Here is a 134,209-nt window from a genome sequence, read left to right on the forward strand (position 1 = left end):
TGACAATGATATGGACCAGACACGCCCATCAATGCACTATCATGAAAATTGACCTTTAACGTCTAAGTGTGACCTTGACCTTTGAGCTACGGACCTAGGTCTTGCGCGCGACACGTCGTCTTACTGTGGTACACATTCATGCCAAGTTATTTGAAAATCCATCCATGGATGACAAAGATATGGACCGGACACGAAAATTGCGGACAGACCGACAGACGGTTCAAAAACTATATGCCTCCCTTCGGGGGCATAAAAACACGAGTGAGTGAATTTGATTTTATGGCAAATCAACACAAAACTGTAATGTACCACTAGGAAGAAGTTAAACTGGAAATGTAAAACGAAAATAAAAGACATGTCACTCTTTCAGAAATATGTTTCTTATTTATGATAAAGCCATTTAAAAAAAAAAAAAGTATTCCAATTTGCAACGGTGGTCAGTTAAACCAACTAAGTTCCGGATTCTACATCAGTACTGACTAGTTCTCCACCGAGTAGCTTACAACTTCTCCACATGACTCTACTGTGGAGGGCAAATGATTTCAGCCACAATGTCTTCTGTCAACTGGTCAGAGAGAACATTTTTTGTGCCTTGGGATCTGCTTTCTGGATAACATGCACATATCAAGGATAGTAGTCTTCTGACTCAGATTTCCAAATTACAAATGGTCAGACAATGAAATTTTAGGGACATAATGAAAGTTTTACAAAAAACAAGGACACATCTATTACAGCTCCTCCAATATTGAGGCAAAAAACAAAACTGCTATAAGAAACAGAGATCCTTTAAACCTATTAACAAGCAAAATAAAAAAGCATAAAAATCGTTGCTAAATACAGTACCGGTAAATAATTCTCTAAATATAAATAATATGTAAACAAAACAAAGCTGTGTTAGTAGAATTCTGAGTCGGAACTTTGAAGACTTTGGTCTTTTGAGCTGCTCTCAGTCGGAGTTTCAAGTGTCCTCGTCCCCCCTGAAATGAATGAAAAACATTATAAATGCAAATGAAACATTCACTGTTTTTCTTTGAGATATCCATTTACTAAGTATGTTTCTGTTGCTATTGCTCCTCTTACTGAGGTACAAAATATAATATCCCTCTACATGATACTGAAACGACCAACACCACTGAGGATATTTGTTTGTTTCAGTGTAATATCGAAGTATATTTCACTGAGTGAACACTTCAGCGCAATATTTTCACTAGTGGCGCACCCGTAAGTGGTTATAACGATGGAATGTATATCTTTATGATCATGTAAATATTTATCTTCACTGACATATATCAAATGCAAGGAATTTACGATGATTTATATCTCACATTCTTTCGCTTCTAAGTGTAGTTCCGTACCAGTGATAAATTAAAATGATATTTTCACTGTTTCAAATAGTGAAAATATCAATTTAATTTCACTGATAATTTTCAGTATTTCACTGAGAAGCATAAAATAAAAAAGAGAATATTAACACTAATATTATAGTTAATTGATGTTTCAGTACCCTATGCCTTTTTTAATCCCTATACTTGACATCTGAACATAATACAAACATTTTACACAGATATTTATCTTCACAGCTGAACCTGCCTTATCGGCCACCTGTATTAAGCAGCCACTTGCCTGAATCAGTCACTGAGCTAATTTGCCATATTGACCTCGTTTAAATTTTAACTTGCCTTAAACAACCACCTGCTTTAAGCAGTCTGTGTCACACCAATGACTGGCTGCCTAATATAGGTTTAATACTTAACAATCTTTTTTTTTTCAAATTTAAGATTTTATGCACAGCCCTTTTTTTTTAGGAGTATGTTTTAATCACCACAAGAAAACATATGGCATTGCAATGAAACAACAGTTGACAACATTACTATTATCTAAGCATATGTAAAATCAAAAGATGCAACAATTTCATACGTCCACTATACACACGATCAGAGAAAAACCTGTAGAAACAATACATTCAAAGAAAAAGCAATATAACTATAACTGGGGTTTGGGGTGATAATTTCACTTACTCACCAAATCCTGAAGTATTCTCGTTTCTAGATCGAATGAAGGTACTTGACATGGATGGTGCAAAAGACATATGAGCTAATATAATGGCTAGACAGTCGGCTACACGATCATTCGGAGCACAACAGAGAGCCGGAGAGTAGCCTAGAGAAGAAAATAAACAAGAGATGATGAAATATATAAATATATACAGAAATAACAAGACGTACAGCAAATACTGTGAAATCAGTTAATTTCGTGGTTTGGCTGGATTTTTTAAACTTTACCCTGCTAAATTTCTAATATGGACTGGTCTATCACTCAATTTTGGCAGTACCATTTATCATTTGAAGGGGGGTTCACTGAAAATTTACTGACTGAAGGGTGTACAGTGAATGACCATGATCAGGATGGATCCTGTTTGCTCTGGCCATGAAGGAGAAATTACTACACTGCTACCAGGCTATAGATTAAATATAAAATAAGTGAAACTTTTCTACCAGTTTGCAGGGATTTAATTTTGTAACAATGAAATCCCTGGATATTAGTTTCCCACAAATATTCATCATTTCACAGAATGCACAACAGCACTAAAACACAGCAAGTTGAATAGCAAAGTGAATGAAATTTCATACAGGCATGCTGCATGGAAAAAGAAATTTATAAATTTACAGAATATAAAACATGCAAAGATCAGTAAGATAAGAGCTGCCTGTAAGACAACCAGTGCTTGCCTATTCGAATTATTGTCTCAGAAGCAGATGTTAAAAAAAATATCTATAGAATTTCAATTTTGGAGGTAGTAACTTGCATGCAAAACTTCAACCAGAAGTTTTAAGTTCATAATTATAATAAAATTATCACCTATGCAGAATACCTAATACCAACTTACCTATCTGCAGTACAGAGAGTTGGAGAGTGGCTCCTACCATGAGCCACTGGTGTTAAACCTACAATATATATTTCTAAAAAACTTACATTTGATATCTACAGTATCATGAACTTACCTTTATTATCAAGAGCTGACAGATTTGCCCCTTTAGCAATAAAGTCTTGAACTACTAGGGTTATACCTACAATAAATATCAATATTGAACTTACCTTTATTATCTACAGTAGTAAGACTGGCTCCTTTAGCAATTAAATCTTGAACTACTGGTGTTAAACCTTGTTTAGCTGCTATATGAAGGGCACTGAAATAATATATATGATTCTTACAATGTATTATCACAAATTGATAACAACCTGAAAAGATTAGAAAAATATGTAGTATAGGCTAATGTAAAATGAATTTTAAAAACAGATGTGTAACCATTTAAACTAACTTCAGAGAGGCAAAACCAAGGGGTCTACAGATAAAAGTTTTGTGCAAATCCATCAAGTCACAGTTAATCGATATCAACAATGATACAAGAGGGCCATGATGGCCCTATATCGCTCACCTGAGTAGAGTTGCTTGCTTGAACAAATTTCTTAGCTAAAGCTTTAAGATCTAGGCCTTCTGGTTTATTTTTAGCAAATTTATGAAGATTTCCCTATGCACAATCAAGTAACCCTAAGGCTAGGTCAATTTGACCCTGGGGGGGGGGGGGTCAAGATTTGAACAAATTTTGTAGAGGTCCACTAGGCAATGCAACATGTCAAATATCTAAGCTCTAGGCCTTCTGGTTTGTTTTTTTTTTAGAAAATTTTGAAGATTTTTCTATGTACAATCAAGTAACCCCATGGGGCGGAGCCAATCTGACCCTGGGGGTCATGATTTGAACAAATTTTGTAGAAGTCTACTAGGCAATGCTACATGTCAAATATCTAAGATCTAGGCCTTCTGGTTTATTTTTAGAAATTTTTTGAAGATTTTCATATGTAAAATCAAGTGACTCCTGGGGCAGGGTCAATATTGACCCCGGGGGTCATGATTTGAACAAATATTGTAGAGGTCCACTAGGCAATGCTACATGTCAAATATCTAAGCTCTAGGCCTTCTGGTTTATTTTTAGAAATTTTTTGAAGATTTTCATACATAAAATCAAGTGACCCCTGGGGCGGGGTCAATTTTGACCCGGAGGTCATGATTTGAATAACTTTAGTAGAGGTCCACTAGGCAAAGCTACAAGTCAAATATCTAAGCTCTAGGGCTTCTGCTTTTTGAGGAGAAGATTTTTTAAGATTTTCCTATGTAAAATCAAGTGACTCCTGGGGTGGGGTCAATTTTGACCCCGGGGTCATAATTTGAACAAATCTGGTAGAGGTCCACTAGGCAATGCTTCAAACCAAATATCTAAGCTCTAGGGCTTCTGGTTTTTGAGAAGAAGATTTTTAAAGTTTTTCCTTTCGGTTGCCATGGCAACCAGAGTTCTCCATGGAATTCAATTATTTGAACAATTTTGAAAGGGGGCCACCCAAGGATCATTCCTGTGAAGTTTGGTGTAATTCTGCCCAGTGGTTTTCAAGAAGACGATTTTTTTTACAAATTGTTGACGCACGACGGACGACGCACATCAAGCGGTCACAATAACATCTAAAAACATCTCAAAGGCCTTACTGAAAAATTAATATCCAATTCTACTTGAACTTAAAAAAAAAACATAAACAAACCCAGACTAAATATATAAGTAATCACTTACTGGTGATATCTATACAGAAATTGTTTACTTACGATTTCATATCCTGATTAGCTTTATTAATTACATTGGAGTCATCTATTTTATCAAGTATCAACAACGCCAGATCCTCATGATCCTGCAATACAATAAAAGAATAAGTAAGATATCATTTTTTGGTCCTGCTTGATTTTCAGTAGCACATCTACATGGTGCAGTTCATAGTGCAAATTTTCAAGTTTTTCAGGGTGGACGAGGAAGCACCATCCTTCCGCATGCCAACTGGATGGCCTCCTCACATGATGGTCAAAGTAGGGCTTGAACCCATCAAGATAAGGGATAAGTGATTGAAATCAGCAACACGTTGCACTCAGCCACAGGTTCCCTTTTTTTCTTTTGTTTCAACATCTGATCAAGAAGACTGGTAAAGCTTGAACTACTCATATCCAGCAGTGTTTTGGTCTGTTGTTCTTACAACCAGATCCCTCCCATGAAGAGGCCTTCTGAGGGGCAATCTCAATTTTTCTATATTATTCTGTATTTCCATTAAAACTGGGGCTGGGGTGATTTGGAGGGGGGTGGAGGAGGTGGATATATTCAAAGACAGTAGGAATGGGCACCAAAACAGCTTCAGCTGCACAAAAATAACTGTGAAATTTGTTATTTCATGGCCATAAAATTTTGTGTTTTCTGGTCAATAAGGCTATTTCAAGCGTATGTAAGCTCATGCACTTCAACTTTTGAAAATGACAGAGAACTTTATTTGTTTGTTGGAATTTCAATTTGTTTACTTACCTAACAGTGAAATCCACTGAAATTCATCTCTTGCAAATGTTCATGATTTCAAAGAATGTAAAAATAATTGAATAAAGCAGGACTGTGTCAGTTAACACTTGATTTACAATTTTATTCTAACAGGAAACAGAACTGTATAAAGTTCTGATGAACAATGCAACCTTTTTCACTGAAGGAAATCTGACTCACTGCGCAACACTTCAAGCTAGCACTCAAGTCTAAGATTAAAGAATTCATTTCGAAATTCACTGGCTACACTTTTATTGCGTGGGTACATAGTAAAAGCAATGTACATTTGAGCCGTGCCATGGGAAAACCAACATAGTGGGTTTGCGACCAGTATGGATCCAGACCAGCCTGCGCATCCGCGCAGTCTGGTCAGGATCCATGCTGTTCGCTTTTAAAGCCTATTGGAATTGGAGAAACTGTTAGCGAACAGCATGGATCCTGACCAGACTGCGCGGATGCGCAGGCTGGTCTGGATCCATGCTGGTCGCAAACCCACTATGTTGGTTTTCCCATGGCACGGCTCATTTAGTACTACCATTAACATTGTATAATTAGTACTTACATTCATACATGCATAGTGCAAAGCTGTATTCTGTGACTCATCAGCAATACTCAAATCTGCTTTATTCTGTACCAATAATTCTGTAATGTTAACAAATGCATGGGTAATATTCCCAACTTCTGATAGAAAATACATTAAAAATTTTCTTAAATAAGCACACAATAGAAATTTAACTTTCCTAAATATAATTTGAGTGTTAGCAAAAGTTTACAACAATTTTATATTTAAGCAGTAGGCATTCCCCCCTTTTTAGTTGCATTTTGATTAACACCAACACAATTAAAGTCATATGGCAACTTTTCCAGATTCCCATGGTCATTTGTTTTGTTTTACTTGCTTTTGGGTTTGATGCGGTCTTTAAACAGTACATTTTCTTTTTTTAATTTAATGTCGCACCGACACATGATAGGTCATATGGCGACTTTCCAGCTTTAATGGTGGAGGAAGACCCCAGGTGCCCCTCCGTGCATTATTTCATCACGAGCGGGCACCTGGGTAGAACCACCGACCTTCCGTAAGCCAGCTGGATGGCTTCCTCACATGAAGAATTCAACGCCCCGAGTGAGGCTCAAACCCACATCGATGAGGGGCAAGTGATTTGAAGTCAGTTTCAGTTATGTAAAGTCAGGCAGTTAACTGAACTGGTATTCCCGGATTCTGTACATGTACAAACCTTTTCTCCGCAAGTAACTGCCAACTTCCCCATATGAATCAGAGGTGGAGGATGAATGATTTTAGGCACACTGTCTTCTATCAACTCGTCACAAAAAACATTCGTCCCACCTGTGGATCAAACTCGCAACCCCGTGATCTGTAGACCTACGCTCTCCCTATTGTGCTAAGCAGGCGGGCTTCCGAAAGACCCGTTTCCCCTTCCGGCACTGTTTCAGGCATAGGTGGACATCTGGTTAAAACCACCAACCTAACATAAGCCAACTAGATGGCTTCTTCATATGAATAATTTTATGCCTCATGCCAGGTTCCAACTCACATTGCTGAGCGGCAAGTGATTCCAAATCAGCCACCTTAACAACTCCGGCACTCTTCTTTCTCTACCTCTTTGAGGAAAAACACTTGATTCAGTAATCTTGATTCACTTACCAACAGATGCTAAATGACCTTGAGAAGCTGCTAACATCACTGGGGTTCTACCAAAGTTATCAATTGTATTTACAAGGGCATTATGACTCAATAATAATTGTAAAGATTCTACTTGGTCCCTGTAAGCTGCAGCATGGACTGGGGTCCTGAAAGTATATAAATGCACAAGAGTGCCAGACTGTCACAATATATACATGTCACTGCAAATTACTTTTCATGTTTAAAATACTCTTCTTATTTAACAGACTAGTTGTCATCTTTTCAATTTTGACTAATTCAAGGCTGTATCTCAAGAGTGACAAAGAATAGCTGGTTATCAAACCTGGCCAAGATAATATGCTCATAAACAGTTTGGTGAACACTGGATAAGAACAGCTAAATTATTAACTCTGTCAGTTTTTTGCAACATTTAAGACTTTTTTGGACAATAACTCAAGACTGACAAGCAATCTGGCTTAATTAAACATGTTGTTATCACTTATTAAGAATGTTGATAATATTGATAACCAATATATAGAACTGAATTCAGATTTAAAATTTTTATAATAAAAAAAGAATACCGTGAAATCATTAATATTCATAGGGGACTAATTTTCATGGATTTTGTGGTTGAGTCAATCCATGAAATTTAATCCCAATAAACAAGTTTAATTCCCATTCATTTTATGTTCAAAAGTTGAAATCCATAAAATCATATCCCCAAGAAATTGATGTTTTGACCAAAATCACAAAATCTTATGACCACGAAATTAAATGATTTTACAGTAGCTGTCTCCAAACAATTTCACTGAGGAAGTCCAATTCATCTTTATTTAACTGTACTATTAATGATATATCCATACTAACAGAATTGTAATGAATTCTCAACTGTCTCACAAACAGAAAATTACTGTGAAATCATAAATATTTGCAGTGGATTAATTTTTGTCGAATTCGTGGTTGCATCAATCCATGAAATTTAGGGAAAATACCTCATTTTATCTTAAAAAATTTCCCATTCACGAATTCAAATCCCAACAAAATAACAAATTTTGGCATAAACCAGTAAATTACATCCACATTACATTAAAATATTTCACAGTGACCATCATAAATAGTTTTTGATTTTTACCAAGGAAAAGCTTTTAAGTCACATTATAAACTGTACACATAGGTACTCTGTAGAAACAAAAATTAAAATATGATGCATGAAATATAAATTCTAAATCACCCAACAATTTCATTCAAAAATGTCTATTTTCATACCTGCCCTTAGCGTCCTGCAGATTAACTATAGTATCTCCTAATATATCCAGCAATAACTCTGTACAACTATCATTACCATTGGACCTGCAAAACACATCACATTCAATAACAACTCATTATGTACAATAAGCTAGATGTCGCATTCCAAACTAAATGCAGGACACCTTACTTTTTTGCCATTTGTGGAGGGGAGTGGGGAGGGGGAAGGATATGTTTCTCATCATTTTGACACAATTTCAGTCATGTTGGCAAATTTCCAGCTTAACCAATAGAGGAAAACTCAATGTGCTCCTCTAGGCATTTTTTCAGGCATGGGCTGGTTCCTGGACAGCACCACTGACTGTCCATAAGCCAGCTTGGTAACTTCCTTACATTACAGAAGTATACATTCAAAACACAGCACTTGAAGTCAGTGACCTTAATCAATGGCTATGGAGACAAATAAATTAAAAAAGAGCTGTCACTAATGGTGACAAATGCCCCCGCAGCACCTTGACCTTTGACCTGGTGACCTCAAAGTCAGTAGGGGTGGTGTACTCAATAAGTACTATCAGCATGTAAAGTTTGAAGGTCCTGGGTGCAGTGGTTTGCTTGTAAAGTGCCTTCATGCAAAAAGTTAATGTTGGCCCCTGTGACCTTGACCTTTGACCTGGTGACCCCATAGTCAGTAGGGTTGGTGTACTCAGAAAGTACTATCAGCATGTAAAGTTTGAAGGTCCTGGGTGAAGTGGTTCGCATGAAAAGTGCCTTCATGCAAAAAGTTAACGTTGGCCCCTGTGACCTTGACCTTTGACCTGGAGACCCCAAAGTCAGAAGGGTTGGTGTACTCGTAAAGTACTATCAGCATGTAAAGTTTGAAGGTCCTGAGTGAAGTGGATCGCGAGTAAAGTGCAAAAGATGCAAAAAGTTAATGTTGGCCCCTGTGACCTTGACCTTTGACCTGGTGACCCCAAAGTCAGTAGGAGTGGTGTACTCAATAAGAACTATCAGCATGTGAAGTTTGAAGGTCCTGGGTGCAGTGGTTCGCGAGTAAAATGCCTTCATGCAAAAAGTTAATGTTGGCCCCTGTGACCTTGACCTTTGATCTGGTGACCCCAAAGTCAGTAGGGGTGGTGTACTCAATAAGTACTATCACCAGGTGAAGTTTGAAGGTCCTGGGTGCAGTGGTTCGCGAGTAAAGTGCCTTCATGCAAAAAACTAACGTTGGCCCCTGTGACCTTGACCTTTGACCTGGTGACCCCAAAGTCAGTAGGGGTGGTGTACTCAATAAGTACTATCACCAGGTCAAGTTTGAAGGTCCTTGGTGTAGTGGTTCGCGAGTAAAGTGCCTTCATGCAAAAAGTTAACGTTGGCCCTTGTGACCTTGACCTTTGATCTGGTGACCCCCAAAGTCAGTAGGGGTGGTGTACTCAATAAGTACTATCAGCATGTGAAATCTGAAGGTCCTGGGTGCAGTGGTTCGCGAGTAAAGTGCCTTCATGCAAAAAGTTAACGTTGGCCCCTGTGACCTTGACCTTTGACCCCAAAGTCATTAGGGGTGGTATACTCAATAAGTACTATCAGCATGTAAAGTTTGAAGGTCCTGGGTGCAGTGGTTCGCGAGTAAAGTGCCTTCATGCAAAAAGTTAACATTGTGATTAACGAACGAACGAACTAACGAACGGACGGACAGTTGAAAACTAATATGCCTCCCTTCGGGGGCATAACAAAACAGAGTATTTTAGGACAGATTTGCAATATTATTTTCCATTATCATATAATTATATTTATACTAATAATGTGTATACCAGTATTTGAAGCACTCTACTTGCTAGGTCATTCTACTACAGTTTCTATTTGTGATAGGCCTGCTTTGTGGTGTTTCGCCCTGGCTGCATCTGCTGTGCTCAATGCTTCCAGGGGACACTACTCTTACCTTCTCATTTTTGATAGTGTCATACAGATTATCATGGGAGAAAATTAACATACAAAGAACAACGTAGGGGCAAGAAAGAATTTCCTAAACAATACCTACACAGCACAATGTAGAGGTGAAAAAGAGTTTCCTGAGAATTGTCTATGCTCTTCATTCTCCAGCAACAGGTCCACACAGGCTTCATGACCTAAAATAGAAAAACACATTGCTCACATATAATCATATATAATCTAATAACTCTCTTCAAAGATATTGTACAATCTGTGCACTCTTCATGAATAAGCATTGGAAAAAAACTGAATATGTTTTGCATGTGATCAGTTAAAAATGCTGGGTTAACACTCTTTTTTTTGTACAGTCATGTAATTCTTTTTTTTTGTTTGTACTGGATTTAGCACTGTTTTTTTCAACGTATTTCAGTTATGTAATGGTAGGCAGTTGACCTTACCAGTGTTCATGGATTCTGTATCAGTACTCTGCAAATAACTGCCAGTGTCCCCACATGATTCAAAGGTGGGGAAGAAAAGACTCCCACCACAATGTCTATCATCAAATCATCACTGAAAACACTTCACCCGAGGATCAAACTCACTAAGCTGATGGGCTTTATGTAATTCTAGTAACCTTAAGATCTCAGAATGGTATAAATGCCAACAAGAATTACCACTATGCATTTATTCTGGTTTTATGTACATCATTACGATAATTACATCAATAATACTCAAATAAGAACCGTTACCTCATTTTCTTTTCACTATTAAAATAATGCATAGAATTAGAATAACAATGGTCTAATACAAGAAAAAAATTAAGAATTACATTACCATTATAACAAGCAAAATGGAGGGGTGTATAGCCTTGTCTGTCATGAAGTTTTTCTAATGGTCCCATCTGAAGAAAACAATTGTAGTATATCATCAGCTGTCTACTATAAGATCTCAAAATGAAATAGAAAATTTCACCAAATGATGATTAAATCCAGAATGTATAATGTCAGTACATTTTTTTCTTCCAAAATTCTTAAGATGTTCTAGCAAGAGACAAGCTCTCAAATCAGAAATTGTAAAGTCCACCAATTTTTGTATCAGGCTTTTGCTCTGCTGAAGTATTTAAAAATTACCATTTAAGTACATTTAACTAAGCAAGTGGTGCATGAAAGTTTTAATACTGTTTAAGTGATTAAATTTCTGATGTTGAAATGATGGCAATTTTTGCGACTTTAAAATATTTGCAAAATTAAAACAACACATAAATTAACACCAAATAAACATTCAAATAGGATAACTGATATTAAAATACATTTGTAGAACGTTTGCAATTTCCACACATTTCCAATTAAATATGTAAACATGGTCTTTATGGTAAAAGATGTAATCAATAGACTTTTTTCTAGACATACTCCACTGCAACAGCACTAATATAGCATATAGTGAAAAAAAAAATTACAAGAGCACCACAGTGCGGAGTAATATACACCCGAAGGTAAGACCTTTGACCCCTAAGTGTGTCCTTGACCTTGAAGCAAGCCATCCGAAACATGCGCTCTGCACATCATCTCGATGTGGTGAACATTTGTGCCAAGTTACTTTAAAATCCTTCAAGCAGTTCAAGAGTTACAGAGCGGACACAAAACAAAGTCATATGACCTTTGACCCCTAAGTGTGATCTTGACCTTGAAGCGAGCCATACAGAACATGCGCTTTACATGTCTTCTCGACATAGTGAACATTTGTGTCAAGTTTCTTCGAAATACTTCAAGGGGTTCAGGAGTTACAGAGCGGACACGAAATTGCTAATGGATGAACGGACAAACACACGGTGTATAATAATGTTGTGTAAACTAAATAACATATACCAGCAACATGGACCCTAGGAGTCCTACATGTCCACACATGGCAGAGAGGTGTAAGGCCGTACGTCCCTTATGGTCCTGTACAGATATATCAGCACCATTATGTAACAAGGCATCTACACATTCCTCATGTCCATTTGCAGCCTGAAAAGTGAACAAATTTAGAACTATTTTTCAAGCCTTGTATTTAAGAAATAAGCACAATTATGTATTCAGCATAATTTAATTTATTTTTGCTGCAAAACATGGGGTCAAAAATATTTGGGTATGAAAACAGTTGAGTACGAAAGTACGTTAAGTGGCCATTTTGTTTCGGATCACGTGACCAATATTATCACGTGACACAACAAAAGGCCTTTCCGTTTCTGGTTGAAATAAAACACAGACATTGCTGCTCCACAAAAAATTATATATCCGGGAATCGTGAACTCAAATAAGATGCCAGGACGTGGAAAAGGTGTTAAAAGAAAGAGAGTGGTGGAATGATCAGTCAGAAATGAGGGACCCCACAAACCAGCCGAGGCAGCTAACGATATTGAGGAAATCGTGCAAATCGGCCACGATGTTGAAGAGGACAAAGACAGCACGAAAGGTGACCAGGCGCCGAAAGATTCGGCACCTTTTATTGTTTTTGAGCGTACACTGAATATTTACAAATCACTGTTTAAAACGGCCTTTCCGTTGGGTGCGAACCAAAACTATGAAAGCATGCCGTCAAATTTGAAAAACCCAGTTGTCATTCCAGGTATTATTTAAGGCATGGGTGGGCAATGACCTGCTGCTAGCCACCTGGATCACTTCCCCCACAATACAACCCATACCTCAAGACTTGAAACCACAGAATTTAGGAAAAAGTAATTTGAAGTCTGTGGCCTTAAAAACTCATATGAGGCACCCCAAAAGATTAGTGTTACAGTTTCTCGTAAAGTCAACTGTAGTTTGATTAAGAAATAATATATCCAAAAATCACTGTGAACAAAATCAGTTTCGAAGTTCAGATGTGAAGGAATTATATCACAGCTAAGCGATCAATAAAACAGATGTTCAATAAAACAAGAAAATCACTGTTCGGGATACATAATTTCAATACTAACATGATATCAAGGGTATCTGTATCCCCAATGACATTCACCAAATACTTGCCTGTCTTGTGGTGTATTCATTTTCAAAAGTGACATAAAACAGTGACAATGTTGCATATTGTTTAACAGGAGAATAAAAACCTGGCTGTGTAAGATTTTTTATCTAATGTCCAATCAACAACAACCAAGCATAATAGAATTTTGTTTGTTTGCTTTGGGTTTAACACTTTTTTTTCAACAGTATTTCAGTTATGTAATGTTAGGCAGTTAACCTAACCAGTGTTCCTGAATTCTGTACCAGTACAAACCTGTTCTCTGCAAGTAACTGCCAACTTCCCCACATAAATCAGAGAGGTGGAGGACTAATGATTTCAGACACAATGATTTTATCAAATCATTATAGAGAACATACACCTCACCTGGGGATAGAATTCATGACCCAACAATCCGTAGATCTGCACTTTCCCTAAGCTAGGTGGGTGGGCAAGAATTTTATTAGTTCATTGGAATTTAGTTCTGTCTATCATCTCTGTCAAGAAAACTAGTTTCAAATGAATATTACCGATTTTACAGAATCTAAAACTATGTTATGTATCTACAGTTAAACCTGCCTTAGTGGCCAAATGTAATAAGCAGAAACTTGCCTTAACCTTCAAAATGCTAAATTTCTAAAATGGACTGGTACATCATTCAGTTTGGACAGAACCAATTATCATTCAAAGGGGTGTTCACTGAAAATTTACAGACTGAAACAGCGAACAGTGCAGACCATGATCAGCCTGCATGGATGTGCAGACTGATATTGGTCTGCACTGGTTACAGAGGCAAAATCCCTTGCCGCCAGCAGGCTCAAGGCTAAACAGCCAGTCAGTCCAGGTCAACATATATACTTACCCCTCTATGAAGAGCTGTGCGACCCTGAATATCACAGGCATTTACTATGGCACCATTTGCTATCAGATATAAAACTGTGTCCACATGACCATTCTCAATGGCTAACATTAGTGGAGTTCTGTCAAAATGAAAGTATACATGAAATCACTGAAATTTACACAAACACTATCTATAACATGGAGTGGAGATGATTCTTTTTTCCATAAACTACATATAACACATACATTAGATAGCCTGAATGCTGACTAAGGCAAGATCATATTTTCTTTAAAAAAAAAAATACAAAAAAAAAAACAACCCAAATTCGATGAATTGGTATCCCCCGCTGAAATGGTTTGTGGTGAGGGATGGCAAAAAAATATATTTGCCAAAAAGTTAAGGATGTTATTAAGAAGCAAATAATTTCACTAGTCAAAATCATTCTAACAGAAAATGAATGTTTACAAAACTTCACATGATGATTATAAATATTGATGGAAAATTAACAAGAGGGCCATAATGGTCCTATATGGCTCACCTGAGTACCACTGCTCTAATGATAAGATTAAGTTTTGACACAGATCACATAGGCTTTATAGGTGGAGTCTTCACTATTAAACAAATTACTATTAATAAGAGGATATGAAAGTATGTGAGATGATGATATTTTAAACAAATGATAACAACAAACATTTACCTATCTCTAGCATCATTGACATCTACAATATTATTATCATCTGCCGTCTCCATCAGTAATCGTAAACATTCTGTATGACCATTTATAGCTGGAATAGGAAATACACATAACGTTATTACAGATATATCTTCAAAATTGACAAATTGTGTTTTAAATTAGTATTTTAGGGTACACTGATATTGGTTATATTTAAATAAATCTTCTTACCTATGCTTTGAACAACTTCAGTAATTGCTGTCAAATTTAAGTAATCAAAATTTTGCCTAGTGCATTAATGACAACAATTTCCTGGCCCAATATAAACCAGTATGTTCTGGATACTTTCTGTTGGGTTTTTATGTCACAACAACACAATGTAGGTCATATGGTGCCATGGCAGGTTTTATGATAAGAGAAAGACTCTACGTAATCCTCCGTGCATTATTTAAGGCACGAGAGGGCACCTGGGAACAACCACCAACTTTCTGCTAGCCAGCTGAATTCTACACCCCAAGCCAAGTTGCAAACCCGCAGCAGTGACAGCAAGAGATTCAAAGTCAGCCACTTTAACCATTTTGTCACAGAGCCCACTTATTCTTCTAGTTTTAATGGGCAAATAAATTACAAGCACTGGTAATACAGTGCCAACAGCGTAACAGAACAAGGAAGTTTACCTGCAGCATGAAGTGGAGTTCTGCGTGAAATGTTATCATGTACAATGATTGTGGCACCTTGGAGTAATAAAGTCTCTACACATTCTGTGTGACCATTAAAACATGCAAGATCTAACATGGTTCTCCCTGTAACACAATAACAAATATCTTTTCATATATTTCTAAATTTCATTAGAATCTAGGATGTTTCATTCATTATTTTTTTTTTTGCTATGAGACACAGAACTATAAAGGATAAAGTATCTTTAAAGAAGTCAATTGACAATAATCCTAAATGATATAATCCTAAATAATAACATAAAGTTAAAGAAACCTTAAAGGCCACCTGTATTAGTCAGCCACTTGCCATAAGCATCCAGTTAAGTTACTTCAAGAATTCATATTTTGTTCTTATATCTACCTACATTAAGCAAGCTATCCGCCTTAAACAGTTAAATTCTATCTCTCCCTTGACTGGCTGCTTAATACAGGCTGTATTGTGTGTAATATATTATTGGATGATACTACCAACACAGTGAAAGGCAAATTTATCCAATTAGTTTTCTAGTATTAAACACCATTTACATATTTTTATGGTAAATTAAACATATTAACCAATAGTATTGAATTCTGAGGCATATTTACAAGCTCACAAACACACACAAACCAAGTCTGATATTATTTTGCTTGGCTGTATTCTATGCTTTCAAAGGATCTTATAGATTTTATCATTTAGACTATTGCAACAGTACTGAAATGGCAACATGTACTATTGATAAACTTGAAGTAGTGTAAACTCAGTTTTATGTAAGAAAAATATGCCTTTGAGTAGACTGTGATCAGAAATACCGCTAGTTGTGGGAACTACCTGCTATAGTGCTTTAATTCTAACTTTCAACACAGATGCATACTATCAGGTCTCTTACAATCAAAATCTACCAATAGTCAATTACTGTTACACATGATAAGCAATGAGGGACCTCACCCAAACAGCATCAATTTTGAAGCCTTGGCCCTGTGATAGCCTTAATTTTCACACACTCAGCTAAAATCTTAGAAAAGGTGGTTAAAGCATTTGCCAGGTGTATGAATATCAGCTCCTAAAAACAAGGTTAACCTCATGTTGCTATCAGTACATACCATTGACATCTCTGATATCTAGGTTCATGATACATGCTAGTAATACATGGAGTGCTTCATTATGTCCCCTTGATGCCTGAAAACAAACAAGGTGCAACAATCATAACAATAGTAAGTTGGTAACACCTACAAAAATCTGGGTTTGAGGTTAAAAATCTAAGTTTGGAGTAAAGTCTCAAAATGCAACCTTGCCATTGGTCAAAATGACCACTATATACAGAAACAACCAATCAGATAGTAGAGTATTGAGACTGGTCTCCAACCTAGAATTTATATCCTTGGATCCTGGTAATATGGTGCCTTGCCAGCTTTTAATGATAGAAGACCTGAGGAGTCCCTCTGGGTATTAATTAAGGTACAGGTGAGCACTTCGGTTGAATATCCTAAATTCCATCAGACGACAGGATGACTCTTTCCTCATATGATGACTGGAACAAGGATCAAATCTGCCACAGGTAGGTGGCAAATAATTCATGGTCAGTGACAACCACTCGACCAAAAGGTCCCTCAGCAGCAAGGAATATATATATTTGCAATGATGAGTAAGGCAAAGGCGCAACTGATAGTATCTACAGATTTACCAGGTAATTTTATAGCAAGAACAGCAGAAAATATACTTACACTAAGATGGGCAGGTGAGTATGGTGCTTCCCCCTTAACCAGATTTATTGCCGAGACATCAAGCAACTGAAAATGACAAAGTGTATAGATCATTTCATGCGTACATTTTAAGGTAGTGCACCCATAATGATCTTCAGCAATTTCTGTTTGATAATGTATAATACATTTCTAGATTATGTTTCCGAAAAATTATTCTAAGTAATCTGGATAAATGATGTAATGCCATAACTTTGTTTTTATTAAACGTGCAGGGCTACCTCAGGTAAATTTTTTTAAGGTGTTCATACATGAAACACTATGTTAATCTTAATTTCTGAAACATAATAACAGTAGATTATGTAATTTCTTTTCACTTTTTTTTTTTAATTGATACGAAAACATATATGAGCCGTGCCATGAGAAAACCAACATAGTGGGTTTGCGTACAGCATGGATCCAGACCAGCCTGCGCATCCGCGCAGTCTGGTCAGGATCCATGCTGTTCGCTTTTAACGCCTATTGGAATCGGAGAATCTGTTAGCGAACAGCATGGATCCTGACCAGACTGCGCAGACTGGTCTGTATCCATGCTGGTCGCAAAGCCACTATGTTGGTTTTCTCATGGCACAGCTCATATATTTGCTTTGTTAAAAATTATGTTTCCTACTTATGTGCCACTCTCTTTGTGAATGTTACCAAATACAGAACCATTGCAGTTATTTCCCATTATCTACAATATACAGTTGACACTCTATGAAATTACATCATACAGTTTCTGACATATGACATAACAACCATCCGTTCTTTAATTTTAACATAATTTCATGGTTTTTTAACTTCAAATCTGGATATTTTACCATTTCAAGTGCTAATCTGTGTCCCTTTAAAGCTGCATAATGGATTGCATTGTAGCCCTGATTGTCTGATATACCTGGCCTTGCTTCATGTTTCAACAACAATTCTAATACCCTGAAATATAAACACAGCATTGTAGCCCCGATGGTCAGATATACGACTTACATGTAAAATTCTAAGACAAGTAATCAAGCTGCTTTGGCAATTGTTTGCTTGTCTTACTAGTCACTCCACCAAAATTTTTATGTCATACGGCAATTTTTCAGCTTCTAATCATTGAGGAAGACTCAAGATATCACTTCAATTAAAGGCAGGCAACTGGGTAAAGCCAGACCTTCTGCAAGCCAACTGGATGGCCTCCTCACATTACTAGATGAGCAGGACTCAAACCCACAGTGGTAAAGTTCAAGACAATCTGAGAGACTGCAAACACTTGTCTGATCAGAAAACTACCATGACTGAGATTGTAAGCTTGAAATTTCTTCTACCTTGTTTGTATTAACTTGAGCATTTGAAGTTTACATAGAATCTTACTTTGCATCATCATCAGCAGCAGCTGCAGCAGCAAAATGTAACGGTGTGCAGCCAGCATGGTCCTGTACATCAACAGCACTGCCAGCATTGAGTAGAGAAAATACACAGCCATGGTGCACATTGGCTGCTGCATAGTGTATCGGGAATCTGAAATATTAGTTTTAATGCACTCCTCATTGTATATCAGCTATGTGAAATATCAACATTATATAGTACTACTGACAAAACTAAAGCTAAGCCGAGGAGTCTTACATTTGCTGAAATTTCAACAGAACTGACCATTTGCACCAAGCCCTCAATATACTATATCTGGAAGTACGTGGATGTCTAAAACTAGCAATTTACATCACCACATTTATCTAGTATCAATCACATCTTCATATAATGTACCTTTTATGCCTCATTTTTTGTTCAAACTGGTCAAGTTATAGCTTAGACGTTGAGCATTCTACATCAGGGAATGGGTTTGAAACCCTATGGGGTAACAACTGCAATCCACTGATTTTTCGTGGAAGACAACTCGAGAGTGATTCTAATACCATTCAAGCCTTACGCCTTTTTCACATATACAGTGCAACCTCTCCAGAGCAGCCCTTTCTATAACAAAATCCTCTCCACAACAGCATCATCAAAATTTCCCATAGCTGAAATTTACTATCAATTTAACCTCTATAGAGCAACAACCTCTCAACAGATGTCAATATCTGCATCTCCAAAAGAGTGTTACTCTGCAGGGGTTGCACTGTATACCAAACCAAAACAGAATCTTAACTGTTGCCATTATTTACTCCTTTCAGAATCAACTAAGGCTTCCAGATATGCTCCAATTTTGATTTGAATTTCTGGGAATAAATTTGTAAATTGACCAGCTTGTGAAAAAAACATGACTTTTTCAAACTGTTTCAATTTGGTTTCATATTGCTTTTTGATTTCGTTTTGGTCTATATGTGAAATGGCCAACTGATCATAATGCATTCTAATTTTGCAAGGTTCAGTTTTAGTTTAGTGTATATGTGAACTGGCCTTGATAAATGAATGGCACAACCAAACAAGAGGACCATGATGGTCACATGACCCAGTTTCGAACTTGACTTAGATATCATCAAGGTGAACATTCTGACCAATATTCATGAAGATCTCATGAAAAATATGGCCTCTAGAGAGGTCACAAGGTTTTTCTATTTTTAGATCTACTGACCTAGTTTTTAACCCCACGTGACCCAGTTTCGAACTTGACCTAGATATCATCAAGGTGAACATTCTGACCAATTTTCATGAAGATCCATTGAGAAATATGGCCTCTAGAGAGGTCACAAGGTTTTTCTATTTTTAGACCTAATGACCTAGTTTTTGACCCTACGTGACCCAGTTTCGAACTTGACCTAGATATCATCAAGGTAAACATTCTGACCAATATTCATGAAGATCTCATGAAAAATATGGCCTCTAGAGAGGTCACAAGGTTTTTCTATTTTTAGACCTACTGACCTAGTTTTTGAACCCACGTGACCCAGTTTCGAACTTGATCTAGATATCATCAAGGTGAACATTCTGACCAATTTTCATGAAGATCCATTGAGAAATATGGCCTCAAGAGAGGTCACAAGGTTTTTCTATTTTTAGACCTACTGACCTAGTTTTTTAGGGCACATGACCCAGTTTCGAACTTGACCTAGATATCATCAAGATGAACATTCTGACCAACTTTTATAAAGATCCCATGAAAAATGTGACCTCTAGAGTGGTCACAAGCAAAAGTTTACGGACGCACGGACGGACGACAGACACCGCGCGATCACAAAAGCTCACCTTGTCACTTTGTGACAGGTGAGCTAAAAAAAATACTGAATCATCTTATCATAATAAGGTGCATTATTTTACCTCCCTCCTGTATCTTCCTGGTTCACATTGGCCCCACCTTTAATCAGCATCTCTACATTGTCTACCTTCCTGTAAAACACAAGTTAAATATCAGCATCTATAAAATACAGCACTATATGCAAATGCAACAATCATTCAGACACTTAAGCATGTAGTAACACAAATAACCGTAACTTGCTTTGTTGTATCAACACATTTTTCAGCAGTTTTGTTATATAACAAAGTTAAGTTAATCCTAATGCATTCAAAAATGTCTAGGAAGTATGAACAGTTCTCCAAATGCAACTGAGCACATGCGAGTCTAAAACAATGGTTGAATAACAGTTCCCTTTCATAAGATGTGTTTGGCAAATTTAAGACTAACCTATTAAAGTCTATTCAAGAAAAGTTTGCAAAGGGCAAGAGCCCTTCAAAACCTAGACAAACAGCCACTGCATCAAACTGCTCTCAAATCCAATCCTTTTCTATGAATTCTAAATACTGAATGTACAAAACTGTTCTACACCTACCCGCTACAGGCAGCAGCATGTAGACAAGTCCTCCCACAGTCATCAGGGACATTGAGATCTAATTCTGGCATCACAGACAGTAATTTTCTAACACAGTCCATGTGACCATACAGGGCTGCCACATGTATTGCCATCATTCCATGTACACCACGCCTGCAAAATATATTTGTTCACTTTTGTTAGATTTTAAACTGGATATTCTGGTGATGTCTCTTTGTTTTAACCCTTAGCCTGCTGCAGGCGAATTTAACAGCCTTTGCAAACAGCTTGGAACCAGATCAGACGCCGATTAAATCAGCGTCTGATCAGGTTCCAAGCTGTTTGCTACTCTGACAATATTTCTTCCAATTTTGGAGCAAATTGAATGAACTTTACAATTTTAGCAGACGACATTTCCAGCAGACGACAATTTATCTAGCATGCTAAAGGTTAAAGAATGACAAACTACATTTTCTATCTAATAAGTCTTAATACATGTTAACAGTCTAGTCTAAGACTAAAGACTGTAATACAGCATTTAAAGCAGATGCCTCCAGATTTGGCTAAAAAAATAATCTTTCTTTCAAATTGAAGTTTGGTCATATTATCAACATTAGAATATGATTTTTGTTTCTAACATACTTTAAATATAAGTTTCGATCAACAATATAAAATGTCGTGCAATCAAGCTCAAAAAGAAGATTACCAGTGTGGTCCTGAAGTAGTGTTAAACTTCAATAAGTTAATAGAATTTTTCCCAGTAATCGAACCAATTACGTGTCGTGAAGTAGGTGATAAGACTTCAAAATAAATTTATATCACGTTCTGAGAAAGCGTGTCAACGTTTGTTCAATATTTCATATAAGTTAACAATCCAAGTTAAAATAGAAACATTTTCAAAAATTAAAATTTATATTAAATTTATAACTTATGTTTTAGACTGATATTTCATTAACTGTTGAACTTATTTCAAATGGTCCATCATTCAATTTGGGCAATACCATTTATTATTCAAATAGGTGTTCACTTAAAATTTACTGACTGAATAGCAAACAGTGCAGACCTTGATCAGCATGCATGGGTGTACAGGCTGATCTTGTTCTGCACTGGTCGAAAAACCCAGTAGGCTAAAAGCTAACCAACTCAGGTGATGGGCAATAACTGAAGTCGGCCAGCAAAACTACTCACCAATGGAGGCTACACCTTTTAGCTAATAGGGTCATGAATGATGGGAGAGATAAAGAAGCAGCACATGAATGATGCCATTTAAAGTTTTTGAAGGAGGTAAGAGCTGAGGAATAGAACCACCATAACAAACTCAAGGAAGATCCACTTGATATTTTTTGTTTTTGGTATTACTGAGTTTAATGTCACACCGAAACAATTATTATCCTCACATGAAAGAAATCTACACCACAAGAAAGGTTTTGGACAGCAGTGAGGGGCAAGTGATCTGAAGCCAGCTACCTTAACAATTTGATCGCAGAGATCCCAAATTTTGAGGAAGGTGAAAATGTTACACACAAAGTCTAGAAATGAGGCATCAAGTGATAAGTATTCATTTTTTAAGAATTCATAATTTCAGCTTTTGGTCTCTAGTGTAGTGAATCAGACCCACTGTAAATGAGAAAGGTCCAGGTTACTTACTATCCAAAGACTGAAACATGAGAACAAGATGTCTCTAGACATTTCATTAAAAAGTGCTGGTGGAAAAGTGAACAAACTTGAGAAGCAATGCCACTACTTTCAAATACTTGCTATGATTTTGTAACCATTATTTTCTTCATCTAATCTGCATTACAGAAATCAACACTCACCTAGTAGGATCAGATCCATTCTCCAGCAGTGTATTGATGAGCAACTCATGGCCGTATCTAGCCGCTATATGGAGTGGTGTGTTCCCAACTTTATCACAGCAGTCAACCTGAGCTCCTGCCAAATTCAATAACTTTCAACATTAATACCATTGAATCACAGAAAACTCAAGTATTACAGAAATCTGGGTAAAATTATATTATTCATGACAAGTATTATGCACAGGTCTGTCATACTTTACCTAAATTAGTTAAAGAAGTATAAAATTTGAAAAATTACAAAAAAAAAACAACGTTTTTCCATTCATTTCGAAAGTCTCAATAGTGACAGACACCCTATGTCCTTAACATTGTTTGCAAGGCATGGTAATAAATTAATTTCAATTTCCTAACCTTTTGTTTATTTTTTTTGTTCTTTTTTTAATTTAGATTAATATGTTTCTTGTAAGTTCTCATAGGTTCTATATTTTCCTGCAAGTCTGATACAGATTCAGACTTGAATATAATTTTGTTTAAATTGGTAAATCTGTCACAGAGAATATTTGCCCCCACCACAACAATGATTGGCACTGTGTTAATGGTTTAATGCCCCTTTTCAACAGCATTTCAGTTACAGGACAGCAGTCAGTTCACCTAACAAGTGTTAAGAAGGTTCTGTATCAGTACTGACTTGTATTGTATTCCAAAAGCAACTGACAACGTCTCCACATGATTATGAGGTGAAGAACTCCACATGACTATGAGGTGGAGAACTCCACATGATTATGAAGCGGAGAACTCCACATGACTATGAAGTGGAGAACTCCACATGAGTATGAGGTGGGGAATGAATGACTTCAGACACAATGTCAAATTGTCAAGAAGAAAATACGCTGTACCAGGGATCGATACAGCATGTTATTTTCAGAAATAGAATACAGTCAAAACTGTTTTACTGTTTAAAGCAGTCACCTGCCTTAAGCAACTAGCCAAGGGAACATCACAATCTGGCTGCTTCAGACAAGTTGAAATAAGAACAAAAGTCAGTGTCAAGAAAGTCCACAATAAGGTACAGCAAACTGTTCACTGTTACACAAAGCACTCTGGTATTTAAATGATATTTATTAAAATTCTATGTTTGATTTAGAAAATAATTTATGTTTTTTTTGTTTTTTCTAACCACAAAAAAACAGCACACAGGATGGTCTTTGGTTTTTACACTAACGGTAAGAAAGCTCAAAAAAGTTATAAAAAATAATAAGGTATTAAAACAACAAACTTAATCTTAAACAAAGATCAAACACTGAAATAAAAAATCATTGAATAAAACCATCATTTAAGTAAAAAAGTACTTCAAATTCTAAAATGTGTTAATGAATAAGTTATTTACCAGTAAAATGAGCGTGCCATGAAAAAACCCAAATTGGTGTACAGCATGCCAGACGTGGCACACGCAAGTGGTCTCATGTTTCGCTAGACAGTATATCAAATTCCAATAGCTTTTAAAACGAACAGGGAGTACAGATGCCGAATGGAGGGCTGCGCTGGTCAACCACTTTGTTCTCATGCACGGCTCATATAGATTTTGAATACAGCTCAAATTCAAGATAAAAAAAAAATTCTTCGAAAAATTTGTATTGAATTGCCATAAGTGACCTGACTAGACAGGACTGGTATATAGGCAAGAAACAAATGCACATTTTGTTTCATCGAAACATTTTCACAATATAATAATCAAAAATCATCTATTGCAGATGAAAGAAGAATATGCTACCGGACAGTTTTCAAATTTTCTTGTATCCTATGACCTCTAAGTGTGACCTGACCTTAGACCTAGGGACCTGGTTCTTGCGCATGACACTCCGCCTCATGGTGGTGAACATTTGTGCCAAGTTATATCAAAATCCCTCTATGCATGAAGAAGAAATGCTCCGGACAAAGTTTTCATTCTTGTATCCTTTGACCTCTAAGTGTGACCTTGACCTTAGACCTAGGGACCTGGTTCTTGCGCATGACACTCCGTCTCATGATGATGAACAATTGTGCCAACTTTCATCAAAATCCCTCTATGCATGAAGAAGATATGGTCCGGACAAAGTCATTCTTGAATTTGACCTTTGACCTCTAAGTGTGACCTTGACCTTAGACCTAGGGACCTGGTTCTTGCGCATGACACTCCGTCTCATGATGGTGAACAACTGTGCCAAGTTTCATCAAAATCCCTTCATGCATGTAGAAGATATGCTCCGGACAAGGTCTGTGGACGCCGCCCGCCCGCCCGCCCGCCCGCCCGCCAACCCGCCCGCCCGCCCGCCCGCCAGGGGCGTTCCCATAATACGTCCCGTTTTTCAAACGGGCGTATAAAAAGTCAGTCTGACTGGCTGTTTAAGCCAAGTGGCTGCTTAATACAGGTGACTGCTAAAGCTGGTTTAACTGTATATACCACAAAGACTTCTGCAAGGATGATTTAAATTTTATCATTTATTTAAAAATTACTCCAAAAATTTTGATATAGAAACTGAATTTATGATTTTTTTTTTTTTTGTCAAATATTTCTTCAACACATTAAACAACAGCAACAAATGGAAGGAGATGTTAATATATAGACCCACAGGGGTGAAATATTTTACACTGAATAGGAAAGGGAAAGGCACTCAAAAGTCAAGTTGATAACTTAAATAAATTAGGTAAATTCAAACATAACAAATTTTATCTCTTAATCACTTAAACTTTCTGTGATCAAATAGCTTTGGCAAATATAATTAAATGCATTGAATTCAATTTTAATACCCTTATCATTTGATATTTTGTATAAAAAGTTACTTTCAGAATATACTAAAATGTTGTTAATGGAATATAGTTATTTACTGAGTAAAATGAGCCGTGCCATGAGAAAACCAACATAGTGGGTGTGCGACCAGCATGGATCCAGACCAGCCTGCGCATCCGCGCAGTCTGGTCAGGATCCATGCTGTTCGCTAACAGTTTCTTCAATTCCAATAGGCTTTAAAAGCGAACAGCATGGAGCCTGACCAGACTGCGCGGATGCGCAGGCTGGTCTGGATCCATGCTGGTCGCAAACCCACTATGTTGATTTTCTCATGGCACGGCTCAAATATAGATTTTTGAAACAGCTGCTAAATTTTAAGATAAAAAAAAATAATTTTAAAACAGAATGAAATTGGTATATTGAATAGCAATAAATACAGATGAAACGGAAGTGTCAAAGTAAAATATAGAAGATAAGCAAAATGCACATTTTATGAATTCAAATCATAAACATTTATCACTAACTATACAATAATCATATATATATATATTATGTGTGTTGCATGCCATATGATTTAAAGAAAGAAGAAATTATGTAACTATCCATGCTTCTAAATTCAAATTTATCTTCTGAATGTATCATAGGCGTCATGCCAAGTCGATACCTAAGTTGTGAACATATTTCCTAACATCTGCCAGCAGACCTGTGTCAATAAATGTTGCAATTTTACTTTTGAAACTTCAAAAAAGCTTGTTTTCAGAGACCATTTCATATCAATAACGTTTAATCTAGAAACCAAATTGAATTAAGTACCTGTAATCTCACCACCAAAGTGAATTAAGTACCTTAATCAATTTTAAGAAAATCTTTCCAAAACAATTTTTTTTTTTACCAGGATTTGCATGTAACCCCCTTTTTTATCATAAGTAATATGACTTTTGCCTTGTGTACCCATGTTTTTGAATTTCTGACTGGTAAAATCAGTATTTTTTCCTTACAAAGGAAATTGAACATTTCTGCACAAAACCCATGTGTAGGGAATACATACACTTTGGTCAAATTATCACAATTTTTTTTTTCAGGGAATCAACCATACAATATTCAAACTGGCTATCTTAATCCATCATGCTGGGTAACTAGGACTCGCTTCAATTTGCCCCCAGCCCCCGTCCACACACATGCACACCTCATGCATCTCCAGTAAACCAATCTTTCTTTTCATTCCATTCTAATCTGCCTTCAGTGCAGCAAATACCTCTTCATCTTAACCATTACTGTTTCCCTTTATGTTATGATGGGTTTTAAGTCAAACTTTCACAATACATGTCATATAGCCACTTTCTAGATTTTAATGTTGGAAGAAGGGTTCAGCGGCGAAATAATTCAGCAACCTTAACCATTTTACCCAAGAGGCCCCATTCCCCACTTTATAGCATCTGCCCAATTCTCCTTACATTTGTTATTATTACTTTTCACCTTGACCTGTCATTAAAGTTGTCACCTAGTGATTTTTTTAAAGTCTACCTGTAACTTACTAATTTTTTCAAAATTAATGGTGTTATAAATTTTTTCAGGGTTCAAATTTAGACAAGCATACAAGCTAAATGCTAGTGGAATTTTAAAATAGCTAGTGGGTTTGAAATGTACTAGCTAATTTCAGCTAGTCAATAATATAACAAGCAAATGTCTTCAGAGCTTTAATAAACTTTAATTGTTTAAAAGGTACACATTTTTCTTCATGAAAGGAATATTATCACTTATGTTTATGATATTTTATTGTTCAACAAAAATGGCACGAGTTATTTTAAGCTATAGAAAACATCATTTTTGTTTGTGACTGGCTACTGACAGAGATCAATCAGAAAGTTTGGCCAGTAAAATATTAATAGAGTAATTAATATTATTAACTTTAGCTGGTAGCTTTTCATTTTAGCTAGTGATCAAAAAGGGCACTAGCTAATTTCAGCTAGTACAAATTATTGTTAAATTTGACTCCTGTTTTTTTTTAAACTGTTAAAAAGTGACAACAAAAGAAACAATTCAATAAGCAGAAGCAAGGATTTAGTGTAGACACATTGCCATGGAAACAACTTAACGTTGATTGAATATCTGTAAAGTGATATATTGTTTTAAAGTGTCTGATTCAATAGACTGATTTCTTTTGTCAAGAACTGCCTCCTGTCTTTAAATTCTGCTTTGTAGAAATTAATTCCTACATTAATTCTCTATATAAATTAATCTAAAAGCTTAAGTCAATATAATTTGAAATGCAGCACCAAAATTTTACAACCTTGGATAACTCATTCCTCGTATTTCTTGCAACAACTGGTTAAACCGGCTTAGGATAGAAAATATTTAATCTTATTTCACTCTATTATGAAACTTCTTTGTACAGACTTTTAAAAGACTTTATAAGAAATTCTATTTATGTGATGAAAAAAAATTTGCTTTTTCCCGAAGTTTGTACAGATGTCTCCATGGTAATGTTGTATTATGAGGACTGAACAGAAATTTGTCGTAACTCATATTCCATAAAGAAGGAGTTACGACAGTTTTCCAGTCAGCCCTCGAAATTTATTTGGTGGATTAATATTGTTAGTAGTCTCACCATGCTCAATAAGGGTTTGGGCTCGAGTAAACCGTCCATGCAAGGCAGTCATGTGTAACGGCGTTCTCCCGTCATCACACTAAAAACAGAAACATTGCAACATCAGGCAAGAACTTTTTCCTGTAAACTGCTTATTCTCTAAGAATGTGTGCTGAGAATCCTTTCTGCTACACAACCATTAAAGCCTTTTGTCTCCTCATACCTGGATCTGCACTATCTAAAATGTTGTTTTCTTCCCTTTGTTCAGTAATTTTACCCAAGCAGGAACCAGTCAGGAACCAGGAATCTCAAAACCAGACATTTACCTACCCTTTTAAACATCTGCAGAACCTGTATTGATCGTTATAATCCTAATACTGGTTGACCGATGATGATGATGGTTAAAACAATGATGGCGAAGATGATGATACTACCGATAATGATAAAAGACAAGAATGTGATGATGATATTGAAACTATTGGTGAGAAATGTTGAGTAACACTAAAGTGCTGGAGACATAGACAGACATACTATCTCTTCCCCTGTCCCTGCCCAACCCTGAACACTTTTGAACAAGGTGTCTATCTTACGTTCCTATCACTGTACATTATACACCAAGACATTCAAGGACGGTGACCAGCGAAAACTAGAGCTACAGAGAAACCGTATGATACAAACTAAGGACATTACACTGAGAACAGCTCAAACATTTGATGGACGAATAACAGAACAAAAAGTATTGGGACTTGAGAGGTTAGTTTATGCAGTGCCAAGAACAGTTTTTACACTAACATTTATATGCAGAACATGACACCTTTGTGTAGTTGTGAGAAGCTAATGTGTAATTTGACAATTACATAAAACGCATACGCATAGAGAAGATGCAACATAACACAACCTAACTGAGAAATCTTTCCAAAGTGTTACGCAGAACATGACACCTTCGTGTAGTTGCGAGAAACAAATTTGTAAGTTTATACTAACATGAAAGGCATAATTGTAGATAGAGAGAAAATAAGACAAGACACAACCTAACTGAGATATCCTTTCAAACTATTTTATTTACTTGGTGTTAACCACGTTTCAAAGGCTGAACAGAAAATGCTGTAACTCAATGAATTTAGAGAATAATTTACAAAGGTTTTCTGTTCTACCATTGATTTATTAATTAACAGCCCTACTTTAATGGTATCATATTTCTATATGACCACAGAAATTATTATCAAACAATGGTTCCCACATCCCAATTTTTACACTGAATTAAAAAACTATCTAAAAGTGCACACAAAAAAAAAAAAAAACGGTTGAAAACTATTTAATCGCAATAATGACCAATGCTGGATCCGGACCTGGCAATCAAATACTTTCTCAAAGCGATTAAATGGTAAATTTCTACTGCTGAAGTTATGCTAAAGCGAAACAATAAAAAGTTTATCAAACTGTACGAAGCCAGCTAAACAACTATGAAGGAACATGAAAAATGGCACAAAAAAACATAAAAATGATGAAAAACGTCTACCTTACTGACTACAAATGCAATTTTAGTTGTTAATGTTTTATCTAGAAATCATGTATGAAACTGAAATAAAATTCATGCTAAGTTATTTTGGTGACAAAAGTTAATGGCATGCCAAAATATTTGAAATGATAGAGAGTTAAAATGCACTGATGAGAAGAAACAAGAATACTGGTTGTACACGCGTGAATGAAACAGGCTGTAATTCTCGTTTTTAGAATCTTCCTTTTTTTTTGGATTTAACGTCGCACCAACACATGATAGGTCATATGGTGACTTTCCAGCTTTAATGGTGGAGGAAGACCCCAGGTGCCCCTCCGTGCATTATTTCATCACGAGCGGGCACCTGGATAGAACCACCGACCTTCCTTAAGTCGGCTGGATGGCTTCCTCACATGAAGAATTCAATGCCCCGAGTGAGGCTCCAACCCACATCGATGAGGGGCAATCTTCTTTTTTGTGTTTATTTCATCATCATCAGTACAAAAATAGAACAGCCAACACAGAGGACTGTGTGTCTGAGAGCTTAACGGGAAATTTGAACACTATAAATAATAATAATAGCAATAATGACTTTATTTCCTGACAGTGATATATTTAGCGTACATAATATTTCAGTTTATTTCCGATATGGCCTGTTCGAATCAGTTCTACTAAAACAATTTATAATTTATCTGATTCAAGAACAAAGTATATGTTCAGGATTTTGGAATGGACAAACCTGGTGCTAAAAATCCAATTTCTTGTTCTTTCTCATGATAAAATAAAACAAATAAAATAACATTAACTGTTATTATTTAGTTTAAAGCTGTTACTAGAAATAGCTGTTACTATAGATAGAACAAATATTTCGTATTGCTCAAGGGGCTCGTACCACCGTCCTGTATGAGAGTTTGAGATCTGGTTGCCCAACCGTGTCGTGCTGCCATATGGACCGGGGTCAAACCTTCTCTAGTCTAAAATTCACATAATTTTATATAACAATCAACATTCATAGCATCCTAATCAACCTTGCTTTTCAAAAATAGACTCTTCCATCTGATTGTAAACAGCCATGCTGAATTTTAGGGATGTCAATTTTATGTAATCCTATTTAACCTGAAACGTATCACAATTGAATGGTCGAAAAGTACACCAAACTTCAACAGAACAAGCTCATCTTGTCATTGTGAGGAAATAAAAGCTTTCAAATTGGCAGAAAGCCTTAAAATTTTTTGGACAGATTCTAAATCCCAAAGATCTAGCTAAAATGTTAATAAACCAAGGTACAAGCTTTTTGATTGGTTGACTCATAATCAATTCTAACCAATCCTAGAGTTTAATAATAAACATAATATTCTGAAAGATGCCATGACTAAGATACATGTAGTAAGTTCACTGAAAATACAGAAAGTCTATTTAAAGCAGTTGTATCATTATATAACAGAAGAGGCAGTCAGTTTAAACAGAATCTTGTTTGTAAAAGATTTACAGCAAACCTTTCCTAAATTTATAGCAATAAAGTCTATATTTCTAACTTTAGAAATGGGTTGTTCAATACATTTTCTTGTCCTATTTAAAAACAGTCAAACCTGTATTAAATAGCCAGCCAAGGGACTGGCTTAATCTGGCTATATAAGGCAGGTGGCTGCTTACAGCAAGACAAAATTTGAACAAGAGCTCGTCGAACCGAAATGCCCCCCTTGATGCATTCAGTATAAAACACTGTGTTCCAAATTTGACAGCTGTGGCTTGAGAAATGTGAAAGAAGGTCACTAGGTCAATCTTGAGATCAAAGTTCATTTTGGTACACAAAACTATGCACGTGGTTCAAATTTGAAGGCTGTAGCTTGAGAAATGTGGAAGTAGGTCACTAGGTCGAAATCAAGGTCAAATTGTATTTCGGAACACAAAACTATGTATGTGGTCCAAATTTGAAGCCTGTACCTTCAAAAATGTGAAACTAGGTCACTAGGTCAATCTCAAGATCAAAGTTCATTTCAGTACACAAAAATATGCAAGTGGTTCAAATTTGAAGGCTGTAGCTTCAAAAATGTGAAAGTAGGTCACTAGGTCAATAACAAGGTCAAAGTTTGTTTCGGGTCACAAACCTATGCAAATGGTCCAAATTTAAAGTCTGTAGCTACAGAAATGTGAAAGTAGGTCACTAGGTCAAGATCAAGGTCAACTCATGTCAAGGTTCTTCTTGTCACTGAAAATTGACAATGTAGGTCCACTATTGATGCATTAGGTTATGGACAGAAGTTTTAAAGTTTTTCCTATAAGTCTATATAACCATGTGACCCCCAGGTGGGTCCATATTTGACCCTAGAGGATAATATTGAAAAACTTGTAGAGATCACTAGATGTGCTACTACAATTATCAAAGCCAGTTTGTGTTGGCAAGAAGATTCAATTTTCCCTATATAAGTCATGTTACCATGTGACTCCCTGGGCGGGCCATATTTGACCCTAGGGGAATAATTTGAACAATCTTTGTAGAGGACCACTAGATGATGTCATATACAAAACACCAAAGCCCTAGGCCCTGTGGTTTTGGACAAGAGGTTTTTCAAAGTTTTTTTCCTAATTAAGTCTATATAAACCATGTGACCCCCAGGGTGAGGTCATATTTGACCCCAGGGAAATAATCTGAAAAATCTTGGTGGAGGATCACTAGATTTTGCTACATACCAAATATCAAAGCCCTAGGCCCTGTGGTTTTGGACAAGAAGATCAGAAACCATTTAACTGTTCCTAGCCAATGTGACCTTGACCTTTGACCTAATGACCTCAAAATCAATAGGGGTCATCTGCTGGTCATGACAAACCTCACTATCAATTTTCCTGACACTATGCCCAAGCGTTCTTGAGTTATTGCCCGGAAACCATTTTACTGTTCTGGTCACTGTGACCTTGACCTTTGATATACTGACTTCAAAATCAATAGGGATCATCTGCTGGTCATGACCAACCTCCCTATGAACTTTCATGACCCTAGACCCAAGCGTTCTTGAGTTATCATCCGGAAACCGTTTAACTGTTCAGGGTCACTGTGACCTTGACCTTTGATATACTGACCTCAAAATCAATAGGAGTCATCTGCTGGTCATGACCAACCTCCCTATCAATTTTCATGATCCTAAGCCCAAGTGGTGTTGAATTATCATCTGGAAACTGTTTTACTATTCAGGGTCACTGTGACCTTGACCTTTGACATACAGATCTCAAAATTAATAGGGGTATCTGCTGAAGATGACCAACCTTCCTATCAACTTTCATGATCCTAGGCCCAAGTGTTCTTGAGTCATCATCTGGAAACGGATTGGTCTACATTCCGACCAACCGACCAACCTACCGCAGACCGACCGACACCTGCAAAACAATATACCCCTCCCTTCTTCGAAGGAGGGCATAATAAAAAGACAACTAGGGTAGTTAGCCGACAGTATGCTTAAGGCAAGAGGCTGTTTAATACAGGTGACTGCTAAGACAGGTTCAATCGTAAATTCAAGCTCTTCCATAACACTGATTTTTTCCATTACAATTCATTTTAAATGTTGCTGCATAAATCTTTTACAATCAGAAGATATTGAAACTATTTGAGTACAAAGAACTGATTGTATAATATGAATGGCATGCAAAATTTCTATTTTTGGTCACTGGAATAATGCAAGATTCTGCAAAATGTAAGAGAGGTAACTCTTGGCTGGAATAACATACTTCCTGGATTGCAGCCCTTTGCATCTGCAACTTTAGGCATATTTTCCTGCTAATAAAAAATATGATATTCTGGGACAAATATAGCTTGTAACTTATACTAATAATTAAAGAAAACAGAGATGAACCTGGAATGAAAGGTAATTAATACCCTAAGATGCGTCTTTGATACAGGGATATTAAAATGTTGTAATTATGACTACTGACTCCGGCCTTAAAACTAGTGACCTGGGTTGTATTCTCTGCATGTCATCTCGATGTGGTTAGTAACTGATGCAAGTTTTATGAAAATCCTTCCAGCAGTTAAGAAGATATGAATTGGACACAAATTATGAAAAGACAGACATGTGAGACTCCAATATAGCCCCAATCTACTTTGCACATATAGCAATTCATCAGAATGTCAAATATAAGACTATCATGTGTATACAGGATAATCCCCCTTTGCTACTAGTTCAGAAGAATGCCAATTTGATATTTTAAGAGTAGGATATAAATAAGGGCTAAATTCTTTCTATTCTACATAAATTTTCTGTTCCAGTCCTACTTGTAAGTACTTTTTACGTCTATTTTTCAGACCAAACAAAAGCTTTTACAAGTAAATACTCTGAGGTCCACATCAATCAGCAACAATGAAATCATTTAATTTTGTGGACATTTACTTTTGTCGTTTTGGCAAAAAAAACAACAATTTCATGGGGATATACATTTGTGGATTTTGACATCTGAACATAAAATGAATGGGAATTTTACTGCTTCCTTGGGGTTAAATTTCACAGATTGTTTCAACTACGGTAAGAAAGCCACAAAAAATTAGCCCCCACCCCTCCCCACCCCAACTGTATCCTTTCAAACATAACAACAAGTGTTTTATTGCTAATTAACAAAGGTAAGAATTTTGCCAGTACACAGTAAAATAACATGTGACAATATGTACTTAAATATTGAATGACCAATGATGAATGATACATTTAAAGGTTGTTTATGTTTCCTTTCCTTTGGTTAAGAGTCATACAGACTCAACTCAGGTCACATGACAACTTTTACATCTTCCGCTGGTTGAAGTGCCTCTAACAGCATTGTTTCATGTAGGCAGCATTTGGGCAGAACAAATGACTTTCCGTAAGCAGGTAGATGGCTACTTCATATACAGTGTATAAAATTTTACATATTAAATGACATTTCAAACATGTAGCCTATGAAATGAAATGATATGAACAAAACTGAATTCTTATCAATGACAAGTATAAATACTAACCTGTAGTTTGGTAGAGGCACCTTCTGACACTAGTATCTCTAGACATATACCACCATGGGTAGAAGCTGCGGCATAATGTAACGGAGTCTGAAATCATAATGTAACTGTGTCAATCATAGTGTATTAGATTGTCTGAAATTATTATTAAATGGGGTGTCTGAAAACATAATGTAACTGTGTCTGAAATCATAACGTAAACATTTCATGATGTCACACTGTCACAAAATCTGAAGGCAAGTAACAGTGTCTGAAATCATATTGTTACAGTGTCTGAAATCTAAATATTTCAGTGTCTGAAATGAAAATGTGACAGTGTCTGAAATCCTAATGTATTGGGAGTTTCTGAAATTCTAAAGTATTGTAGTGTCACAATGTAACGGTGTTTAAAAACATACACTTTAACAACCTAATAAATAAACCTCACCACAGACACTCTTCTACTTAAAAATAAATGAATTCCAGCATTTTGCTCATTCAAATTCTTTGTATCTCTGTAATGAAAATCAACTTACCAGACCCATATTATTTACAGCGTCAATCTGGGCTCCATAACCCAATAACTCCTGTACCACAACATCTTGGCCATTATGACACGCTACATGTAGGGCTGTATTACCATAGCAGTTAACAGCGTCTACCTCGACCCCTAACTCTAACAGGAGCTTGGCTACGCTTACTTGACCACTCGACGCAGATGCATGAAGTGGGGTATACATCTATAGTAGAACAGAGGTTTATTTTAGAGTAATTTATCTAAACATTGCATAAACATTATATTCAATATAAATGAACTTTTGTATATGAGTCATGACTATCAGCTAAAAGTATACTTAAATCTAAATGCATAGTTGACCTACATATCTATGCAAAATGAAATGATCAAATGCCTAGAAGTATTTTCAAGTGGAAAATTAATCTAATGAACACATTAATTAGATTGGTGTCTACAGAAGACTGGTGCATTGTTTACTTATAGAATTCATTTCAACAGTAACTTGCTGAATACTAATTTAGAAAATCTTCCGGTGTCCTAACTTCAGAAACATTTCCTTGTATTAAGAACAGTACTTAAATGTTTTAAAATTTTGTTATTTAGCCAAATCAAAATCATTAAATGCTGGTTCTTTTGACTGATGGGTAAAAAAATAAATTCTGAAATGTTTTTGAGCACTGACTAAGAACATTAGCTTACTATGAAACAGTAGTTCTATCAGAGACATAATAAGGACAACAAAATGTCATTTTTTTCATGTGCAATGTTTTCCGATATCTAAATGTCATCTTAAAGCCGAATATTCGTAGCTTAATTGTCTTAATTACTAAGGGCTGAATTGAAAACTGTCATAACTCACCTAATTTAAAGAACAAGTTACGCTATTTTTCCATTCAACCCTTGTTTATATGTGCAATGTGCAAAGGTGACTTTGCAACTTATTTTTTCAAACAAAACTGTTTATCAAATACTCCACTTCTTCACGCATACCTGTTTATCTTGGCAGTTCAATTCTGCGCCATGGTCAACAAGCGTTCGTACAATCTCTACATGTCCCATGTAGGCTGCCCAGTGAATGGCTCGTCGATCCTTCTTATCAAAAGCATTTATGGTAGCTCCTTGGTCCAATAATAATTTTATCATCTAAACGAGGAATTAGAATTACATTTATTTAATTCACCCTTTTCAATCAAAACCAAAGAAGTTTTAATTTAAATCTTGTATATATTATATATTATATAAAGAAGTTGAAACAATGATATGAAATCAGCATGTCTAAAATCAATGAGTTTACAGTCAGACCTGTGCATAAAGACCAACCCCTGAATAAAGGGCACTGATATAAAACTTGCATATACAAGCCAGCGCTTTCTCTTCCAATTTTACATTCACAGTAAATTCACCTGTGTGGTTTGTGAAATTATATATTACCTCCCTTTGATTGGAGGCTTGCAGCTTTAAGCTCACATAGTGACCAGAAAGTTTTGCTACTGTCACAGGATGAGAAAAATTTGCAGCCAGACTGGGACTTGGACCCAGGGCCTAAGAATTACGTTCTGATGCTCTACCGACTGAGCTACCCGGCCGCCTACACATTTTCTCCCGATTTTAATATTCAAGTTCTATACCATGACATATTTCCCCATCATTATAAAATTTGTCCTCGAAGTTCATCGGGTACTTTATAAATTAGCAATTACAGGGGATGGAGACTAAGCAGTGTAAATGCTGTCACAGTCCCATGCTGGGTGCCAAATGCCACAGGATGAGAAAAATGTGCAGCAGACCGGGACTCGAACGCAGGGCCTCAAAATTCTGTTCCGATGCTCTACCAACTGTGCTACCCGGCCACCTACATTTTTTCTCCCCCGTTTTAATATTCAAGTTCTATACTGTGACATTATATTGCTTTTTAAGTTTAAAATCAAATTTACCTCTTTATGACCATTGAAAGCAGCATGGTGAAGACTTGTACGTCCACCCCTATCCGATACATTTACATTGGTCAGGTGTGGAATCAATGCCTCAGCACATCGCACTGCATTATTAGCTGCAGCCACGTGCAGTGGTGTCTGCCAATTCTTGTCACGTGCATTCACATCAGCCTGGTGTTTCAGAAGGGTTTTCACAGTCTCCTGAAAGAGTGAGCAAGATTTCAAATATCTTTTGCACACAATATTATAATTATGTAAACAGAAATATATCATGGAATATTGGTGCTCAAAACATGAGAGTATTCATAATAGTGACATGGAAATATGGACATAAGAATATTCTTGATAGGAACATTGGAATAGTGCAATTAAAACATTGACAAATATTCCTGCAATAAACATGGGACCCCCGGGGCATGGCCTCTTTTCACCCCAGGGGCATTCCTGCCAGGAACACCAAATATTTCACCCAGAAATAATGGAATATCCCTGCTTGGAACACCAGATATTTCACCCAGAAAACACCAGATATTTCACACAGAAATAATGGAATATTCCTGCCAGGAACACCAGAAATTTCACCCAGAAATAATGGAATATTCCTGTTAGGAACACCAGATATTTCTGCCAGAAACATCAAAATATTCCCAACTATTCAGCCTAGAAACAATAGAATACTACTGCTAAGAACACCAGAAGACTCCTGTTAGGAACACAGGCTGCCAGGAACACTAAAGATTCATCCAAGGAACACCAAATATTACTATGGACACTTGAACATTCCAGCTCATGAACACCAGACATTCCTACTAGGAACATCAAAATATTTCTGCTAGGAACACTTGAATATGTGACTATGTCTTCAAGGAAATTCATGCTAGGAACACTGAAATATTCACGTCTGGAACATGATAATACTACTACTAACTCAGTACATACTCCTTATTGGGATGTTACATGTATATATGCAGCTTTGTTGTAACAATCAACAAAAACATTTTCGAACCTACAATCTTTTTTCACTGAAAACGTTTCATCAAAGACATTGCACATATTTTAGCCTCTCAGTCTACTTCAGTTCAAGTAGGAAAATACTTAACAATATAATGAAAGCATATATAATATGGATATAAATCAAACAACATTTTTTTTATGTTTTCTATACACCATAACATGAGCAACTGAAAACTGCTTCATTTATCTGGCTGGGAAAATGGACAAGCAATGTATGGGCATAGCACAAAGTCATGTGTCGGTAGAAGACAAACAGACATTTTATGCAGTAAAACATTTGTCATAATTATAAATCAAAGTTTCTGATGTAAGCAGACAGTAGCTTATCTATTATGCAATAGTAATTAACCAACAAAAGTTTTTTTCCCCCCATAAATCAAGGGCAAATAACTCTAGATAACCTATTCTGATGATCTTGCCCAAAACTCAACTTGATGGAGATCTAAAAGAAATATGGCACTTTCTGATAAAACAACGACATACATGTATAACTCTGGACTCTTTTCCTCTTATGTTACTTAATGACATAACAGATTACATCAAAAATATTGACATCTTGAAAAAGGGGATAACTTTGTGAAAAAGAAAACAGAGTAATTGGACCTGTTCATTTCATGATAAGATAATCACTGTAAAGAAGTGTGTAAAGTTTCAATCCGCTCCCATTTGTGGATACTGAGATACCAGCTTAACTGAAGACGAAAAAGGGGCAAAATATAGGCATGAAACTTTTTCAATGCATGTCAGATCATTATGGTGTACAAGTGTTTGATTTTTAAATTTAATTCACAGACAGCTTACATACAAAACTAAACCAATTCAGGACATGGACACAGATGCTGGCAAATGGCCAAGTTCTATAACTCTACCTATTCTTCGAATAGTCGAGCTAAACATGGCATAAATCTGGAACAGTACCCTTTGAACACCAGTACCTTCTAGTGACAGGTGGTACAATTTCTAACAAATGTACTCTGAAATTGTTAATACTTATGAGGGAAATTTTTTTCTGGGATTTCATGGCCGAGTCCTTTCCATTCATTTTAGAATGTTCAAATGTCAAAATGTACAAAATATATATTCCAACAAAACCAAAAAATTTCCTGCCCGCAAAATTATATCATTTCACAATATCTCAATTTTAAATGTCATGCTAACTGGCTGGCAGCTTTACAGAAGAACTACTGTTTAATCAGCAACTGTCATTTAAGTGGATATTGTACTAATGAAAGTGTTAAAAACTTTATTAAGTTAAAAAACATCCAGAGGGGGCAATCCTCTTACACACTATTCTAAGTAACTGAACTGATTATTTAATCCACATCGAGGCAGACAGATATGTCTTAGTTGTCTTAAATGTCTCATTTTACTAAATAAGTGGGAAAATATTTTCTTGATGTATTAGGTATGTCCTAATTTACTTACCCACATTATAGATTGATAATACATTGAGAGTTTTATCAAATCAACTGTTCTAAAAGAGTAAATTGCTTCTGTTCTTATCTCAGGGCTCATACTGGCTTCCAAAAAAATAAATACCATCCTTTGAACTGAGAACAAAAGATACTGTAAAATTGTAAGTATCTGTGAGTGACTAATTTTTGTGGATTTTGCAACAATCCATGAAATTAAATACTAACAAACAAGTAAAATTGCCTTTCATTATACGAACATTTAAAGGTCAAAATCAATGTTTATCCCCGCAAAATAGTTGTTTGGGCCAAAACCCACAGTAGCCATAAAAGAAGTGGTCCCTTCTGTGTGATTTTTATTACAATAAAAAAATACAACTTTTAATTCATATATTTTCTTGATGTAACAGTCTACCTATGAATTGCAATACAAGAAAGCATCATTATTCAACATACAGAGGTTTCAAGGGTTTTGAGTGATTCAAACTTAGTATGCAGAGAAAAGCTGAAATATGAAGTGAAATATAGTCTCTTTCAAATGTTATATACCTTCTAAACAAGGGTGCAGATGGTAATACATCATTCGAAAGAGGCTCCTGTTTCACTACATATTTTTCATTTTGGATTGATAGAGGTTGAAAACAGGTTTTTTTTCTCTCTGGTCAAATTTTTCTCATCCCAGGTCAGATACTCGAGCCTGTGGTTTTGCACACATGAAATGTTCAAGTAAGACTGGGAATGCTCAAGTAAGACTGGGAATGCTCGAGCAAGTTATGTTCCACTGTAAACAGCACCAATTATGAAGTTAAGTGATTCTAGGTCTGCTAAAACCCATCCATATTTGGTAAATATAAAAGATCAACACCCATACCTCACTTTTTGAACAGCAAGCTCTGTGTAATGGAGTTAACCATTTGTTGTCCTTTGTATTCACACGTGCTCCATTCAGAATAAGGAGGTCTGCGATTTCAGCTTCTCCGCAGTATGCAGCAGAATGCAATGGGCTTCTCTTCTCACAATCCTAAAACAGATTGCAAATGCTGATAGTAGGTTTAAGGTAATATTTCCCAACTATGGTTTGTTTGTTTTGGGTTTAAAGCTGTTTTTCAACAGTGTATCAGATATGTAACAGCAGGCAGTAAACCTAACCAGTGTTCCTGGATTCTGTACCAGTACAAAACTGTTCTCTGCAAGTAACCGTCAACTTCCCCCACATGACTCTGAGGTGGAGGATACATCTATGAGTATTTCATCCATCAATTGAGCCTTGAATTCATTACAGGTAAAGCCAAACCTGTGCCGAAGACCACAGGTAAACAGAGATTAAATGTTAATTCTATTTTTAGCTGTAACAACCTCTGAAAGTGATCAAGCACTACCACCTGAATAAATCTGATAGTGGGCCATGCCAGGATGCTACAGACCAAGTTTTGTAATTGAACTAATTCTGAGAGATGTATTAATGCTGATGAATAATGTACATTTTGGGTTAAGTGCTGTTTTTCAACAGTATTTCAGTTATGTAATGGCGGGCAGTTAGCTTATTAAAACTAGCATTTCTAGATTTTCTACCAGTACCTACATTGTATCTATTTTCCGCAACTGATAATTTCCCCACATGAATCAATAAAGGCGGACTAAATGACTTAGATCTGTACTCTCCTTACTGAGCTAAGTCTGTGGGCATCCTGTGAGTCAAATTCAGAACATTATGATTTGTTGTTGATCTGCAATCTCCCTATCCTATTTAGCAGATGGGCAAATTGCCAAGATTTATTTCTAATGAATACCTGATAGTTAACATCTTCTTTCTTGTACAACAAAGCCCTCACTTCATCAGGGTCACCGTGGAAACAAGCCTGAACCAGAGGAGGCTGCAATATAAGAAACAATATAAATTATGTTTATGTGGCAAAACAGTGAAAATACTAGTACAGGCCCCTGTGACACAGCCATTCAGACAAGTGTGCTTGCCTATCACATTTTTTTTCTAAGTTGAACAAGGGCCATTACTCTCATTATAGACCAGCATGATTTACGCAACTAAATTATCATATTGCAATGGTAACTTGCATGAAATACTTCAGTCAAATTTTCTAAGTCAAAGAAGTGTCACAACTTGAATTACATGTACTTTCAATCTGTTCAATCTGATATGAGCCACACCATGAGAAAACCAACATAGTGTGTTTGCGACCAGCATGGATCCAGACCAGCCTGCGCATCCGTGCAGTCTGGTCAGGATTCATGCTGTTCGCTTTCAAAGCCTAATGCAACTAGAGAAACCATTAATGAACAGCATAGATCCCGACCAGATTGCGCGGATGCGCAGGCTAATGTTTTGATTCATGTTGGTCGCAAACGCACTATGTTGGTTTTCTCATGGTGCAGCTCATATATACAGCTGTTACTGAGATACAGCTTGAAAGCTGCATGAAAAATTTCAACTAAATTTTCTAAGTAAGCAAGAGGGCCATGATGGCCCAAGATATATCGCTCATTAGAGTTTCTTGGATTGCTTGAATAATTTTGGCAGAGGGTCATGCAGGGAAAATGCATGCAAAATTATTTTTAAACTGAGTCAGCACTTTCTGTCAAGAAGATTTTTACACTTTTCACCATATGCATTTAAAAAATGATATACATATATATGAAAAAGTCACTACCCACTCTGCTGGCCATGATTTTGATAAACTGGAATAAATTGAACAAACTTGGTAAAAGGTAACAAAGGTCTTAGTAACAGTTCTGTGATACATGTATACTTCATAGAGAAAAACATACTGACCATGTTTTATAAAGATCAGGTACATCATTAACCAATGCTTTGACCTAGTTTTTTACCTATGTTACCAAGAACAAAAAAATCGTAGATTTTAAAGAGACAAACATTTCACTCAAGACTCATGAAGATTGGTAGAAAATGAGGTATTCTGAATGTTACTGAGATCTTTCTGTGATCTGACCTAGTGACATTGTTATTTGACTTACATAATCCAGGTTCAAACTTGACCAAGATTTCAAAGACAAGGACACTCTAATTTTTATGAGTCAAGTTGAAAATATGGCCTCTAGAGTGTTTCCAAGCTTTTTCTTTTTTGTTTGTTTGTTTTGGGTTTAACGCCGTTTTTCAACAGTATTTCAGTCAGGTAACGGCGGGCAGTTAACCTAACCAGTGTTCCTGGATTCTGTACCAGTACAAACCTGTTCTCCGCAAGTAACTGCCAACTTCCCCACATGAATCAGAGGTGGGGGACTAATGATTTCAGACACAATGTCGTTTATCAAATAGTCACGGAGAACATATGCCCCGTCCGAGGATCGAACTCACGACCCCGCGATCCGTAGATCAACGCTCTACCTACTGAGCTAAGCGGGCGGGCTCCAAGCTTTTTCTATTGTTTGGCCTAGTGTCTTAGTGTAAGACCTCTGGTAATGTATTTTTGAATCCCACATATGTTGCACCAAGTCAAACATTCTAAGAAAGACATAATGACGATTTAGTAGAAAATGTGGCTTCTAGTGTGTTAACAAGGACTTTTTTCTATGGCATACTCAATTTTGAACTTGACCTAAATTGCATACAGACATTTATTCTGACAAACTTTTATGGAGATTAAATAGAAAATGTGGCCTTTCCTATTATTAAAACTATTAAGTAACCTAGGTTCTGACCACAGATGACCCAGTACCAAAATCACTTGATTCTGAAACTCTGTTGAAAGTAACATACTGACAAATTCTTATTAAGGCTATGCCAAAAATGTGATTTTGACCTTGTTAACAGTTAAATTGTCAATGATGCAAGACAAACAGGATGCATGACACATAATACAGGATGACAGATACAGGGTGACCACAAAAGCTCACCTGCACTTTGTGCTCAGGTGAGCTAAAAATGGGCCGTAATGGGCATGGTTTTTCCAAAACGGCAGCAACTGAGAGGCCCTTGACAGGTAAAACATTGATTTCGTGCCTTAAATTATTTGATCAACTCCATAAACTTGAAACATCAGGGTTAAATTATTCTTCCTTATTCTAAATTTATACTTGAAAATATAGACTTGTCCACTAACAATTGAAATAAAAAATTCACTAGCAAAGAGTGTTGAGTCTGACAAGTCAGACATGGGAATTCCCATACCCCTGGAAGGGGCATTTAGCAGTATATGAAGGCAAATCCTGAGAAATTCCTGGCTATTGCCCTTGGCAAGAAAACCCATATTAAATTTTTCTTTTGATCTTGAGGGAGTTAATATAAAGTGTGAAGACGAGGTTAAACTTCTAGGTGTTACTTTTCAAAAGTAACTTTTGATTTCATGTTGAACTTTAATTCAAATATAGCCAATATATGTAAACAAGAGGGTCATGATGACCGTGGATCGCTCACCTGAGTAATATGAGCTACATGTTTCAAAGATCAAACTGATGATAAAATATTAAGAAAGTCAGTAGGTCACATTCATGGTCAATGAAATTCAGTTTTACGATTGGTGTGCAAAACTGTGTATGTCATCAAAATTTCAAGGCTGTATCTTAAAAAACAAGAAAGTAGGTCCGTATGTCAAGGTCACAGTCAAGTGACACCATATTACTTGGGGTCATCAGGTAATTATAATTAAACAGTCTTGGAAATAGGATCATATGATATTTTAAGTATTTTTTCCTATATAACTCATATAGTAACTAAGTGACCCCAGGGCTGGGCCTCTTTTAACCCCAGGAGCATAATTTGAATAATTCTGGTAGAGGACTACTCAGCCCTTTTTTTGTAAATTTGGAGAAGGGTACCAGGTCCCTTTTGGAGGGGAAATTTACGTCGCGAAATCATTGTTTGGAGGAATATATTTGCTGAAAAGTTGTTAAAATCAGGACTGAAAATCAAAACTATTAATTTCATTTTTTTGCATGGGGAATTTTTGGCCAAGGTGGGGAAAAAAGTATACTTTTTAGATTGGGGAATGGGGCCGAATTTCGGCCCTAAAATCAGCATAAAAAAAGGCCTGCTACTAGACAACGCATCATGCCAAATATCAAAAGCATAGGTTGTATGGTTTCAGATAAGAAGATTTTTGAAGTTTTTTCCTACACAAGTCTATATAAAACTTAGGACCCCCATGACAGGGCCTCTTTTCACCCCAGGGGTACAATTTGAACAATTTTGGTTGAGGACCATAAGACAATGCTACAAACCAAATATCAAAGGTCTAAGTGTTGTGGTTTCAGCCACTGCCATTATTAAATAGCATTTTAAGTCTTTCAAAATTGGCAGTGGCTAGAGAACCGGAATCGGTTCCCTAGACTGCGAACTTATTCGTCCGGAACCGGTTCTCTAGCCAAAGTACCGTGCATAGGCTAGGGAACCGGAATTTTATTTCTATGCATAAAACTGTCAAAATTCACTTTGTTTCTTTTGGTAAGCATCATGTGCATGTTCTTATCTTAATAAGTTAATTAATTTTACTATTTCAGCAAGCTATGCCCTTTTATTTATTTGTGTTTACTGTGTCTCCATAAGTGTACTCGCCGCATACTGTCCGCCATATTGGAATGATAAAATAAACTAGTACGAATGAATGCGAAATCGTCGGCACTGGAGCCAAAAGAAACTTGAAAGGTATAAGACAATAAAAGAAACGATTAAAACAAATTAAGTTATTTCTGTTAATTAGTATTGATTACATATCTCTGAACGTAAAATGCTGAGGTGTTACAAACCAATATCATGTTTAAAGTGATCAAAGAATCTGTATGACGTTTTAAGGGCAATTAAATTAATTTGTTCATCAATAAACATGTAATGACGCAAAGACAAACCAATATTGTTTCATATTTAAATAATTTAAACATAATACAAGTTTAACGCAAAATTTAATAACATTTAAAAACTGCAAAGTAGTTTTCACGCATTCATTCGTACTAGTTTATATCATTCCAATACGGCAGACACGGTATATATGCGGCGAGTACACTTTTGGAGACAGTAAACGAAGAAATGCAAGGGCATGGTGAAATTGATTAATATAATAATATGCATGACACTTAACAAGAAAGAAAGTGGATTTCGGCAGCATTATGCATAGAAATAAAATTCCGGTTCCCTAGCCTATGCACAGTATTTTGCTTAGAGAACCGGTTCCGGACGAACAAGTTTGCAGTCTAGGGAACCGATTCCGGTTCTCTAGCCACTGCCTTCAAAATTAGTTGGAGCTGCTGAATTACGTTTAATCAGAATTTGTATTGGCTACCGAGACCAAATAACTGGCACACACTGAGAAATAAAAAACTATATCCGTGTGATTGAACAATAATTTTACTTTTCAATTCATTGATTTAAGCCCAGCCGAGATATTTTCAGCCAAAGCAGGAAGCTGAAGTCAGAAGGCTTGGAGTTTGAACAGTTTTCACAATCTTGGGCAAACATCTGATTTCCAAGGAAGGACTTAAAATTTTCTTTGCATGATCAGGGGGCGTGATCATGCTAGGAAGACCTCATGTCATCTATGCATGCTGGCTAACTGCATGCAAGGTGTGAGTAACAAGTGGTTACGGGAGTAGAAATAAAGTTCTAGGGCAGTTTTGTCGTTACCTCGTCCTCTAGTTGCTGTAAAACTAACGTTCCAAGTCTCATTTTAAATTGCATTAAATATATCAATGGTAAATGGTTTGCTTTTTAATGTAAATTCAACGAACACAAGCAGATTTAACTGCAACCCTGAAATCTTGACTTTGTCGACTCCATTTTGCTTTTTCGGAATAGCTCCGTCTTCATCAGACGAAGTAAAGTAAATTCTGATTGGTTAATAATTCAGACGGGCACACACCTGTTTTTCACGGCGGGCAACTTGTAATTTTAATCGGCATGCAGGTGCAGCGGGGACTACGGCATTATCGATTTACACATCGCTCTGAGCTTCTGGGTCATCCTATAGATATTTTGAAATTCTGCATGATAAAATATCTGGAGAAATCGGGTACATACACAATTAGTATAGGCAAAGAGCTATAAAAATAAATGTATTTTATACTTCTTTGGTATAGGAGGGGAAGGTTAACAAGGAGCTGTCGGTGAAAAACGTCGTCAGACTTATCTACAAGATGGAAGGCAAATCTTCAAAATTCAACCTAGGAAATATTACCGTCAAGAAATACATGGATGCCAATGCCTTTTTAAGATTATACAACGTTGACAGATTGGACTAGTTTCCAAGAATCTCGAGAAGGAATCAAGAGACCGACAGAAGCAAAGGAAGGCGACATAGCTTCTCTTGTCTGTCCCAATAAATTATTCTTCTTTTTTTACAAATTTACCATTGTATGAAACTTTAACACCAAAATATGAGAAATGATCAACAACCTCTAGTATACTAACCTCAAAGCTAAATGTTGGAAGATTACGTAAACCAGTTTTACTTTTCAAAACACCGTGAGCAATTTTTGTCTTAGAAGGATTAACTTGTAGATGCCATAAATTACAGTAATTTGGCATTGCATTTAATATTTTTTGTATTTCTTCGTCCGACTCAGCAAAATTTACTGTATCATCAGCATATATGAGAATGTATAATTTGAAGTACATTTAAACATCAGAGTCACTCAAAGTATCATTCACAATGTTAGACAGCATATTCAAACCACTAAAATGTTGTGAAAGAAAATTATTTAAATCATTCAAATTAAGAGAACAATACGGGCGACCTGACGATCACCTGCATGACTAGTAAAAAATTCAAACATCTTTCTAAAAGAGTTTACTTTGACACCAGATTTAGCTTGTAAATACATGTTTTATATAATTTTAATACATTTATCATCAACATTATTACTAAGTAGTTTCTGCCAAAGTGCATTGTATTGATGCTATCAAACGCCTTTCTATAATCGATAAATGAATAATATAACTTTTTACCTTTTTGATAAATATAAATCAATTAACATTTTCAGAGAAAATATATGATCGGTGATACTATATATTTTTCTAAAACCAGCTTGTTTTTCATAAAGGATATCATTGCTTGTGAAAAGTTTGCCAAAACAACTAAGTATAGTGATTCCACGATAATTGTCTGGGTCATCAATACTACCCTTATTCTTATTTATAGACAAGATAATCCCGTTACTCCAAACTTAAGGAAAAATTCCAGAATCTAAGATGATATTGAACAAATAACAAAATACATCCAACATTACATCAGGTACATTTTTCAAACATTCGTTCAACACGTGATCAAAAAAATGAGGATGCTATAGGCATCGATTTAAAGTCATATTCGAAAGAAAATATGTAATTTTGTGTAAAGAGTGGCTCTGTTTAAACTCATGACCTTTCACATACGAAGTAAATGAACGCACTACTAAGTTATAGATGACTTCTGGTCGCTCAGTGCGGTGCGGTCACAGTCTTACATGGCATTAATCGTTGCCAGTTCAGCAAAGAATAATTACAAAACTATGATAGTGTAGTTTAATAATAAATTCCCCAAATGCATTTAAATGTAATCAAACAACTAACGATGTACATGGCGGACGTATTAGATATAAAGTCACCTATAGATAAAAATCGGGGTTATCTATGAATATCTTAACATCGATTGTGTGTAAACTGAAAGTTGAGTGATATGGATATAAAGGGATTTGTCATTTTTGAGAATTTCAAGTAAAATAATAATAATAATGATGATAGTTTTAAAAACAATGGATATTGGTGCATTCAGTTGGCTGTTCGTCTCTATATTTCTATCATGTTTATCGGTCAGTAATGGTCAAGGTGTGTGTACGGGTATAACTCCGTGTAACTGTAAGTTTGAGAACGGACAATTTCTTCATCTAGATGGTATTGCGAGAACAGATGGAGCACCGAGGTAACTTTCAAATATTTAAATAAATATAAAACTATTTTACAGGTAAAAGGCAATATTTAAAACAGGTTTTCCATATCCATGTCCTAGCGTGCCAGGGTCTTATTTCTTTGACTCCTAAAATTCTATAGTGGTCTTAGAACCGTTGTCAAAGGAATGAAACAGAGCACACTGTTCTGCAGTTGTGCTCAGTCCTACTGGAATATCCACTGCGGATGCATTCCATTGTCCTAAATATTCATCACGTGGCTGTTCTAATTTAAACATTCCAGAAACCTAATCCTTTTTTTTCACTCGCTGACAACTGGGTATGCTTTCGAGCAGTGAAAAAAAATAAGGGTCAGGTATGTGAGGGTAGGGTGGAAGTTGGGGCGTGGGGGCATAGCACATATGCGACCGAGGAAAACTCGACCGACGTGTCCACTGATAAAAATTGATCATTATATCGCTACCAATTGTGATATATCTAAACTTGTGTATGTAAACCTTATTGATAATCACATATCTGGTGTAATGATAAAACATTTTTATTAAAATATTTACATTCGCCCTATTTTTTTCTATAGAAAATTATGTCGTTCATTTCGTATGAACAGCAAAAGGAAAGGCGCGAAAGTTCCGTCATGACTGCTTAGTGATAACCGACGGCCGTTTTTTGATGACGTCCTCGTATAGTCAGGGAGAACGTTCCTTATGACGTCGCAGTTGTTCCGTCTGGTGAACAGAACTGCTTGGAAGCTTACTTTTATGTTAAATGCCACAAAATATGTGCAATTTATAATATTATCTTTGTAATGTAATGCCTAAGTTTATAATTTTCTATTTTTGTATTTCTTTCGGATAATTAAGATAAAAATTGTACATTTCATAGTCAGACAAAACTTTTCAGATCTCCAGTAGCTCAAGGGTATGAACATGTACACATAAGTGAATTCTTTTCTACGTATCCTTATTAGTGGTCAGGAAGTTAGATAATGTGTCTGCTGTGTTTTTCCTGTATAAGCCTATATAAACTCGATATTCTCTGTGATCGGGGGAGCAGTCCAGGTGACGGGATAGAGCCGACATGGTCCCGCTCTCAATAAGCATTGTTAAAAGCTATTTTGAAATACATTTATAATCAAGAAATGTTGTCAATAGATTTGTAAATAGAACTGTTTTAAAAGGCTAACTGAAATTGATTATATCTTTGAAATTCTACCGAACGTTATAAGTAACTGTGCATTGCTCTTCGTAGGAAATAAAAATGTTAGAACTGTCATAATGGTGTTGTGTTTTCAAAACAAACTTCAGGTACATTACACTACCTCTTGTTTACAAATGGAAATAAAATATAATCTAAATATAAGAAATGAAACCCCTTTTTTCAGTGTTAATGCGAAATGAACGTCAGAATAAGATCGGCAAATTAAACATATCGCGCTTCGGCAAAATTATGGATTTGCCTATCCTATTCTGTCGTTCATTTCGCATGAACACCGAAAAAAAAAATCATTTCATTTCTTAATATGCCGACTGTTGCAATTTCCGTCATGAACATAAAATATGAGCCGTGCCATGGGAAAACCAACATAGTGGCTTTGCGACCAGCATGGATCCAGACCAGCCTGCGCATCCGCGCAGTCTGGTTCGCTAACGGTTTCTCTGATTGCAATAGGCTTTAAAAGCGAACAGCATGGATGCACAGGCTGGTCTGGATCAATGCTGGTCGCAAAGCCACTATGTTGGTTTTCCCATGGCACGGCTCATATATTAATTAAGAAATAATTTATAGCGAAACTGTGCTTAATCAATATTTATACACGATGGGCGGTTATACGTCGGGCGTAATAATTTCACGAGAGCGTGCCCTCAGTTTGAGAAACCGTTAGCGAACAGCATGGATCCAGATGCGCAGGCTGGTCTGGATCCATGCTGGTCGCAATTGCACTATGTTGGTTTTCTCATGGCTCATTTGGTGGATATCTTCAAAGGTGCACATAATAATCTTTGTAAAAATTGAAGTAATATAACTCAAACAGTGATTTGTTCTTGAATGAAGCATTGTTTGTCGTTCCGGACGCTAATTATTTAATTACGGGGGCTGCTATACCTCCTTCGCATCTGAAATTACATTTTGGGATATATCATTTCTTAAATAAAAGAGAAACGTTTCATAGATGTCTATTATACTAATGGTTGTAAGGCTTTTCAATAAATTTGTTTATGGTTGAAAGGTTCTTCCAGATGTTCAGTGTAATAAGAGATGATATCATGATATATTGTAATGCTGTTGATGTATATAATTTTGTTTCCATTAGAACTACATTGTATAAGAAGTCTGTCTTTTTCAGATTTGTGAACGTGTCAGACAAGCACGAGATGTCATACTCGTGGAACCCGTGCTTCAATTTTACAGAAGGTGCTTGTAAGGAGGTGGCGGTATGTATTAACAGAGCCAAGCATGACCCCGTCCTTTTAGTGACATTTTAATTAATTAATATCTTTTTTCTTGCTGTTGATGTTGTTTTGTTTTGTTTTGTTTTCTGGCTTGACAACAATATCAACGAATATATAAAAAGGGTGTTACGTAATACTGCCATGTAGGTCAAATAATAATCATATCCGGACTGTAGTATTTACTTAAAATGGCATGCGCGTCGAAGTGAGTTTTAACACACGAAAGTGTAGTCTACATACATTCTAAACACGAGGCCTCGTTTGTTTGAATCAATATTTGACGTTAATGAATTTTTAACTCGAAAGCACAGGGTATCCGTGGCGGTCAGTAACCGGATATTATGCACGCTTGGGTTACAGGATTCTGTCCTGAGCAATTTTGTTACTATATATAGTAACGTCAATATCTTACAGCTTTGCCTCTGTTATTTTACACAGAATTCTGTTTTTTATTACTTATTATATAGAACATCTACACAAATACACAAAATTATAGACATTGCGAATGCTATATGCTGTGAGACAGAAGAACCGCTTGACATATACTAGATATCTGTCTGGGGTTTTGCAGCGTAGATATAGACTTGGTTTGGCATTCGTGCGATTGATGGACTTCTTTGTTTTGACTTTGTTCTAGTGGTTTAACGTCACACCGACATAGTTATAGGTCATATGGCTACTTTCCCGCTTTTTATGGTGTAGAAAAACCCAGGTGCCCTCATCAAGGGCGAACACTTTCCGTAAGCCAGCTTGATGGCTTTCTCATAAAAAATTCTACACCCCTAAACAGAGTTTGGAACCCACAGAGGTGAAGGACAAGTGATTTGAAGCCAGTGACCTAAACCACTTGGCCACGAAAGACTACAGTACTTAAAATAAAATAGTTAAGTTACACTTCTGCGCTGAAAATGACACGAAAACATCCTTAATTTCATTTAGCGATTTCTACATGTAGACAGAAATTTTATTTCTTTTAACGAATTGATAAGTTAAGACGTCCGTCAGATATTTAAGTGCTCCTACAACATTTGCTGACCCCCAGTTGGCAAAATTGATATAATACAAAGTAACCCGTAGTATGTCCACACTTTTGTTTCAGATGTGTGGAATACAGCCATCCATACCACACGTCCTATAGTTAAACTTGATGTAAAGTTATCCACACTTTTGTGTCAGATGTGTGGAATACAGCCATCCATACCACACGTCCTATAGTTAAACTTGATGTAAAGTTATCCACACTTTTGTTTCAGATGTGTGGAATACAGCCATCCATACCACACATCCTATAGTTAAACTTGATGTAAAGTTATCCACACTTTTGTTTCAGATGTGTGGAATACAGCCATCAATACCACACGACCTATATTTATCCCTCGGCTATCAGAGCACGGCAAACTTCATCACTAATCAGTCTGACAACTCTGTGACCCTGGTATACAAAACCCAAGGAAACCCTCTCAGGTAAGGTATACATGTATTTCATTCATTTGTCAGAAGCAACCGACTTAGGGATGTGTCATAAAATGTTTTTTATTGAACTTCTGCGTTTAAACATTCTCATAATTTAGATTTTTAGACTTACATAACTCATATAAAATGTTCCAGACGTCTGTTAATTCTCAAAACATATCAGGGGTTTCTTCCTCTTTACTACGGATTTGCAGTCAATGTTCTGAAACGAGGACAATGTTGCATTATTGCGTGACGGATTAAGGGAAGTTGAATTAAAGCCAAGTGTGTCTGGCTTTTTAGCTCACCTGAGCAACAAATATTGGATCGTTGGATGTCCGTCTTCAGTCCTTCGCCGAAAATGTTTTTAAAGAAGATTTAAACCACAAAGCCACTTTCAACCAAACTCCACACGGACTTTCCTTGGGTCGTCTTCTTCCCAACTCCTTCAGATCTAGGTCATCCATGCAGAATTCTGGTTGCCAAGACAACCATAAAGAAAAGGTTAAAATATCTTCTCTTCAGAAACCCTTGGTCAAATTTCAAGATTATTTCATTGTAATGTTCTTTGAGTGTTCCTCTACCCTAGTCGTCAAGCCATGTTGATTGGTTTATACATATGGCCAACATGGGATGGCGCTAGTTTCCTCTATATGGTTATTCTTTGAAAATAATCTCTTCTGAAACTGCTGGCCCGATTTTAAAATAATTAACAACACACATGTTGTTTAGGTATCCTTCAAGCCATATCAAATTGTTCAAAAACTTGGCCGCTAGGTGGCGGGATTTAATTTCTTATCATGACTATATAGAACAATTTTCTCCAAAGAAACAGCTAGTGCAGCCTCAGCAGTTTTATTTACAAAAACAGATGTGGATAACAGTCTGTAATTACTGTTAACTCTTTTAATTTCCTGATTACGAAATTTCTTGATTTTTGCACAAAAAAAGAGACAATTTTTGTGGGGTTATAAATTAGTGGATTTCGAGTTTTTAAGAGAAATTGAATGGGAATTTTACATGCTCTATAGGGTTTAATTTCTAGGAGTGATGCAACCACAAAGTTCGTGAAAATAAGTTTTCTACGAGTATCAATGATGCTACAGTATATGGAAAAATATTCACTAATTAGTGTGCTTTTTGCAGAACGTCTTACGTGTCCTTAATTTGTGTGAAAGGAGATGTTAAAGACAATTATTTCAAAGCTATTGGGCAAAAACAACAGTTATCTACAGATTTTGTATGTATATCAAATCCCATGCTAACACTTCTCCCTCATATGTCCAGCAACTATAATGTACATGTATTCACAGAAAGCAATTGTACCATATTCCCTAAATTTCACAAATCTTTTCCAACCAACCTGATATTGACTGATTGGATAATTCAAATTCATAGCGAATTTGACTGGTCGGATTATTCAAATACATGTATATCGCGATTTTGACCAGTTGATTAGTCAAATTTAATAAATCGCAATGTTAACTGGTTGGTAGGCGTTAGTCCAACTCGGAACATAATGAACGGACCGTCAGGGGAGGTAACTGGAGTCACTGATTTGGACTATGTAGGCGTTTAGTAGATCTGCAGCTTGCAAATTTAAACCACACGCTGTTTTGGAATTTTGCTATTCGAATTGCAAACAAAACAAGTTCGAATTGCAAATGCAGAATACAGTTTGCCGTGTGCAATTCGAATTGTGAACTGCATACTGGAAGTGCCCGCCCGCTTAGCTCAGTAGGGAGAGTGCAGATCTACGGATCGCGGGGTCGTGAGTTCGAGCCCTGGGCGAGGCGTTTGTTCTCCATGACGATTTCATTCGTCCTTCACTTCTGATTCACGTGGGAAAGTCGGCAGTTACCTGCGAAGAACAGGTTTGTACTGGTACAGAATTCAGGAACACTGGTTAGGTTAGTTGCCCACCGTTACATAACTGAAATACTGTTAAAACGGCGTTAAATCCAAAACAGAAAAAAAAAAACATACTGAAAAATGCAGACCAGTTTAGCGCCAGTGACTGACAGTACCTTTCTAATACGCTGCAATTTTTACGCTTATATTCGTTTATTTCTTATATTTAGTTATTTTATTAGTTATAGGTTAATTTTTCTTAAATATGTTAAATTTCTAGGACAATTTAGTGTTAGTTTATCTTGCCAAATATTTGAATACATCCCTCAACACGACATTTCTCTTGAAGGTAGCCAAACACCTAACATGAACGTCTGCACACTAGCATCAGGACCATATTCTATTTTCTACATATTGATACAAATACATGTGTTATTATATCTATTTATGCCATATTATTTATGAAAGACTGCCGTTTGGTCATTATGATATTATCCTTAGACATGTGTTTAATCCTATTATATTATTATGTACCCTCAAGCAAAAAATATGCATACAAAAAGGCAGACTATTGCAACAAATACACCTTGTGGATTTTAAAACGTTTTCTACATGAAACTATAAAAAGTGCTCAAAAGTAGTTTTAAAAGAATCAAATAATCAGTCAAGGTTATATTTGCGGAAAATTTATATAAAAAGATTCCATTTCTGATATTAAAACTGAAAACAGGTTGATGCTATATCCTTGTTGAAAGTAAGAAAGGTAACTGTATATAAACTATTCCTAAATCCTTTGTCGAAAATACTGCTGACTAATAACCTATTACCCCTTAAGGGATATGGTAGGTCGGCAAAAAGTATCGACCCTTTTCGTTAGAGAAGGGGACTTCCCAGTGATGCGTGTATGTGGTCGCATGGTCACATTTTTTTTCCGAGCCCCTTTTTTTATCTGCGGTGAGATATGTTCCGTTGGCAGGTCTCTAGTGTGGTGGGTAGACAATTTTCACTGACCATTCATTTAATGTTCAGTGTGAACTCTTCACAGCTCTGAGGACTACTGACGGAACGTTAATCACTGAATAGTGTTCACGGCTGTCTGTATGCTGCCAACTGAACATTTCTCAGAGGCTAGTGTTCACAGTATGCTGAACGTTGCCTAATGAACATTGCTCAGTTGCTAGCGTTCACAGCACTCTGAACGCTGCCAACATAGTTGGCAGTGCTCACGCACACTAAATTCTACTTAATGAGCATTGCTCAGTAGCCACTCTGGACATTGCACAAGTTGTCATTCTTTGCGAACACAAAGATAAAATAGGTATCAGAAATTAATTGAGCTCTCATAAATTAGTAAGTGTAGAATAATGTGGTTTTGTCTTTTTTGAAAATTCTACAGTAATATTCTAGAACGAATGATTTTGGCTTTACGACGAATCGACGCAAAAAATTGGGATCGTATATATGTCGCCAAACTAGTGTTCTAGAATTGTTCTCAGCTTAACATACTATAAAAGAGGCTTAAGTAATTGTACTTGTTATTATAATCACCTATAACACTTTTAAAAAAGAGAGTGTGCACTTTTTTGCATTTTTCCATTGTGCGATTCCAGCTGCAAACCAAGTTACTGCCTTGCAAATTCAAGATATATTTTGAACCGCGACCCGCTTTCGAATATAAGAGTAGTTTATTAAATACCGCAGCGGAGCCCTATTTCACCTAATTTAACATTTAGTCTTTGGTTCGGACTGACCAATGCCGGACAATTTAAAACATAGATTTTAACTTTACTTTCGTTTTCTCATATTTTCGGAAAACCTGGTTATAAATAACTGACATATTTACTTTACTTTCGTTTTCGTATTTTCGGAAAACCTGGTAATAAATAACTGACGTATTTTCTGAAATGTTATATGGGATTTACGTGACATTTTCTGAAAATGGTTATGAACGGTTGTTAAGTTACGTGTAAACAAATATAGCGTATTTCACAACACAAACGTAATTGATTAGCACCAGAACCTTCTTTGCTAGCATAAAAAAAGCCGCATAGAAGCAAATAACTTTATAGTGCTGACTTATACTTACAACAACAGAACAGAAAGGAGTTTTAAAGGACTATAATGTAATTTTATATTTTGTTATATTCTTTTTACTAATTTTAGACTATTACCCCGCTGCTTAATATTTTAATATGAATTAAACAATGTATTTATACGTTGTAGAATACGTAAGTGGTACAAAATTTTAAGAACTTTTCTTTATTTCATTTCAGGAGTATTCAAGAGTTTTACCGAGTTTATCGATGGTCTGACTGTATATTTAAGAGAAAAATACCCCAATGACCACAAAATACAGAAATGGATTAATTAAATATTGCAAACAATATTACAAACTTCTTAAACATACGTCTGGAACCGAACGAATTACAAAAATTTCAGGAAGACAACGAACATTTAAAACAAGATATAATAAAAATTACAACATCAATTGGCATCGAAAAAAACAACAACACGCACTACAAGAAAAACCAGATACAATGAAGTAAAAAGAAATTGGAAGAATCCTTCTCGACGAACGAAAAAAAAACCGATGAATTTACCCGCGCCCCATCAACTTCTAATGAATGTGCCGAATGTTAGAAATGCTGGATAAATTGATACGCTCAGATACAAGAAATGTAGTTTTAAATTCATGTAAAAAAGGAAAAAGTTTTAAAAAAAGTTAAAATGTTAACAAAAAAGGAAAAAAAAAAGGATTTATAGTAACACTTAAAAATTATAATTTTAATTATTCATTATCACATTGCAACTTTTTAATACGTTTGTATGATTTTGCAATGAAATATAATAACATTTTAAAATGTGCTGTATCTATTGAATATATTACAAAAATTTTACAACTATTAAACAAGGTATTACAAGTTTAAGTACAAACAACTAAAATCACTCAACCGTTTGAGTATGCCATAGGCATATGCTGATTGAATATCATAATACTTTTATGTTATGAAATCACTCAACCGTTTGAGTATACCATAGGCATATGCATGATTAAAATTATTTATTAGTTTACATTGTTTACTCTCAGTGTTTTATACAATAAATCATAAATGTTATACATTTTGTAACATTTTATGAAAAATAAACAATAATATTTAAAAAGTGTACTTGTTTTGTTTTGATATTGTATGTTGTTATACTTTAACCCCAGGTATGTAATATCTAAATACTTCTTTCGGTGGGGAAAGTCCAAATGGGTCAAACAACTGAAATCACTCAACCGTTTGAGTATGCCATAGGCAATATGCATGATTGAACATACATTTTTGGGGAGTATTTTGGAATATTCCCATTATATTAATTATTCTATTAAATAAAAACACAGAAATTTAAATTTTAAAGTTTTTAACTCAAAAGTTTTTTTTAAATTAGGCAATATGGATTTATATTTATCCAATACAGGTTCATCCGATATGTAGAATCTAATGTAACTATCCGCCAAAAGCGAAAATGTTACTTCTGTAGATGTTGAATCGTCATAAGGAGAATGTCAAACATTGTCCCTTGTTTTAGATTAAATTTTAATTTTTTCTTATACATGATATTAACTGATCAGTGTCAAAGTCCTCAGTGCCTCAGCTGCTAATTTACATTATCAAATTATCAAAAATAAAGCATCATCCTAAAACCTATTATTCCGCCACCTAAATTAAAATGTGATATTGGGCTTTTAGTCGGTTTATACGATTCACCTATGGGTTTGATCCCGTTAATAAAATCTTAATATCTATTATATAAATTCCAGGTTTTTAACTATAAACACCACTCAAAAGCACATCTAGTACTTTATTTTATATTTTTGGTTATGAGTATAAAAACTCTATAATCTACGATAATTCCATATCCAATTTCAAATATTTTTAAAATTTAGTTAAAACCCCGGCCATATTTTTATATGTTGAATATATCCAGGCACCAGACGGTCAAAATACTTTTTCATTTGTATGTAATCAAAGTATGTTTATAATAGTTTTCCCGAAGGAAAACCATTCATGTCCCACTTCCTCTAGCCTTTCTTCTATTTTCCTGTCTTTCTTTTTAAGTTTAAGAATCATTTCAGCTAAATCATCAAGTCTTTTTGTTGTAGAAAACATCAGAAGCAGATAAACTATCAACAGTATTCTTTGTCTAGCTAATTGTGTTTCTTGTTTTAAGAAAACATTTTTTACTTTGTAATTTCTTGAGTATTAGTGGTAAATTTCTTCGACATTAGCGGTTATTGCTTTAGTATTAGCAGTAATTACTTGGGTATTAGCAGTGATTGATTCTCCTTGTTTTAGCTGATATTTCAACTACAGAGTCCAAATCATTTATTATTATTTTAATTTTATCATTAAATTATCATTAAATTCATTAATATTTTTTTGTAATAAACCTTTAAGTTTACTTAACTCTTCGAAACTTTATTGTGGACGTGCATCAAATTATTAATCAGGTCTATAAGTTGTTTCTTCAAATTTTCTAGCTGATTATTAATTATGTTAATTGCTTCAGTATTAGCATTTAATTAACTCCCTTGTTTAACTGATTTTTCAACTACAAAGTCCAGTTCATTTTTTATGTTCTTCAACTTTAGAAATTAACTGCGTCTATCTTCTTGTATTTTTTTTGTAATATTACTTAAGTCTGCATACTTTTAAAATTGTGACGGTTGTCAACAACTAATCCAATTTCAAATTTTGGGTTTTTAAAGTCATCTATTTTAAAATTTGAGCTCTTTTTAAAGTCCTCTAATGCTGTGTCATGATCATCACCTCTTTGTAAAGCTGCCTTTTCCAGTTCAGATTTATATTCTGCAATTTTATTTGAAATTAATTCTAATAAATTTTTAGCTTATTTTCAGTTTCAGTATTTAGTTTATTTATTTCTGTTCTGATTTCTAACTGATACATTATTTTGTAACTTTTTCTCAGCTTCGTAATCTTGTTTTTTAGTTCTTCATGTTTAATCTACTATCTTTTAATTCGTGAATTTGGAGGGAATAAAATGTTTAAATTAACTCGAAATACTTCTTTTAGTTATCATCTGTCAAATCAGATTTCTCTTCAAGTTTTTTAGCTTTCATTTCTTTTTAAATTTTACCTTGTAATTAAAACTATTAATAATGAATTTTTTTAAAAATTTTTTGTTAATTCTTCAATATTCTTACTTCTGTTTCTAGTGTTTGTTTTATACTTTTGACATCTTCAAGATTATAGTCATCTATTACACTTTGAATTTTTTTATACAAAACCGTCTTGGAACTACATCGGGGATTTATCTGGATTTCCTAGGTTGATTATTTTATTACTCCCATATCTAATGCTCGGGTTCATTGTGTATCAAGTTCCTTATTCTGTGAAGATATGATTCCATGTCCTTTCTAAGCTTTTGTATTGTTTTTAGAAAGCATAATCACTTAAATCAATATCAAATTTAACTTTATTATATTTCAGGTTCACTTATTTGTTCTATATTATTAAAAACCCCCATTATATATTACAGTAAAGTTTTCTCTTAAAAACTTCCTTGGTTTGTCAATATATAAGAAATCATATTTTTGATTTGTTGCATTAGAAAAAAGAGTTAGGGTTAATATTTTGTTCATTACAAATCATATCATTTTTTCGTTTACCTGGACTTTCAAATAAATATAATGTGAACAGTTAATTAAATTTTTTTTGGTGTTTTATAGTAGACTGATTTAAATAAATAACACAACAGTTTTTTTTGTCGTCCTTGAATAAAGTATTTTTTATTTCATTTTGAACTTTTTTATCTTCACATAAAAAAATCATCAAATTTTTACTACTTTTTGTTTTTCTGATTCAAGATTCTCACAAGGTTCAATTTGGTTGGGGATCAGCTGAATATTCAAGTATTTCATTTGGATCTACTTTAATTTGTTTTGCAATTTGGCTTTATTTTAAATTTAAATCTTGATATTAGATGTCTAGGTTTTTAGCTTTAAAAGTATAATTTATCATAATATATAAGAGGGTTTTTGAAGTATGCATTAATGATTTTTTTTTTCCAGATCCAGAAGATCCACATATTAACATTCTAAAACATGAATTGGCATAAAAGGATAATATTGTTTAAAGTTATTGGATTTATCACTTTTTGTATCATAATTTGAATTTGCATTTATATAATATTACATTATTTTACATTATTTTACAATATCTTACATTATCTTACATATTATATAATGCAATCAAAACTTAATGAAATAACAATAAGAAAAAAAAACTTTAGTCGGGGCAAAGATGAGCTCTTAGAGAAGAAATAATGAGAGAAAAAATTAAGAAAGCTACAAATCGGGATAGGGACACTGAAATTTATAAACCAATTACTGAAGGAATAGAAAGTCAAAAAAAACAATTACAAGTCATTAAAAGCATTACCTGGAATAAAACAACAATTAGCGTTATTAGGTGATGAAATGAAAAACATACAAACATACCAGGGTTTACCAGATATTCCAAGAAACCAAATCACCATTATTACCTTTCAAAACCGGCCCCTTATACATCAATAGATTGGGGGGATGAACCTGATGGGTTCCTCAAGATAAACTTAAAAAGATTAAAAGATTACGGAAGAGAAAAGATGGAATAACTGAAAAAACTGATTGAAACAACTGAAGAATTTCCTGAAATTGTTGAGACAAGACCGAAAGCAAAGGAAATACCTACAGTAGATTTGATGCTTTTCTGGTAGTAATGTTTTAAAAAATATAAATATTACAAACCGTCTAAAATGTTTGTCTTTTTTACTGCAGATGAATCTAATCCAGATAAAATAGATAAAGACGATCTTGAAGTTACAATAGATGATGTTACTGAAAATATTAAAAAATTAAATGGTCCAATAGCTAGCAAATCAAGATCGAAAGATCCAAATAAGCAAAAAGAAGCAAAGGAATTAAAACATAACCAAGACGAATTATTAAAGTACAAAAACCGGTTAAATAATATTCTTGGTATGGCTTCTACATTGGAAAAGGGAAATTTAAAACATCATAATCCATATAAAGTTTCGCCAAATGGACAATATGGTAATTTAATTATTAACTTAAATAAACTTTATGGTCAAAACAAATTAATTGCTAAGGTAAGAATAACGGGAAAAGAAGTCATTAACACAAAAGTAGATGATGATTTAATTGATTTGATTAATAAAAGATATAACAATAATAAAAAGCTTCAATTCATTCAAGAAAAATATTCAAAGAATTAACAGAAAAGTCAGGATTACCTATCAATAAAAGATCTATAAAATTTAAAAAAGTAATTAGGGGACAAGGTTATGACATTTGTCCATGTAATCCAGAAGAATTGGTTAATGATTTGGAGTTAATTTGTGGTTCGATTGATGCAGGAAATAATAATGAAGAACTAAAAAATGAAGGGTTTATTAGAATAATTTGATAAAACTATTAAAAAATGAAAAAATTGTTACCAGAACAACATGAAAAGTTATATAAAAATTATTTTTCTTGAATTTAGATTTTAATTATATATAAATGGAACAAAAAATAGTATTAAGTTCTGAAAACTTTAAAGTAATAAAAATAAACCGAGTGATTTTACAATCAGATTTAGTCGTTCTTTAATTTTAGATAAAAATAAAACTTATGTTATGTTGTTGGTTTGGATAGTATTAACACTATGACCTATTTTTGGCATAATATTAGTGATGAATATGACAATAAAAGAATTCGTATCATAATGGTAAGGTTTGGGAAAGATATTATATTTACAAATGGTTCTTACAGTTACACAGATTTTAAATAATTATTTTTAGGGAAACATTAATAAGTAATGGTGATTATAAATTTGATAAATCAGAAATTGCTCCAATAATTTTGGGGAATTTGATTTAAGTAGTTTTAAGATTTTGATTTAAATTACAGATAATTTTAAGTTGGATTTGGGGATATCAAATTTTCATACATTGCTTGGTTTTGAGAAAAAAATTGGAAAATAGAATGGGGAACTACAAACACCAAATATAACTAACTCTGTGGATACAATTTACATTCATTGTGATCTTATTGATAATTCACTTGTTGAGGGTAATTTCAGTGATATTATCTATGCTTAAGTATGCAGATTAACAAGAGCTTATCCGTTTAAAAAAGAACCAAAAGATTTGGATATTCTGAAATTAAAAAAATATATTATAAATTCTTTTGAATATAATATTACAGATGTATTCGGTAGAATAATTAATTTTAATGGGGTTTTAAAACAAGTTTTACACAAATTTTTAAAAGAAATAATTAAACTTTTATTAAATTTTAGTTTTATTAATGTACAAAAAAGTTTATGACAAAAATAAAGGAATATTTATTTATGTTGATGCTCACCAGGAAAAAAAAATCATACAGGGAATACCTGTGGTCCCCGAGGACGCGGTCCTTGGAACAGGTATCTTTGACACTTTAACGAAATTGTTTTCAAGCGGAGTTGCATCTCAATTAGCACAGCTTGAAAAAAAGTTTTGGGAAACAGCAGGAAAAGCAGCACTTGAAAGTGGAACAAAAAAAGGTTGGAACAGAAGTTGGAAATTTAGCTGCAGCTAAAATTGTTGAAAAATTTAAAAAGAAACCCGCTCCAGCAGTTGGTAATTTAATTGCTAAGGAATTACAAGAAAAGAATAATAGTAAAAATAGTAAGGAGGGGATATTCATATGAGAATAAATAGAATTTTGTCAGGATCTGGAACTTCAGCCCAACAAAAAGTATTAACAGATTAATTTATAAAAAAAAAAGTTTTAACTTTAAATAAAAAAAAAAATAATATATAATATTTTACATGTTTAGAAAAAAACCCATATTGCGAAAGATACGAATTAACTCCTATTCAATTAGATACAGCTTTAATATCTGTCCTGGGAAATAATGTTAAGCAACAAAAAAAACGGATATCACTTTACAATTAATGATAGAAGCTCATATTTGATTGTTTAATGGTTATTTTAAAGTAAGTTTTAAAGTAAAAAGCTTGCTAATGGTGGTGATTATGATGGAGCCCAAATTGCTCTAATTAAAAATTTGCAGCTTCATTTTTGGGATCAGTTAGTGGTTAAACAAAAGGGAAAAAATTGTTATGATTGAAATAATTTATACAAAGTAATAAATGTAAAAAATTTAGTTGAACTATCTGAAGATTATGCAAAAATCAACTGGAACAAATGAAATTGTTTATTAGATCATTTCAAACTGTGCTGATGATAATAATTCGGGGGTTTGCTATTAGAAGGATTTAATAAAGGGAAAAATAATGAGGTAAATGCTAAAATTCCATTAAATAATTATTCATTTTTTCAGGGTTTAGAAACTAATATTATACCTCCATGTCAAATACAAATAACGCTGCAGCTGACAGATGATGATGAATTAATTTTTAGAGCTGGCGGAGACCCAGGTAGAGTAATTGTAACAAAATTAATTCTATGGGTTCCACGTTTGGTTTTTAATGAATTTGGACTTAATCTAACAGTTGAAATAAATACTATTGGAAATGAACTTGTTATTGTTTAAATAAAATAAATATAAATTAAATAAATGACATCAAATTATATTGAAATAAAATTAACCCCTTTCAGATGGACAAAGAAAAATTTAGCAAAAGCTTATAAAAATAAATTCCACATACTTTTAGATTAAAACATGAACAATTACGTGGAAACTTCCCTTTCGTTTAACAAAAACACAATTGATCAAATTAAAAAAGCTGTTGCAATAATAAGGGATTAGAAATTACAATTTCAAAAAAAAAAATGTCCAGTCAAGGTCAAAATGGTGGATTTTTAGGAGCTTTAGCTGGTTTGTTAGGAAAAACAATTCTTCCAATGGCAGCAAAAATAGCTCCAAAAATATTAGCCCCCCTAGGCATTGGCGCTTTGTCTGGGGTGGCCAGTAATGGTGTTAGTAAAATACTTGGAAATGGGAGATTTCAGTAGTAAAGATAAGAGAAATATGATATCACCCAAACTTACACCTAATCAAAGAAAGCAACTAGTAGGATCTGGAGTGATAAATTAACACAAAAACAAAAACAAAACGGTGGGTTTTTTAGGTATGTGGCTGTAGTCTAGGAATACCTTTGATTACATCTTTGTTAAGTGGAAAAGGGACTACAGATTGATTCTCAGAGAAGACCTTCAGACGAATTCCTATAGTAAAAGAAAATAAAATTTATAAACAAACCAATATCTAACTTTGAAAATTGGGAAAAATGGGTAAAACAATTAAAAATTAAAAACTTTAGGGGTGGTTTAGTAGAAATAATTTATTAATTTTTAAAAAAAAAGGTTGAAGTGGAATTATAAATTTGGGGGCGACTCTGTTGGTCCAGGAAAAACATTGGGGGTTTTTTACTTAAATAATATGTATTTCGATCCCTTTGGACTTCCTCCGCCGAAAGAAGTAATTAAGTATATACCAAATGTAAAATACAAAAAATGTTCAATATCAAGACAAAACAAGTACACTTTGTGGATATTTTTTGTTTATTTTCATTAAAATGTTACAAGAAAAGTACCGTTGTATGATTTATTTTATAAAATACTAAAAATTAATAATCAAAGAGTAAATGAACAAACTATAATTTAAAATTTCTTTAACCAATAAGGACATGTAATAAACTTATTAAAACTGTGTTTTTATTAACTGGAATAATTAAAATAATGGGGAAAATTCAATAATATAAATGAAAAAGTAAATAAAATAGAAAAACAAATAGAAAGGCAATTAATTTAAAAAAACCTCCATTGTTTTTAAAAGTTATACCCAGATACCGATGGTGGATTATTTCAATGGAAAAAATGTATTGCTAGTCCTGGTTTAGTTCAAAATGGAATAATTAACAATTAAACAAAATTGCATCCCTTAATTATTCCCTTTTTGATGCAATTAAATTAGATAAAAAGGGGAAGCTAAATTACAAATAAAAAAAAAGAAAAAGTAATTCTTCAAAGTTACAATGCAAAAATAATAGAAAAAATGAATCTATTTCTATTATAATGCAAATGAATTTAAAATGATGATGTTATTTTTATAATTCTTTTAAACGTTATGAATATTCAGTTAACCCAAATTTTTTTGGTTCTATAATTTAAGAGTTAATTTAAGAGTTAATTTAAGAATAAGCTAATGTATCAATACCATTATCAAGAATATATCTTTTATCGTCATAACATGATAAAGATGTTTTATTTATAACATAACTGGAAAGATTGTGTTTTTCAGAACGAATAACTTTAAAGGTGTGATTACTTTGGGTGGAATTAAACAAAATATCTTTGTAATTTTTTATGAACTATTGTTTTCTTAACAACAAGTTTTTTAATTCCTTTACATTTTTTAAACATTAACCTCATTTTCTAATAAAATATGAATACATTTTACTTCTTAATCCGACAAATTTAACAATGGGAATGCCAGCAGCTTTATCTTTAAATTTTCCAATTACTTTTTTATTTTTGTCGAATAAATTTTGAATTAAATCGTAATCACTATTATCAAATAAATCTTTGTCCTTATAAAAATCCTCATATGCACTTTGGTTTTATCTCATAACATAATGAATCAGTGCAGTGAATAGTAATTTACAATTACCCTCGTACTTTTCCTTAATATATTATAAGGAAAATCATACATTAAATATTTTGATTTAAAACTAGAATGCACATTCCAACATAACAAGGTCTGTTTAATAACAAACTTTCTTTTATTCTATGAATACCAAAAAGGTTAGAGTTAAACATCGTTGAATAACAAATGAAGGTTTGGCTATGTTTTTAATAAAATATTTTCATCATGTGTTTTAAATTTTAAAATTAACCCCCTTGCGTAAATTCCATCGTCTTACCGAATACAGAATTGTTCATTTAAATTAAAAAAGTCCTTTTCAAATGAAATTTTTTGCTTTAGATCTTTTTTGATATTAAAATCAATATACTTTTTTAACCAAGGACTTTCATCAAAAGTAAATATTTTATGTATTTTGTATTTTAACCCTAATTGTGTATATAGTTCAAAATTTTAAAAATGAACAATAATTTGTTTTTTCATAAAGTGGGAAATAATTTTTTTACATTACTTTTTCCATTTCAAATTCTGTTTAATATTTTACTATAATCAGAAAGCCATTGATCTGGTATTTAATTTTTTCAGGAGCAAAAGGATAACGTTGGTTTATGTAATCTTTGGATATCAAGACCCCCATTCAAAAATATAAAAGTTACTTTTACCTTTTGCAATTAATTCTTAAATTGTTTTTCGGAATATTAATTTAAAGTTCCAGAGGGTAAGTTTACACATAGCCCAACCGTAAAGGTATTGGCGTCGAGGAACATAATGTAATTTGCTGTCAAGTTTAGGATTATAATCCTTCATATAATTATTGTTTGCTTACTGTATCTGTTTGAAATATAACTTATTCCTCCCTCTCATCCCTTTTCAAAAAAAAGATACCATATCAATATCAGTTATTACTAACTAATTCCAGTCTTTTAAATTGCATCCCAAGCTAACCCAGATACTAAAAAATGACAAGGACTAATTTGTAGTACTCTAAAACATAGTTTTTTAAAATTTTCGAAAAACATCACTAAAAGTAATACGTCAGTTTTTAATTTTAGAAAACATGATATTTCCATTGTTTTAATTTTAAATTTATTCAAACATTTTTTAGCATGTTAAAATTCGTTGTCAGATATATGTGTTTCATTAAAATGAAAAAACTCTTCTTTAGAAGGTTTAAATTCTGTTTCTTTAATTTTTTAAATGAATCCATGTAATCATAGGATAAAAACTTTTGTCTTTAATTTAATTTCAAAATTTCACATTAAATTCAGTTGATGTGTATTTAAATTTCTGGAATATTTTTACTAGGTTATCCATGATTGAGACATAAATTGGAATGAATCATAAAAACCAAGTCGGAAATCATAAATGCCAATTATCTTTCCTTTGTTAGGAATAACATTAAATTTTTTTTAAATTTCCCTATTTTTTTGCATAATAAAATGACCGTCATAACCTCTTAAATTATGAAAAAATAACAGGAATTTTATGGTTAGTTTAAAATTAATATTACATTCTGAGTTGAGCACTTCCTCTGAATTTTCCTGTTATATGACAGTGATCCCGGACAGGATTTTCATTTCCTTATATTCTTTTTCACAGATATGACAAAACTTTGTTTTTCAAATTCACTTTCAAACTTTTTTTAGACATTTTGTTCTTTGTTAAAGTTAACACTAAATATTTCTTTACAATTTCCCCTTCCTCAAGCATTTTTCAATAAACTTATAAACTGCATTAGGACCTCTAAAAATCTGGGTTGGTTTAGTATATTTATCGTCATAACAAAAAAACAACTTTATAGCCGTAACCACAATCTATTTTGATTTTGATATGGTTCAGTAAATGAAGATTCAGTTGATGGTAAAGCAGTTAAACTTTTTTAGTTATTGATTCAAAATCAGCATAAATTACAAAAGGTACTGCTAAACCCTTTTTGATAATTTTTAAATTGTACTTTACTTCCCTCTTTTGGCATTTTTACACCTTGGATACCATTAATAGCTAAACAGTTTGGAATATGTTCATTTAATATTCTTTTCTTGTGAAAAAATTTTGTAGACATGATTTACAAAATGTTTTTTTTGTTGATCTTTTGGGTTTTTTTAAACATTTTAAACTATTAAAGTCTTTTATCCAAAAAATAATGTTGTTGTTTTTCGTTGGTAATTATAACATGTCACATCTTTCAGAATAATGATATTTTGATATGTACAATGGATAAAAAACTATTTCTTCATAACAAATATATTAAATGATATTTCATTTAAAACTTCAATTTTTGGTATTTGATTTAAAAGTAACAGGAAATTTAATTCCAGTATAAAACAAGATCGTTTATTTTGTTTTTTATAATTTGAAACTCTTTCAGAATGTTTTGTTACAGGAAATTTGTAAGCTAAATGACACCATCTAAAACATTCGTTATCATCATTCTTTTATTTTTTTTAATCCTTTCATTGAATTTGTAATGGTTTTGGTAATTCTAAATAACTTGAAGCAGCCAATGGACTATATTATAAACTATTTATATAATGAGCATCAACTGACTCTATTCTCCAGCCACTTCCTTCAGAAATCCAATTACCAATTCTATTTATTATTTCATCAAAAGCTTGATGTAAAGTTTTTTTTTTTTCGTTTGTGTTAATAATTCTAAAACCTTTGATTGAAAATAAGTGATTTATATATTGTATCAGTTTTATCCATTTTTGCAAAAGTTTATTTTTAAAACAACGTTTTTTTTATACCTTTTAAAGTTTTAAGTTCAGATTTAAGTATTTCATTTAAAAGTCGTTTATAGTTAAATATAATTGATTTTTTGGATCTTGTCTATATGTATTTTAATTTCAAATTTCTTATAATATTGTTTTTGTAGATCTCTCGATTTCCATCTATTTTATTAAATTTAGAAAATAAAAAATTTGTTAAGCAAAAAAGGATTAAAAAATAATTAAAAAAATAATAAATAAATAAAGTTTTAAATATCTTTAAGAAGAAATAAAATATTTAATTTTATATTTTTTCCATTAGTTTTTGATATTCCAGATTTTTCTCGGTTTTTTCCTTTGCAGCACATTGTTATTAACCCAGAATTAAAACCAAGGTCTTTAGACGCTGCATAATTGCTTTTATATGTTTTTTCTTCATTAGTATCACAGTCGGTTTTCAATAACTTTTTTAGGATTGTTTCGAATTTATTTGGTCTGGGACAATCACATAATCTTTCAGCATTTTTTTCTTCAGTTAATAGACAACCACAGTTCCCATTCAAATAAATTATTTTTTAAAAGAGAGGATCTATAACATTTTGTAATTTATCAATAACGTGATTTTTATATTCATCGCTAACTATTTGATCAAGTTTTGATTTAATAACATTTCTTTTTTTAAGAACTTTCTTATATGAATTTTTATCTGGATTCTTTTTTTCTCTTAAAGTGCTAGATTTAAATTTTTTTCATAATCATTCTATCTACCTTTCATTAACCATCTATATATAATATACTTATAGAAAAAAATCTTTTAAAAACACACCTAATGAAATTATATTGATTGAGAAATTTGTTTATATTATCTATATCTTTGAGTAAGATTTTAAAGTCATTTTTTCTAAATTGTTATCAACTGTTAAAATTTTAATACCTTCTTGAAAACTTCTGTTTAACCATTCTTGTGTTTTTAATTTGTGTGTTTTTCTAAATAATCTAAACCAACTTTGTTTTCTTCCGTTCTGTTTCTTTTTTGAAGTCTTTTAAAACATATTTCTGGGTCGGTTTTAACATAAAAAAAATCCATCAATTGGGTTTTTTCCGTATGGTTTTATAATATTTAAACAGTTAAGAAAAGATTGTATATGCCCACTCGGGGTCATTTTTAGCACCGTTGGGCGTGATGTTGTTTTGTAAAAACTTTACTGTTAGTTAAATAACAACGTTCAAGGACAGAAACACCATCAAACGTTTAGCAGAAGATAACATTTTTATATGACTGTTTAAAGTTGTTAGGGGAAAAAGGAAATAAATATTTGGAAGGTTCTTTAGCAGCAAGTTCAAAAAGGTTATATGAATTTTTAATCAAAATCCATAAAATTTTGCCATTCGTGAATTGGTTCTGGAATTATATTAAAATTAGGGTTATATTCTTTAATAATATCTAAAAACGTACTTTTTCCTGATGCAATATTACCTTCAACTGATATAATTTTTCTCATTTTTATAAAATACTTATAGAAAAAATCTTTAATTAAAATTAATACAGCTCTTCTTCTTTTTTACTTTTATATCCGTTAAGTTTAAATTCCTTCATATACGTTTCAAAAGGCATTGAATATTTTTTTTCTTTCGCATTTCTAATAGTATTGTAAAAATATCCTGAATAACTTGTTTTCTTCTTCTTATTTACTTTTCCAGGATCATTAGGGTCATGAACAGCTAAAGCTGCAATCCGTGCTTTTGTTATAAGTTGTTTTTTTTTGTGATGATGTGCTTTTAAAATAAATTTCTGTCGTCAAGTTTTAGTCTTGTTAGTAAATATGGTAATTATGATGGAACAGCGCCAGCAACTGCTACAAATATGAATAGTGGAACAAGTGCTAATGCAGCTGAACAACCAAAAACACCTGCTGTAATATATAATCCGGTACTTACTCTCCCACAAAATTTTTAAAATTTTTCTGTAAGCAGCAGCTAGTTTAGTTAAGTGAATAATTTAATTTGATCTATTGTTTCTATTTCCATTATTATTAGAAATTAAATTTTTATTACTCATTTTTTATAATATTTTTTTTTAAAATTAAATTTCTTCCAATTCACTAATGATACCCAACTATTAAAATTTTTCACTATAACCTTTTTCCCTTTTACCTAAAGCTTGTTTTTTCTTATAGTCTCGTCTAATAACTTTTTCTGTTCTAAAAACCTCTTGTGTAGTAGGTTTAAAAGTTCTTTTTCTTAAATGAACCTTGAATTATTTCATATTTAAATCTTTATAGTGTATGTTCTGGGATTTGTATTATTAATTTTATAAATTATAAATATTTCCTCTGTCCAGTTTGGTGTATATCCTTTTTCAAATGTCTTTTAAGTTTGCTTAAGCGAACTCGATCACCAATTTTTAATTTTTTTTTACTCTTTGGTATCTTTAAATCACCATATAAATTAAAGTAAACGTACTTTATTTAAGTTTTACTAGCTTGGTTGGTGTCATTTTTATACTAGAATGTTTTGTTTTGTTATATTTATCAACCATATCCCGCAACTTATCTAAATAAGTATAAGTATTATTTGCTGTAAAATATTTCCCCATTATTCTTTTTAAACTTCTATTAAATCTTTCTATTACTACAGCCTTTCCTTCATTAAATGTATGATACATATTAATTTTATTTTTATTTAAAAATGATTCAAACTTTTTATTATAAAATTCTTTTCCTTCATCTACCCATAAATTTACTGGTAATCGTCCTTCTAAAATTATTTTTTCAAATGCTTCAGTAACAGATTCTCCAGTTTTATTCTTTAATGGAATAACCCAAGCATATTTACTAAATATATCAATAATGGTTAACAAGTACTTTACTCCTTTATTATATTTTGAAAAAGCTTGCATGTCAACTAAATCAGCTGACCAAGTATCATCAATATCATTAACTATCACTCTTCGTTTCCTAAATTTTCTTTTAACTGGTTTGTGTAATTCTTCTGCTAATTCATCGCTCCATGTGATTCCGGGGGTATACTCTACCCCCTTTTCCCGTTTTTTGACTTTTGTCCCAGCCCAAGTTTGTATTTTGTTTTAATTATAGGTTTCACAACTAAATGTTTTGCAATCTTTTCTCCAAATGTTTTTGATTTAGTTTTATTTAAATTGGAAAGCATTTGCTTATCACATGTACCCTTTTTTACACCACTGTCATAGCAAAAATCATGGTCCATACATACTGCATCCAGTTCATTGACAGGGGGTCCATTATCTAGGGGATTTCCTGGCCCACAATAATTATATCCTGGAAGTGTTAAACCTTTCTTAGGTAATAAAGGTAACATTGCTTTGTGAATATCTAAATTACCCCCTGTACTTTTAACAAACTTTGATTTCATTTTACCACAAGATGAACAAGTAGCCCTTATCATTTTTCTCCCGTTTTTTGTTGTAACATAATGAGGATTTATATTATCAGTAAATCTTCTTTCTTTCAAACAATATATTTTATTCTGTAAACTCATCTATATCATATGTATTTAAAACTTTTTAGTTGGTTTTTACTTGGTTTAAAACCTATGGATTTTAAATTGTCTGGCATTGGCCAGTCCGAACCAAAGACTAAATGTTAAATTAGGTGAAATAGGGCTCCGCTGCGGTATTTAATAAACTACTTATAAGTTAATTAATATCACATGATATCATATGGCACGTCACGCTTAAAAATGGAACATTCCAGTCTCTATTGCGTAATGCAATTCGATTTGCAAAAATGAAAAATATTTTGCAGTTTGAAATTCAAAGTTAAGAAGCACAAAATGGCTTTTTGCTAAGTTTTCAAGCCAGAAATACAAAATTTTATCTCATTGAGACTGTAACACGGTTCAGTTTTTATATAATGGAATTGCAAAATAATTCTAAAAAATGAAGAAAAAACTGTCAGAAATGTTCAATTTTAAAGCCTGAAATGCCTTAAGAAAATGTTTTTGTGTATTATATATAATACCCAGAAAAGCAAAATAAAAATCAGTTTAAAATTCGAATTGCAAAATGCAAACTATTTTGCAGTTTGCAATTAAAATCAAAATAGATAATATCATCTTTCTGATAACCCGAACCACGGTTCAATATATCATATCTTGAATTGCAAAATACAAACTCACTTGAAAAGTACAAGATTAGTTTGCAATTAAAATAAAAATTGCGAAATTCAAAATCTGTTTTCAGTTCGAATCGCAAAATGGCGGTTTGCGATTCGAACTGCAGACCAGCTTATCGCCAAAGACTGAATGGATTGTACAAATACGCTGGAATTATTACGCTTATTTTCTGTTGATTTATATGTTTAATATGTATACATACATGTACAGAGTCGCTGAAACATCGGATGCTATTCTTTATATTAGGGTCTTTCAAAAGTTTTCGATAATGTTGCTTTTATATTTGACAAGTAAAGCAAGAATTATTTGAGCCGCGCCATGAACATAGTGCGTTTGCGACCAGCATGGATCCAGGCCAGCCTGCGCATTCGCGCTTTCTGATCTGGATCCATGCTGTTCGCTAACAGTTTCTCCAAATGCAATAGCTGAATAGGCTTTGAAAGCGAACAACATGGATGCAGACCAGACTGCGCGGATGCGCAGGCTGGCCTGGATCCATGCTGGTCGCAAACGCACTATGTTGGTTTTCTCATGGCGCGGCTCATATACTATTATACAACTGCTTATGTTTACAGGGAATCTATCATTCTTCAATTGGCCTTGTTATTTATCTTCATTCATAACTTTAGTGTCAGCCTTAATTTAACATATTGGCTACTTATGAACGATTGTGTAGAAAACGAAGTCAAATGACCTAATAATTTTTAGTATTTTCTAAAGAGATAAGTTATGACTGTTTTGTGTATATTGCCAAAATAGAAGCTTTCGGAGTTATTTTTTTTTTATATTTTATCGTAATCCTAATGCTAAGTTCATCACAAATGTAGTTTTTGCATGCGATAACCATTTATCAGGCCCTTAGACAATTGGTTCGTTTATTGTATAGTTAGATTTTACGGCGAATCGACATAGAAAGGTCAAATATCGCCGAGTTTATTGCATACATTGTTACCATAAAGTACGATACAAATTTTGGTTTAGCAGTGTGTTTTTATTATGGTGATATGGATCCTTGATTGACGTCCCGTCATATGTAATTTACGACCCCACACGTCCAAAACTACCTTCTATGAGTATCATTAAGAGAGAACTTGGACTCCTTAATTTTAAAAATTATATACATGTTGTATTTCCTCACTTTTTAAATGACATACCTGATGACCCAAGCTCGGCTGTAACTGGTATACCTTTAATTGAAAGATTGCAGAACAGCCTTTTCGGAGTTGCTCGGATAATTTCAATGTAAAAGACATATATCGAACACAAAACACAGCCCGGTGCAGTTTAATTTCGTTCCTTTAGCTCACATAAAAAGATCTTCCAGAAATTTCAGGGGAAATCTAACCTCTTTTCAAGTGCCATTTTATTGTAGACCAGATCTCGAGCGATTTAATTGAACATGGAAATAAAACATTGCTCTTATGTAGGACTTCGGATGACACAGAATTTAGCGATTATAAAAAAATCTAGTTCTGGAGAGGTATTTTTCTTCTCTAATCTAAAAGGCAAAATATGTATTCAGATGATCTCTTACAGCAGTTGAATCTTCTTATTTTGGTTATTAGTGAGGACATATTACTTGACTAGTAGATATTCAGTTTCAACTTCTGCTGACTTTGAATCCATAGTGCTACAGCTATGTAGTTTCGAACCTTGTACCAGTCGATTTGTGAGTCAGCCATCGAACTGGCTTGCGGGAGGCCGGTGGTTCTACAGTGTTACCTTGTCCACGCTTAAAATAAGCCTTTGGTCTATATCAACAATTAAAAGGTGGAATATCGCCACATGACTTAAACTTCGTTTGTGTCACTTAACCCTTAGCCTGCTAAATTTCTAAAATGGACTGGTCCATCATTTTATTTGGGCAGTACCATTTATTATTTTAAGGGGTGTTCACTGAAAAATTACTGACTAAATAGCGAACAGTGAAAACCATGATTAGCCTGCACGGACGGATGTGCAGGCTGATCTTGGTCTACACAGATCGCAAAGGCAGAATCACTTGCAGCCAGCAGGTTAAAGTTTAAATCCAACAAAACTAACAAGTTTACGTCACAAATGCAGTAGGCAAAAGATGGAATAAAGGTCGAAAAAACAACAACAACAAAAAAACCCGAAACAAACGCACTTCCGGTGTAACGTTGTAAACTGACCCCCATAGAAGAATGACCCCCCGGTCATTATTTTATATAGAATAGTGACTCCCCGGTCATAATATTATGACCAGGGGGTCATAATATTATGACTCCCCCACACGTAGAAAAATGACCCTCACATAGAATTGTGACCCCCTATAGAATAACGACCCCCTAACCTAAACCCTAACCCTAACCCATCTAAGGTACACTTACAACATAATTATCCCCCATCGATAGACATCGGAGGAGAACATGGTTATGGCACCCGTCGTGCGTGCGTCCGTGCAACATATTTGTGACCGCAACTCCTCATTCATTATTGGACGGAATTGATTCAAACTTTCAGGGATTACTACTACTGATGCTTAGTTTTGCAGGAAGAAAACAAATTTGGATTTGCTCTACTTGTTCGGGAGTTATGGCCCTTTGTTGCTTTTTTCTTTCATATATATATAACACAGTGCAAATTTTTGTGACCGCAACTCCTTATTCATTATTCATTCATTAAAGGATTGAATCGATTCAAACTTTCAGGGATTACTACTATTAATGCTTAGTTGTAAATGAAGAAACAAATCTTGGATTTTCTCAACCCGTTCTGGAGTTGTGGCCTTTTTTTCAAATGGAACTTCCGGGAGATATAGCTGTCATTCAACTGCAGCCCTTGTTTTTTTCTAAGAAGTGGTCCTGGCTTCTCTGGTTTCTTTAAAAACACATTACAACTTTATATATAAATCGCGACGGGTGTCGTAACAGAAACTTAGTTAACATATTGTGCAAGTGCAATGGCTTTGACTGTTATAAAGTGGTATAATAATTGCTCAATACATGTTACTTAAAAGCTCTTGAAAAGTGACAAAAATCACACAAACCTCCAGAGGAATGCCTATATTTCAATATTATACTAAATTAGAACAACATCTTATTGTCATGGGCGTCACAGGTCATAAAACGTGGGACTTCTCAACAACCGATTTGCATATTTTATGCCTTATATTGATATAATTGTTGACTTTTTCTACTTAAAAACGCCTGAAAAATAACAAAAATACCCCAAATCCAAAGAAGGATGTCTCTTCAACAACATACTGAAATTTAAATAATTTCTAACGACGAGGAACGTCATAGGTAATAAAACCACTGGGCTACCTCATACCAGTTCCGCATATTTTTGGAGGTATATGTGAGTGATATATAGGTGACATAATGAAGGTTAAGAGTATTTGACATCACTTTCAGGGAAAGCATAAAACATTGTGCTTTTCCATGTATAAATTGCCTTTTTACAATTTGCACTCCAGAAAATGAACTATTTTACTGTCAACAGCATTCTTTCGTAATGAGCCCGCGAGCCCATGCTATTACGAAATAAGTGCAACATGTAGGATGCAATAACAAAATGATGTTTCCTCTAAATTTTCGGACAAGATCACCATTATTATAAGTTCCAGAAGGCTTACACTACATTGTATAGAGAAGGTAAATTAATAATTATTCACATGTATGCGTAACATAATTATACGTTATACCTTGCATATAATGCGATGTCACAAAGTTACGAGGCTATAAAAGGTACTAAATTAAAGGTACTGTTAAAGAATCTTGGAAACATCTTGGAAAAATAAAACTTAAGCCTAGAATAGCTGTTTTTTTAAGATGCGTTGTTTTGCCACCGCAATTCGAAGAATAGAGTAAATTAAGGTGGCTTGCCAGTTTTCTTTGACGTCGGTCGACGAAATAATGGTCGAAAAGTAAAGATACCGTATTGCCCTGATATTTGGCATTCATATACAATGGCACCTCTCCTTCATTTTGTACGATTCAGGCCCCGTGTTCACAAAACATTTTCAGTCTCAGCTGAGTTTGATAATGAAACTTTATTTGTCATTTATATCTTAATGGCCTGATGAAAACTAAATTTTAAGTTAATAACTATTTTCAAGTGACTATCCAGTAATGATGGTCAGTCTCAGTTGGAATTTAACCATTAAGTTTTAGTAAAATTGATATTAAAATTTCAAACTCAAACTCAGCTGAGACCGAAAAATGTTTTGTGAACACGGGGCCAGATCTTTTGTATTCCTTTTTTGTTTAGCAAAGGGCTGTTTCGTACAATTAATGAAAGATTTAAGTATCTGGAGTAAAATGGCTTATTTTTTTCGCTGGACTAATTTCAAAAACAAACATTCAGATGACTAGTATAAGATGATAATACACTGTTTGTAAACAAAACCAAATTATCCTCCTGCATAAATATCGGTTCTCTCTATTTCTATAGTAACCTTAAAACGACTTAGGTAAATCTTCTACTATTGTTATATTTCTCTTTATGTACAACAATGATAATTCAAATAAAAACCCTTTTAAATTTCATTTTTAAATAGATGTACGTTTATTTCTTAGCGGGGCCTCAAAGATATACTGCTGTTGTGTCAGTTGTACACGCAGCAGCAGCAACAGCAGAAACAACAACAACAACAACAAATATAAGCAGTAGAAATACGACAGTGGCTTAAATCGATAAAGAGTATGTTAGGTGGGGGTCAATATTTTATAGATAAAATCGGGGAGGGTGGGGGGGGGGGGGGGGGGTCATTATTATATAGGGGGGGTCAGTATTTTATAGAAATGGGTCATTATTCTATATAAAATAATGACCGGGGGGTCATTATTATATAGGGTCAGTTTACAACGTTACACCGGCTTTATACAAATGTACACTATTCTGCCACGCGTCTTTTCACTTACTTCGTTATTTGACTTAACACAAACATGTAATATATTGGTAATGTGGTTAGCTGTGTAAGCAAATTACGAAAAACAGAATAAATAGTTCTTATATCTACTGAATCTACGACCGTGACAAGTTTTAAAGTTTAATTACTATGAACTGTGTTGGTGCAAATAACGCCACCAGTTAACATAATTATACTAGATGCGAAATTTAGCCATAAAGCATTCCATCACGCATACTGCTCATTATGATTATTTGATACCTTTAAAAGAAAAAGGCCCTGGCATCACGGGAATATCTGGTCCTTTCTAATTATATGCACATGTCCGCACGCAATCTTTGACCAAAGGCACAACACATGTAAGCTCATGCACATGTCACCTCATTGATATTTTATTGCGTTCTTTTAAAACTCGCGAGTGTGGTATGTGTTTTATTTATACCGACACGATATCATTAGCTGTTTCTTGCAATGGGTGTTCATTTTACATACTCTTAATCAATTAAAACATTCCTTTGCGTAGGAGCGTGCAATTAAGTACAATTCCAAATAACTGCTACAAACATCAATATTACGTTTAACAAACATCAGTTATACATCTTTTTTGTATACCTAGGATTTTTCTGTCTAATATACAGGATGCATTTCACTAATGAATACAAAATTCTGTATTTAACTCAAGTCCTATCCGGAAAATTTTACAGTAGTTCGACTACTTGCTTAAAGTTGTAATGTCAAATATGACGTCATAAATGACGTTATAATAGCGTCTCGACGTTCCATGCTTCGAAAAGATTGATTAATCGCTGTTTCGAACGAGTTTTAAGAATTATTTATCGAAAATTGTAGAAATTTCAGCTGACATAACATCAGAAGTAGGTATATGTATATATAAGAGTAATTCAAACAGTACCTTGGCCCGCAATAATGCATTCAGTACCATGGTTTTCACACTCAGCGCAAGTGCCTCGTTGCAAAATCTACTTGAGCCTAATACAACTTTGCAGGTCAAGGTTATGTTACAGTGCTTTCCATGCTGTTGTACCGACATGCTTCTTTGTATTACAGTATTTTGAATTACGCAGTCCACTGGCATGTCCGCAAGGGGAACCTATAGTTTCTTCTACGCCGAAACCATCCTCGTCCCATAACACTGCATTAGAAGCGGGCCTCATCACAGTCTCGTGAGTATTGCCTTCTTCTTTATTGGCCATGGACTTAATTGGTCATAGAGTCTATTGGTTATGGATTCCATAGGTCATGGACCTTTATGGGATTTAGAAATTAGAAAACTACTGCAAGGTTATAATACCAACAAGCATTTGCTAAAAGCACCAGTAACTTGAAATATACACAGTAGCCCAAGTGACTGGATTTTATGGATCGTCGGGTCTTTAATATGAAATTTGTTTCTTGACATTCAAAGGGGGTAGACAATAAAAATAGACTAGAATAAGTAAATATTGTTGGGGTGATTTAGCGGGGGACGTCCTCTTTGCAATATTAAGGACACTCATTTTTAGCAAAATAACGCATTTTACTCAAACAATTATCTTTAAAGTATATATTGAACGTATGTAAACATCATGTCAATTCAGAATGGGTTGTACCTTGAACGAATTATTGATTTAGATTTTAAAGCAGTCTAAATGTTCAGTTCTTAGAGCAAGGGTCGAACTGAGAAATCAAATACAAGTAATAGCACTTAAAAAGCTCTAATTCAACATTTTTTTTTCAATTCCACAAGTCTCTTATTTTGTATCGTTTTATCTTCCAGTATTGTTGCATTTGCACTTATGGTGGCGCTAACAACTGTGGTGCTGAAAATGAAAGTAAAGATCTGCAAGGATGACAAACGTTATGATGAGCTCTGAAGTGTTTTTTATGTAGCAATACAAAACCACTCGTGGTTATATGTGCTAATAAACAAATTTAATATACAAATAGGAGAAAAAATGGTGCAGACAAAATTGTGTTTAAAATAAAAGATAATGAGCTGTTGGTTACTTTATCTAGGTAAATAAACATTTCTTAATGTTAATACGTTTGAAGCCTTTAATAGAATGACGTGTGTCTTCTTTCAGCAATTGCTTATATCTCATTGATAAAAATATTTGATTTAAAGTTAGCGGCAACAAGTGCTAATTTGGCTTGAAAAATGAAATGAAAATAAAATTTATCAGTAATAAATGCATTGTGCAATAAAGCGAGCAATCTAATAGATCCGCTTCCCGCCGGGGTTTACGTTTATTTTTTCATTTACTTTCATCGTGATAAAACAACAATGGCAGTGAAAGATCAAAGCGCCGCATGCTTCCATAGCTTTGATGATTTCAGCTGTCAACATGTCTAAAATAAATTCAGTGGTTTGACGATTATCAAGTTGCCCCATTGTTTTGATCATAATGCAAAGCTAAAAGGCCTCAAAATAAATTCATTGCTTTGATAATCCCTCAAAAGTAAATTAATTGTTTTGACGATAAGTTGCCAACATACCTTAAAGTAAATTTATTGCTTTGAAGATGATCAAGTTGCCAATATGTATCAAAGTTAAGTTATTGCTTTGAAGATGATCAAGTTGCCAATATGTATCAAAGTTAAGTTATTGCTTTGAAGATGATCAAGTTGCCAATATGAATCAAAGTAAATGTATTGCTTTGAAGATGATCAAATTGCCAATATGTATCAAAGTAAATTTAATTGCTTTGAAGATGACCAAGTTGCCAGTATGTATCAAAAGTAAGTTATTGCTTTGATGAAATCAAAAGCTACTATGCCCCTAGGTAAATTCGTTGCTTTGACGATAATCTAGCTACCAATATGCTTTAAAGACGATTAATTGCTTTGGCGATAATTTAGCTGCCAATAAATTTACTGCTTTGACGATAACTAAGTTGCCAACAGGCCTCGAAGCAAATTAATTGCTTTGTCTGGAATCAAGTTGCCAACATGCCCCAGAGCTGCTTTTATTGCTCTGACAATAATTAAGTTGACAACATACTTCTACAAAAATTCATACACTATGCGCTTGTGGGAGTTTGGGTGTTTCCATTTCTGGTCAGCTAAAGTAATTTTACACTGCTAATACACAGCAGCCAATAACGAACCAGAGATAAAAATGTCACGTTTAACAAGCTCATAGGCTGAACCTAGCGACATAAATAAGATGATTAACAAAGGCAACGAGTACGGAAATATATTAACAAAGGCAATAATATCTGCGAGTCGAGTTCTAGGCGTTAATGTCGCCACACCTGCATACGCTAAATTTTGTACGGACGTTTAACTTCTGTAATTAACTTAACACTGTTTCCCAATATTTTTTTCTAGCAATTTGTATATAAAACCAGTTCAAAAAGGTGTTTACCTTTAGTTTGAATATCGAATTTGTATATTCTCATAGCTGCGATAGAACGCAGTAAGCATATGATATAAGTTGGAACACAAATTTCTAAACCAGAACAATGGGTTGATTTGGGCACCTAATTCGTAGGTAAATTAAGGAACCTAATCCATCAGTTGATTTAGGCACGTGTACACGACGACTTCAGTTTCTACTGTTACACACTCATCGTTGGAGTGTCTTAAACTGTGTAGGTATATTTAATATTGGAATGCAAACTGACTAAGATTCAAGCAACATAATCTCCTAAGATATTTTGTACAGTCGACATTGATTTACTGTATCATCATTGAAGTGATGCTAAATAATAAGCGAGTTCGAGATATCGAGATTCAATTGTATTTTGTATGTTCCTGTCCTGTTAAGCAGAATATATCATTCTGGACCAAAGAATTTCTTTTTAATGAAAGTTTTCAGATACGTTATTTTTAGAAATAAAAGAAACCATTGATTGCAAAAACGTTTGCATGGGCTCAAAGTTAAAGTACTGCAGTATATTTGTAGAATTTGAGTTTGTAAATGTGTAATGAACTTTAACAGTGTGTAATATTTCCGTTCATTATAGTTAATGATATGTTTTTGTCAAAGCAAGACGTGTATCAAAGTCTTTTGTTAAAATGCTTACATGCGAGAAAGTAAAATACGCATTAGTTACTTAGAGCGTGAGAGCCAACGAGCGTATATCGTACAGCTATTCCACGTGTCATAAACATGACAACAAATAACTGCTATATTACTAAAACCACTACGTTATCTTTTTTGTCCTTTGAAACAAAAAATGTCCATTATCTAGTGTTCCTGCTAAATATCACACACCCTTTCCATTTTTTTTTTGTTGGCAGTTACTAAATTCGTTCCATTTGTCAATACTGCCAGCGTATCACAGACGCTTCCAAGGGGACCAATTACTACTGGCAATTTAGATTTAGATTATTGTATTTTCATTTCATTAATGTTTTTAATTGATGGACTAATTGACATTGAAAGGCACAGTGCTAATGAGTTCTCCAGATTCATAACTCTTGAAACAATTTCCGCAATCTTAGGCATCATAAACCACTAGAATTGTACGCACATTTTACCTTAGGGATAAATAATAAGACAACATAATAAGATTGGCATGTCTATAAAATCGATCGTACAAATGGTGTGGAAATTAAATTAACAGAATATATTTATGTCACTTGAACAGATATACATTGTATATATAGCTCAGTATACAGTTATTTTCGACAAAACAATTCCGAAATTGGTTATCATAGACATATATAGAGATTATTGCTACATACATGGACATTTTCTGATAATTGCGTTATGGTGGCATCTGGCTTTGGAATATTTGTTTCCATTTTGAATGGTTTAGAGTCACACCAACACAATGTAGGTCATATTGTGACTTTTCTAGCCTTTGATGGTGGAGGAAACGCCACTTCCCCTCAGGGTATGCATTGCTGGAGACATGGGCAGGCACATGGGAAAAAACACTGATCTTCCTTAGGCCAGGTACAGGCTCTAAACGATCTTGTTCGTCTACACGTACGTCAGAAGAGTCATAAACTGACACAGAATTTTCTGGCAGATGGAGGGTGACGAACCAGTATACATTTTCTTATGAGACTATTAATGTAGTAACTGGAAACGAAGTCGGGTATAACATGTGTTTTGCACCGATTTGCCGGACCTGGCTTCTAGCGTTATTCCGCAGGATTTAATTTAAATGCTTTAATCCTTGTCGTGATTGGGGAATGAAAATTGGTCGTATTTCTTTATGTTTGTATTAACATCAATTATCAAATATCTCAAAAATATATTGTTCTATTTGATTCGAGTCCTGTATACGGAGGCATTAGTCGTAGGCGAAAGGCTGTTCATAGCTTTTCGTTCTATAATTTCTTCGAGGTAAAATACAGGACATGAAACTAGTTTACAGTTCGTTAATTTGTGAAAATAATGTAATTCCTTTACAGCATATGAGATAGCTGCATGCTTTGCTTTCTGTTACAAATCATTTTAGTTGGACAGGAGGCAGTGAGTAAGATCATGTGTGTTTACACTCAAGACATAATTTCAAGCAGACCTTTCTGTATTCCCATATGTTTATCCGTCAGTATTTTACCGGACACCAATGATGACATGCATCCGTTTGATCTGCATTTCATTCACCAGTGAGAGCAATTACCAATTAGTTACATTGTCACAACTCAACATTCTATGATACATAAGAACCAGATTAATGGATAAAGTTATAATATTTTATACGTTGTCTGTTGATTATTTTTTATGGCATATCGTCGGTCATGTCTGTTTGATGTATAACCATAATATGAGTCGCGCCATGCGGAAGCCAACATAGTGCGTTTGCAACCAGCATGGATCCAGACCAGCCTGCGCATCGGCGCTGACTGGTCAAGATTCATGCTGTTCGCTAACGGTTTCTTTAATTGAAATAGGCTTTGAAAGAGAACAACATGGCTCCTGACCAGACTGCGTGGATCTGGATCCATGTTGGTCGCAAAACCATTATGTTGGTTTTTTCATGGCACGGCTCATATGAAGTGTCACTCAAGTACATTAAATTAAAAAGAACGAGGCTTTAGAACTGATCTTACTTTGACAAATATGTTAGACACACGATTATTCTGAAAACAATATAAATGCTTGTTTTTGGTTTAATTTTTTTTTTACAACATTAAGAAGTATTATATCGATATTATTGGCTTAATTTGGTTCTGTTCTTCCAAACGATCCTTTTTACAGACCTGATTGGGACCTCTATAAATGAATAGCTAAGATCGCTGAGTTCAAATGCTTGCTTCTCACCATTTTGGGAACGAAATGTCGCTTTGGCTTCATCTGAGGAAGCCTGCTGCTTTACGGGAGGTCGTTGGTTCTATCCAAGTTCCGACTCGTGCTTGAAATAATGCCCAGAAGGGCACCGGGGTTCTCCTTCTACCATCACCGAAGTTCTCTCTCCACCATCAAAAGCTGGAAATTGCGATATGACCTGTAATGTGTCGGTGACCTTCAACCCAACAAAAAACAAAACAGAATTGAGTAACATTTGCTATTTTAAAAATCTATGAAGGTTTTAAAATTTCATTACTTCAAAACCAACATTTTGAACTGAAATGTCACACTCATATTTTTTTATGACTTGAAATACTATATAGCAGCAATATATGCCACATGTTTGGTTTCAGGTTTTAAAACATTCATAGTTTCAATAACTCACACCCAGAAGGACCTATTTGGTTTCAGCTGGTTGTGGTTTTTTCTATCAATGCTTTTAATTTATGATTGAAAGGAATGACACTAGTAAGACAAATCGCCAGATTCAATGAATAAAGTGTAAGGTTAGTGACTTGGCATCTGTCAGAAAATGACAACTTTCCATTTATAGGAATATGTCGTCACATAAAATGTAAAATTAAACATTTATCAAATATCGCAGAGACGGAAAAGTAGCTTTTCTATTAGAATATAATTGTTATTTAATTGTACTGAAATGATCTGTTGAATTTTGCGGGTCCTTGAAAAGCAAGGTGCTGTATACAAGTTTCGTGTACGGGACTCCTAAATTGTTATTCAGACCTTCCACTTTCGTGCGAACTTGCGTCCTTGTAACGCTATACCAGACATCTGTGACGTATATTTTGTTCTTTTTTTCTGTGTTACTTGTTTAATGATTGGTTCGTGTAAGAGCATTGCTTATATTCCCAACGGGTTAACATTTTTATTTTAGGTTCATATATTTCGATCACTACCATCTATAACGTTTTTACTGAATGGATAAGTTCAAACCAGACCAAACTTTTTAGGGAATAGAAGTTGCAAGTAAAACACTAAGTTGTTGTTCCATGTGCCTGTCATATATATATAATCAGAAAGTCAGTTTTCTGCACCCTATTTAGAACTAACTGCTTTATTGACAAGCAGGGAAATAAATGGTAAAACGTTACGCTGGATATTTCAACATTAATTTTTAAAAATTCATTACTTTAAAAACATATTTTCATCATAAAATATTACAAGTTGACACTTTTTTTCTCTTTCTCTTAATTGTGTTTTTTTTTTCATAGTTATAAATTTATGATATGAAACGCATAAATTTGAAACGGCAATCGTTAGTGAACGTTTGTCAAATCTGCCACGCGTCCAGATGGGCCTATTTGGTTTCACATATTTTGACACTGAAAGACATGTCATTTATAAATAGCCAGGTTCAATTAATAAAATATGAGCACAATCAACATATTAACGGACTGATATTTGTATGAGTATATAATTGATGCCATCATGATACTGTCCAATTATACATCTGTCAAATATCGTACGACAAAACAACTCTCAAAACCTATGAATATCTTGAAAAGTTGCTTTTCTATTCAGAAGAAATCGTAATTATACTGCACTGGCATAACATTGCAGTCATCCGTTGCATTTGTACCAGTCCGAAACCAAAGAAACATGTTGTATACCAGTCCGAAACCAAAGAAAACTGTTGTATACCAGTCCGAAACCAAAGAAACGTGTTGTTTACCAGTCGAAACTAAAGAAACGTGTTGTATACCAGTCCGAAACCAAAGAAACGTGTTGTATACCAGTCCGAAACCAAAGAAACGTGCTGTATATTAGTCCAAAACCAAAGAAACGTGTTGTATACCAGTCCGAAACCAAAGAAATGTGTTATATACCAGTCCGAAACCAAAGAAATGTGTTGTAAACAAGCCAGTAACCAATGAGACGTGTTGTATACCAGTTTGAAACCAAATAAATATCTGGGGATAATCCTGGCAAGTTTTAAGTCTGTCCGTACGTCTACACCGACATTCTGACCCTCCAAAGGGACACGGGTATAATCACGAATGATAAACTTTACCGCCGTGGGCATTTTTTTTAATGATGCCCATCCTGCCGAGGAGTCAAAATATAGGATACCGTTTACGGCAGAGGGAAAATTGGTGTAAAACGTCTATTTTGGCTGTTTGTTTCGCTTTTAAGACCTGGGAGGTCATTGAATCATTTGCAGTATGGATTGTTTATACTTGTGTTTGATAATGGGCTATTTTCAATGGCGAACACCGCTGTAACACGGTGTTAATCAGTCTATATTGAATTTATATCTATCTCCGACGTTGTTTTTCTACTATAAGTGTTCGTTTTGTAAATTCAATTACTTATATAGAAAACTTGTGATAAATTTCTGTGTAATTTCTAGGGTAATTCCAGGGTTCTGATATGCCTGACTGCAGGAATTGTGTTAATAAAGAAACAATTCTTAAGTGGTATATATGTCTATAAAAAATCATTCAGTTAGTCCTGTATTTGAAACTCTGCGTGTTTAAAACATAATAATTGAATCAATCTAATTTTAAGAGTATTTCTAATCCTCTTAAAGACATAACTTGAAATATTGTCAGCATTTTAAGTCTACCCTTTCTAATCAATTTTGGAAACAGGCATCACTGAGTAACAGTTTGTGACTAACACTTACAAAGACTTCCTTCTAAGGTACCAAGAAACCATGAGAACATTATTTAATTTAAAAAAAGACGTGCAATCAATTGGTTTTAGGTAGTATAAACTTAAATACTAGTACGATTGATAACACAATTGAAATGCAAATGTTATTGTTAATGCTCAATAATTAGCAGAATATGAAATAAATTAGAAAACCAATTTGTAAATTGGTCTTAATGATGTGACACTGGGACCTTATCAATTATGAAATTTTAAGATTAAACATCATTGTTTGTGTGGGTCATATGTCATCCCGGCATTTCTCGGGTCGGCTGTTTCTCGGGTCGGCTGATTCTCGGGTCTGATGATTTTAATTTTCATTAATTCTTTGTTCTCGTAGCAGCAAACATTACATGGTATAAGTTGACTTTGAGGATATATGGATGTTACGTGAGCGGCCTCTTTGTATAATTCCGGCACTTTAACATGTTTAATAACATACATAATATACAAATCATTTCATTGACAAGTTCTTAGAGCCTTATAGTTTCAATTGGGTCATTTGAATAATTTGCGCTTATGCAGTTTTCAAAACAGCTTACGTGAAACTTAGACAATTCAAATCTTATGTAAAATATACAAACTTTTTATCAAAAGAAATTGTTCGATTCTTTTTGGGATATTAATTTGCATTTGAAATTCAATAGAGTTACTCTATTGTTTCATGCGCTCCAAAGACAAAAGGTGTTGATGCAGATATGATATGATATGATATGGTGTCGTTTATCATTGTGACCGTGGATACGGGTTTTAGTCAATCAATTTGTTTTTTTCACATGAATTTCAAAAATGTGCAGAATCCAAGTCAATGTCAATAAATGACATGACTTTATATATTGTTGATTCTTCTCTGTTTGAACATAGAATTAATTCATGTTATACTTTAATAAGATGTTTGAAATAGAATAACACCCGCAGAATACTTTAAATCATCAGGAGTTCTTTAAGACATGGTTAATTCCTTCTATGGCTTATTATGAGGACTATAATCAGTTTTATTTTATCTGTTTAAAACTTTCAAAGACGTTTCCAAATTTTCACAGGTTTATATACCTTCTAAATATAATAAGCGATACTAAACCTTTTTAGCGAATACAGTTTCACAAAATGTTATACGCCACCTAAAGATCGATACAGCTGGGTTGCGTGACGAGTTCGCTGTCCTCAATAGAACTTGGAAACGTCTATTATCACAAAATTATTAGATTGTCTGAAATTGAATATATTGGATGAAATATATGTCATAGCCTTAATATAGTGGCTGGTTTCTGCCATTTCGTTCTGACGATAAACTAGCGCGTCAATCCGAAAAAAGCCGTATTTGCCGTATAGGCGCGTTGTCGTGTCGGTACGCTTGAAGGGCGCTAACACACAAGAGCAGCAAGTAAAGGCGTCGATACGACAATTAACGCTCTTCAAACGCTATATGGCCTTTTTGTGTCGGTTCGCCGTAAAATCTAACTCACTCACTCAAACGCGCTAACTCGCTAGATTGACATGGCAGAAATCAGCCACCATATGAAAGGTCAAATCTTCCTAGTCTGTAATGAAAACTCTATACGTTTTTTTATTGAAAGTCACGCACACAGCAGTATAGTGTTTATTTATTCCAGCTAACACAATTAACCCCTTCTTTGTATGTCCACAGTCACACATTTGTCATACATTTGCGCATGCCCCCAGTCTAACCTACAATATCTCTGAGTAAGCTATTTTCGTTGCAAACACAGTACTAAGATAGCGTATATCAACAATCTACGATAAGAAGTTTGTTATTGTATTATCGTAATTAGCGTATGTAATTTTCTTATATGATGAATTATTTCAATGTAGATTTTTAAGGACTTTTTTTTTGTTCCATTTGCAGATGCCTAAGACATGTGTAGAACATATTTCAATGTCTTATGGTAGTGCACGTATTAATTTATTTCTATTCTGGACTAAGGAGGAACAATATTGACTGGCAGTAACCATTTCACCTGACACCGTTCTGTTATAAATATGGAACATCTTAGGCGCAATTTGACGCTATTGCACTCGTAAAGTTATTTACTTTTTTGTTTATTGTTTATTGTTTAATGATACATATTTGTTTTGGCAGTACTTAATAGTAACACACACATATCATTTTCCTCGAACGGCGATTAGTTTGCTTATGGGCACTTTTCTATCCGATATTAATATTGGTAATCGGCTATCTAATGTGGCGTTATGGTCAAAGGTGATATCCGGCAAAACACGTGTTTTCCTTATGCGATTTCTACCTTAGCTGGTTTTATGTCACGCGAAAGTCATGTGCGTGTTCAACGAAGAATACCGATTTACACGAATAGAACTAGTAAAGCTTTAAAAAATGCTAGAAAGTGGCTCGCTTAGCTCTTGTTATGAGAGGACAGGGATGGAGACCAAAGTGATATTACAATTTCATTAACGAACTAACATTTTGTTTTAGGTTGCTGGCTTCCTCTTTGTAATTGAACGAAAAAGCTGGGAGTCAGGAATTGGAGATGTTCGGCGTTATAGGAACTTTTGATAGTAAAATCGCCGAGGCGAGCCAGCACAAAATCACAATTCTCAATGGCAACCATGTTGTATATCAGTATCGGTTTAATTTAGTCTAATGTTTGCTGTGGAGAATAAAGATTACAACAAAATGCTGCCTTTTGTCAAAAGACATATCATTTATTTTTTTCCGATTTTACAGGATTTGTAAAACTTAATGCCTTTGTTGAGACTTCTCCTAGTGTATTATAGTTCTTCTATTAATTTTAAAATGGCTTTTCTCTGCATGCTAAATGGCTCCTTGTATTGTCGATTTATTAAACGAATGAAATAACTTAATTTTGTCAAAATGATTGTATACTATCTCTGTTTGGGCCGAGTATCGCCTGATGTTGAGTAACATCATGTTATTTACCTTTAAATGAAACGGAAAATTGCGTGACATTGTGGATAATATTTTGCCAATATATTTATTTCGCGATCTTTTTATTTGGTTGTGACGCTACCTTTGGCTGCCCTAAAGTTAAAATGTGTAACAATAGTCCATGAACGCGTATGTGAATACTTTCATCTGTCATGCAGATACTATAACCAGAGAACGTGTTTTTGTGTGAGAGCAGTCTCCCTTGAAGTAATAAGCACAACAAACACATCCAGAGCCAAATATCGCTGAGGAGGCTTACCATATATATAAATAAAACTGTTGTGAAAAGATATAGTAGACATATTGCATCAAATCATCCATCAGCAAGTACATGAGCCGCACCATGAGAAAATCAACATAGTGCATTTGCGACCAGCATGGATCCAGACCAGCCTGCGCATCCATACAGTCTGGTGGGTCAGGATCCATGCTGGTCGCTTTCAAAGCCTGTTGCAATTAGAGAAACCGTTAGCGAACAGCATAGATCCTGACCAGACTGCGCGGATGCGCAGGCTGGTCTGGATCCATGCTGGTCGCAAATGCACTATGTAGGTGTTCTCATGGCGTGACTCACATTTGGATTATATGAAAGATATTTAAAAATGTAAAAGGATGGGTAAACGGGGAAGGGGAAGGGGAAGGCTAATGGGAAGTAAAATGGGACACGGAACAGTCAGTAACCTATGAAAAGTAAAACGGGGCTTTAAACGCGTTTTGAGCATGCCAACCTCACACTCACCAAATTTTCAACTATAGTTAAACGAGACAGTGTAAATAAAATGAATTCCCGCCAAGTTACTGTGAAACCACTTCATTTCTTTGACAAAAAATTTCGTTGTTTTGGCAAAAGCGAAAAGTTCGTGTAGACATAAAGTCGTGGATTTCAAATTGTAAAAATATAAAAGCGGAAAAAGACTGCTGCTAACTTAGAACATGTTTTTGATAAAAAAAGAACAATACCCATATAAATGCATTGCCTTTACAAACAATGAAATAACAGAGACTTGAAATTGAAAAAAAATATGAAAATTTCCGTTTCAGAGATAAGCTTGATTTGATATTGACAAAATAACTGCACGATAGCATGTTGAATGCATTTGATTATGCATGTCAATTATGGTATCATTTCTATTCATGTCTTCATAACTGTAATAACCCTTTGATAATCTTATAATCTCATCGTGGCAGCCACGCAAGAAAAGATACATCTGGGAATTTCACTGAAGAAATAATGTATTTCCAGGAAGATTATTTGTAAATAAAACACAAACTATCATAGCTGCGTTTTTTCTGTCAAAGAATGATCGCTTGCATGCGTCAGAGCATGATACTATCCTAATAGATCGTTAAATTTACGATACATTGTAGGTGTTCTCTTTAATTTCAAGCGATATGTTCGTATTATGTTCTTTTTTTTTGTAAATTTAGCTGTACATTATGCACATTATAATAATGGCTTTTTGGTATAGACCCAAACTCTAAAAGCGCTCCTACATCCTTGGTATACATACATATATAATAATATGCATACACTGGCTAAATCAGGGGACCGCCAACGCCGTCCCCACCACCACCGCCTCCCTATTTCCTTAAAAGCCTACCAGCATACATTTTCGAAAGCTTGAAAATAAGACCTCAGATCATTTTAGAAACAAGTTCTACTCTTTTTGCTTACAAAACATGACATAAATAGTATTTATGATAAGAGATCAGATGACGTAAAAATCCGCTCGTTGATAAGTTGCAATATTGCGGATTAATTATCTTTACATGAACATATTTATGCCTTACAATGTGTCCATATGTTTACCGCTTTTTGTAGTGAGGGTAGTTTTATTTTCAGACTTGAATACAGGAACATGGGAGTATTAAAGAGTGTGTTTTGAACCAGGAAACTACCTTAAACTACACTGTAGAGTTTTTCTTTTGTTTCTTCACCACCGACTGTTTCATAGTATTGCGATGTCTTGTTTCTTCATGTATGTTATTGCGTGGTTTTTGCTTTAATTAAAATCCTTGTTATCAGAATAGGGTATGTTGGGCGGATGAAGTCTAACATATCGGTTCCACTCTAAACTTTCGTTCGAATGGACTTATTGTCACCAAACTTGCTGTGCAGATAACCTTAATGGAGACAAATGCAAGAATAGTATTTCGGTAGTCATAATCAGTATCAGGTCAAATCCTTTGTACATTGTAATGATGCCCCAAAGACTTGATTTTAGAGTAGTTGTGACAGTTTAAATATACATTTATTTCACTTCAACATTCTCGGGATTTTTTTTTTCAGTTTTGTACTGAACAGCTACGCATAGATATCCGCAATATTGCAACTTATCAACGAGCGGATTTTTACGTCATCTGATCTCTTATCATAAATACTATTTATGTCATGTTTTTGTAAGCAAAAAGAGTAGAACTTGTTTCTAAAATGATCTGAGGTCTTATTTTCAAGCTTTCGAAAATGTATGCTGGCAGGCTTTTAAGGAAATGGGGAGGCGGTGGTGGTGGGGACGGCGTTGGAGGCCCCCTGATTTAGCCAGTGTATGCATATTATTATATATGTATGTATACCAAGGATGTAGGAGCGCTTTTAGAGTTTGGGTCAATACCAAAAAGCCACTGTTATAATGTACATAATGTTCTGCTGAATTTACAAAAAAAAAAAAGAACATAATACGAACATATCGCTTGAAATTAAAGAGAACACCTACAATGTATCGTAAATTTAACGATCTATTAGGATAATATCATGCTCTGACGCATGCAAGCGATCATTCTTTGACAGAAGAAACGCAGCTATGATAGTTTGTGTTTTATTTACAAATAATCTTCCTGGAAATACGTTATTTCTTCAGTGAAATTCCCAGATGTATCTTTTCTTGCGTGGCTGCCACGATGAGATTATAAGATTATCAAAGGGTTATTACAGTTATGAAGACATGCATAGAAATGATACCATAATTGACATGCATAATCAAATGCATTCAACATGCTATCGTGCAGTTATTTTGTCAATATCAAATCAAGCTTATCTCTGAAACGGAAATTTTCATTTTTTTTTTTCAATTTCAAGTCTCTGTTATTTCATTGTTTGTAAAGGCAATGCATTTATATGGGTATTGTTCTTTTTTTATCAAAGGCATGTTCTAAGTTAGCAGCAGTCTTTTTCCGCTTTTATATTTTTACAATTTGAAATCCACGACATTATGTCTACACGAACTTTTCGCTTTTGCCGAAACAACGAAATTTTTTGTCCAAGAAATGAAATGGTTTCACAGTAACTTGGCGGGAATTCATTTTATTTGCACTGTCTCGTTTAACTATAGTTGAAAATTTGGTGAGTGTGAGGTTGGCATGCTCAAAACGCGTTTAAAGCCCCGTTTTCCTTTTCATAGGTTACTGACTGTTCCGTGCCCCATTTTACTTCCCATTAGCCTTCCCCTTCCCCTTCCCCGTTTACCCATCCTTTTACATTTTTAAATATCTTTCATATAATCCAAATGTGAGTCACGCCATGAGAACACCTACATAGTGCATTTGCGACCAGCATGGATCCAGACCAGCCTGCGCATCCGCGGAGTCTGGTCAGGATCTATGCTGTTCGCTAACGGTTTCTCTAATTGCAACAGGCTTTGAAAGCGACCAGCATGGACCCTGACCCACCAGACTGTGTGGATGCCCAGGCTGGTCTGGATCCATGCTGGTCGCAAATGCACTATGTTGATTTTCTCATGGTGCGGCTCATGTACTTGCTGATGGATGATTTGATGCAATATGTCTACTATATCTTTTCACAACAGTTTTATTTCTATATATGGTAAGCCTCCTCAGCGATATTTGGCTCTGGATGTGTTTGCTGTGCTTATTACTTCAAGGGAGACTGCTCTCACACAAAAACACGTTCTCTGGTTATAGTATTTGCATGACAGATGAAAGTATTCACATACGCGTTCATGGACTATTGTTACACATTTTAACTTTAGGGCAGCCAAAGGTAGCGTCACCACCAAATAAAAAGATCGCGAAATAAATAGATTGGCAAAATATTATCCAGAAAGTCACGCAATATTCCGTTTCATTTTAAGGTAAATAACATGATGTTACTCAACATCAGGCGATACTCGGCCCAAACAGTGATAGTATACAATCATTTTGACAAAATTAAAAATTATTTCATACGTTTAATAAATCGACAATATAGGGAGCTATTTAGCACGCAGAGAAAAACCATTTTAATAGAAGAAATATAATACACCAGGAGGAGTTTCAACAAAGGCATTAAGTTTTACAAATCCGGTAAAATCGAAAGAAAAGTATATGATATATGCCGAACATCTCCATTTCCTTGCTCCCAGCTTTTTCGTTCAATTACAAAGAGGAAGCCAGCAACCTAAAACAAAATGTCAGTTCGTTAATGAAATTGGCATATCACTTTGGGCTCCATCCCTGCCTTTTCATAACAAGAGCTAAGCGAGCCGCTCTCTAGCTTTTTTAAAGCTTTACTTGTTATTATTTAATATATGAATGACACTCGGCAATTTCCGTATGATTACGTGCTCTGTTTGTGTAAATCGGTATTCTTCGTTGAACACGCACACGATTTTCCACATAAATCCAGCTAAGGCGGAAACCACATAAAACGGACGTGATTTGCCGAATATCACCTTAATTGACCATAACGCCACATTCGATAGCCAATTTCCAATATTAATATCGGATAGCAAAATGCCCATAAGCAAAATAATCGCCGTTCGAGGAAAATGGTAAGTGTGTGTTACTATTAAGTACTGAGAAAACAAATATGTATTATTAAACAATAAACATTTAACAAAAATAGTAAATACTTTTACGAGTGCAATAGCGTCAAATTGCGCCTAAGATGTTCCATATTTATAACAGAACGGTGTCAGGTGAAATGGTTACTGCCAGTCGTTTGTTCCCCCTTAGCCCAGAATAGAAATAAATTAATACGTGCACTACCATAAGACATTGAAATCTGTTCTACACATGTCTTAGGCATCTGCAAATGGAACAGAAAAAAAATCCTTAAAAATCTACATTGAAATAATTCATCATATAAGAAAATTACAGACGCTAATTACGATAATACAATAACAAACCTCTTATCGTAGATTGTTGATATACGCTATCTTAGCACTGTGTTTGCAACATTACGAAGATAGTTTACTCAGAGATATTGTAGGTTAGATTGGGGACATGCGTAAATGTATGACAAATGTGTGACTGTTGACATACAAAGAAGGGGTTAATTGTGTTTCCTGGAATAAATAAACACTATACTGCTGTGTGCGTGACTTTCAATAAAAACATATAGAGTTTTTATGACAGACTAGGAAGATTTGACCTTTAATATGGTGGATGATTTCTGCCATGTCAATCTGGCGAGTTGGCGCTTTTGAAGAGCGTTATTTGTCGTATCGACGCCTTTACTTGTTGCTCTTGTGTGTTGGCGCCCTTCAAACGTACCAGCACGACAACGCGCCTTTACGGCAAATACGGCTTTTGTCGTATTGGCGCGCCAGTTTATCGTTTTGGCGCGTTGGCACTTTTCAAACGCGCCAAAACGTCAGAACGAAATGGCAAAAATCAATCACTATATTAAGGCTATGACATATATTTCATCCAATATATTCAATTTCAGACAACTTTTTATGAAATTGTATTTGCTAAAAAGGCTAGTATCTCTTATGATATTTAGAAGGTATACAAACCTGTGGAAATTTGGAAACATCTTTGAAAGTTCTAAACAAATAAAATAAAATTGTTTATAGTCCTCATAATAGGTTTAGTTTAGTTCTCATTGAGATTTATTGTGAAGTATTTTATGGGCGTTTTTCTATTTCAAATCATTTCATCTTGTCAAAATATATCATATCATATCTGCATTAACACCTTTTGTCTTTGGAGAGCATGAAACAATAGAGTATCTCTATTGAGCTTTAAATGCAAATTAATATCCCAAAAAGAATCGAACAATTTCTTTTGATAAAAAGTTTGTTTATTTTACACAAGATTTGAATTGTCTAAGTTTCATGTAAGCTGTTTTGGAAACTGAATAAGCACAAATTATTCAAATGACCCAATTGAAACTATAAGGCTCTAAGAACTTGTCAATGAAATGATTTGTATAAAATGTATGTTATTAAAGTGCCGGAATTATTGAAAGAGGCCGCTCACGTAACAACCATATATCCTCAAAGTTAACTTATATCATGTGATGTTTTCTGCTACGAGAACAAAGAATTAATGAAAATTAAAATCAGCTGACCGGAGATTCAGCCGACCCGAGAAACAGCCGACCCGAGAAATGCCGGAATGACATATGATAAACACAAACAATGATCTTTAATCTTAAAATTTCATAATTGATAAGGTCCCGGTGTCACATCATTAAGACCAATTTACAAATTGGTTTTCTAATTTATTTTATATTCTGCTAATTATTGAGCATTAACAATAACATTGGCATTTCAATTGTGTTATCAGTCGTATTTAAGTTAATGCTACCTAAAACCAGTTAATTGCACGTCTTTTTTAAAAATTAAATAATGTTCTCATGGTTTCTTGGTACCTTAGAAGGAAGTCTTTGTAAGTGTTAGTTGACTCCCCGACAACACAAACTGTTACTCAGTGACGCCTGTTTCCAAAATTGATTAGAAAGGGTAGACTTAAAATGCTGACAATATTTCAAGTAATGTCTTTAAGAGGATTAGAAATATTCAATTATTATGTTTTAAATGTTCAAATACAGGACTAACTGAATGATTTTTTATAGACATATATACCACTTAAGAATTGTTTCTTTATTAACACAATTCCTGCAGTCAGGCATATCAGAACCCTGGAATTACCCTAGAAATTACACAGAAATTTATCACAAGTTTTCTATATAAGTAATTGAATTTACAAAACGAACACTTATAGTAGCAAAACAACGTCGGAGATAGATATAAATTCAATATAGACTGATTAACACCGTGTTACAGCGGTGTTCGCCATTGAAAATAGCCCATTATCAAACACAAGTATAAACAATCCATACTGCAAATGATTCAATGACCTCCCAGGTCTTAAAAGCGAAACAAACAGCCAAAATAGACGTTTTTACACCAATTTTCCCTCTGCCGTAAACGGTATCCTATATTTTGACTCCTCGGCGGGATGGGCATCATTAAAAAAAATGCCCACTGCGTTAAAGTTTATCATTCGTGATTATACCCGGGTCCCTTTGGAGGGTCAGAACGTCGGTGTAGACGTACGGACAGACTTAAAACTTGCCAGGATTATCCCCAGATATTTATTTGGTTTCAAACTGGTATACAACACGTCTCATTGGTTACTGGCTTGTTTACAACACATTTCTTTGGTTTCGGACTGGTATATAACACATTTCTTTGGTTTCGGACTGGTATACAACACGTTTCTTTGGTTTCGGACTGGTATACAGCACGTTTTTTTGGTTTCGGACTGGTATACAACACGTTTCTTTGGTTTCGGACTGGTATACAACACGTTTCTTTAGTTTCGACTGGTATACAACACGTTTCTTTGGTTTCGGACTGGTATAGAACAGTTTTCTTTGGTTTCTGACTGGTATACAACACGTTTCTTTGGTTTCGGACTGGTACAAATGCAACGGATGACTGCAATGTTATGCCAGTGCAGTATAATTACGATTTCTTCTAAATAGGAAAGCAACTTTTCAAGATATTCATAGGTTTTGAGAGTTGTTTTGTCGTACGATATTTGACAGATGTATAATTGGACAGTATCATGATGGCATCAATTATATACTCATACAAATATCAGTCCGTTAATATGTTGATTGTGCTCATATTTTATTAATTAAACCAGGCTATTTATAAATGACATGTCTTTCAGTGTCAAAATTGTGAAACCAAATAGGCCCATCTGGACGCGTGGCAGATTTGACAAACGTTCACTTACGATTGCCGTTTCAAATTTATGCGTTTCATATCATAAATTTATAACTATGAAAAAAAAAAAAAAAAACAATTAAGAGAAAGAGAAAAAAAGTGTCAACTTGTAATATTTTATGATGAAAATATGTTTTTAAAGTAATGAATTTTTAAAAATTAATGTTGAAATATCCAGCGTAACGTTTTACCATTTATTTCCCTGCTTGTCAATAAAGCAGTTAGTTCTAAATAGGGTGCAGAAAACTGAACTTTTGATTATATATATATGACAGGCACATGGAACAACAACTTAGTGTTTTACTTGCAACTTCTATTCCCTAAGAAGTTTGGTCTGGTTTGAACTTATCCATTCAGTAAAAACGTTATAGATGATAGAGATCGAAATATATGAACCTAAAAAAAAATGTTAACCCGTTGGGAATATAAGCAATGCTCTTACACGAACCAATCATTAAACAAGTAACACAGAAAAAAAGAACAGATGTCTGGTATAGCGTTACAAGGACGCAAGTTCGCACGAAAGTGGAAGGTCTAAATAACAATTTAGGAGTCCCGTACACGAAACTTGTATACAGCACCTTGCTTTTCAAGGACCCGCAAAATTCAACAGATCATTTCAGTACAATTAAATAACAATTATATTCTAATAGAAAAGCTACTTTTCCGTCTCTTCGATATTTGATAAATGTTTAATTTTGCATTTTATGTGACGACATATTCCTATAAATGGAAAGTTGTCATTTTCAGACAGATGCCAAGTCACTAACCTGCATTGAGTACATTGAAACCAAAGCGATATTTCGTTCCCAAAGTGGTGAGGAGCAAACATTTGAACTCAGCGATCTTAGCTATTCATTTATAGAGGTTCCAATCAGGTCTGAAAAAGGATCGTTTGGAAGCACAGAACCAAATTAGGCAAATAATATCGATGTAATACTTCTTAATATTGTAAAAAAATAAATGAAACAAAAACAAGCATTTATATTGTTTTCAGAATAATCGTGTGTCTAACATATTTGTCAAAGTAGGATCAGTTCTAAAGCCTCGTTCTTTTTAATTTAATGTACTTGAGTGACACTTCATATGAGCCGTGCCATGAAAAAACCAACATAGTGGTTTTGCGACCAGCATGGATCCAGATCCACGCAGTCTGGTCAGGAGCCATGTTGTTCTCTTTCAAAGCCTATTTCAATTAAAGAAACCGTTAGCGAACAGCATGGATCTTGACCAGTCAGCGCCGATGCGCAGGCTGGTCTGGATCCATGCTGGTCGCAAACGCACTATAATGTTGGCTTCCTCATGGCGCGGCTCATATTATGGTTATACATCAAACAGACATGACCGACGATATGCCATAAAAGAATAATCAACAGACAACGTATAAAATATTTATAACTTTATCCATTAATCTGGTTCTTATGTATCATAGAATGTTGAGTTGTGACAATGTAACTAATTGGTAATTGCTCTCACTGGTGAATGAAATGCAGATCAAACGGATGCATGTCATCATTGGTGTCCGGTAAAGTATTAACAGAATATACTTGGGGGAATACAGAAAGGTCTGCTTGAAATTATGTTTTGAGTGTAAACACACATGATCTTACTCATTGCCTGCTGTCCAACTAAAATGATTTGTAACAGAAAGCAAAGCATGCAGCTATCTCATATGCTGTAAAGGAATTACATTATTTTCACAAATTAACGAACTGTAAACTAGTTTCATGTCCTGTATTTTATCTCGAAGAAATTATAGAACGAAAAGCTATAAACAGCCTTTCGCCTACGACTGATGCCTCCGTATACAGGACTAGAATCAAATAGAAAACATATTGATAGTTGATGTTAATACAAACATAGAGAAATACGACCAATTTTCATTCCCCAATCACGAATTGATCAAGGATTAAACCTTTATTAATATTTTTGCATTTTGTCTTAGTTGTAGATCTTTTTGACTTAACAATCCATTTACATAAAAATGACGCTCCAGCAAAAATAAATCTTGCAGAATAACGCTAGAAGTCAGGTCCGGCAAATCGGTGCAAAACACATATGATATTTGACTTCGTTTCCAGTTACTACATTAATAGTCTCATAGGAAAATGTATACTGGTTCGTCACCCTCCACCTGCCAGAAAATGCTGTGTCAGTGTATGACCCTTTTGTCTTACGTGTAGACGGACAAGATCGTTTAGAGCCTGTACCTGGCCTAAGGAAGATCAGTGCTTTTTTCCCCATGTGCCTGCCCATGTCTCCAGAGCAATGCATACCCTGAGGTTGGTGTGACTCTAAACCATTCAAAATGGAAACAAATATTCCAAAGCCAGATGCCACCATAACGCGATTATCAGAAAATGTCCATGTATGTAGCAATAATCTCTATATATGTCTACGATAACCAATTTCGGAATTGTTTTGTCGAAAATAACTGTATACTGAGCTATATATACAATATATACCTGTTCAAGTGACATAAATATATTCTGTAAATTTAATTTTCAAACCATTTGTACGATCGATCTTATAGATATGCCAATCTTATTATGTTGTCGTATTATTTATCCCTAAGGTAAAATCTGCGTACAATTCTAGTGATTTATGATGTCTAAAATTGTTGAAATGGCAAGAGATATGAATCTGGAAAACTCATCAGCACTGTGCCTTTCAATTTCAATTAGTTAATCAATTAAAAACATTAATGAAATGAAAATACAATAATCTAAAACTAAATTGCCAGTAGTAATTAGTCCCTTTGGAAGCGTCTGTGATATGCTGGCAGTATTGACAAATGGAACGAATTTAGAAACTGTCAACAACAAAAAAAATGGAAATGGTGTGTAATATTTAGCAGGAACACTTGATAATGGACATTGTTTGTTTTAAAGGACAAATAAGATAATGTAATGCTTTTAGTAATATAGCAGTTATTTGTTGTTATGCTTATGACACGTGGAATAAGCTGCACGATATACGCTCGTTGGCTCTCACGCTCTAAGTAACTAATGCGTATTTTACTTTCTCGCATGTAAGCATTTTAACAAAAGACTTTGATACATGTCTTGCTTTGACAAAAACATATCATTAACTATAATGAACGGAAATATTACACACTGTTAAAGTTCATTACACATTTACAAACTCAAATTCTACAAATATACTGCAGTACTTTAACTTGGAGCCCATGCAAACGTTTTTGCAATCAATGGTTTCTTTTATTTCTAAAAATAACGTATTTGAAAACTTTCATTGAAAAGAAATTCTTTGGTTCAGAATGATATTTTCTGCTTATCCGTATTTATAATGCCTAGTTAAACTGAAACATAAATTATTCATATATCACTTTAAACGAAGACATTGTCTTCCATTTAGAAAAGATCATACCACCATACTTTGTTTTCTGTGAACAATATGGAAATCTTACAAAAAGTAATGAAATGAACATTCAACAATGACGAATGTTCAAAGTGTTTAAGTTATATGTTTGAGGCCATTAATGTTTTTATAGAGGTTTGTACCAGTTGCTTATTGTTTCTTTTGATTTATTTGTCTATGATATTTCGGCACTGCATATTTTTAATTTTCAACAATATTGGAATTTCAGTTATGTTGCGAACTGTGTTACAGCCTAGCATATATTTTACCGATCTATTTTGTTTTTGTGGTTTAGCTGTTAGATGAAGTTTCCAAACATATTTAGAACAAGGCACTTGAAACAGATAGCATGTACATGTGCTAAAGCACATCCAGTTTTATGCCATATTATTATGATGTTCGGAGCCGAAAAAGAACCCCTTGAAAATGTTTACATTTAGAATAACTGAAGGAAATCGTGACATCAAATACAGTTTTAAGATGTTTGTTTTTTCTTTTATTTCGAATAAGTTTCATTTTATGTTATGTACAGTTTGTATGCTACCTTTACTAAATAAAGATTTTATTATTATAATAATAATTATTATTATTATTATATTTATTATTTTCATGATCATCAACTCCCTTTTAAACAGAGAAGACTGAAATTGTGTGTTATTACACAACTCATGCCTGTTTGTCCTGGGGTATCAAATGTTTCAGTCTGAGAAAAAGTGTTGTCAGTCCAAAGTTTGAACTTAAAGCTAATACTCTTTCCTTCGTTGATAGTTTCATACTGCGACAGTCATAAAAAATAAGCAGACAGGAAATTAAAGGCACTCGCTACAGTTTTTCCGGACGGGTCGATATTTACCCCAACACCGTGCCAATTTGTAATCGATGTAGGTCACTGTAGTGTTGGTGCGGTCTTCTGTGCATGCCCGGAAGTGATTATCTAATGTCGCGTACGGCAAAAATTCACAAATTATTGTATGTTCGCATACATTTAGTGTACAAAATGTATAATATACTGACTAAAGGTTAGGGAAGGTATCACCATGGTTACAAAATATATACATTTAAAGTACTTTTAGTTCAAATTGCTTCAGTCCGACATATACTGGAGTCTGTTATATATACCAGCGCGCTCCAACTCTGCATTGCGTCACAGCTGTTTCTAATCCCATACCGTACCCGTACCGTACATTCGTAAACTATAGGTTTTGTTAAAAAAAGGCGGAAACTTTCATCGTTATATGCCATCAAAATGCTTCAGAAACACCTTAAAATCTGCTTATTAAGAAATCTGCCGTTTGATAATTTTATATATATATTTCTAAGTCATTTGCTAAAACACTGAAAGAGTATTTCGTACCAACCTGCGTTGTATAAATGCCCGGTACACCCCACCTCGTTGTAATTTGATTTAAGCGAAATCTTATACGGTGACCTATCAATTTTCTTTTTGTTTTAGATTAGGTAGACATAACCAAAGGTATGTGCAGAGTTTGATTAAATTCTATTATGTGAAACTCGATAAAATAGCATAATTTCCAACTTAAAACTGACAAAAATATGCAAAAATAGCCCTCGGATCTGCTGAACATGTATTCCTTTCTTTACAAAATCATGTTCTTTTGATTTCTCTGAGAATGCTTCAAATAGATATATTGTTTTCCGTTATAAAAATGCTAAGATAATCAAATTTATGCTGATTATTGTACTTTACTGAAATATATTTTAGGATTACAGAAATGTTGAAAAATTTTAAAATAGCACCATATCTAGGGGCAAATTAAATTGAAACAAAGCTGGTGACCTACTATTTTTATTTCATTTTTCAATACATCATAACATGATCTTTTAATACAAAACATTTCATCAAAATATATTATTGAGAAAAACAAAATACGAAACTGTAGCAAGCGTCCTTAAACTATATGTGATTTCATTAGGCTACTGATTTAGGTCAGGAACTGAAATTACATTCAATTTCCCTATCTAGAACTGTATTTTTAACAAAGGCACATTTTCTTGTATTTCCTTACCTATATATTGCAGAGCTGCTGACAGTTAAGATGATTCTGGTCGGGGAACCATCAGTGTCACCCACACTTTATGATATTCAATAATAAATTGTGTTGTTGTCTATCCATCTATATCTACAAATGTTTTCTCGGATTTTGAAAACATTCCATGTTTCTCAGTATGATGAATTCTTTGTTAAAATATACTTTGTAAAAACTGCAAAGTCCGTAATTATGGCATCTCTTTCTACGTCAAACATTTAAATGTTGTCCATAAATAGTATTTTTTGTTTAGGTCAGAATGAAGCAACTCACATGGCTTCTGATTGGTCGAAAATGTATAGGGAATTACGCGGTGTGTATTTACCATGTAAAGTTGTCTTCTATTGAAGCAGTATAGGTTGAATGTGATTCAAATTTACATCCCCTTGCCCCCGAATTTTTGCAGTCTTGTATTCCCATACTTTTCCTTAACGGTTTCCCCCTTAAATTCTAATATTCTGGTAATTATTTTTGGCCTGACTGTGGCCTTTCTATGTGAATCTGGCCTTATATTAACTTGTTTTCAATAAGGCAAAATTCAGTAATGTACAAGCAGATTACAATCGTCAGTTTACAGCTTTATACTCATAAAGTTATTCTTGGCTTTCCTTTTTGCTCAGTGCCAAAATCAAAGGTATCTACGCCTAGCTGCTTTTGTGCCCTTTTGATTGAGACCTTTTATAGCTAAATCTAACTTAGCAACATTTTATATTTAACATTGCATATGTTTGCCCGGATATGTTATCTTAATAATTTAAACGAATGCATTTTATAGCAATATAATGTGTAGTATTGAAATAATTATTTCAAAGATTGAATATTTTTGTGTAAAATGATTAAAAGATTTAATCAATTTCTTTAGCTCTTTTTACTCGGGCATATCTTAAATACTTTCTGAAGTATCGGGACCAATTCAAGGCGGAATTGGTACTCCATCCATCAAAACTAGCTCAAATGTGCTAAAAAACCGTTGAAAGCTTACGTAGAAGTGTCAAGATATCAATACGTTAAACGACCATTACTTGCATATAATACGAGAAAGGTCTAACGAAGCGCGCAATTTTGACCATTTTCGACTTAAAAGTTAGTTACCTGAAACCGATATTTTAAAGGTCTTTTATTGTAAAAACTAGGGACAATGCCATTCGATTAAGTTCTAAGTATGTGTTATCATTTTCCAACTTTCAAAATTGTTTCCTGGCATAAGTTAGTGGACTTTTAACATTCACACCCCCTGTCCTATAACTTACGGTCATCTATTGCACATACTTTTCATAAACGGTCTCCACTTTACATTCAAACAGTCCGACAGTTATCTCGGCCTGTCCCTGGACTTTCGCTGTGAATCTGACACTATCATAACTTGCTTATGATAAGGCAAAATTCAATTATTTACAATAATTATTTCATAAGATTATTCTGGGCTTTCCTTTTTGCTCAGCGCCAAATCATAGGTATTTACGCCTAGCTGCTTCTGTGCACTTTCCATCAACATCATTTACAGCTAAAACCAACTTTGCAATCATGTGTGGCATTACATTTAAAATTGCGTATTTTGGCCCTGATGTGTTACATAAATGAATTTAATGAATTTATTTTATAAGCGGTTGTATATATCTGGCATTCTTGCATACCAGTCCGGGTTTAACGGTGATTTCACTCTCGTGCTTTAAATGACGTATAAAGAACTACATCTATGTAGATAAATTATGCAGTAATTTATATTCTGTTACATAAAAAGAGATGAAAGCCGAATACCTTGATAGTTCCTATTTGTTCCTCAAGGTGTCTTTCTCGATAAAAAACGTTATTTTATGAAAAATATATAACGTTACGTTGCAGATGATAAAAACAGAAACTAAACATCGTTATTTGTCTTTGAAACGTCATTACGTCTTTCCTGTTTACGGACGTTGATTTACCGCGCTTTGTATAAATACGCTACTGTAAGAAAAAAGTGCTATAAAGAAAGTCATTCCTTTGATCTTGTCGTTACTACTGTTTCTTGAAAATGGCATGCAAGACAAAAGATTCCATCACAAGCTGTAGGTACAGATGGAAAGCGAAGCCTCGTTACCGCATAAATAGTTGCCCTCGAGCCGGATATTCTCATCTGCACCTACAAATCATAATATGATATGTAGTCCTGAAATGATTATTTCTAAGGTTGAGTACTTTATGTGTAAAATTAAGAAAATATTTAATAGATATCCCAAGCTCCTTAAAGTGAGGCATGTCTTAAATATTTCCTGATGTACCGAAAGCCAGTCAAGACGGAATCGGTTTTCCATCCATCTAGACTAAGCTCAATTTTGCGAAAGAAAAGCTGAAAGTCACGAGACAATGTTCTCAACAGAATTGCTTATGTAGAAGTCTTAGGCAGTCAAGTTATGCAATACACTGCAAGTCAATTTTGGCTATTTACGCCTAACAATTTGGTTTCCTAAAACCGATATTTTAATCGTTTTTATACCGTAAAATTCTTTGAAGTTGCGGGATTTGGGCCATTTGTGCCTTGAAATGTAGTGTCCTGAAACCGATATCAAACTCTTTTTTTATCGTAAAAAGGAAATGAAAATGCCATTCAAAGAAGTGCTAAGTATGTGTAATCATTTTTCAACTTTCAAAGTTTCTTCATGTCATGACTTACCACTCAATGTTAACAAAGCACATTATGCTGTTTTCTCATATTTTCAGGGGCATAAGAGGTTTCTTTATTCCCCGAAACAAATTAACGATTTCATAAACAGTATTTTGGCGTAGTTTTGTAGAAAATTTGCTTGTCTTTCAGATGGAGCAATGAGATGTTACAGAAATTATCTCGATTAATTGTTTTGATACTGTATACTATACTACCACTACATTAAAAATGGACCAAGATTTTCTCGCATTCCTGTGGATTTAGTTTTGACTCTACAGCACAACAACTTGTAAGGATTCTGTTTTGAAAATTCAGTAAAATTCCAGTATTTTTATCAATTTGGATTAAAATCACTTGAAATTTCCAGTGTGTCAGTTTTGTCGCACACCTGTCTAGAAAAGTAACATATCATTTGACAACTTTAAGCCCCCCACCCCCTCCCCAGAATATGAGAAATCCTGAGAATACGAGAAAAGGGGATTAAAATAGTGGTTCAAATATAATAGTGTTATAATTTCAAATTTATTCGCACATCAGAACAGACGCATTACCGGTTTCTAAAACGAAATATACATCAAAGAACATGCAAACGTTGAGGCCCTGAAATATGTTTATATGTTTCTGTTGATAACACCATCTTTTAACTGTATTATACATTTTGTAAATGCATTGTAGTCTTCGTTTGTTTTGATAATTGCCTTAGGGTTTTGTTTATTTTTGATGGCATGTACAGTATATTGACAGATTCCTTGAAATAACTATACTTCCAGGTAATATGCCCTTACTTTTAAAATTTTGTGATATGTCGTTATATTTAGAAATGTCATGTTTATACTGAATTTCTGCCTTACTATCTACAGTCGAAGGGGTCTGATTTTTTCGGAATCTAACCTGTTTTTTTATTTATTGCTTTTTAAAAACAATAGAGCAAGTAGATCATGGTGCAATAAATAACCTAATTGGTTTGGTTGGTCGTTTCTTAAACTAATTTAAAATGTATAATCGCATTTTTGGGATTTGCGTGATTTGGAAAACGAACTTTTTCTATTATTTATATTCATGGAAACAGTACTGAGAATAATGCATTGTGGAATTGAAGATTAAAAATAATTGTCTGCAAATCGAACAGTTAGCTGAATTAAAGGAACTTTTAAATTAGATTGGATATTGATATTTTTTTAATGAGTTAACTGATTTCTGAAAACATCCACAGCATACGTTAACTTGATAAAATTCGGCTTAAACTGATGTCAGGAAGCGTAGGGTGATTGGGTTGCACATTACATTACCTCTCATGAAATTGATAAAATAGCAAGTCTGTTATTATTTTGTTTCTTTGCGTTCAATGCTCCCAGAGTTTCTTTTTATAATTTTTTTGACTGAAAATATAGTCTGGCATTAGTCCATTATTGCATGGCGAACACCTTTGTTTATCTGCTCTTAACAGTATCATTTTCTTTTCGGATAATGTGTCAGATATTACAGTTTGAAGTTTAAACAATACTTTCTATTTACATTTATAATAATTTTATACAGATCCCCGGTTTGTTTAGAGCAATGTAATATATACATTATTTTTGAAGTATAGAATCCTGAAATTTACCTACAGAGAAGATCTACCACGCAAAAAACAATAAACAACAACAACAAAAAAACAAAACAAAAAACAACAACAAAAAACAACAACAACAAAATAAAAAATAAAAAATGTACATGAACAGAACAAGAACCACTTGTCCGTCATATTTGTTTAGTATAGTTTTGCGAGACTGCCGCCTAATGGTACATAGTATGAAAGTGTAGCAAAAACAAAACAACTACAACAAAAAAAAAAAAAGAAAGAAAAAAGACCCCCCAAAACCCAGCAGAATTAAACGTAAACACGTAGTAGCTAAGAACAAGTAGACTAAGTCTTTGAAAATTAATTTCTTTGACACAATTAACCTAAGTCCTGAAAAGAGCTCTTGACTGTACTATCGTACTAATAAAATGCGCAACTTTTTCATGCTTAAAACGTCATTGTGCTTAAAGGATGTAATAATTTTGACTGCATGTGGACTTGCAATAAATCAATAATTCACTGACAACATATAAATTATGTATAACTAAAAACACTGAATGTGATCTTTTGTCAGAATACATTTATATCGAACGGTATAACTTGTAGCATGGCTGACTAGTGAATGGAACGGATATGAGCCTTATGCTTGATGTTGCCGCTGACCTAGAGGCTAACAGTAAACATGACGTAAAAAATAAGATCTGCTGTAAATTAGGTTCATAAAATAAAATTGTTTGAATTTAATCTTAGCTTACTATAGTTGCATATAAAGCACCATTGGAAGCCGATATCCTGTAGCTGTTTCATGATATTTGCACTAGTTTAACAGAACGAATTACAGCTATATTCCACACGTTTATCTACACCTTTCTCACACGTTTTCTTCGTGGGCTTATTGTTTTAAAGAGAGGTATGTTTCTAAAGATTAGTAGAATCAATAAAGGCTAATATGTCGGCACTTAAATACATTTTTTATGCAAATTGTGAGAAAGCCAAAAAAATATTGTCAAAGATTTTATAATTCATTATCACAAAAGCAGATAATACTACACCATTTAAAACATAATTTTCTTCCGAAAGCGATCTAATGCATCTAATACTTAGGGGAGATTCTGACAACACCGCATTAAAAAGATTAAATAGGATTAGAAACTGGTGTATTTAAAATTGTAATATGTGATACTTAAAATATCTACGAGTCGAATTATATATGGTTTGGTTATTTCAGCAAAATGTATTGCCCTCTGGAATTGTCGTAAAACATGCTCAGATGTCTAGATTATTGAACAACCACAATTTACATTTTAAGAGATGTGTTTAATTCTTTATTCATTTATGCACAATGCATGATGAATATTAAGTGAATTTGTATATAAAGGTTTGGTTGGATATTTATTTAAAGGCTTATTTGTTTATAAAATATTGATATGTTTTCCACATGAGTAAAACAAAATCTATTTCATGTCGCCGCTTTTTTTGCTACAAAAAATTTCTGCATCCAAGCAAATCTGTTTTGGTAGTTGGAACTACGCTTTCTGCAACTAAACAAAAATAAAGTATGAATTTTAAAACAAGATATTTTACTTTTAAAGACATTTATGCATATTTTGGTGACTTGCATTTTTATACATTTGAGCATGCGATTTTAGAATGAACCTGCTATTTTGAATTCATTGGCCATGGTTTAAAAGATGAGCAAAATTTTAACACCATAAAACAATGCAGATGCGCACCGGTCAGTGGCATAACAGCACTTTTTTTTAACTCTTCACCTATAAGAATCTCAAATAGGATAATGTTATTACAACATGAAAGAACAGCACAAGTGCAAATGAAAGAAACGAAATGCCGTCTTGGAACGGTCTGCAGCAAATTGCCACTTCGGCTTAAATCTATTTAAGTATATTTTGACGATGGGGTTCTATTTCTAAAATATTTAAAAGTATACATATATATAATTGATGAATTGCTCGCTTAAATATGTATATATAAAGTGTGGAAAACACTTTATGATACAGAAGACGAATAATGAAAAATTTACTACCAATGTGATTGATGTATGTGGACATTTTAAATGGGTTGTTAAACATTATTGACATGGTGTCGGTCGCTTAACCCAGAAGTCGTTGGTCCGAGTCCCATTTAGGTCACGACCATGTTCAGCACTGGTTTTCTAGGAAACGGACTCGACGGTGATTCAAATAGGCTTTACCCTGTAATCATAGTAAAGATAAAATTAATAAGTGTAAACTAATACCTAAATACGATAGGTAAAGAAACTGATAAATCAGTGTGGATATTCATAAATTATAGAACTAACTATATATTCTGGTGATGTCACTCGTTGTGTGACTCTAAGAGGTTTATTGAGACCTTCGTTATTAAATACGTCATATTGTTGTTTTGACAAAGAACCAAACCATCAGAGAAGCAATAATTTGACTTCTAATCACGCCATATCCAAAAACTAAAACTAAAAAATAAATAATAATAAAAATCACTAAAATTCTGAGCATAGAAGACAATTGTGTGACTAATTCAGTTACCAGTTTCAAGTTGTGAGACATGATTTCATAAACTCAAAGAGACACACGCGGAGGCATGTTCGCAATATTTTGTCAAATTCTGAGACAATTTCTAAATTATTAACAACAATCTAGTCCTTGGTGCATACTTTACAATGTTATTGAGTTATCATCTGGCCAAATTGGTATTACAGTGTAACTTACATTAAGAAGCCTCATAAAGGAAAAGCAAAATGCGGTATTTTAAAACAATTTCTCTCTTAATACCACAGGATTTTGCTCTTTGATAACAGTTTCTGAAATTTTCTAATTCAAAAAGTCTTTGTAGATCTATTGCAGCTGAAAACTGTAATTAGTTTTAGAAACGTGAAAAAGGTGACGTATACATTAAACTTTGTTAATCTTTTTAACATACAATGTCATTCCACTTTATGTTTAACACAGTCAGCTTGTACCAGCGACTGGTTCATGCGGCGATCAGTTTCATTACGTAACCGATGTATCTACATTGATTTACGGATCTATATAAAGCTGCATATAGGATTTGTAAGTTGATCTTGCGGAACACTAAGAGGACCAACTTATTCATTGAAATTTGTTTAGGTAAGCGATTGCGCTCGAGTTCGTTTTCTGCTTTACCAATTCTGTGGAGTCATTTTATGCATCTTACAGAAGAGCAGCTTTCACATCAGGACACTACCTGTGAAAGGTCGCAGGTAAATCTAAATTTAAACTAAGGCCACTTATATATTTGTCAAGGCTGATAACCACCAAATGTAATGTAAGCATACGTACTTTTAAGTCAAATATAGTCCAAAACTTTCTTCGTTCTTCGTGCCCTATCACAAAAACATTGTGTTTTCTTTTACTCTGTTGTATTTCAATATGTCTTGAGAGCATTATTTCGAAATATGCATGTTACTATCGCTAGCTGGATAAAAATGGTGGCGTAGGAATTTTATGCCTCGAAAAGAGACAATAGAAGAAGCAAAATTTGCTTCAGACAAGCATGTTACTATCGCTAGCTGGATAAAAATGGTGGCGTAGGAATTTTAGGCCTCGAAAAGAGACAATGGAAGAAGCGAAATTTGCTTCAGACAAGTTCTTCTCATGAACCGCTAGAAATTCAGAGGCATTCTTTGGTTTGTTTAAATGGTTCCGAATGACTAAACAACATAGTAAAGGATGTGTAAAAAGTTCGTTCCCATTTTCACCATACGCTTCATATTCAAATGAGTAGACAAGTGCCGCTGCAATTCAAAATTCAAACAAGAACACATATCAGTTTCAGAAAATTGAGTAAAAATATTATAATTTCCGGACAAACTGGATTGAATTTCTTTGTCTGTAATACAAATATATTTTGAAATCACTCAATTTTGAAAAGGCAAATATTTTCACTGCCCCGAGCCAATTAATTATACAGTTTACATATATTGGTCACTTAGATAAGTTCATGATTCTGGCTTCGGTAGCTTATAGGTATTTTCATCCGAAAATGAAAAAACAATCAATATCACTTACGAAATGTTAAAGCTTGTCTGCAAACTATTCAACAGCTTGATTTTATCCGAAATGGCATTATCCAAACTTGGCACACAATTTATATGTGAAATCTAGCTTACGGTCTACATGCCAAATTGTATTTGATGACATTCTTGTATACCAAACAGGTATTACAGTATAAATGGAAGACGTGCAACAGAATCCATTCGACGCTATACAGTTTTTAGGGTAACAAAACGAATAGGAACGAATTTACTATACACCCTTTACCTAGAGCTAAAATGCTTAACAATACTGAAATCGTCTTGTCAAAAGCCGCAATACACAGAACTTAAATACTTAATAAGTAACGTTTTCAAGTGGACCAAATTTGTCCGAATCATGCCCAGGAGTCAAAGCTGACCCGCCCTGGAGTCCACTCTTTTTACATAGAAAGACTTGGGGAAATCTTCTTGTCTAAAACTGTAATGCCTTGACTGGCATGTATCGCTTTATAGCGGTTCCCAAGTTTGTTAAAAATATACTCCTGTGATTCACTTGTTTTACATAGATAAAAGGAACAGCTGTAAAGATCTAATTTTCCAAAACCTTGAACTTAGATATTTGGCTTGTATAGTGTTTCTTTACCAAATTTGTTGAAGAAATATTAAGATGTTTTTCTCATTATGTTTCTACCCAGGCTTATGCTAAGATGTTTCAAAACAACTATTGTTAATAATTAAAACGAGCTTTTTTTGATAGCTATTTAACATTTGTAACACGCCGTTTATTTTCCTAATAACATTTGGAGCAAAGTAAACACAAAGTTGTTATGAAAAAGCTGACCCCCACGTATCTCTAAGAAAGTGCGTCAATCTTCATTCTCTTCTGTGAGTTTTGGTGAACTAATATGGAAGAGTACTGGAGTACCACCGATGTATTTTTGATTGAATTATCATATTTTTGCACCAGTTAATCAGCAATGAAAAGCAAAACCGTTTATAGGGCACTCTCCGATTGGTAAAAGCTCTAAAAGCGATTAATACTGTCGGTCTGCACTTTCCAATCTCTCTCATATTTGTAAATCATCTGTTATGACCAGAATCAGAACAGCAATTTGATGCCATCGGATCAAAAATGGCATTGGAACCGATGCTCTTGTCGTGTAGTGGAATTGCATTATTCCTATAATTTTGCAGAGGCAATAATGTTCGATATAAAACGAATGTTATCAAAGCCTTGTTTGATCAGACAGACATTTTGTTTGGCAAACATGACACAAAGTACACATTATATGAAACAACACTGTCAATCCTGCTTTAATTTCTTGATTTTGCAATAAACAAAACAGAACTGATATTATCCTATTTCGATAGTTATGCCTCTTCCAGGATGAATGAACGATGTTTACCATTGTGTTTCTATTTCAAAGTGAAATGATTTGCCACTGATTTTTACCCATTTGAGAAAATGAAAAAAATAGAACTTTTATTCACATCATATAATTGTGACTTCTTAACCTGAAACAATGTTATTTGCCTTTAGATATCTTACTGGACTGGCAAAGCTTGAAAAGACAAGTGGTTGACTTCATTTCAGAAAATGTTAAATTTGCGTCTGCTAAAGAACCTGAATTTGTCTTTAAAGTATTTGAATCGTACGAAAATATTAATTTTAAAAACCTCATTTTTAAAATGGGCTATTCGACATCAAAACTTAATGAATCGCTGTTTTAAACATTTAACACAATTCAGTAATTAAAAATTTCAGGAATTTCATAAAGTTATGCGATAGAACTTGTAAATAAAATGAAGGCTTTTGAGTACGAACAAGGTCAAATATAGCAGTTGTGACGAACCACGAGTCATAACTGTAACATATAAAAAAGATGATATATTTCGAGAAACAGTACTGAAACAGTACTGAAAGTACTCCCATGAACATTTTTCTTGAGCAATCACGCGTAAGACACATTTACTCATTGAAAATAAATCACAGTAAAATGGTCTAGATCTTTCATTACAGTCAGCAATAAAACTAGAACGTGTGAACACCAAATAAATACCAAATATGGTAGTCCTGCAAATATATTTTGCAACCGAACTTTCCATTTTTTATTAATGAATTGCCCGTCATATTTTTTAAACAGTCGTGCCGTGGATACTTATCTATATAATGTTGTTCATGGAAAAGAAACCTTTCCAATTATTTAAAAAAAATACAGGCATGATTTAAAAAATATTCCGGAGCGCGCGCGTGTGTGTGTTTGTGTGTTTTGGGGGGAGGGGGGGGGGGGTATCTTTTGCAAGTTTTGCTTGTACATTATATTTGAAATTGCGTTTGATTTGTGTGATACATTAACTCTTTGATATATTTACACTGTTAAATTTCATTAAAACGATCATAAATAATTTATTTGATTTACTTTAATTTACGTATCAACTATCAGTAATGCATTTTGAACACCTTTGAAGCAGAAAGCAATGTAATGACACGAGACAAAATAGCAAAAGAAACCAAATAGGTTGTTGATAGATGTGTATTCTATTCCATCAAGTAACGTTTGATGTGACAACAGGGACGCAGCTGAATTAAAAAAAAAAGAGTGATCAGCATGTTTAATCAGGAATAGGTTTCGTTCAAATGGGTTTATCACGTGTTTTAATGGTTAATTGCAACGAAAGATAGGAATGTGGTATCCATAAATGTGTAGTTATAACTACAAGATATTCTCACTATAACGAGACTTTTTATAATCTGGAATCTTTTAGAAGTCATAAAAAATCTTTGAACGTCTCCCCGTACTTGGATTCAGTGTTGTCATATATTCTGGTCCTTTTGGATAATGGAGTCTATTCAATTAATGTGTAAAAGAGTTCCGCTTAAGCCGGTGCTAGGGGCGTTAGATGTGTTGCACATTTCATTACCTCTCATGAACAGACTCAATTAAACCGAGTCTGCTATTATTCTGCTTGGTTGCATTCTTTGCTTCCAAGGGATCTTTTTACAGAGTTTATTACATTAATCCCATTTTGTAATCTACACATGAAATCTTCGAAGACAAAGTTGATTGCGATAAAAAAAAACACCTAGTAAGTGTAATGATATAACAAGCTCATATTATAGTCAGAGTAAAGTTCAGACATCTTAAGACATACACTTACAAAATAAAATCTGGAAAGTAGATCTCTCGGAAGCACCGAGAACAAGACAAACAGTGAAAATTGCAGACTCGGTTTGATTGAGTCTTTTCATGAGCAGTAATGAAAAACGGTGAAAATAAATAAATATTGATAGAAAATAAATCAATTGATAGAATAATTGATTGTAAAACTGTTTACGAATTCCAAAATATACTGGCTGGTCTGTCCCAATAAACGCACAATCAGAAAGAAACAATGCGGAGCTCCATGCATTGCGGAGTTCATTGTTTAATAAAACAAGCAAATGAAAAAATAAGTATAAATTACGTAATGTGACGACTTCATATGCCTTTCCAACAGTATTTAATTACAAAAAAATGAAATTCATTTATATAGATCTGTTTCTTATTCTACTTTATTTCATTCTCGGATGTAGGTGTAAATTTGAGACTCTTCAATAATATTTTTGTTTCTCCTTGTGTTAATTTTCTGTTGGATAAACTGAATATTTATATCTAGTGATAATATGAATGTCTAATATGATAGTTCTTATTTTTCTGTAAAAGGTTTTACATTTCAACATTTATATTTTCAAGGTTTGTTTAATTAATATAAACGCACTTGTTAGTAAGGCTCTTGGGTAGGGTAGAGTGTAGTATTTATTTCTTAAATAGTATATGATGGCACCATTAACCGTGGGGGGGGGGGGGGGGGGGGGGGGGGGGGTGTGTTAAACCTCTATAAGCAGCTCGTCTGGGCGTACCATGTCATGCTTTAAGCAGTGGTTTTCGCAATAGGGGTAAAATGACCTCAAGGGGAGGGGTGCGGTCATGACTGTTACAATAAGGCTATTATTAATATTATTTTCATTATTAATATTGTTATAATAATAATAATAATAATAATAATAATAATTATTATTATTATCATGTACAACGCCATTGAATATACCATTATATAAAAATAGGCGTTTAATCAAATTATTCAGTTTCAATTTAATATTTAGTTAGGTTAGTGTATCAAAGCTGTCGCTCCCCTCTTTAAAATACGTGTCATTATTAAAACCAATGTATCTCTCTTCCGGGTTTCTTTCTTGTTGCTGCTGTCTGCGTCTTGGTTTCTTTAATACTGTTGGTCTGTCATAATTTCTTGTTCTATAATCTCTATGTCTGTTCCAGGTCTGGTCGCTTTTTGTAGCGTTTAGTTTCCGTTTGCTCTCTGCTCTGTTACTTCCTCTGTTTCTTGGAACCAGCCGATGTATTTTTTTTATAATTTTCTCTAAAAGGTTTAGATTTTGCAGCTGTTATTTCCGACTTGTGTCTATTTTTAAAAAATGAGCTGGAGTTGTACCGTTACAGAATGCAAAAGACCGAAATGAAGTTTAAAGAAAGCAATTGCTACAACTTTAACGGCAAAACATTTTATGTTTGATTTGATTTAAACATATTTTATTCCTTCCTTTTTATGACAGCGTATACAATGTACATATACAGAAAATATACAAAACATTCTAAGAAAGATAAAAGGGTTGGACCACAAGCAAGTTCACATAACATTAGTAATTCGGTCCGTCCCCGAAGGTATATTTAAAGGAAAATTTTATATTATAGATTGCATTGTATTCTTATAAAAATGACAAAATGTAATTGGAAGAGAACAAAGTTAAGCGAAATGAATAACAACAATGTTGGAGAAGAAGTAGAATGATTTAACTGTAAAAATTAAAAGAAAGCTAGATAGATGGTAATATAAGAAGATTTTATGTAAATGAAAATATGCCTTGTGATGTAAAAAATCTACTTTATGTAATCATCTGCAACGGATGTGGAAATTTTATATTGGCCAAACTGGCGATAAATTAAGAACAAGAAGATTTATACACGCACAACAAATACGAGACCCTTCAACCAGACAAATTACTACTAAGTAACCATATACTAGATGTTTGCAGTAATAAAATATCCAAAATTTCAGATGTTCTCATTTTTTGAAATTAGATATTACTTCTGCTAGGTTAGCGAATTAAAAGTATTTTATAAAATGCTTTAACCCAAAACTAAGCAGACAACAGTGACAGTTAAATGCCGAACAATCAAATATCAATATTAATTACGCCCCTGAGCAACAAATAAAGTCAAAATGAGGCGACTTGTATTGAAATTCTTATGATGTTATTCAAGGACAAATCATTTTGAATGTATTAAGAGACCACTTGCATTAAGAGACACCATTTTTGCACATCCCTTAGCTGGTATCATCATGTGAATGTAAGTTGTACTGTATAAAGACATAAAATAAGAAAAATCATCTGGGCGGAGGCAACATCTTGTATGAAATAGCACATGTCCAGAGCTGTTTTGTCTTGTTTTGCAAGTCTGGATAGATAGTCATGTCTGAACTGATACCTGGACAGTGGCCATATAATTCTAAATGTTGATGCTGCTTTAAAACCAGCACCTCTGAATAGAAAAACGTATAACAGCTAAAACAACAGTAAGAATTTACAGTCTGTGACTAACGATACCTGACAAAATTACCTTAAACACAAAACGAGCTTTCGCATTTTATCGTCGCATAATCGTTTAATAGCATTCCCAGACGTACGTGTTCGTGAGTTGTATTTCATAGTTTAAGACTAAATCAAGAGATTATATCAGAAACGACGTAAGACATGCCATAAGATAATATCGCACAGACGACATATAAAGTATCTATACTTGAATGCGTTAATCCGGCTTTTTGTCAACATTATGATCACTGAATGGTGAATTTTGAGAACCGTGTAACATCTAGTGAATGGAACGCAGATCAAAAATGTGATTGGCGTCACTTGTGTCCGGACAAGAGGAGATAAATATACATATAGGAAAACAATGAGGTCTGCTTTAAATCATGGTCCTAATGCAAATAGGTAAGGTCTTATTTATGTCTCCACATTCAGTTAAATTAACAAATAAATCAGGAGTTAAAGCCAATCCTGCATCTATCTCAAGCGATAAACATAAAGCCAGTGGAACGAATTAAATAGTTTAAATTTAGTTCCATGTAGTCAAAACATATTGCGCAATAGATCATTGGATTGTCACACCTTCAGATATATAAAAGAAACCCGATGTTTTGTTAACAAACAAATCACTTCTGCAGCTGAGATTTCCTTACTTTTTTCTAGCAATATTCCAGCGTTGCTTATGGCTAAAGAAAATATGTTATTTTATGATTTACAGGATTGTTTTAGCTAAAATGTTTACGGATCTATAAATATTTTATGAAAACTGTACAGAAGCCGACAACTAATGCTGTCACATTCTTTTCAAAAGCAAAAATATAACTTATTTTTAACGAAATGAAGATATTTGAATTTCTTGGATGCATCTGGCTTTGGAAATATTTTACCACCAATATTAGAAAAGAAAGCTTCGAACAATATTAACTTAAACGTCGTTAACAAACTATAAGATCTTTCGATAATGCAGAAAATTGGGCGGTATAGTTTCAGAATGATAAAAGCAGAGGAAGTACAACAAATAGCAGAGGAAGTACAACAAATAGTAGAGGAAGTACAACAAATAGGAGAGGTTTTTAAGTTGGTAGGCAGTTGGTAGTTGGTAGTTGAACATTCGAATAACCAACTACTTACTAGTAGCCAGTTGGTTATTCAAAATGTATAAGAAAGTCTGATTACCTTTTAAAACATAATGATAAAAATCATTCTAATCCGTGTTTTTTCTTTAATATTAATGATTATCTTCATTTCTTAAAATGCATTCAGGGGCCTCCGTGGCCGAGTGGTTAAGGTCGCTGACTTCAAATCACTTGCCCCTCATCGATGTGGGTTCGAGCCTCACTCGGGGCGTTGAATTCTTCATGTGAGGAAGCCATCAAGCTGGCTTACGGAAGGTCGGTGGTTCTACCCAGGTGCCCGCTCGTGATGAAATAATGCACGGAGGGGCACCTGGGGTCTTCCTCCGCCATTAAAGCTAGAAAGTCGCCATATGACCTATCATGTGTCGGTGCGACGTTAAATCCAACAAAAAAAAAAAATGCATTCAGCAGTCTCAAAAAGTACCTTGAGAGCCAGTTGCACGGTGAGGATGCGTACACCGGATATTGCCATTTAATGATAAGGTATTTTCCGAAAACGTGTTTATTTTTCGTCAACAAGGTAAGTAAAACACCTATTTCCTATTGTATGATACTTCTATAGAAGAAAAGAGCATTGTTTTTAATAACTAGATACTGTGTATGTGCTTTCACAAGCGTAAAATTAGTCAGTCTTATGAGGAAATGCTAAAATTTGTGATAAAATGGCATCTTTATCATCTGATAAATGCAGGTCGGGGACACATTTCTCCCGGTATCGTCACTTATTGTCTTGTGATAAAAATTCTGATTCGTATGATTTATCTAGTTACATACAAAGAAAATATGTGCAAGATTTCAGCTTTGTAAGTGTTCAAATGACGGAGAAATCGATGATAAATGAGCGTCGATGGTGTACTGTGCATTGCAAATATATGTACTGAGTATTGACTTGTATCAAATTTTACTGTACTGTGTATTGTTTACATTATCGCTGAGTTTTATAGAATTAATCTTACAAAATGTACATTATCATTTTCTTTCCAAAGTACAAAACAGTAATTTCTTTAGCCCTGAAGATACGTGATGTTTTACATTGATTTTTATAGCGTTTACTCTGTTGTAATTCATGTAATAAGCTCTAAACATAACTCTCTGTCACCATAGTGCAACAGCGGGTAATATGTTTTGTTACGTTTAGCAGTTGTAAATATATATATATTTTCTATTCTTCCATTGAGCATTGATTTTAAGTTGATTTTACACGAATTATCTCAAAAACAGTTAAAGGTATTTTTTGTATAATTTTGCATTGGGATGTCACTAATACTTACTGTCAATATCTAGCAGAAAGTCCAGCCCTACTAATAAATACTGTATTGTGATTTTTTTTCCTTGCAGATTCAACTTGTTTATGTGTGTTTATGGCTGGCTGGACGAACGAATTTAAGGCCATTGTATATCATTTTGTTGAACACCACCAAAATGACGAGAATATTATAGTACGCTAACGTCCAAAACGGCAAAAAAGTAAATTACAAGATTGCACCAGACATATGCAGAGAAAAAAAAGCAGAACACACTGTTGATTCAGAAAATATCAACATACTTGTTTCAAAAAGGAACCCGTTCACAAAAGAATCCAATTTGCAACAGAAAGAAACCTTTGATTTGTACAAATGGTGAGTAGCCTGTTCATTGACGGCAGTGGAAATGTATGCTACCTACCTCGCCATCTAGCAGAACTCAATATTTACCCGTGCTACCAGTACAAAAATATAATCTAGAGACACATACACGGCGGTGTACATGGAACTTTCAATGTTACACAGAGTGCAATTTAATAGCCAGGGTTTTCAGGGAGTATTATTATACAGTCTATGAAGAATGTGACAAAATAGATGGATGAATAAATAGCCTTTAATCAGTTTAGTTGCCAAGAAATGTTTTTTTTTTCGATTTTATAGTTTCCTATATTTCTTGACGTCGCAAAATGTTTTCATCGACAACTTGGTTAATACGAGGTTTAGTGAAGACTATAAATTGTTTTGAAGAGCAGGCTTATAACCCTTCCACTGATTTTACAGTTATACAACTTCTTGCATAACAGAGACCGCATTTCTGACGCTAAATTAAGAGGAAAGAGAAAAGCAAGACAGACGAATACTTATTGACATTAAAAGAAGCAGCTAGTTACTGCATAAATGTGATGAGTGTACATTATTTCCACATAAAATTGGGCATTGATACTGAAATAGGTTCCGTTGTGACAGATTTTTTTACCACCAAGTAATATTGTAAAAGTTATGTTTTACTTTGATAAAGTAAAAAATTCATGTACATTGAAATATTTATTAAACAAACTTGAAACGTAAACACAAATTCATAAAATAGCAAAGATAATAATAAGACAGTAGAAGAACTCTATAAGATTTGTTTTTCGTTCTAATCCTTTCCACCAACTATACTTGTAATGTTAGTAAATAAATATAGTTATGTATATTGTTGGGAATAAATATATGTTTAAACCAAAGATCATAAACATTTGACATTCAACAATTTGTATACATGAAAAAAATCGAAATGCTCTTCAAGTGAGTTCCCGATCTTTTTTATAGTTCGAAGTTGACCTTGACAATAAATATACAATTTTGGTCAACAGGGAAGTTGGTCACATAAAAGTGATAACGAATTGTTCGCATAGAAATGACATATATCTGCAAAATACTTTCAAGAATAACACATGGCACTGATTCCTCCTACATTTAACACAAATTGCTCAGTGCATATGACTCCCATTTTGTTTCGTATGAAGCAAGTGGTGAGCTAATTATCTTTCTGAACAATGCATTTAAACCAATATAAATAGCTTTGATTATATTATTTAAGAAAATTTCAAGTGAAACTAGTTCGAAAGTTTTGCGTTAAATGTGTCTAGGGTTATTGAGGAGGAACAACTTTAAAAGTTCAATGCCCCTACCATATTGACCTTTGAACTATTGACACCATAATCGATAAAGGTCGTCTATTGACCAAGGTTTATGTCTCTTTGTAGTATGAAAGCGAAAGGATAACATATTTTCATGTTTGCTCTTCTTATAAAGTGAGACCTTTTCCACACTTGTCATCATATCCTGTGTTCCATTATTATAAAATTTAAATTCGCGGCTGAACTTGTGGCTGGGTCTTTACTCGGCAGTGACTAGTCTTTAGACAGTTTCTCGGAGTGATATTGGCATATTGCTGTAATTGTAAGTTGTAATAACAGTGTTCAAACTGGTGCTTGTTATTTTCGCTGTGAAGTCTAACTTCATCTGCAAACAGAAAAAGACATTCCATCATTTAGGCCAATGGAATTACATGCCTCGTCTATCTTATGACCATAAATGCTGAAAACATGCACATTTTGCAATATCAATACTCAGTACACCAAACTGCAATACACAGTACAAATATTACTTTGAAAACTCAATACACAGTACACTATCGACGCTCATTTATCACCGATTTCTCCGTAATTTGAACATTTACAAAGCTGAAATTTTGCACACTTTTTCTCTGTATGTGACTAAATAGAACGTACGATTCAGATTTTCCCCACAATGCAAATAGGTTATGGTATCGGGACAAATGTTTTTTACGGCATGCATTTATGAAATGATAAACTTGTCATTTTATCAAAAATTTTAGCATCTCTACTTAAGATTGACCCATTTTACGCTTGTGAAAGCATATACATAGTATCTAGTTATGAAAAGTAATGATCTTTTCTTCTGTAGTAGTATAATACAATAGTAAATCGGGATTTTACTTACCTTGTTGACGAAAAATAATCACGTTTTCGGAAAATACCTTATCACTTGGTGGCAATATCCGGTGTACGCATCCTCACCGTGAGTTGCCAATTCGCAATATGTTTCAGAAAAGGTCTTTTTTTTCAGTCACAAATGGATAAAATCATTCAATATGATATTTTATATTGTTTTTCATATCAATATCTGACACTTTCAACATAAAGGTCAGTCTTGGAAACACTCAGGAGAGCCAGTTGCCAATTCGCGTGCGAATAACCAACTGCCTACTGGTAGGCAGTTGGTTATTCGACATTTTACATACAGTCAGTGTTTTGGTAGAACATGATAAAAAATTTATTCTTACCCTTGTTATGTTGTTGTTTTATGTTAGTATTTATTCTTTTAAATGCCATCAACAGTGTTTAAATGCACCAGGAGAGCCAGTTGCCAATTCGCGATATCTTTCAGAAAAGCCGATTTTCCAGACACATATGAATACAATAATTCAATTTTACATATATTATGTTCTTTCGTATCAATATCCGGCACTTTCAACGTATAGGTCCGCCTTGGAAACACTAAGGAGAGCCAGTTGCCAATTCGCGTGCGAATAACAAACAGTCATAGTTTTGGTCGAAAATGATAAAAATATCAATCTAGACCTTGTTTAGTTCTTTAATGTTAATATTTATTCCTTTCAATGCATTCAACAGTCTCAAAATGCACCAGGAGAGCCTGTTGCCAATTCGCAATATGTTTCAGAAAAACCGATTTTTCAGACACATATGCATAAAATAATTAAATTTTACATATATTTTGTTCTTTCGTATCAATATCCGACACTTTCAACGTATAGGTCCGTCTTGGAAACACTCAGGAGAGCCAGTTGCCAATTCGCGTGCGAATAACCAACTGCCTACTGGTAGGCAGTTGATTATTCGGCATTTTACAGACAGTCATAGTTTTGGTCGAAAATAATAAAAAAACTCAGTCTAGTCCTTGTTTCGTTTTTTAATGTTTAAATGTATCTCAAAAAGGACAAAACAAGGGTTAGAATGATTTTTTTTATTATGTTCTACCAAAACAATGACTGTCAGTAAAATGTCGAATAACTAACTGTATACCGGTAGGCAGTTGGGTATTCACATGCGAATTGGTTATTCGCACGCGAACTGGCAACTGGCTTTCCTGAGTGTTTCCAAGACTGACCTATACCTTATATCGAAGTGTCTGATATTGATATGAAAGAACAAAATATATATAAATTGAATTATTTTATGCTTATGCGTCTGAAAAATCGACTTTTCTGAAACATATCGCGAATTGGCATCTGGCTCTCCTGGTGTATTTTGGGACTGTTGAATGCATTTAAAGGAATAAATATTAACATTAAAGAACGAAACAAGGACTAGATTGACTTTTTTATCATTTTCGACCAAAACTATGACAGTCTGTAAAATGTCGAATAACCAACTGCCTACCAGTAGGCAGTTGGTAATTCGCACGCGAATTGGCAACTGGCTCTCCTGAGTCTTTCCAAGACTGACCTATACGTTGAAAGTGTCAGGTATTGATACAAAAGAACAAAATATATGTAAAATTGAACTATTTTATTTATATGTGTTTGAAAAATCGGCTTTTCTGAAACATATCGCGAATTGGCAACTGGCTCTCCTGGTGCTTTTGAGACTGCTGAATGCATTTAAAGGAATAAATATTATCATTAAAAAACAAAACAAGGGTTAGAATAAATTTTTATCATGTTCTACCAAAACACTGACTGTATGTAAAATGTCGAATAACCAACTGCCTACCAGTAGGCAGTTGGTTATTCGCACGCGAATTGGCAACTGGCTCTCCTGAGTGTTTCCAAGACTGATCTTTACGTTGAAAGTGTCAGATATTGATATAAAAGTCCAGATAGAATGTCATATTGAATGATTTTATTTATTTGTGACTGAAAAATAAAACTTTTCTGAAACATATCGCGAATTGGCAACTGGCTCTCAAGGTACTTTTTGAGACTGCTGAATGCATTTTAAGAAATGAAGATAATCATTAATATTAAAGAACAAAACATGGATTAAAATGATTTTTTATCATTATGTTTTAAAAGGTAATCAGACTTGCTTATACATTTTGAATAACCAACTGGCAACTAGTAAGTAGTTGGTTATTCGAATGTTCAACTACCAACTACCAATTGCCTACCAACTTTACTGTCATGAGGAAAAACAACAAATAGCAGAGGAAGTACAACAAATAGCAGAGGAAGTACAACAAATAACGCAGAGGAAGTACAACAAATAGCGCAGATGAAGTACAACAAATAGTAGAGGAAGTACAACAAATAGCAAAGGAAAAACAACGAATAGCAGAGGAAGTACAACAAATAGCAGAGGAAGTACAACAAATAGCGCAGAGGAAGTGCAACAAATAGTAGAGGAAGTACAACAAATAGCAGAGGAAAAACAACAAATAGCAGAGGAAGTACAACAAATAGCAGAGGAAAAACAACAAATAGCAGAGGAAGTACAACAAATAGCAGAGGAAGTACAACAAATAGCGCAGAAGAAGTACAACAAATAGCAGAGGAAGTACAACAAATTGCAGAGGAAGAACAACAAATAGCAGAGGAAGTACAACAAAGAAATTTCAAGTACATTGGCAATGCGAAAGAGGTGGGTCTTTCCAGCACCGTAAAATATCTATTACATTTGTGTGAAGAAATCCTTTTTTTTTATCAGAACTAGGTTCATGTTATTCATAATTTGGTTATGTGTTTAAACTCCAATTATTTTCTAAAGAATACAGGTATTTTTATTCGTCACAGGTGATCAACAAATCATGTAAAAATCTCGTATACGCATTCCATTAGTGTACTTAATATTCTTTTCAAACTTGCAGAGATGTTGATCCTCGAAATGAAGATGTTTTCGATCACATTTTTGTAAGACAGTCAATTTTTCTAAGGTGATCTGGCAGCCCTGTTGCATTATTATAACGTGCAATGTCAGATACCGGTATCTAGTTTACATATCTACTATCACTTATACTTGTGGTGATTGTTTATTGTCATTTTTCGTATATGAACCCTTATGATAAACTTGACTTCATGTCTGCACAGTGTTCGAGTTGCCCAACAATACACTGGACTGCCGTTTTAAGTGTTTTTTTTTGCTTTTCCTTGGACTGTCTTCTTATGTTTTATGATATTTTGGACTGCCTTTTTAAGTTGTATTCTTTTAAGGATTGCCTTTTTATGATTTATGCTTTTTCCTGGACTGCCTTTTTATGTTTTATATTTTTTCAGTGTTGCTTTTTTTCAATTCTTTGAGGTCAAAGAGTCCATTCAATGTATCTAAATAAGCAATTTCCGCTGGTCTGTATCATTGCTTCTTATGAACGGACTCAATCTATGGCGTGTAATGAGTTGCATTATTATATCTTCTATAATTATTGTCTATCTTTATAATACATTTATTCAATGTCTTAAAATGTTTATTGTAAAACAGAAATATTTTTTTCAATGTTTTCATATGTCTTTTCTATCTTTCAAAATATATATTGTAAAACTAAAAACAATCGACTATCTTTTTTAATGTTTTCAAATTATCTATTCAATCCTACAAAAGATTATTGCAAAATAAAAATATTTGGTGAATAAAACAGAAATATTTATTGTATATCACAAAATAATTATTGAATTTTTTTTTATTCAATCCTACAAACTTTTTGTTGGATGCAACATTAGTAATTTTTTGTGAAACGTAAATATTTATTCTATCTGCTTAAAAATATGTGTTCAAAAGATTTCTGGGTAAATTGCTTTTTTTTGCGGACATCTCTTTTCTGTGGCCACGCGGTCAAATCTGCGGTCAATCTGCGGCCAACTGCGGCGCATTTTATTATGCTTCGCGAAGGGGGGTGGGGGTGCGGTGGGGAGGGGGGAGCATATAATCGCCAGTTTGTCTGTATGTCCATTCGTCCGTCTGTCCGTCACACTTCTTTTCCGGAGCATAACTCAAAAAGTATTGAAGAAACGAAGTTGTAACTTCACGCAATGATAGAGCTCATTTTAAGACATTGAATAAATATATAAAGATAGACTATAATTATAGAATATATAACATTGCAACACATTACACGCCATATTAATCAAATCCAGTCTACCATGATACTTGAATATATATACTAGCGGAAAAAAGAAACTGTGCATGTGTAAAATGTTCATGTATCGCTCAATTTTATAAATTAAAGCTTGAAACTTTACACATGTAAGCTGTGTATCCCTCTCGGTCATTTGCTGATGCAATAATCATATCAACTGAGCTGGTGTTAAATAAAGGTAAGATAAAACCCTGTTGAATTTTTTTTTGCGATTTCTTATATACCTCCTAAGTTATAGCATATTATACCAATGCACAGTTTCTTTTTTCCGCTAGTATATTATATATTATGCTTCGATCTTATATATATTTTCCCATATTTATTTTTTTCTACTTTTTGTTATACACATTTGTATTTTCTTGCATCTTGTCTTTTTTCAACAATAAAATATTTGATATTTTTTGTTTTGAAGTCTCTAGGCCAATATTTTCTATCGCTAGACTATTTATGTTATCAAGCTGTCTTGAATTTTATATTGGGACGGTTTGAAACAATAAAACATGCCCTAGAGCAAGTATCTTAGGCAGAATGCCAGTCAAACGGAAAATTTGTCTGTATAATTTATAAAAAAGAATGACAAAGATGCGAAAGGATAATAACGTTTAAGAAAGAACTGCAACCAAAGCAAATTAAACAATTTGAGCAGCGGCTTTGGTTTATGTGTACATACATTACAAGTATGTAGGCAAATATATCGGCAAAGTAACGCTAACAGGCAACGGGGACAAATATTACAAAAAGTGGTACACATCCCCCTAAAACGGCCAGTGATTAAAATCGATGACAGGGGACTAGGGAATTTAAAACAGATAAATTGTGCACAGAAATCCCCACTCAGTTATCACCCACTACTTATAGTTGACGATAATTATGAATTTCTGGCTCTAGTTTGAAATGTTCTCATAGTACGTACTGTTGATATGGAATGATATGAAATTGTTACTATGAATTTTTGACCAAAGTTTAAAATGGTCTAATAAAAAGTATTGTTGGTATGAAATTAAATTTGTAGAAATATATCCATTGAATAGTTAGAAAGAATATTTTTTATGAAAGTTTTTGATAGGAAATGTTTCATTTGTCATGACTGATGTATATGACATTTGTATACTATAGGAAATTACAAATACCTTTTTACAACGATATGTGGGAAAATATAACTCGGGAACCTTTCAAAATTGAAACTTGGTTTATATATTAGATTAAGAAAATTTTGATAAAGTTGAAACTTTGCACAATGGATGCTTTATGAAAAAGAAAAAAGTTGAAATATTAAAGATCAAAATTCAAATTTGAGTCAGCATGCGGAGTTTAATTTTGAAGAGGCTGTGTTTTTGGAATACTGCTTTCCCTGTTGGATATTTATTCTTGTTTTTCTTACATTTCTAAGAATGTAAAATAACAAGGAAAGATAAAATTAACAGTTGATTAAAATATGTGACACTATTTACAGTACTTTCCTTTCCATTCGGGGTTTCGCGTAAAAATACAATTCAAACAGTTAAGAGTTAGACGTGTTATAGTCAAGTTGACATCTTATAAGATTATATTGAATTTTATTCAAAACGCAAATGTCTTCAAGTGCGGTACAATTTCTGGCTTGCTCTTTTTGAACATGGAACTTGAAAACACTTTTACTAATTTAATTGCATATAGATTATCTAATTAATAATCTCAATGGTCGATAATTAATGTATATGCATGTTAATTCATTGCTGAAATAAACGTTCTATAAAAGAATTGAGCACATAACTTAGTGAGAGAGAAATAAGGTATGTACTATTGATTCAATTAATGTATGTGGACAAACAGAACAGCTTTTACTAAAACTAGATCTCAAGTCAATAGCATGTGAAAAAAGTTTGCTGGAATGGGAAGCTCTTGTAGGTAACGGCACAACTGCGCGGTCTTTGATACATAGCTGCTCACATTAGACGTGGAGAGCATTTGGTGATACGTTCTGTCATATAACACTGGCATAAACAATTACGTTCCAAGTATCACATTTGATTTTATAATTCTGTTCAGCTTCAAATACTCACGCTTTACCGACAGCATAAATGTAAAACTTTTAGAGCACAAAGCTTTTTTGAGTAAGTAATAAGTTTATCTTTTCACAGTTACGAGGATTTCACAAACTCATAGAGACTGATGCAGAAACATCTTCCCAATTATTTGTCAAAATATTGAAACAATTTTCCTTGGTGCACACCAGACAAACTCATTAAGCTATCATTTTGTCATTTTGTTATATTTTATTTTATATTCATTTTAAAGGAGAATGCCACCATATTAAACATAATACTTTTTTAGTTCACTGAAAATACAGATTACTTCTTCCTACTTTATTTGAAACATTACAGTTTCACTAACGTGTTAGAGAGTTTAAAGAACAAGTAATGCATGCAAGAATCCATTGCAGCAATGTCTTTTCGCAGACCTTTTAGATTTAAAATTCAAAAAAATAAATTACAAGAATCTGGAGATGTTCACCTTTACATTAACATGAATAATCATATATATTATATTTTCAACTGTACGAATTCACGTTTTCGAACGCTGTGCTGACCCTTGCATCGGACAGCTATAACGAATATTTTTTTTTCCAAACAGTAAAATGACTTATTATATAGAGAGTTAATGTAACTTAATGAATCATCTTAAGGTAATAAAATATTCCCTTTCATGAATGCCGAAACTGTCTAATACGGGGACTGTCATACTGCTGATATATACATGAATTAACTATAATATTGCTGATAAGAAGTAAATGGCATATAGCTGAAATGGAGTAACTGCCAAGTCGCTGATAAAAAGGAACTGTCATACAGCTGCTATGAAGTAACTGACATATTACTATAAGGTAACTGTCATATTGCTGATATGAAGTAACTGTCATTTTGCTAATATGAAGCAACTATCATATTACTGATATGTAGTAACTGTCATATAGCTATAATATGATGTAACTGTCATTTAGCTGATATCAAGTAAGTGTCATATAACTGATATGAAGTTACTGTCATATAACTGATATAAAGTAACTACATGTATCATATACTCGATATGAAATAACTGTCATATTGCTGATATGAAGTTACTGCCATATGGCTGATATGAAGTAACTGTCATAAAGCTGATATAAAGTAACTGTTATGCAGCTGATATGAAGTTACTGTCATAAAGCTTATATGAAGAAGCTGTCATATTGCTGATATGAGGTTACTGTCATATACCTGATATAAAGTAACTCATATATAGTTGATTGAAAGTAACTGTCATATAGCTGATATGGAGCAACTGTCATATAGCTGATATGAAGTAAATGTCATAGTGTTAATATGAATTAATTGTCATATTTTTAATATGAAATAACTGTCATATTGTTCATATGAATTAACTGTGAAATAGCTAATTTAAAGTAACTGTCATGTTGCTAATTTGATTTAATTGTCAAATATTAGTAGCTGATATAAAGTAACGTTTTTGAACGCTGCACTGACTCTTGCATATGACAGTCAAGGCGGCTTTTTTCCAAACAGTAAGGTGACTTATTATATACTGTGTTAATGTAACTTAATGACTCGTCTTAAGGTAACAAAATATTCCCTTTCACGAATGACGAAACTGTCTAACACGGGGACTGTTACATTGCTGATACATGTATGAAGGAACTGTTTTATAGCTGATAAGAAGGAACAATCATATAGCAAATATAAATTAACTGTCATATTGCTGATATATATATGAAATGTATGTATTTGCAAATACACCACTGATGTTTAAATCTGTTTTTGGACAGAGCTAGAATTCGAACCGTAATTTGACGAACAATTCCTCGGAACAAATGCTATTGTATCGCAATATTGCATTATTTCTATTCTCTTATAGAGGCAATTATGTTGGATAGAAACTGAATTTAATCAAAGCCTTGTTTGATCAGACCGACATTTTGTTTGCAAAACATGGCAGAAACTGCACATTCTGTGAAACAATACGGCAATCCTGCTTTAATTTCCTGATTGTGAAATGAACAAACCAGATTAAATTGGTTCTATTTGAATATCAATTCTGCCTCCAGATTAAACAAGGTTTGTCCATGTTTTCAATTTTCAATTGGATTACTAGTATACTACTGTTTTAAAACCGGTGAGAAACTACATTTAACCCTTATCATGCTAGACACGATTGATTCTGCCTTTGCGACCAGTGTAGATCATGATCAGCCTGCAGTCTCATCATGATCTACACTGTTCGCCATTCAGTAAGTATCTTTTTTGATAAGCACCCCTTTTAACAGTTAATGGTACTGCCCAAATAGAAAGATGGAAAAGTTCATTATAGAAATGTAGCAGGGTAAGGGTAAAACAATTGAGTTAGATATAGTTTTGTAATCTTAGAACTGTTACTTTTTAATTATTTTTTTTTAAAGATTTCTTCATCCTTCTCTTAAAAGTTTCCAAAATCAGACAGGAAGTAGCTTTTTCTGCTTTAAAATAGTATCGTCTTTGTATTTTTTTTCAAGAGATGATAAAGATCGGCGGCTGTGGCATTTCGTTGTTATTAAAATTAATTTTGAAAAGAAAAAAAAATTAACGTTGTGTGAACACTGAATATCTAACACAATGTTTTAAAAACAGGAACATGTTAAAATGCTTCCGTGCTAAGAATGAAAAACACATGTTAAACAATCGCAAAGAATCCACTCTTTTCCAAGTCGTCTAATTAATTAACAAGAATCACTTATTAGACATGTTATTATCCTTGACGCAGATATTTCTGGATTTTATATGTCACAATTTCTTTATCAATTATTGACTAAATAACTCACTATTGTCCTAAATCTGATTTTTTATTTATATTTTAAACACGCAGTGATTTTATTAACTAATAACAAAAAATACAAAAGAATGTCCTTTGAAAGCATTGTATTAATAAAAACATGACTATTAAATTAGATATTGTAAGTTAAAACAATTAACATCCGGAAGTATTGCAGAATATTTGTGCAGTAAGGTCTGCAAGTGACCTATGCAATAACTGTAAATACAAATCACAAATATCATACGTTCATTTGATCTAACCCCACTTCAGTATTATATCAAACAATCATTTCATGAATTGCATGGACCTTTCTAATTCTTATATTTCAGTAAATATATAGAAATATTTCTTTACACATATTTTGATATCTAAACGTCATTTGTTATTCAATTTTGATTTCAAACGTTTCTACTGACTGAACACACTACTGACTGGACAATAAGCTCGACACAGTGTTTGTTAACTTTGTAAAAGGCTTTGGCAATTTCTATTAATAGATATGATAATGAACAAGGTGCCGCTACATTGTCATACTACTGGGTGTTTCTGATTCTCAAAGTTATATGCAAGTAAAACCGTTTTCTAAAACATAAAACATGATCACAGCTTGTTTATTTTGTGTTTAACGCCGTTTTCAGTTATGTAACGGCGGGTAGTTTTCCTTGATTATGTACCAGTACAAACCTGTTCTCCGCAACTTCACTACATGAATCAGAGGTGGAGGACGAATGATTTCAGACACAAAGTCTTTTATCAAATCGTCACGGAGAACATACGCCTCGCACAGGGATCGAATTCACGACTCCGCAATCCGTAGATCTTCGCTCTCCGCACACAGATAAGCGGGCGGGCTAACAACGAATTTGTTACGTGTTTTACAGGTTTTACTTTAATGGGGAAGCTCGTATACTTTAAACACGTCTGAGCTAAATTGTTTCTTGTAATTGAACATGCTTGACAAAATTTGTTTAAAACAAACATATCATAAATATTATCATTAGATTTTTCTAAGAAATTCGCCATCAATTATTTCGTTCACAAGTGACTTTTAAACTTAAACAGAAGTTTTGTTTGAAATCAGAAATAAAGTTGTCTAATAGTTTTATTTATTCACAGACAGGCAAGCGTATTGCCATGAAAGACATTTGTCTGTCAACATCGTTCATTTATATGTCCTATCATGTCTATTGTACTGTTGTCAGTAGTTTTGATTTTTGCTTCTAAAGGCACATATTGCACTTTTATATCGGTTTATTTAATAAATTATGTATCTCACATGCTATTGTTACTCCTAAATGGTTCTATCTTTAACATGTACTGCGCATGCGCTGTCTGTCAACATTGTTCATTTATATGTCATACCGTTTTAGAGCCAGTAGTTTTGAGTGTTTGCTTCTATCGGACGCATTGCACTTTTATATCGGTTTATTCAATGAATTATGTATCACACGTGCTTTTATTACTCCTAAATGATTCTATGTTTAGCATGTACTGCGCATGCGCTGTTAATGAGTCCAAAGGAGGAGTATTAAGCTTAATACCAAGTCACCTAGAATCAAATAATGAATCAACCGTCTCAATAAATTAGTGGCAGAGCGTCCGTTTCGAGCGTGGGATGTCGTAGGTTCGATCCCCGGCAGCGTCATACCAAAGACGCAAAGAAATGGTTTCAGCTGCTCCGTTGCTTAGCGCTCAGCATTAAAACATGGGCTTTTCTTCTCTCATACTCTCGTTGCGATGGATTCCAAAAGGAATGAGGTGTTGAGTATTATTAATATAAGAACTTGCTTCACAATTGGCTTAAAATAAATAAGTATTATCAGAAAAAGCGAGTTTCATGGAAAAATTATGCATCAATAATAATCCAAATTCATTGATTTGTGAATAGCGTCTCAAGTGTATACTTTATTAGAAGTAATTCAGACTTTAGGGAATTCAGGAACACTTGAATCAGGATTAATGTATCTGGACAGACCTATAACTGCAATATATAGGCGCTATTTTAAGAAGCAGTTCTAAAATTACATAAAAAAGAGTAATAGAATATATTTATATTCAAAGTTTCTTTTGCAAATAAAAAGTGATTCATCACATCTGCGTGTTGCATACAGTGCCCCTAAAGTGACATGTTACACACTTTTTTTCCACTTAAGTAATGTGAGACTTTTTTTATTTCGTTTAAACGAAATGATTTCGTTTTAACGAAATAACTACATGTGTTTTAGGACGATGTATCTCTGGCCACGTGTAGAAATTCCCTTATGAAAATATGTGCCTGTAGCTCGAAGTTGCTTATATATTATTTACGTTCCAGATGAGAGCTTAAGAATTGGTCTTATTTCCTTCGCACAATATTATTCTACATGGAATTTGCATTCACACTAGTGGCATATTCTATAATCTTTCCTAGGCGGTACAGGACAGACTAATGAAATAATTTGATCAACAGAAAAAGGTATATTGTATGAAAGAAGACAATAAAGTGGTAGAAAAAAGAACATTATGTTTTATATATGAACGAGATATGTTTAAGAAATTCTTTAAACATACAAGAAGTACATTCAGCAGCTTACTATAATAAGGTTAATAGTAATAGTAAAATATTTGAAAAAACAAAACGAGTACAGTAAATGACAATTAATGAATTAAATGAAATCTGTATGTGACATGTACATGAGGCTGTACATGAGTATTCATTATAATAGACAATTGACTGCCAATAGGAACAAACATTATCTTGTATAGCTTTTGTCTGAATAAATTGCTGTCTTATTAACATTTTTATTTTATAGTATAAATTATTACCAAGGTAACTAAAATTCCAAATACATGTACTAACTTAATATGTAAAATACTTAAGGTAGGACACCGTTTAAACTTTGGATGGTACATGGGTTTATTAATTAATGTGTCAGGTTTCTGAAGAATAAATGTTTGTTTACACAGTTATAGAGGTGTCCTGGACTTGTCTGTTGGTATAACTTTTCCCTATGGCATTTATAGAATATCTTATAAAAATGGCAATATTCAGTACTACAAGAAGTATGCCGACTTCGGTTGCTGGACAAAACATGAAGAAGTGTATGTCGAAGTGATATTCGCCCTTTAAACTGCATACCATAAAAAGATGGAGAAGAATTCATATAAGTTTTTGTAAACGTGTTTTCTAATCCATTCATGTACAAATTCATATATATTGTTATATGTGCAGTTTTCTAAATAAATACTGTTTAAACCAAAATACAGATCTAATTTCTCAAAATCGTCTTTAGATATTTATGTTTTTATTTCATTCCAAATATTCGCATTTCCGTTTATATAACACCTTTGACGTCAGGCCAGTACGTTTTGTAGATCATCATCCTTGCATCCTTCAAAAACGCATATGATACCAGCCCCGAATTCCTTGTAGACACATGGGCGGTTGTTTTTTTTGACAGCTTTAATTAAACGTCGTTTCGACACTCTTCATGAAATTGTCATTATTTTAAGAGAACAGTGTATCTTTAAATACAGTTTTAACAATATTTTATGCTTGATGTTTAGACATTTTATCCTCCCCTGATGCTCACAATTTAGTTTTGAAGTGTTATGATAGAATTAACGATATTTTCAAATTTACTAAAGCACTCTATGCTTCCTAAAATGGTGTTATGGAGATATTTATTACCCGCAACAGTAAACTTCAAGTTTCGCGTTACGGCAGCAAACATTTTTTTTCGGTGCTTTGATGGTCTCAGTCTTATTATATTAATATAGTCCTTCGGGATTCCATTCAATGTACTTTTATCCTAGAATACTGCGTTAGCCGGTGCTAGATTGTGTAGTGGGTGTTGAATATTTAACCGGTTAAATCAAACCGAATTTGATATCAAAATGTTTGGCTGCATTGTATGCTTCGAAAGGATTTTCCTTCAGATTTAGTAACCATAACCAGTGGTATG

At 33.9% G+C, this 134,209-nt stretch overlaps 2 protein-coding genes across 6 annotated transcripts; one reads left to right on the forward strand and one right to left on the reverse strand.

The window, feature by feature from the left end:
* Positions 1-405: 405 nt before the first annotated feature.
* Positions 406-46,084, reverse strand: LOC123531822 (serine/threonine-protein phosphatase 6 regulatory ankyrin repeat subunit A-like). Of its 5 annotated transcripts, XM_053517543.1 has the most exons (29): positions 45,922-46,084; positions 41,123-41,206; positions 40,204-40,353; positions 36,907-37,107; positions 35,963-36,115; positions 34,992-35,195; positions 34,480-34,566; positions 28,028-28,106; positions 26,084-26,122; positions 22,674-22,788; positions 20,878-21,030; positions 20,369-20,437; positions 18,488-18,634; positions 17,956-18,067; positions 17,120-17,185; positions 16,499-16,574; positions 15,380-15,505; positions 14,727-14,814; positions 14,051-14,168; positions 12,078-12,218; positions 11,047-11,113; positions 10,322-10,409; positions 8,308-8,391; positions 7,063-7,208; positions 5,962-6,041; positions 4,652-4,734; positions 3,097-3,188; positions 2,023-2,160; positions 406-977 (listed from the first exon to the last, which is right to left on the reverse strand). In XM_053517543.1, the coding sequence occupies exons 1-29, from the start codon at positions 45,973-45,975 to the stop codon at positions 895-897; spliced, it is 3,123 nt and encodes a 1,040-aa protein (XP_053373518.1). In that variant the 5' UTR covers positions 45,976-46,084; the 3' UTR covers positions 406-894. The 5 variants fall into 5 exon arrangements, with proteins under 5 accessions (XP_053373518.1, XP_053373520.1, XP_053373522.1 ...); XM_053517545.1 differs by lacking the exon at positions 26,084-26,122; XM_053517547.1 differs by lacking the exon at positions 2,023-2,160.
* Positions 46,085-47,910: 1,826 nt separating this feature from the next.
* LOC123532202 (uncharacterized) lies at positions 47,911-79,514 on the forward strand. The gene is made up of 6 exons (XM_045313580.2): positions 47,911-48,193; positions 50,524-50,611; positions 51,960-52,093; positions 53,228-53,321; positions 78,376-78,491; positions 79,085-79,514. The coding sequence occupies exons 1-6, from the start codon at positions 48,006-48,008 to the stop codon at positions 79,179-79,181; spliced, it is 717 nt and encodes a 238-aa protein (XP_045169515.2). The 5' UTR covers positions 47,911-48,005; the 3' UTR covers positions 79,182-79,514.
* The last annotated feature ends 54,695 nt before the right edge of the window (positions 79,515-134,209 follow it).

This window comes from Mercenaria mercenaria, chromosome 11, assembly GCF_021730395.1.
Source record: "Mercenaria mercenaria strain notata chromosome 11, MADL_Memer_1, whole genome shotgun sequence".
NCBI classification, from domain to species: domain Eukaryota; kingdom Metazoa; phylum Mollusca; class Bivalvia; order Venerida; family Veneridae; genus Mercenaria; species Mercenaria mercenaria.

Coding starts and splice junctions, on each gene's coding strand:
- LOC123531822 (XM_053517543.1), bottom strand. CDS start 45,975: ATGCAATTTAAAATGAGACTTGGAACGTTAGTTTTACAGCAACTAGAG. Junction 37,108..40,203: donor CTTGCTGTTCAAAAAGTGAG/GTATGGGTGTTG, acceptor TCACTCTTTCAG/GAGACTGTGAAAACCCTTCT. Junction 17,186..17,955: donor ACAGATTAGCACTTGAAATG/GTAAAATATCCA, acceptor TGTCATTTTCAG/TTGCTTGATGTCTCGGCAAT.
- LOC123532202 (XM_045313580.2), top strand. CDS start 48,006: ATGATGATAGTTTTAAAAACAATGGATATTGGTGCATTCAGTTGGCTG. Junction 48,194..50,523: donor AGAACAGATGGAGCACCGAG/GTAACTTTCAAA, acceptor TGTCTTTTTCAG/ATTTGTGAACGTGTCAGACA. Junction 78,492..79,084: donor GCGGGCCTCATCACAGTCTC/GTGAGTATTGCC, acceptor TTTATCTTCCAG/TATTGTTGCATTTGCACTTA.